This window comes from Varanus komodoensis, unplaced genomic scaffold (assembly GCF_004798865.1).
Source record: "Varanus komodoensis strain SLA01 unplaced genomic scaffold, ASM479886v1 scaffold41, whole genome shotgun sequence".
NCBI lineage: Eukaryota > Metazoa > Chordata > Lepidosauria > Squamata > Varanidae > Varanus > Varanus komodoensis.
This window is the reverse complement of record NW_025335954.1, coordinates 5,728,286-5,830,211: the sequence shown is the minus strand read 5'-3', so window position 1 is coordinate 5,830,211 and position 101,926 is coordinate 5,728,286. Positions and strand designations below refer to the sequence as shown.

At 47.3% G+C, this 101,926-nt stretch overlaps 2 protein-coding genes across 4 annotated transcripts; one reads left to right on the top strand and one right to left on the bottom strand.

Moving 5' to 3' along the window:
- Positions 1-9,741: 9,741 nt before the first annotated feature.
- On the top strand, positions 9,742-36,565 carry LOC123029890 (solute carrier family 26 member 10-like). The gene is made up of 18 exons (XM_044443287.1): positions 9,742-10,009; positions 14,946-15,056; positions 16,345-16,508; positions 17,175-17,339; positions 17,755-17,907; positions 19,274-19,356; positions 19,566-19,713; positions 21,754-21,867; positions 22,042-22,119; positions 23,625-23,720; positions 24,378-24,484; positions 25,672-25,741; positions 27,059-27,229; positions 29,350-29,389; positions 29,874-29,953; positions 33,413-33,467; positions 35,224-35,330; positions 36,527-36,565. The coding sequence occupies exons 1-18, from the start codon at positions 9,742-9,744 to the stop codon at positions 36,563-36,565; spliced, it is 2,049 nt and encodes a 682-aa protein (XP_044299222.1).
- Positions 36,566-36,978: 413 nt separating this feature from the next.
- B4GALNT1 (beta-1,4-N-acetyl-galactosaminyltransferase 1) lies at positions 36,979-88,424 on the bottom strand. Of its 3 annotated transcripts, none has more exons than XM_044443270.1 (11): positions 88,064-88,424; positions 60,111-60,334; positions 58,185-58,358; positions 54,037-54,143; positions 53,835-53,872; positions 50,228-50,408; positions 45,150-45,257; positions 43,770-43,960; positions 42,852-42,992; positions 41,690-41,927; positions 36,979-40,279 (listed from the first exon to the last, which is right to left on the bottom strand). In XM_044443270.1, exons 1-11 carry the CDS (start codon positions 88,076-88,078, stop codon positions 40,065-40,067), a joined length of 1,632 nt encoding a protein of 543 aa, XP_044299205.1. In that variant the 5' UTR covers positions 88,079-88,424; the 3' UTR covers positions 36,979-40,064. The 3 variants fall into 3 exon arrangements, with proteins under 3 accessions (XP_044299205.1, XP_044299206.1, XP_044299207.1); XM_044443271.1 differs by having other exon boundaries at positions 43,770-43,957; XM_044443272.1 differs by lacking the exon at positions 60,111-60,334.
- Between the last annotated feature and the right edge of the window lie 13,502 nt (positions 88,425-101,926).

Genomic DNA, 101,926 nt, shown 5'->3' with positions numbered 1-101,926 from the left:
AAGACGCTTGCTCCTGGGGAGGAAGCGTCTTTTAATTTCTTGGCTGCAGTCCCCATCTGCGGTGATCTTGGAGCCCAGGAAAATAAAATCTGTCATTACCTCTATTTCTTCCCCATCTATTTGCCAGGAAGTGAAAGGACCGGATGCCATGATCTTAGTTTTCTTAATGTTGAGTTTCAAGCCAACATTTGCGCTCTCCTCCTTCACCCGCATCAAAAGGCTCTTTAGTTCCTCTTCACTTTCTGCCATGAGAGTGCTATCATCTGCATATCTGAGGTTGTTGAGATTTCTCCCAGCAATCTTAATTCCAGCTGGTGATTCATCTAGCCCCGCCTTTCTCATGATGTGCTCTGCATATAAGTTAAATAGGCAGGGCAACAATATACAGCCTTGCCGAACTCCTTTCTCAATTTTGAACCAATCAGTGGTTCCGTGTCCAGTTCTCACTGTTGTTTCTTGACCCACATACAGGTTTCTCAAGAGACAAATAAGATGGTCCGGTACTCCCATCTCTTTAAGAACTTGCCACAATTTGTTGTGATCCACACAATCAAAGGCTTTAGCATAGTCAATGAAGCAGAAGTAGATGTTTTTCTGGAACTCCCTAGCTTTCTCCATGATCCAGCGTATGTTGGCAATTTGATCTCTAGTTCCTCTCCCTCTTCGAAATCCTGCCTGTACTTCTGGTAGTTCTCGGTCCACATACTGCTGAAGCCTAGCTTGTAGAATTTTGAGCATAACTTTGCTAGCATGTGAAATGAGTGCAATGGTGCGGTAGTTTGAACATTCTTTGGCATTGCCCTTCTTTGGGATGGGAATGTAAACTGACCTTTTCCAATCCTGTGGCCACTGTTGAGTTTTCCAAATTTGCTGGCATATTGAGTGTAGCACTTTTACTGCAACATCTTTTAGGATTTTGAATAGCTCAGCTGGAATACTGTTGTCTCCACTAGCTTTGTTGTTGCTCAGACTTCCTAAGGCCCATTTGACTTCACTTTCCAGGATGTCAGTGACCACCCCATCTTGGTTGTCACGGACGTCAGGCTCTTTCCTGTATAGTTCTTCTGTGTACTCTTGCCACCTCTTCTTAATCTCTTCTGCCTCTGTTAGGTCCCTGCCATTTTGTTCCTTTATCATGCCCATCTTTGCATGAAAGGTTTCCTTCATAACTCCAATTTTCTTGAAGAGATCTCTGCTCCTCCCTATTCTATTGTTTTCTTCTGTTTCTTTGCACTGTTCATTTAAAAAGGCATTCTTATCTCTTCTAGCTGTTCTCTGGAATTCTGCATTCAATTGTTTGTATCTTTCTCTTTCTCCCTTGCCTTTTGCTTTCCTTCTTTCCTCAGCTATTTGTAAAGCTTCCTCAGACAGCCATTTTGCTTTCTTGCATTTCTTTTTCTTTGGGATGGTTTTAGTTGCTGCCTCTTGTACAATGTTGCGAACCTCCATCCATAGTTCGTCAGGCACTCTTGTCTATCAGATCTAATTCCTTAAATCTATTTGTCACCTCTACTGTATATTCATCAGGGATATGATTTAGGTCATACCTGAGTGGCCTAGTGCTTTTCTCTACTTTCTTCAACTTAAGCTTAAATTTTGCAACCAGAAGCTCATGATCTGAGCCACAGTCAGCTCCTGGTCTAGTTTTTACTGACTGTATAGAGCTTCTGCATCTGTGGCTGTAGAGCACATAGTCAATCTGATTTCTTTGTTGACTGTCTGGTGATGTCCATGTGTAGAGTCGTCTCTTGGGTTGTTGGAAAAGAGTGTTTGCTATGACCATCGTATTCTCTTGTCAAAATTCTACCAGCCTGTGCCCTGCTTCATTTTGTACTCCAAGGCCAAACTTGCTTGTTATTCCAGTTATCTTTTGGCTTCCTACGTTAGCATTCCAATCCCCCATGATGATAAGGACATCATTTTTTGGTGTTAATTCTAGAAGGTGTTGTAGGCCTTCATAGCACCGGTTGACTTCAGCCTCTTCAGCACCAGTGGTTGGGGCATAGACTTGGACTATTTTGATGGTTTGCCTTGGATTCGAACTGAGATCATTCTGTCATTTTGGAGATTGTATCCCAGTCCTGCTTTTCCTACTCTTTTATTGACTATGAAGGCTACTCCATTTCTTGAGGGATTCTTGCCCGCAGTAGTATACCTGATGGTCATCTGAATTAAATACACCCATTCCTGTCCATTTTAGTTCACTGATTCCTGAGATGTCGATGTTCAGTCTTGTCATCTCTTGTTTGACCATGTCCAGCTTGCCTTGATTCATGGATCTTACATTCCAGGTTCCTATGGAGTATAGATCTTTGCAGCATCGGACTCTCCTTTCACCACCAGATACATCAGCAACTGAGTGTCCTTTTGGCCTTGACCCAGTCGCTTCATTTTTTCTGGCGCTACTAGTACTAGCCCTCTGCTCTTCCCCAGTAGCATATTGGACACCTTCCGACCTGAGGGGCTCATCTTCCGGCGTCATATCTTTTTGCCTTTTGGTACTGTCCATGGGGTTTTCATGGCAAAGATACTGGAGTGGGTTGCCATTTCCTTCTCCAGTGGATCACGTTTTGTCAGAGCTCTCTGACAAATGTGGAATAATGTGCAAATACAGAAGAGAAAGCATGCGTCCTTTCATTTTTACAGTTAAATGCCACATTTTCCTGGCTTTAAAAAAATTGGCCAGAAGTGTTGGTTAGACACAGAAGTGAAATTGTGACTACTGAATAACAAGGCCATGATAAATTCCTAAGCCCACAGGCACTCAAAAGATTAACATAGCTGTGTATCTCTGGGAAAGAAGTTCCTCTAGGTGATGGCTGTATGCTTTCACAGCAGAAGCAGAGAGCTTCTGGATTAGGTAGGTGAGGAACTGTTTTATCCTGCATTAATTGAAGGTGACATGTTGACATTTAAAGAAAGACAGTGTGGTGTAGTGGTTAGGGTTGGAATGGGGACCTAGGAGATCCAGGTTCTAGTCCCCACTTGGCTATGAAGCTCACTAGTTGACTTTGGGCCACTCACCTTCTCTCAGGCCAACCTACCTCAAGGGACTGTTGTTGTGAAGATAAAATGGAGCTCCATTGGATTCCTCTCAAGAGGAGAAAAGGTGGAATATACATGCATCATCCTCATCCTCATCATTATTGGGAGAATTGCCACAAGTGGATGGCAGCAGTTTATGCTAATTGAGCAAGATTAGATGAATAATTAAAGTGATAGTTAATGCATCTTGTGATTTCAGCTGGGGACTGTGGAGGGAGATAGTTTTACGTCAAACAGTTCATTTATATGGTAGATATGGAAAGGGGATATGGAAAAGGGAAATAGGGAAAGGGAATGATGAAGCACGGTGAGATGCAAGAAATCTGAGATTCTTTTGTAATCCTCCAAGGCAGGAGTGCATCTTCCACCACTCTCCCCCCATTTCATCACCATACCCTCTAAAAGGCCTGGTGGGAAATGCTAGAGCATGATGGCGCCACTGGCTGGTGCCGTTATGCTGATCTGTCTGGGCCCCTGCCTGGCTCCTGTTGGACCTCAGCAGCTTCCCAGGGCTGTGCCCTCAGCTTGCACCCAAGCAAATAATACTCTCTGTGTTTGGTGCAGTGGAGCTGAGGGGGTGGGGGCTGAAAATCTGGGGACAGCCCGTGCTGAGCTGGGACTCTGGGCTGCCCAAAGAAGCGTTTATTTTGATTGCAGCTCTTGGCCCAAGATGCTGTTTCAATGAGAAGGTTCTGTTTATAGAAAAGGATTTGCTCCGGTGCAGGTTACGCAAAGGCCAGGCTACCCGGTAGGAAACAAAACAAGTTAACAGGGGTAAATGTGGGGACTCAGGTTAAATGTGCTGCCAAGGGAACTGGGCTCAAGGCGTCTGGTAAGTTCTTCATCGACTACGATTGCAAGAAAGGGAAAATGAAAAGGACATTCATGCTTTAAAGCATGTTTGAAATGGCTTCCCGTAGATCATATACTTTTCTTACATTTGTTTTGCCATCCCATTCATTGCTGTTTGTTACTGGTGTTTTTGCAGTTTCAGGTAATGAGTTGCGATACAGCTGAGGCTCTCTGGGTGATGTCCATCATAAAAGCAACACCAGCCAAATCAGTGATGAAACCAATAATAAAACAAATTGTGAGGTGCTCATTTAAAAGCAGTTTCAAAAGACTAGTATTTAAGAGAGAAATGACTGAGTTGCTACCAATCCAGAGAAGATAATTTTAACATGCATCATTGCCTATATCACGCTTCATTCAGGTCAATGAAATCGGCATAAGAGGGCATGAACATGTTCTTTTGGCATTCAGGTTGGGTGTATGTGTGAAGCAGCCCTCTTCAGATCCTGGGGGACCCCAAGCAAGGACCCCTCAGAGCTTTTCTACTTGAGGCTGTTAAAGGTTGTCTGTCTACTTTTGGTTTGACCACAGAATGGAGAGCCAAGCATTTGCTTTCCTGCTTTTTCACTACATAACCTCTAGGTGGTACTGTGGTACAGTGGAATAGTGTAAGTACACAAGAGGAAAAAGAACATTTTCTTTTGCTTTCACAATTAAACACTGTGTTTCTCTGTTCAAAAAATAAAATTAAATTAAAATTCCCACCAAAACACTTGTTAGACACAGAAACAAACCTGGGGGATCACATTGCTGTCTAAAGGATCCATAAACCATCTGAGAGGGATGGTTTAACTTGGAGTCCTTCACTGAGCAGAGGGCTGGAACTGATGGCCTTCTGGCTACTTCCAACTCTACTTTTCTATGTTTCTGTGATTCTGTAACCATGCATAGGGAACGATGAGTGCAAAATAGATTCCTCACATAGAAAATCCCTTTCTTGGGTCCAGGTCCAAATGGCCGTTGTGGCTGGCTCCTCCTCTTCCAATAACTGTCACTCACTGGGGAGAACTAACAGGTTTGGGATCAGGCAGAATCTTCCTTACACCACCTACTCACTAGATGGTGAGTACCTCTTTTCTCTTTTTGACCCTTCTGGGTCAAAAGAAAGGGCAGCTGAACAAGTAAGCAGTGGCAAGCAGCAGTGGCTGGGGAGGAGGTGTCTTCCTTTATTTACTTTTAACATTTATAGACTGCCTCATAGCCCAGAGGGCTCTCTGAGCAGTTTACAATCAAATACAGTGAAGATAACAGTAGCTATAAAAGTTGGTCTTGCCCCAACCGAAGGGCCCGGCACCTGAACCTGCATCAAACAGGCGCTGAACAGCGTTTGGGTGCCAAGCGAAAGCTGGCAGTATGTTCCCGGGCAGAAAGGAGGTTCTCTTAGTTTTTGCATGATCGTGTGCAAATATGGAGGGGAGGGGGCGACTTTCCTTACAAGGCTTTCATTGCAAGGCATCAGCCGAATGGGCAGAGGTGGAACCAATCTCAGCACTACTTGCAAGCATGAGGTTCTGTGTTGCTGCTCATTCCTCAGCCCTGTTCAGCGGGCACTGCCGGAGAAAGAAGGGAGCATGATTAGATTGTCCTTCCCATGCACCTGACAACATGTGGGGACTCTTATACTGACGGCTGATCTGTCTAGGCAGGTATTGTGGAGCCTGAGTGGCAGCAACTGCAGGACTGCAGGGAGGGTGCTTTCCTGGTCCTAGCTGGAGATGCTGTGGATCTTCTTCGGGCAAAGCAGGAGCTCCAGCCCGCTGAGGAATCCTCTTCCCAGTTATACGGGCTCTGCCCCACCAGAACTTATTCTGCAATATATACCTGTTTGTCTTTAAGGTGCCGCAACACTCACTGTTCTTAAACAGCAGCATCATTGGAAATGAGGATGTGTTGTTCCCAGCCTTCTTAGCATCACGTATGCATTTATGGAGATTAGTTTTTTGATGGATGGCTTGCATTTGGCATGCAAATATTTGAATTGCTGCCAAGTTGGATTGATTGGCAAGATCCTCTCTATCTGCAGTTTATCTGTACCAAATGCGGCACTCAAAGTAATCAAATAGAGTACTAATAAGTCAAAAGCCCTGCTGGCTTTGAAATGATAATAGAATGATGCTTAGGGTGAGTGTATATCTTGTGTCTCTTAGCATACTGTTTCTGTTCCTAGAACAACCTCCCGAACAACCTTTGCTCTCTAGCCAGTCCATGGACCTTACCATATTCCCTGTAGAATAAATTTCCCTAGACCCATCAAGCCTGTAAGTATCTTATGCTAGGAGCTATCTCCGGATCTGGCTGATGGCTGATCCTGCCTAAACTTGGAAATGAAGCAGGGTCAGGCCTGGTTGAAATCTGGATGGGTGTCTTAAATGTTGCGAACCACTCAGAGAGCTTCAGCTATGGGTGGTACAGAAATGTAATGTAATAATAATGAAGATGGTGGATCGGCTCAAGGTTAACTATGGAGCTTCATGGTAACCCGAATCTCCTTGATTGTAGTCTGATACTCTTAAGCCAGGGTGCTGAACCTCTTTCAGTCTGAGGGTTGAATTCTGTTGCATAGAAACTCTTGAGAGCTGAATGTCTGTGGAGGGGTAGGACCCAAATACAATGATTTTTTAAAATTTAATTTGCAAGAGTTATATACCACTCTGTATTCTGGTATGGAGATTTCAGAACAGTGAACAGTAGAAGCTATATAACAGAGCAACATGGTATTTTGTAAACATAAGTTGATCGCTTTGAGGATTGTGTTTAGTGGCCAATTTTAATTGAAAGCTCTTATTGCTCATAGCTAATCTTAAAAAAAGGCACTTCAACTTTTAGAATGGGAAAAGATTGTACAACAATTGGTGGATGGGGAAAATGGGCATCAATGTCTTGGGACTTGTCCATTGAGCTTGAGATTTTGCACTGCTGCTCTAAGTCCTATGCCAGGCTTCTGTGCTCTCCTCATTGTGCTACACTTTGGTCAAATCTTCCATGGAGTTATCGAAGTGGGCAGGAAAAGTCTCTTCTTATGAGAAGGTGCTGACAGGTAGTGGTGGAGTCGATATTTCAATCCACACCATGCCAGCATGTGACTGCTAACTAGCTAGCATGCGCGTGGGATTGCTAACTTGTTCGCAGCCCCACTGACAACAGCTTGGGCAGTGGGCTGCTAGTCAATCAGCAATCACACATGCATGGTGCTGAGACAGCCCCTGCCTCCATTGCTGCCTCCCAAAAAGAGAGAGTGCTACTTTTTCCTTCCGGGTGTTCCACAGCATTCACCAGCAATTCCTGCTGGCAAACTGCTTCACTGCATACCTCGCCCAGCACACCAAGAGTGCTTGGCTAGATGCCCCAAGGAAGCTCACAAGCAGAGAACAAGCATGGTGACAGGCCGTCCCCAGAGGTTTGTTCCTGTCACCCAGCACTTTTTTATATGTAGTGCCTCTGCCTATGCTTATTCCCTGACATCAGTAACTGACATCGGTTATTGATAAATCTATTTTGTCTCATCCTCCTGAAAAGCCACATGCTAGTAATTATCACAAATTCTGGTGGCAATGAATAGCAGAAGCGATTGGCATGTGCCGTAACTTTTCCTATGTTCCCACCCCTGCTGAGTGTGGTGGTGGTGAGGCCATGGAAACTGGCTTGGACTTGGATTGCAGGGAAGCTTCTTGGGCAAATCTCTGTAGGCAAGCTACCTTGCAAGCCAAATGTGTAGGAAAAATAGGAGAGCTGGACCGTCTTGGAGAAGGAGGACCATGTACAAGATCCTGAATCACTTTGGTCTGATACTTAAATAAGGGCACCATCTAATGTGCAATCCATGTTGGCTGAGGCATGCTGGGAGTTGTAGGACATTTTTCTTTCCAAACACATATAGGATTGTACTGTAAAAAACACTAGTCACTTTAGTCAGATGATCCTGAGTTCTAGTGTTTTTGAAGGAAATAATTTTTCTCCACACTTTTGACAGCATTCATGTATTTCTATATCTCAGAGTCTAATTAGATGGGACATGGGAGATCTTAATTCCTTTTTGTTTGTTGTATTTTGGTTAAACAGCCATGTGAGCCCCTAATGCTGATCAAGACTGTGGTGTTGCAGGCCAGAGAGGGATGTTGACCCTTCTCTCGTGTCGTTTCCCTGATTTGACTGCTCACCCTTCAACACCTCTGTTGGTCATGGGCTGCCTTTTCCCCTCTGCACCAGTCTTGGGTGCAGATACTCTAGTCCAAGGGCCAAATCCAGCTCACCCAGCCCCAGTCTGCCCCCCTGGGGCTTCCCAGATGGCTATATCCCTTTCCTTAGCTCCACCTTCTTCCTCCTTCCAACTACTGATCTTTTGTGGTGTTTTTCTGGGTTTTGTGCAGTTTTCCCCCAGTCTAAAAGGGTGAAATTGTGCTTCTAAAGCATAGTCATTGGCCAGAAGGGCTTTAAGTGAAAATAGGCTGGTGTTTTGACTCTTCCCCTTTTGCCTCCAGGCTTGCTCAACAGAGGAATGAGGTTCTACGGAGCTTCTCTGAAGGGGAATTTGGCCCTTGGGCTGAAAGAGGTTCTGCACTCCTGCCAAAGGGGTGATTTGGCTTGGAGTCAGGGGATGGGTCCAAACCAAATCCCCCTTCAATACCATCATTTGGATCCACATTGGCCATTTTATTTTTGGCTCGAAAAGAGGCAGGAAGAGATTGGATCATGGATTTCCCATCTTGCATCTTGTTTAGCCCTCAGAGCCCATTGAAACCGGACACTACCCATCTGGAGGCCGTAGGGAGACCATTTCATGCAGAAGCCATCATGCTGGGCATCCACTTCAGTAGAGAGTATCTGTGCATGTGTCCACTGCTGCTAGAAATCTGTACTAGTAGCATGGTTCCCTACACATGGCCATAGAAGTGCAGCATGTGGGTATCAAAAAGAATATTACACATGGCAGCAAATTAGATAAGGCACCTGAGGTGTAAGGACAGAAACTGTTCTGAGCAGGACTGCAAAATTTGTGACTCACCAAGCTGAACTATATGGCCCGCCAAGTCAGGAGGCAAAACTGGGAGGCATACCGAGTCCCTTGGCTGGCTGCCACTCACAGCCACATTTGTCTTGGTGTATCACAAAGTGCCAAGGACCTAAATTAAGGTGGTTTCTATCCTCTGATGAAGAGGATGCTCACTTTGGGAGCCCCTGCATTACATGCAGAAGATCCCAGCGTGATCCCTGGCACTCCAGGAAGGACTGAAAAAAATCCTGCCTGAAACCTTGGAAAGCTGTGGCTGCCAGTCAGTGCCAGCTCTACTGGGATTGAGGGACCAAGGGAGGGTCTGACTAAGTGTAAAGCAGATTCCTATGGCCCTAAGCTCCTATTGTGACATCATGATTTGTTGGGGGAACTCATTGACTGAGTTTATGTTGTTATGGAGGGTGTAACCGCCCCTCGTTTTCTTTTTTTCCTCTCTGTTAGAATGAAGAAAACAATAAGATAAAATCCAACTCTTTTATATGAAAGTGACCAAGAAAAATGCAAGGATAGCAAGGGGACCACTTAATCTATTGTTCCAACTAGGGAAATACCAGGTAATCAGGGACAGTGGTGAGGAGTCCAGGACCGAGAGAGCTGACTCAGAGGGCATGGAGCATGCCGGCGGAGGGGGGGCTGGTGCCCTGCATCTGACCCTTAGCACCCTGAGCTTCCTCCCTCTTCCTGCCCAGGTCTCACTTGGCTTCCCAGAGGGAGGAGACTTTCAGCCACCCGAGCCTTGCGATTGGCCAGGAAAGTTGAGCCCAACCCAGCCAGGAATAAAAGGTGACAGGGAGTGAGCATCTTGCCTGCCTGCCTGCCTGCCTGCCATCAGGATGAGCAGCTTGGCCTTGTACCGTGGTATCTACACTGAAGAGCGCTTCCAGCAGGGCTATGGGGCACCGCCAGCACCTCAAGGCAGCCTGGCAGAGATGCTGAAAGGCAAGCTGGCCCAAGGGTGCCGGTGCTCCAGGGCTGCCGCCCTGCACTTACTGCGAAGAAGGCTGCCCATCGCCAGCTGGCTGCCCAGGTACCAGCCCAGGAAGTGGCTTCTGGGCGATGTGGTTGCAGGGCTAACCGTGGGCATTGTACACATCCCACAAGGTAAGTGTGTGTGTGTGAGTGTGTGTGTGTAGGGACACAGCTGCACTGAGTGCCGGTGGAGATCCTAAGAGAGATTGCACAAGAAAAGACAGAAAGAGGACGTTATCTGAGGAAATCAGTTTTCCCTTCTCTTCTTCTGAGCTCTCCTTTGTTACAGAATGAACAGTGGCAATCATTCTGGAAGCCTCTTCTCAGCTAGCTAAAAAAGGGATTATTTGGGAAATCGGGTGAAGGGGCACATGTCCAGTGAGGCATCATCCCTGCTCCACATGTGTCCTCTTTAATCGCTTCCTTGCCTATCTCTCCCAAGATCTCTGATCTTCACAGGTTTTTAATCCCCTTCCTCACTCTTAGCTACCCAATTTCTGATTTCCTTCAAAGATTTCACATCATTCCTCCAGAAATTCTGATTTCTGTCTTTCTCCCTGCTCCTTAAATCTGGTTCTGATACAGGCTCCTGATCTCCCTGGGATGTGAAGTGTCTCCACCCCCCACAACCCTCTCCGTTCCCTTTATATGGGGTTTTGGATGACTACCTTTCCCCATTATTCCCCCCAGGTTTTGCCGACCAGGTCCCAGGCACACTGTTCAGAGTTTTGTCCCATACCCATTTCCCTGGTCATTCCAATTCTGCTCCTGCAAGCCAAACAGCCCTCTTTTATCCCCTCTTTGCCCACATACTTTTCAGATCCTTGAACAGCTTGGTAGTTTCCTTTGGAATACTGCACATTCTGTTGTCTGGATTTCCAAGGCTGTGATCGTGTGCGCGCTACCTGGGAGACAGCCCCTTCATGCTGTACAGCTGACTTCTAAGCAAACATGCACAGGCTTGGGCAGCCTGCCTCACTCCAGGAATTGTTCTCCTTTCTTCTCTTGCTGGATCCGGGAGGCTGCAGCTATGTGGTGGAATAGAAGAGAAGTGAAAAAAGAAACTCAAGTCCTGGATCTCTCTCTGCCCTGGAGGCCCCAGGTTGGACTCGTGCCGGGCCCTTGTTAAGGTGGAGTTTCTCTTCCTCCATTGTCACCTCGGCCTTAAGCAACTGGGGTTAATGGAGCATGCATCTGTGAGCTCCTGGCCAGCACTGCTGTAGTATATTCTCCCTTGCCTTTTGATCGAGTAAAAGAAGGAAACATTCAGCGGGGTAGGTCTCCTCCCCACAAAGAAGGCTGGAGACAGTCCTATCAAATGTCTAGCTGTTGGAGAGCCTATTTGCATGGGTCCTGCAGGTTGTTTTAAAACTTCTAGATGGGACGGCCCTCTCTATTGCAGCAAAACCAACCCAGAGTCTTGTGACGCCGTAAAGGCTTAACAGGTTTCTTGTAGCCTGAGCTTTTGTGGACTACAGTACACTTCCTAAGATGTAGGATGAAACAGGCATGACTGCATCTGGAGGAGTGGATTCTGGCCCATGAAAGTTTCTGTGCTATGCAGTCAGTACACGACATCGCTAAGATGCCATGAAAGAATGCATTTTTATTTGTTATGCAAAATGTTGCTTTGGGAAAGTAGCATTTTTAGAATGGGGTATTTCAGAAACACACTGGCAGCAATATGTGAAACAGATGCTGCCCAAGTGTGGGATTTTCTGAGTATCAGATGCTTGGCTCTTAGAAGTCTAACTGGGACTGACTGATTGATTTATATCCTGCCTTTTTCCTACAAAGGGCTCAAGGCAGCTTACATCATTCTCCTCCTCCATCTTATCCCCACAACAACAACCCTGTGAGGTAGGCTGGGCTGAGAGTCTGTGACTGGCCCAAAGTCACCCAGTTGGCTCCATGGCCGAGCGGGGACTCGAACCCAGATCGCCTGAGTCCCAGTCCCACGCTCTTAACCACTACACCACACTGGCTCTCTTGATTGTTGATAGTCCAGAGAAGGGGTACTCAAGGGCTTTCAGTCTGAGGGCCAAATTCAGATTCCAAAAAGCTCTTGGTAGCCACGTTCTCACAAGCCAAAGGGGGCAGAGCCAAAGGAAAGGGGTGGAACCCCAAGTGCCCAATGCACCGCATCATATTTTAACAGAAATCTCCTTCTGCAAGTAAATAAGCTTTAGAAAAAGCATTTCAAACTTTTAGAATAGGGAAAATGCACCAAAGTAGGGAAACCACCAAAGGATTGGTGCTTGATGGGGAGAGAAGTGGGAAGCAGCTGGTGACGGAGGAATGGGGTGTGGCCAGCTGAAGAATCCAGGAGGGGAAGATTGGTACCCTGGGCTGGATGGGTCCTTGTGTCTAAGGAGGCTCAGACAGCCAGCAGAGGCAGCTTTCGGGTCTATCTGCCTTTGCCGCTTGGCAAAAGGGCTACATGGCCACTGAGCCTGGGTAGGTCTCATTCTCTTCCTTCCTCTAGGGCAGCTGCCGCCTCTGATCTCCCCCAGCATCCCTTATCCTTGGACTGCATTGCTGGGGAGTGGATGGGGGAGGCTCTAAGAGGGTGCCAGGAGAGGAGCAGCAGTGACATTGCAGGCAGACTCCCCAGAGCATGTTTCCTATGGTAGTTCCTCTGCAGGTAAGGCGGTACTGCCCTGCAGCAACTGCTTCACAAGCATATCCATGCCCAACCCTATCCTGAAGGTGATTCCAGATGATTCCATGAAGCAAGGGCTTCTGTTCCATGGGCTCCCCTTTTGTGGGGTTTTCTGGTAGCTCAAATGTTCTCCACCCTGGCATCCTGACACAGATGTGGCAGATCCATCATCCCCAGCCAACCTGGCCACTGGGAATGATGGAGGTTGTCCTCGGACCCATCTGGAGGGTGCCCAGTTGAGAGGGGCTGCCTAACAACCCCTTTGCAAAATGAAAATGCAACCCAGATAACTCAGCCCTGTGCTCATGAATTACCTGATAATACCTTGTCCTAGCCCAGCTTTTCTCACCCTGAATACAGACTCTTCCCCCAGTTTGCTGCCCGGGCAGGAGGGACTTTCAGCCAGCCGCATAACAGGACTGGCATTGTAGCTCTGTGCAGAGATTCTTTCTTCCTCTGCTTCTGGTTTGGCACTATTAGAGAGAAGACAGCTGCTGTCTGGTCTCAGCCCAGATGACTGAGATTGCATGTGCCAGCCAGTTTCAGATGGCTGCCAGGTAACTTCTGGTGTTACCTGTGGTTCAATATGTGTAATGAACCCCACATGGCGATTGTTTCCAAGCCAAAGCAGCTTTTGGGGGGGGGGGGGCTGCTGCTGAGGATTTGTATACATTTGGAGGCCTGCAGAAGGAGGAATAGCTGAGCTGACTTGGAATAGAGAAGCAGCAGGCGGGTAAAGGGTTAAGCACCCCCCTCCTCACTCCACCCAGCCTAGTGCTCCAAGTCATCTTATCCCAAGCCCTTTTTGTTACTGAAACTACCTGTCAGGGCTGGGTCATGCTGCCTTCTTAAGACCATGTATTTACAATAATGTGTACCTAGGCCCTGAGTGTATGCAAAAATTGGAATACCTGGTATATAAAAGAGGAATCGTATCTTTTGGGATCTCATCAAACAGTATGTTCTGTACAGTTAGAACATGTGTGCTGGCTCAGCGACTAGAAGAAGAAAGTGCAGGTTGCTGCCTGAGAGGGAGCCAAGCAGAACTTCAGGGCTTCCCTGCCTGAACAGGAAGAGGGTGGACTTGGCTTCCTGGATTTCTCGCCCTTGCTCCAAGTGGCAAGGGACGACTTGTGCCTTGATCCCTTGCTGTGCAATGCATTGCTGTGAAAGAGTTTGGAATGGAGTTGCAGGACTTCCATTGGAATCCGAGTGAGTGGACCTTGTGAAGCCTGAGAGGCAGTGGCTGCTTCCGGCAGCAACACAAGAGGTGCAAAGTAGATAGGGCTGTCCGTGCCACGCAGGCTTGCCCTGTGCCCCCTAAGTTAGTCTGCAGCAGAGTTGAAATAAAATTTGCCCGCTTGGTCAGCTTTGGTCTGTGGGATGGGGTGCAGGAAGAGAAGAGGTGCCATCTTGCCCTTTGCCTCAAAAGCAAAATGCTTTGGGTTGGCCCTGAACTGTCAACGGGGCTTGTTTGAAGCCAGGTCTCAGCTGAACTCATTATTTTCAAGACCCAGAACAGAGAGGTCTTTCTTTGAAACCTGGAGGCTAGTAATCCCAGAAGTCACTGCTTACGACCTGAAGTGTGGTGTGGTGGTGATAGTGCTGGACTAGGGACCTAGCAGATCTGGATTTTAGTCCTCACTCAGCCAAGAAGCCCACTAGGTGACTTGGAGTGTGTCACCCTCTGCTTTAACCCACCTCACAGGTTTGTTATCAGGATAAGATGGGGAGGAGGATCTGTAAGCTGCCTTGGGTCCCTTGCAAGAGGAAAAACTGTGGGGTAGAAATGTAATCATCATCATACTTATTCCAGAGGTAGCTGGTAAAGGAGACACATCTGCAGATGCTCAAAGATGGGTGGACGCAAGAGGGTCCTGGATTCTTCTTAATGTTCTACTCCACCAGTTGTAATGCAGGGTGCCTTGAGTGGCCCTCCAGTATCTATGGCAGTGAGGAGGCCACTGGAGCGGAGGGGGGTCAATGTCATTTTGGAGGCCCCCTCCTTCGGTGAGCCTGCCTTCTCCCTGCTCATGCCAGCAGCTGCTCTTGCTCCTGTCTCATCACTTCTGCCATTTGCTTGCTTTACTGGCAGAAAACCAGTGGGTGGGGGTGGCAACCGCCGCTGCCACGGCTGCTCCTCCCCACCACCACCGCCTGGGCCAGAGAAAGAGGCCGGTGAACAAGCAGTGGCAAAGAGGGGGTGGAGGAAGCGCAGGGGCTGCTCCTGGAAGGAGGCCTTTGGCAGGTGGCCCGGTTCTTTCTTCCTAGCTCAGAGGCACCTGTGGGCCTGATCATTACAGTGTGTGTGTTTTGAGGTTTGCACTCCTGCCCTGGGTGTTTACCTATCCTTGGCCTCCCAGCCGAGGGGGATTATGTCTCTTGTTCTGTTTGCTCTTGCTACAGGAATGGCCTTTGCCCTGCTCACCTCGGTAGCGCCAGTCTACGGACTCTACACTTCGTTCTTCCCCGCCTTGCTGTACATGCTCTTTGGCACTGGGCACCATGTGTCCACAGGTAAGGGTACCACCAGATGCACTCAGGCTGCTGTACTCCGATGTGGTCTGGGCCCTTCTGGTTGCAATGTTCTTCCAGAGAGCTACACCTATAAAAGCAGCGTTTCATTTTCTCCCATATAGATGAGTGGTCGCTATTCACTTCTGCAGAGAAAAGTAATGCCCAGTGCTTGGGGTCATCGTGGCCCTGAGGGCAAAATGTGGAGCACCCCTCCTAGACCCAAATTCTGTAGGGAAGCAAGGATGGGGGTGCTGCTACCTTCCAGAAGTTGTTGGGCTTCAGGGTTCTTAAGCTCCAGCCACCATGGTCAGTGCTCAGGAATGATGAGAACTGTAGCCTAACAACATCTGGAGGGCTGTAGGCTCTTCACACCTTTTGCGGGGGGGGGGTCACATCTCTCAGGAGTTTAATATACAATTCCCTTTGCCCTTCCCATCAGTTATAATGGTGGCTGTTCTGGTAGTTAATGGTAATATTTATCAATTTAAACTAGGCACATTTATTAAAATAAGTTTACTCTCCATCTGTCTGTTCTTAACAAGCATTTTCAAAAGCTGCACTTTTCACTCCCAGCATAAAACATTCATTCAGAACTTACGTACCCATTATATTTCAAATTCAGATTTTTGGGAACCATCTGAACAGATCTGAAATGTGGGGATTCCTCCAGACCCAACTCATGGCTGCTCTTAAGGGGGAAATAACATGCTGCCACCTTGTACTGAGTGTTGCTTGGAGCCCTCCATCTGGAAGCACCCTGATCATTATTTCTCAGCAAGAGTGGGGTAGCCCTGGAATAGAGTAGAGATTTTTTAGCTCTCTGAATGTGAAAGATCCAGCAGGGAGTATTCTCTTTTATGTATCTCTTTGAAGTAGTTTTGTGCCACTCAACCGAAATGGCTCCCAGAGTGGCTTTTCTGGAGGCAGCCCCTGCCCACAGGGGCTTACAATCTGAAAAGATGTGACACAAAAGGAAAAGAAACAGGGAGGGCAAAGGAAAAAAAATATTTCAGGAAGGTTAGTAGAGCAGCCCTGCTTTCCCTCCTCATCTTCCTCCGTACAGGCTGCTGGAATGGCTGCTTGTGGTATCAATGGAGTGAGGAGTGGTTTTCATGGGGTGTGTCTTTCATCAGGGCTGGCAGGATGGCCCCTCTTCCCGCTCTCAGGAGGGGGAATGAGCCGCAGCACTACTGCCAGGACACAGGGTGCTCCTGAGGCATGTGACTCAGGATGGTGCATCGGGATTTCATGAGTTCCCCCGTACCTTGTGCCCCTTGCTCCTCCACAGGTACCTTTGCTGTGGTCAGTCTGATGACGGGCTCGGTGGTGGAGCGCCTGGTTCCTGTGTCCCAACCATCCAATGGCACGGCAGCCCCCGAGGAAGCTGCTTCTCTGGAGGGGCAACGCATAGCTGTGGCAGCTGCCATGGCCTTCCTCATGGGGCTCCTCATGGTGAGTTGCGGGGGGGTGCTGCTGAAACGTGGTTGGTCTGAGCAGGCTTGAGATGGTTTACTAAAACAGAAAAAGGCAGAGCCAGAAAGGGCTTGAGTGGCTGGCAAGGAAAGGGCTGGCAAGGTGGTTACACTGTGCGGATTTGTAGGATGCATCCAGCTAACAAGAAGAGCAGAGAAGTCAGAGGTCTTTTCCTTCTGGATGTGGAGCCTTCCTTCCTAGCTCTGTTGGCTGACAGCTGCTGTCCTGCCTGCTGCCACCCCATGGTGTTGCCTGATCTTTTAAAAAAGTCATCTGTGCTAGGGACATCTCAGGGCAGTGAATCCCATCAATTAACTGTGCATTAGATGAAGAATTATTTTTGTCTGTTTTGTAAGATTTCTGAGTCTGATGTCATCAAGGGCTAAGATTCTCAAACCTTCTTGTATTGCCCTTTGGAAACCATATTCCGCAAGTCAATTTTTGAGGTTTCCCTAGGCTTAGTCCACACACTTGTATTCACAAAGGCTAGAAACATTGACAGCAACAATAGCACTAGCCAAAGAAGTGAAGTCATGCACACAGTTCCGCATTCTACACCTTTTCTTCCTGTGGAATCTCAGCAGACATCCAGGCCCGATTCCAGAAAACACCCTTGTGCGACTCACATGCCCCCTTCTACCCTAGATAGTGATGTTTACTCTTCACCTGGGCTTCCTCTCCACCTATCTCTCGGAGCCTGTCATCAAGGCCTTTACCAGTGGTGCTGCCTTGCACGTAGTGGTGTCTCAGCTCCAGAGCCTGCTGGGCTTGCCCGTGCCACGGCCTGATGGCTGCTTCGCCATCTTCAAGGTATGTTGAACGGTGTTCTGGGCCCCCAGAGGCCTCTGCTTCTGAAGTCAGCAGGAATGTAAATGCAGATGGTGAATGCCTTGCTTATTCCTGGTCACCCAATCATGTTCCTGCATGCAACATATAGGAGATAGCAGCTTTCTGGGCTAAGAAGAATCTACATTTCTTTATAGTTGGAAATATGGCCTTTCTTTCTCTCCTTCTCTCTCTCCATCCTAGCATGTTGCTTTTAGGCAAAGTTTTGTGGCTGATCAGGTATGCTGCCAGTGCCATGTTGATTGAAGCTGGAAGGTTTCAGCAGGCATAGCTGCTCCTTTTTCCTGGGCTGCTGAAAGCATTCCAAGCTACCCCTTTGACAGAAGACCCTTTCTTAACTCTGTGCCAGATGGTTCATGGCTTGTGTATCATTCCCTAGACGCTGGCATCTGTTGTGGAAGCCTTACCCTTAACCAACGTAGCTGAACTGCTTATCTCAGGCCTCTGCCTGGCTGTGCTGGTACCAATCAAGGAGATCAACAACCGCTACCGTAACCGGATGAGGGTCCCCATCCCAGGAGAGATCATCATGGTAGGTGGGAAGCCTTTAACCAAAGCAGTCGAGCCCCCTTTTTTCATCATCTAGCCACTCGTGGAGGACCTAGGTGGAGGACATTAACACTTTATGCTTGCAAATTGTCTCCATTCAGTCCACGAGAATGTAGTTGCTTTGCATATTTCTGGTTTCAAAACTGAGGCTCTCAAAGGCTGTGAAAAGTCTGGAGTGGATCCAGCATTAGGCAGGTGCAGCAGGGCTGGCAAAAGCAGACTTCCCCACCCTCTCCTTACCATGGCAGATCCTCCAGTCCACTAAAAATGCTGCACAGGGGTGCCAGTGACCCTTCTGAAGGGGATAAACAGTGGTGCAAGGAGGTGAAGTCCTCCAGAACAGAGCAGAGGCAACTTCCAGAAGTAGATCCTTCCATTCACAAAAAGCAGATCCTGGATCCAATAGGATGTAACAGGTGCAATCCCTCAAGCCTTTGACTCAGAACTGTCCCATATGGGGTCCCAATCCAGCCCTGCATGGGTTCCATGATGATCATATACCCCTTTCCCCTAACCATCAATAATTTGATGGTTTTCTGTCCTTTGCACAGTTTCTTTTCTTTCTGAATGGTTGACATGCCTCACTGAAGGCTTAGTTATTGGCATTACGACCTTCAAGCTAAACCATGATATCTGGGCCCTGTCCCCTTCACTTTGGTCTCCATCCACTATTAGAATATGGCATGCAAGAGCTTCTTCAAAATAGATTTTTGCCCTTGGATAGAAAGAGCCTCAACAGCCTGCCATATAAATATGAGCAGGGATTACAGAGACAAGGAAGAGGGGGTAGAACAGGAGGGGGGGGCATAAATCTAGGGAAATTACATACCCAAACTTCACTGAAGGAAAATAACACATATGAAAACTCTGCACTTTTCAACTCTTCCAGGTTCTCTTACCAGGGGGATCCCTGATTTCCCTTAAAACAACTGCAAACCTGCCTGCTATTTGTCTTTGAAAAGTTCCCCTTATTAATTGAGCCCTAATTTGTAATATTTGAGGGCCTTGACAAATGGGAGATGTCCTCTTGCAATGAAGTGTATCTGAGAGACAGATCTGGGAAGATTTCATATTTGGGGCATGAGTTGTTCAAAGCAAGAACAGATGAGGCATGTCAAGCTGGTGAGGAGGTTCAGGGCTGCTGTTGAGGTAGGTGTGGTTCATTACACACCAGGGGCTCACATGCAAGTGGCAATGGCAGTGAGCAGGTAGATTCACTGAGGGAGTGGTGCTATGGAGAGCAGCTTTCCAAAGGACCTCCCCAAACCTGGGGCCAGCATGCAGGGGCTGCTCTGATGCAGTCTGCACTCCTTTGGACTCACCCTCTTGTTTTGGTTCTTCTTCGACAGGTACTTCTGGCCACCGGGCTCTGCTTTGCTTCCTCCCTGAACACCCATTACAACGTGCAGATTGTTGGACACCTCCCGGCAGGGTAAAGCCCTTTCCCATCTCTCTCGCTCCCCATGGCGACCCCACGGTTGGCATGGCGACAGGAGTGCTGCTTCCTGCCTCGGCCTGAGCCCCTTGCTGTTGGCCTAACTTGCCGGCCAAGCCTGCCCTGGGAACCAGCACTGGGGAGGGGCAGGGGGCGACCGCTGTCCTGGCACACTGTGACTCCCGTTCCACCATTCTCTCACGCAGGTTCCCACAGCCCCAGCTCCCAGCCCTGCATCTGCTGCCCCAAGTGCTGGGCGACACGGTGGCCCTCGCATTCGTGGCCTACGCCATCTCAGTGTCCCTGGCCATGATCTACGCTGAGAAGCACCACTATGCCATTGACCCCAACCAGGTGTGTGCCCAGCCTCAGTGCCGGCTGCAGGGTTTCGAGGGCCTGGGGGCAAGACACCCTCCACGGGCCTCTCCCTCAGCAGATCTGTCTTCTCACCGCCAGTGTCACCAGCTGCTCTTGCTCCTCGTCCTCTTCCTCGTTATGGCTGCCACTTCTTTGCTTGGCAGGCGGGAAGCCAAGGAGCAAGGAGGCCGGGGCATCTCCTGCTCCTGTTCCTCACCACCAGCGTTGTCTAGGCCAGGGTGAGAGAAGCAGGGTGAAGAAGCAGGCTGCAATTCTGAAGAGCGGGAACAAGTTTAGGGGGCTGTTGTCCGTGGGCACCTGCTAGGTGTGGGCCCTCAGAGATGCCCAAGTATGTCGACCCTTGACACCGCTCCTGCCCATCTTGGAAAATGAAAATGCCAAGGTGGGGAGGTAGAACCAGGACAATTTCAACCAGGGATTCTAAAACACTCCCCTGTTGCTTGCCAAGCCTGCTTTCCATCCCATGTGCCCAGAAGGGCACGCCTGGAGTTGCCACTTCCCCAGTATCTACTTGCGGGGTGGAAATCCGGCTGCTGCATGTGGAAGCATAACCTGGCCAGCTACCCAGGACTGGCTTTTGTGTCTGACTCATGGTTCTGGCTTGTCACCAATGGGAGGAGCAAAACAAGAATCACACCCCTGTGGGACTTCCCTGCTGGATTCAGTTGGTGCCAAAGTTGCATGTTGCGCTGTATCAGGTAGCCAGTGCTAGGCATATCAGGTAGAATGCGATAGAGGTATGGGAGTAAAGTGACTCTCCCGTACTTGCTCTCTCCACATTGTGCTTTTGTGCCTGAAGAGGCAGCTTTCAATTGGCAACCAGAAGTTCAGGGCTTCGTGGCCATTTAGAACATTAAACCTGCTTCAGCTCAAAGGCCAAATTCAATTTTGGAGAAGCTCTTGGAGGCTGAATCCAGGGGTAGGTGGAGGCCAGAAGCAAAATGATGGGAGTCAAAATATCAAAAACACCATCTCAGTTTCACGAAATGCTCTTGCAGCCAGGAACTAAGCCTTAGGAAAAGCATGTCACATGGTTAGAATGCAGGGGAAGCTGTGCAAAGCCAGGAAGCCACCAAACAATTGTCAGTCACAAAAACCAGTGAAGACAGTGAAAGGAATGTGGACATCTGTAGAAACCCTGGAGGCTAGATTGGGACCCCAGGCAGACTGGATCTGGCCTCAGGGCCTGAGGTTAAGCACTCCTGCTCTAGAAGGTTAATAATTTTCAGCATGGCATGAAAACTCCATGCTTTTTCCATATTCTTTCAGCCATGCTCGAAGTACCAAAGAAAGCCAAATCGATGCTGTCTCTGCCATCAATGTCCCCAGCCAGCTTTCTGTACCCCATAACAGCCTTCCCCAGTGTGGCAACTTCTAGATCAACCTTCCCCAACCTTCAGAGGCATTTGGACTGCAGCTCCCAGAATTCCCATCCAGCAGGGCCATTGACTGGGAATTCTGGGTGTTGCCTTCCAAATGTGTCTGGAAGGCACAAACTTGAGGAAAGCTGTTCTAGATCTATTGGGCTACAACACATCAGTGGGGCTTCAGATTGGGGAAGGCTGTTCTGAGGGCACCATGTATTTCACTTTTGCTTGAACCGTCTTTGGGCAGAGAACTTCTGTGCGTCAGCCACATCACTTGTACCTTCATTTCCAGCCCCATGTTGTAGATCCAGGACGGCAAGCAAAGTTCAGCTGAATTATCTGTCAGAGCCCCCACATGCCCCTGCTTCGACCAGCCCCTCCAACAAGGGAGCCCTGCAAACTTGGACCTTATGAGGTGTTTATGGTGCTCTTTGTGAATTCCTGGTACTTGCACAAGCCACATGGAGGAAGCCCTATGACAACAAGCCACTTTAAAACTGATCTCTGCATGCAGCATCGGCTTAGCCTGAGGGCTCTCCCCCACTTTTCTTGATCGAGTTCCCCCACACGCTCCCCTTAGGGCAGGGGAATATAAAGTTCATCCAGGTCAGAACTTGCATTCACCGTACCGTCCTCTGTGCCCCCACAGGAACTGCTGGCTCATGGCCTCTCGAACCTGGTCTCCTCCCTGTTTACCTGCTTTCCCAACTCAGCCACCCTGGCTACAACCAACATTTTGGAGAGTGCTGGTGGACACACACAGGTATAAGGCTATGGACAGCCCTGCCATTGGGCAGATGCGGAGCAATGGGGAGTGGCTGGAAGGTGCTGGAAGGAAGATGGGGCTGTGTGTCCGATGGAACTGGTGCCCAGTGGGCCTCACTGCGCATGTCTTTGGCTAACTCTGCCATGACTAACTAGCCTTCCTTGCCCACAGCTTTCTGGCCTCTTCACCAGTGCTGTTGTCCTGGTGGTATTGCTCTGGATTGGACCACTCTTCTACTACTTGCCCAAGGTGAGCTAGTGGGAGGGCGACTCCAGGGGCAGTTTATGACCTCCAGCCAATTCCAAAATGAAAATAAATTATGTGGGTAAATGATGTATGTTACCTACAGGCATATTTGGTCAACTCTGATCTTTAATTCAATGCAGATTTCAGTTTTCTTGAAGAATAGTTCTTATTTACTTATTTGTGACACAAAGGCCTGGTTCTCAAGGTGAAATAAGATGCACACATGGACCCATCATGGGCAGATTTGCTTCCATACAAGCTGTTTTGTTTGACACTTGCTTTCACATTTTACAGAGAATCGAAACATCAGTACTGCCAACCCATTGCAATCATTAAAATGATACAATGTCAATGCAGTACCAGCTTGTACAGCAATGACTGGCAAAGTCCTATTAAAGTTTCTTGGGGCTCCTCTGCCTTTAGTAAGAAGTTTCCTTCTTGTGGTTTTTGCTTCTAATTTCTTCCTGCTGGTGTGGTTGTGGAGTTACTGATGAATTGCCTTTTAATTAGCCGTTGTGGTTTTCAACGGCAGGGCTTCAAGCTTTAAGTACTAGTTCCTCCCCGCCCTTTCTCACTGTGAACTAGCATTATTTCACAATTCGAGAGAGAGAGAGAGAGAGAGAGAGAGAGAGAGAGAGAGAGATTAATGAGAGGAAGTTTGTAATGTAACCTTTCGTTGTAAAGGGCTAAGGGGCAAACAGAGGCCTGCTGAATCGGAAGCTATTACAGAGGTAGTAGGCACAAGGAGAAAACTTCTAGTTAAAGCTCCAGAAGGCTGGTACAAAATGACTTATGGCTGTATAAACAGCATATGGACATGAAGTGCCTGATCCTGCCTAATCCTGGAAGCTAAGCAGGGTCAGGCTTGGTTAGAATCTGGATGGGTGACTTGAATCTTGCCCTGAGCAGGGAGTTGGACCTGATGGCCTTCTGGGCCAACTGTGTCAGTCTGTGACTCCATGGGATGGGCACTGCTAAACCATGCAGTGAATTGCTGGATGGAGCTACCAGTCTGATTCTGCCTCCAGCTGACCGCAGAAAAGCAATGTCTCAGCAGTGTTAGAGAGCGGCAGCCATCGGTGCTCATAGGGTTGCTGGTTCTCATGAGCAAACAGCACCTGCGCTTCTCCGAGCCCAACCCCATGAGGAGGGGATGTGCCTGTTGGTGGACTTAAGGTGTTCCCAACTCTGCTCCGAGGTGCTGAAAAGGGCTGTTGCTCATTGTCTTCCCTATCAGGTAATCCTTTGTGTCTAGGGCAGAGAAATGTTGGCACCCTTTCTCAACCAGTGGCTTTGAGGCACTTGTTTCTTGGGTGGAGGACCCTTGCATGTGGCTGCAAATGTAAGCCCCAGATTCTATGGTCTATTTTTTAATTTTTGTACTATTTCTATACTTAAATATATTTTTAAAAAATTCCCTGAGCTGTTTCCATATTCTTCAGCCTTGTTGGTGGACTTTATGTGAGCCATTCCACTGGTATCACACCTGGATTCTCTGTCCCCTCTAGGCTGTCCTGGCTTGTATCAACGTCACCAGCCTGAGGCAAATGTTTCTGCAGTTCCAGGACCTGCCTGACCTGTGGAGAATCAGCCACATTGACTTTGTGAGCAGTGATAGCACCTGCAAATGGGCCAAGGTCTAAGCCAGGAGCAAGAAATTTAGCACTGTATATGCTCCTACCATGCAAAACACTTTTCTCTCTCTCCATCACCCCCCCCCCCCCACACACACACACGCCTTTGCACATAAAGATGGTCTGTCTGCCAATGTAGTTCACAGTACAAAAGAGCCTTCCCTAGTCTGGTGTTTTGGATGACAACTCCCAGTATTCCTGATCAGCTGACCAGGGCTGATGGGTGTAGAGATCTAAAACAGGTTGGAGAAGGCTGGTATAAAGAATGGCCTAGAGTTCAATAGACAAGATACGAAAATGGGGCAAGGGAGGGAGGAGAAACCTAAGCAGGAGCCAGGGCTGCTGCATTCTGCCGTTTGGAGAGTGGGGAGCCAACTGGCTAATGCAGGGACCGTGCTTTGTCACCTCTCCCTCTGATGCAGCTGGGTGCGATCCATGGAACTTTAGATTCCATGTACCCCGGTGGGCTGTTACAATCATATGGACCAGGTGACTGGAAGGGAGAATGTGCACATTCTCCATCAGTGTCAGAGGTGTAGCAGGACCAGGGGAGCAAGTTGCATCTCAGAGCAAAGCCCCCAGTCACTAAGTGACTCTTCCTTGATTGGCTGTGTGCCTCCTTTCCAGGCCGTGTGGGTGGTCACCTGGCTTGCTGTGGTGGTGCTCAACGTAGATCTTGGCCTGGCCGTGGGGGTCGTGTTCTCCATGATGACTGTTATTTGCCGCACCCAGAGGTACTCTCCCCCCTGCCCCCTGTCCACCACTTCATGGTCCCCTTGCCAAATGCTGGACCAGGCCCAGCAGTTTGGCTCAGGTGCCCCTTGGTTAAGGCAGCTTGTTTTCAGCAAAGAGGAAGTGCAAAACCAAAAAAGGGGACTTAAGACAGTGATGTGCATACGATTAAGATATGCTAATTCCTTTGTATATTTTTCACATTTGGATGATTTTATAGCAATAGTAAATCTCGTTGTTGTGACCAGACAACCTGCGTACTGGTCTGCTTTGCCAGCTATCTAGGTGCTACCTGTTGCTGGCCAGCTGCTCTTACAGTTCTTTAACTTACAAACCCTCCTGGACCAGGCAGGCCTTCAAATAAAGAATTGTTCTCTGTGGAGGAGGCTACCATACCCCTTGTTGGGATTATGGGGTGCTGGCAAGTTCTTATGGGTGATTTTAATATATTTTATTTTAGATTTATTGTAATTAATTTAGGGTGCAATGCCATGACAATTAGATGCTGCCTAAACAGCAATAGGATAATTCGGAGAGCCAGCTCCGAGCTTGGAGAAATGCTCTGAGGTTGGAGGTGGGACTCCAAGTTTGGAGCACCCTCACTCCACCTTCACAGAGAATGTGATTCATTCTAGTTGGGAGACGAGCTGTGCAGCTGGCATGGAGGAGGGATAGAGAGGGGAAGAACCTGGTATTCACCCTCACCCCCAAGGAATCTTTCTGGTGCTTCCAGCTCCCCTTCTAATGCTCATGCCAGCATAGAGCATGTATTCAGCTGCCTGAATGTTTGGGGGGGTGGAATGAGAAATCCTCACCTCTGTGCTCCTTCTGCTTTCCATATGTTTGTAATACTCCTGAGTCCAGAGGGCTGCAGGCAGCCACCATTGATGGTGCCCCAATTATATGGTTAATCCCAATAGGAGCCATTCAGGCTTCTTCAGCAGTACCAGTTGTCCCTTCTGGCCGGAGCTGATGGAGGGCACCAGGTTGGAAAGGCTGGAAAAAAACAATGGCTCAGAATTCAAAAGACAGAATGCAAAAATGGACCAGGGGAGAGAGGAGAAAGCTAAGCAAGCAGGAGCCAGCTATGCCCCTGGGACCATTCCTCCTTGCTGCCATACTTGCTGGCTGCTGGGGACACCCTGCCCAGATGAAGCTATCCTTCCTGCTTGCATCCTTTGTGTTACAGAACTGAATGCTCAGTGCTCGGCAGGGCAGCTGATACGGAGATCTACAAGCCCGTCAAGTACAACAGCAAGGTAAGGGTAGTGAGGACCTGGCTTCTGGCTCAGCAGCAGAGCACCTGCTTTGCATGCAGAAGGTTCCAGGTTCAATCCTGGGCATCCCCAGTTAGATTGGGAAACCGCCTGCCTAAAACCCCAAAGAGCCACTGCTGCCAGGCAGTGTCAGCACTACTGAGCTGGATGGACCAATGCTTTGACTCGGCTTCCTAGGGTCCTGTGAGTGAGACAAATGAGCACCCAGCATATCTGAAATTGTGGCCCCAAAGCAGCCACAAAAGAGAGCGTATGTCTCAGCAGCGAAACCTGCAGTGCCCAACCCATGCTAGATAAACCCATCAAATGTTAAGAAGGCCAGCGTGGTGTAGTGGTTAAGAGTGCAGGACTGGGACTCAGGCAATCTGGGTTCTAGCTCCTGCTCAGCCATAGAGCCAACTAGGTGATTTTGGGCCAGTCACAGGCTCTCAGCCCAGCCTACCACACAGGGTTATTGTTGTGGTGTTAGGAAGAGGGCAGGAGGAGGAGAATGATGTAAGCTGCCCTGAGTTCTTTTTTTTTTTTAAAGTGGGATATACATCAGACAGACAGACAGACAGACAGACAGACAGACAGACATGAAGGGAGACAAGAGAAGCTGCTTCAAGTGTAACCTCCCCATCCGCCTGCACTGTTGTTCCCCCTTCCAGTCCCTTATCTGCTTGCCTGAGGAAAAGCCTTGCTGAACTCAAGGGAAATTCCTTGTGAGTTGCTTTGTAGAGGATTGTGCTGTGCATTAATGATGTTGGGATCTAAAATAGAAAAAGCATAACCTATAGCAAGCTCTCCCAGCCTGGCTGGTGGTTGTTGGGAGTTGTAATTCCACCCATCTGGAGAGCACTAAGTTGGGGAAGGCCAACTTTTAGTTTTGCAATGACATGGGCTCATTTTTATTAATGATTGGAAAAGATTTCTACAATTATGTTAATGTTATTTATTTACATTAGAACAGATTAGTATGCCCTCCCCCTCCAAGAAAACCTTACTGATTTCCTTAGAATTTGCTTATGCTGAACAAGGATGTGTGTATGTCATCAATATGAGTGTCATGTCTATATGAGTCTCTGTAGCAACTTACATAGTGCACCTGTCTCAGGGGCATGACATGGGCCAACCTTCCCCATTGTGGTGCCTTCCAGAAGTTGTGGACTTCAACTCCCATCAGCCCCAGAGAGCATGACCCATGAAACTGACATCCACAACACTGGGAGGGTCCTGTGCTGAGGAAGGCTGCTTTGGCTATGTCAGGCACAATGATGCATCGGTACCCTGTGTCTCTACCCGACCCCTGCTTCTCAGTGCTTTGAGATCCCAGGTGTGAAGATCTTGAGTTACCAGGCCCCCATCTATTATGGGAACCGCAGTTTCTTTCATGACGCTCTGAGCCGACAGTTGGGTCTGGACCAGGACTGGGAACAGCTCAAGGACCAAAATCCACACCGTGGGCTCAAGATGGACATCAGCACTGTGGTAATCCTATTCTCAGTGAAAGACGGAGGTGGGATGGAGATTGGGGTGGGTGAAGCACGTACAGGGTGAAGTTCTGGGGCTGCATTCGGTTAGCAGCAGGGCCAAAACTGGCATTACCTTCAATGTGTGTCCAGCAGCTGCAGCTGCTTTACATTTTTACTCTAGGAAAGGCTCAAGGCCACCAGATCTGGATCTTAAAAGCACCCCCTAACCCCATGCTAGGGTTTGTGTCTATCTTGAGGCTTGCTTTACTCTCTCTAGAGTAAAAATGAAAAAGAGGGTAGCTGTACACATACTTATTGTAATGTTTCTTTTGGTCCACAAAGTTCACACAAATGCTCACCCAAGCAATGTGACAGGGCCAGGTGTATGGTCCAGTGGCCACAGAAAGCAGCTTAGTCATAGAGCTGTGGACAGTACTCACCAGGTTTGCATGATGCAAGAAGCCACCTTGGCCTAGAAACCACTTCCCGTGTCATCTGAATGCAACACGTATTCCAGGGAATGGCTTTTAAGCTATGGCTTGCTATAGGGTTTAGTACATGCTCCATGGCTTATTGTGTCATCTGACCTATAGCTGGCTGAGCAGATACTGGACTGGCTGGAATAGGTGCCTGCTGGAATTGGGCAGCAGAGACCCAGCCTGCCCAGCATCTACCTGTATGTCCATGTTGTGCTCAATATTGGACTGTATTTTTTTAAAGTGAGCAATCACAGGCAGCCCACCAGGGACTTCTGGGAATCCTTGCAGGGCATTTCCCAGATGCCCCAAAACTGGGCATGTTCAGCCTTGAGAAGTGAAGACTGAAGGGAGATACGATAGCACTGTACAAGTACTTGAAAGGTTGTCACAAAGAGGAAGGGAAGGATCTCTTCTCCATCATCCTGGAGTGCAGGACATGGAATAACAGGTTCAAGTTGCAGGAAGCCAGAATTTGGCTAGATATCAGGAAAAACTTCCTGTCTGTGAGAGCAGTATGGCAATGGAACCAATTGGAGGGAGGTTGTGGGCTCTCCCACACTGGAGGCATTCCAGATGCGACTGGACAGCCGGGTGAGAGGGATGGTTTAACTGGTGTCCTACACTGAGCAGAGGGTTGGATTCAATGGACTTTTGGCCCCTTCCAACTCTACTATTCTGTGATTCTGATTGGGAAGAAGACCTTTAATCATGGCTTTTGCTGAAAGCTGCTTCAAGTTCTGTGTACCTTCTGTACATGAAGGTTCTTGATATAGAATGAAAATAATGAAAAGATTCACCTAGCATTCAAAGTACATACTGAACACCTGCATACAATTATGTAAAAATAGGAATTGTCAAAACATTTGCTCTTAATGATTCCCTTAAAAGCTTCCTCTAAATAAAACCCTCCCAGTCTGGTTTGCAAAAGCTTCTGAGATTCCTCCCCCAGAAGGAGGTCCCCCACTGGAAAGAGGATCAGCACACAAAGGAGCACCTCCTGTTATCTCTGGTCCGAGATACATAATGACATATAGAGACTTGATATGTGCTGTGAATTATGGGTGATCTATTCCAGCTCATGGTATTTCGGAACTGAACCAGATGTGCATATTTTTAATTTCAATTTATTGCTTTTATATACCATTCAAGAGCCATACATAGTTCCCAGAATGAAGACTGGGGATTGTTACCCTAGAGCATGGGTCCTCGAAGTATGGCCCGCAGGACAGTTCCGGCCCGCCATGGCCATCCAGCCGGCCCACGCCACCATTCGCCACCTGCGCGTGCGCTTTCTGCGTGGGCGGGGAGGTGGTGGCTCGCTCGCTTGCTCGGAGATGGTTTTGGACTCACTGGGAGATCTCCAAGCTGAGTGAGCGCACACCTGATGATGGCCGGCGCGCCCAGCCCCGCCCCCATGTGTAGCCGCCGCCTTTCTACTGGCCCCCTATTGAAATAGTTTGAGGACCCCTGCCCTAGAGGATCATCCAGGATACCCCAAACAATTCTTTCTTGAGGGTGGGAGAATAGATGGACATTAAATAAATTCATGTATAAGAAGCCTAAAGTGGAGGATTTTGCTTTGTCTTGAGTTGAAAACCTCACTTCTTTTGCATCTCTCCCAAATGGAGGTTAATCATTGAGTTTTCCTTCCCACTAGGAGAGAAGTGTCTCTGTCCTGGAGAAGAAGCTGCACTCTGGTAAGCACAGGCTAATTCCCTTCAAGCTCCCAGGAGCTTTTGCTTGGTAAGCGTGCATTTTGAACTCTGCCGTGGGAAAAGCTGCTCTTTCCTTTCCTGAATCCTGCAGAGGATACTCAGACCCAGGCAGAGGCAACAGCATCCCCTGCTTCTCAGAAGAGAAGGGACCTTACGCTTTGTCAAATATCCTAGAGTGCTGTGTTGAGTGGCACTCGGCCAGTGCATCAGGAGTAGATAGGAAGGGTCTTACCAAGCTTGTATGTGTGTCGGGAATAGCATTTCAATGATAAAAATCAGCTGGAGAAGTACAGGCTTCTGAAAAATGCTTTCATATTGTATCTTTAAGGTTTTAATCCTGTGTAAAATGGCCAAAGAGCTTTGGCTGTTGAGTGGTATACAGAGATAATAATTGGAATCAGAATCATGGTTGCTACAGATCTGCTTTGGATTAGGACTGATGTACCTTCCTTGTTTGTTTCTTCAGACATAGCGGTACAAGCAGTGATCCTTGACTGCAGTGGCGTGTCCTTTGTTGACTCAGCGGGGGCCCGACTCCTGATTCAGGTACCAAAGATGCGTGTGTTTGGGGCAGTGGCAGCAGCAGCGGCGATGATAGCAAAAACCAACCAGACCAAACCATGGTGCCGAGACTAAAGCCTGGCTGGAATCTGGGCTTTCTGTCTCGATCCCAGAAGGCACAGTGGTCAGCTATGATGGGAGGATTAATTCCTTTGGGGGTCATCTCTAATGGGGCAGCATACCACCAGTGGGAAAACCTGGAGCCAAGAGAGAGTTGGGGCACCCCTTATCTTTCTCTTTTTCTGGTACCCCCTTTTCTCCCTCTTCCCCCCCCCATCTCTCTCTTTCTGATGCCCCTTCTTGCTTGACCTCTCTCCACTCTGCCCCGTGGCAGGCAGTGGTGAATTAGCAAGTGCAAGTAAGGCACTCATTATCATTGTTTTAAGACACACCACCCAGGAAAGTCCAAAAACTGCAGGCAGCTTCATGGATCCTTGTCCAGAGGCCAATGCCGGAGCAGCGATGGCAAGGTCCATGCGTCTGAATTCTAGACCAGGCCACCTCGAAGTGCTCAATTTGCTGAATGATACCTCGCTGCTGTTAGAATCCACCTGCCCTCCCACCTGCCCCAGCCACTATGAGAAGTGCAGCCGAGCTCGGAGGGAACCGGGAAAGTTGCAGGAGGTGGGTGGGTGAAGCTAGTATCCCTGCTAAGGAAAATGGGCCAGCCCTATGCCCCTGTGAGCCTGACTCTCCTATGCTCTTGTGAGCAATCTGCTGAGGACAGGCGTAGAAGGCCAGTGCCACACCTTTGAACTGCTTGCTTGCAGAACACTTGTGCAATTAGACAAAGGGCCACTTATGGCCCTAGGGCTACGGTTTGCCCACCCTTAGCTTACTGGAAGGACACTGCAGTTATTCAGAGGTGCCCTCTCTCTAGCTATTAAACAGAAGTAGAGAAAAATGCCAAAATTTAGGCATGAGAGTGCCTGGGTCCAAATAAGGCTGTCAACAGATGCATGGTTTGGGGGTTTTTTAAAATTGCCTCTCAGCCGAATAGTAACAAATACATATGCAAACACAAACAATGAGCCTTTACTTATTTGTGCATTATTCTGGTCTTCCCCACAAAAGCTGACAGCCAAACTAGATCTGACACCAAATATATCCTTGCATTTAATGTGAAGGGTTGTTAAAACAACACAAGCAGCATCAGCAGGGAATGGACAATGAAAATTAATGGGAACAGGGGGTGGGGGGTGAATATCACCTCTCCCTGCTTCCACCTGAGGAAAAGCTGTCCACTGAAACTATTTGCACTAGAAGGAAATCTTCCCTTGGCAGCATGTCTAGTTTGGCTCTCAGAGTGCCTTCCCCAGGGCTCCATGTGGTTTCGCCTTTTGGTAGTTCATAAGGCCAGATTGGTGTAGAAGAACTGCATGATTTAGTTTCATATGCAAAGCATGGATGGCTTTTATTGGGTCTGAGATAGCTGTCTGTTGATTCACTCTTACATTTTTGTCTACCCAGTTCCCTTATCTCTCACTAACTACATTCTCCCCAACATTAAGCCATGAATCCTGGCTTATGAAACCACCATGCTCGCTCCCATGTTGCTCCATGCAAACACATAAACAAAACAGGCACGGTTAGTTTATTGTCAAGTCTGACACAGGACTATACGTCATTGCATCAAACCCATAAACATGGGTTCAACTGTAATAGTAAGCAGTCCATGGCTGTTTAATTTATGTCATCTGTAAGTGACTGCAGCTTCTGCATATTTTGGTTTTATAAGCCACAATTCCTGGTTTATCATTATGTACAGACTCAGCCAATTTGTGGGAAAAGTTTTAAGGGTGGCTACCATGCAGCATTTTAATATTTTGCATTATGAATAAGGAATATTCCTTTTTACAGGGCTGAAAGAGGCCGTCTGTCTCATTTTTTTGCCCCTTTGTATCCCATTTTTCATCTCACAAGGACCCCCTCAAAGCCCTGCAATTTTGAACCTCGGAGCAATGAGAGGAGTGGGCTGGAACAGCTGCCTTTCCAGGGTAACCCCCAGCTCCAGCCACCCCAGCTACTCTCTCTCTGCAAGGAGCTCTTTAGCCATTTCTTTTCCATGGTGAGCAGCCATTGCCATAGAGCCCTCTTTCCCTGACTGCAGGCCACTAGGGGGAGATATATGAGCATCATTGGCCTGTAGTGCTCACTCAGGCAGGGCTGAAGGACAGGACACTGAGGAATCTACAGCCAAGTCACATCGCACCTGTGTGCGCGTGTGTCTTTTCAGCCACACGTCCCCAGGATTATGTGGGGAGCAGGTCTAAGTAGGCAACATCCATGCTTCTGCCTGTAGCAGTTACTCACGTGCAACTGGGAGGTCCTTCTTGGGGAGCCCTCCCCCTGGGAGATGAGGGGATGCTGGCTACAAGAAGGGCCTTCTGGTGCCCCCCTTCTGGACTAGGTTCCACAGAGAGGTGTGCCTGGCCACTGCCACTGTTAGCATTCCAGCGCCAGCCAAAGGCTCCTCTTTTCTCTAATTATTTTAACTTTTTAATTCTATTTTAAAATTGACCCTGTGTTGGTTTTACTTGATTTTTGTTTAAATTGTTTTATTAAATGTGTATACTATAATTTGATATATTACTTTATATTTGGATTATATTGTTAATATGGTTTGAATATGCTGATTTAACATTATTGATTTTAGGATGGCGTGTTGTTTTATCTTGTGAACTGTGCAGAGAGCCCAGATATGGGCTATCATAATGGCATTTAAAGCCATTAAACAAACAAACAAACCTTCCCACACTCCTCTTTTCTACAAGGCATATTTTCTGTCCCCCTCCTGTCAAGGGTCCTGCACAGTCCTGAGAGAAAAGGAGGCTGGTCTACTACCTGTCAGAGGGTTCATGGTGGAGCCTGAGTGGGGACGTGAACTTGGATTTCCGCAATCCTAGTCCAGCAGATTAACTGCTCCCTCTCTTTGCTTCTCAGACATGTGGTCTGGGCTTCAGTCCAAATAAAGAAATCCGCGAAGAGCTTTCCCCACCCCTTTAGAAACAGCAGAAGCACTCTCAGGATAGCAGAGGAGTTGCTGCAAGGGAGAAGCCTTGTCTATGTGGGTAGGGAGTGAGCTAGTACAAAGAGCCTCCTGCCTGCGGGAGCAACTGCATCAGTCTGGCTCTACCCTCCTCGGCCAGTTTACAATATGACCCCTGGAAGACTGCAATTTACTGAACAGTGGCATCCATGATGTGGTGAAGCCCGCAATGTGTTATTGTTTAAGCAACTCTCCTGAGTGATCCAGAGCTGAGATTTTTGAGTATTGAACTGGAGCGCAAGAATGCTCAGATGGGCTCCAGAGGCACATCTCAGTGGCGGATTAGAAGATCCAAGCGTCCCGCCAGGAAGCTGCTGCAATAACCCTGCCAAGGCTGGCTGCAGCTAAAAGGGGCTGTTTGAGATTCCCAACTAGGTGCTTTCCTTGCCTTGCAGGTGTGTGTGGAATGCCAAAAAGTGGGTGTGCAGATGTATTTGGCTGCCTGTAATGGTGAGTGAAACCGGAGGATGATTGGTCCTCTTTGGGCTGAATTTGTTGGGAGCTTTAATCTAAACTTATCTTCCAAAGTTGTATCCAATGTGGTGTGGTGGTTATATGGTTCTCTGGGGTCCGAGAGATCTGGGTTCTAGTCCCCACTTGGTCCTGAAGGTACCTGGGTGACTTAAGACCAGTCACCAATTCTCAGCCTAACCTACTCCACAAGGTGGTTGTGAGGATATAACAGGAGGGCCACCATGTAAGCTGCCTTGGGTTCTTTGCAGATGAAAAACAGATGGAATATAAATGTACTGATAGATTTTCATCTTAACATTTCAATGGGTCTATTCTAAGCAGGGGTAACATTGGATACAACCTTTTGTGTTATAGAAAGAATGTTAAATGATAGTTAAATGATTTTAAAAGTGGCAGGTTTGGCCCAATTGACATCTCATCCAGAAGCAAGCCCAGGTTTGCCATTAACTGTGCTCTCACTAGGGAGCTACAGCCAGCCACAGTCCTCAACTGGTGCCCTTCTATGGGATGCACCTCTGTGGATCCATATTTTTAGGTCTATACAGCATATTTGCTTGGTCTGACCCAGGAATGACAGGGCATTGCTTGGGGATGTTGGCATCTTTCTCTCTTGTCCACCTTTTGAGCTTGCATGATTGGGAGCTGCAGTATGTGAAATGGAAGTCTGTGATGGGTCTCACATCTTTTAACATTAAAAAAAAGCCATGGATAGGTGGGATTCAGATGAGGCCCACCAAATAGTGGGTTTGCCCTTCCCTAAGGAGCTAATGGCCACTTTAGGAAGAAGGGGAAAAAGCTCCTTTCCAATACTGTGGTTCTGCTCTCAATCTTCTCTCATAAGAATATAAAAACAGTCCTGCTGGATCAGACCAAGGGCCTGTCTTGTCCAGCATTCTGTTCACCCAGTGGCAAATCAGATGCTCTCATGGGAAGTACATAGACCATAAGGGTAATAATTCCCCTGCATATGTGTTTTCTAACAGCTGATAGATAGAGGCATCCTGCCTCTGAGACTAGAGGTAATATATGGGCATCATGACTAGTAGCCAGTGATAGCCTTAACATCCACAAAGTATTGGAGAGGTACATCTTGGTGGCTGTACTTTGCTATACCTTGTGGCTACCAAGCCTGTTCTTTTAAGCATGCACTGTGTGAGGAAGTACTTCTTGCCTGGCCTCACTCTCCCATCCTGGAAACCATTCAGTTTCCTCGGATGACCCCCGTTCCTTGCATTGTGAGAGCGGGAGAAAAATGTCTTGTTAGCAACTTTCCTCACACCATGCATAGTTTTGCACACCCCATTATTTCTCTCTCACCACTCGCTCACCCTTTTTTCCTAAGTTAAAGAGCTCCAAATGTTGTAAAAATTCTTCCTTGGAGAGCTACTGCAGTCCCCTAACCATTTGGCTTGTCCCCTCCGTCTTTCTGCTGCTTTTTACAAAAAAAGAACAAGATGGGAGATATAGCAATAGCTCTCCATCACTGCCTATCATTGGCCCAAAGGTCCAGGTGACATGTGCATGCTGTTTGATTTTTTAAAAATCACCTGATGATTTGCAGCTGAGCATGTGTTCTGACTCAGTGGACAAGCCTTGAATGTGAAGAGCTAGGACCGTCTGTCTGTGATATTTTGAGTGCCTGCCAGCATGCCCTTCACACATACAAGTTACCCCTTGCTGAACACAGAATCAGACCTCAGCCACTCCGCCCTTTCTTCTTCTCTTCATGTAGCCAATGTCCTGCAGACCTTGAGTTTCTGCGGCCTTATGCATCATCTACCCCCACAGCAGATTTTTGTCACCGTTCACGATGCTGCTTCCTACCTCCAGCAGACCACGGTAAGAGGCAGCGGGTGCAGAGAAGCAGCCAGAGTCTTCATGCTTGTTGCTTCTAAACAGGCCCCTCTGTAAGGGTGGTGCTGGTGTTGGATTGAGAAGCTGCAGCCTAGTTTTCCCACACAGTGAATGCAATCCAAGGCTGCAGTTTTACTTATTTGAATTTTAGCCCACCCCATTAGCCACCAGGCTCCCTTTTAAGCCATCATAATGGAATACACCACCCCCCATGGAAAAAACATATTTCTACAGGTAGAAATCTTCTAGCCTAGACCTTCCTAATTCACTAGTTTTCTTTGTGTAGGTTTTTTTTATGGGAGAACATTATATCAGGTGAAACCCCACCAGCAGCCTTAATGCTTCAGGCCAGACATAGGCTTACCACTAGGCCTTTATTTTCTGCAGCAAATAATTCTGGCTCATTTAGATTTGGCTTAAGTAGGATTTTCACGAGCACTGGCCAAGGAGCCTCTTCTGGAGAGGATAACCAGAACACTTACTGTGATCTCTGCATGGTGCCACATGTGGGGTCTGTGTCTGTGCAGAGCTGGATTGAGTGTTCTAGAGCAGGGGTGCAGAACCACAGGCCCTGAAGCCAAACTTAGTCCACCTGAGGTTCCAATCCAGCCTCACAGTTCTTCAGGGTGGCCATTTCTCCTCCTTTTACCCACCTCTTCCTCAACCATTTCTTCATTGGTGGCTCCCTGGCTTTTGTGCATTCTAAAATATCAAAACCTGTCACCCAAGGCTTCATTACTGGCTGCAAGAGCTTTAAACTAAAATAGTATTTTTGGCCTTCCCCTCAGCCTTTGGCCTTATTCTCAGGGGCTGCACTCCAGTGGTGGAATTTGGCTCATAGTGGTGGGGTACTCACCTACCCATTCAGTTCTTTAGTAGCTAATAGCTTTACAGTGCAGTAGCTGGACCATCTATTCAGACGACTGCCTCTTGCTCCCAAAGCCTTACAATAAGAATTTTGTACAACACACTGGATATATTCCAAGCACCCCACATACCTTATCTCAGGAACTTCTTACAACCACTCTGTGAGAGAGAACAGTATTGTCATCATCAACCCCATTGTGTTGGTGTAGCCCTGAGGTGAAAGAATAGTGCATAACTGGGATCAGGAAGCTGGAGAGGAGAGTTTGATACACTGAAAAGAACCTCACAGATACCTGTTTTTGGTTTCTGCCCAGGAAAGTGTGGAACAGAAGGACCCAACCATCTGGGTATAACCCTTCCTTGCCCACCAAGGGGTAAGGATTGCGTCAACCAGGCCATGTGTACGAGGACAAGGACTGTCTGAGTTCACCAAGATGCACCAAAGGCAGCTGGCTGCCTAGGAGACCCTGCCTATGTCTGGAGAGCCGGCTTGTCAGGGATGGACCCAGAAAGGAAAGAGGCAGCAGGGCGAGAGGAACAGAGCCCTTGGATTGAGCCACTCCTCCTCATGCTACGACCTGCATGGCCAGTTGTAGTCTGAATTAGTCTGCTGCTACCCTAGCAGAGGGAGGGTTTATTTTGCACTCTCCTGTCCCAGCTTCCTTTCTTCTGAAACCTCAGAAATTATTCATGTGCAATGGGCCAAACCAAAGAAAGAAAGAAAGAAAGAAAGAAAGAAAGAAAGAAAGAAAGAAAGAAAGAAAGAAAGAATTAGAAAATCCTTTATTCCCTTCTGCAAATTGCTTCCTTTACAGAAAACCAAACAAAACATCTTCTTGAAGTAATCACAGGAAAAGTCACTGAGACCAAGAGGAAAGGGATAGACAGGGTTTCAGCCCACAGGGCTGAGGAGGGCTTGAGACTCTGTGTTCACGAAGGGCTGGGAAGTGTGAAACGAAAGGTGGCCAATTTTATTCTGTGGCTTGTCCAAGCTGGATGCAAGAGGGACCAAGGTAAGTCGAAAGAGGCTGTAGCCCTCTTCAGGAACAATGAATGAAACATGGTGAAACTCACACGAACAGAACCACACTAGCCTGCCCCCCCCCCCACTCCCTGCTCACATCCTAGTGAAGTTCCTCCCATTAAGTGTCCACACCTCCGGTGCCTGTGCCTGCAGCAACCTGGATTAGAAGCCATGTGAAAGGGCTTCCTTGGCAGGGCACTCTGTTATGATGTAATGTTGGGGGCAGAGCTCCTACTTGCATAGTGAGTTTTGCCACTTTTTGTAATACCTGAGGAGGGTTCCTGCATCCCAAGATGTCTGCAGCAGTATTAGGGCAAGAGTGCATGTCTGTCCACTGCTGTTGTACACAACACAGCTTCTGATGAAAACTGCTGTAAGGAGAGATGTATATTCCTCACTGTTTTCTTATACTGCTCTGGAGAAAAAGGACTTCCCCACCAAATCACTGAAGGCCTTGCTTTGTGGCAATCAGCCTGAAAGACTGATACACACATTGCCCTTCCCTCTCTATGGCAGTCGGGCAGTGGGCAACCCTGCGGGACCATTGTGAGAAAAACAGGTAGCTTCCCTCGGCACAGAATACAATTTATTTTGCCATCCTACACATTAACACCAGGATGGTGGACTTCAGTGTGATGTGAACTGCTACCGCTTTCAGTATTTATGTGCTAGAGCAGGCTCAGAGACTTCCAGCGATATTCCAAATCTGAACGTCAACAAGTAGCAATCTGGAAATGTTTGAGAGAGAATTGGGGGAGGAATGGAGAGGTTTCCCCGTGTCAGTTTTGTCCAGGAGTGGTGCCTCTCTCTCAGGCTATTACGCTGTATCACTTTGCCTGAACTAAAGGCTCCCCACTACCTACTGGGAAAAATACATACAGAAATAAATGAACATACCGCCTTCACACAGTAAAATTGGCATGCCAAGCTGTACCCATCTACCTTACATAATAGCTTTAGTACATGCACTATTTTTCCCTTTTGCATGGGGAGGACAGGGAAAGATGCAGTGCCCCACTGTACTGAGCTCAGTGGGCTTACTTCAGGCAAGTGCGCACAGGATCACAGCCTTAGTCATGGCCACTTTTGCTGGATTGCAACCAATATCTTATTTCAGGTGCCCAATTTCCAAGCCATTCTCCATTTTTAAGATGCTGAGCTAGTGATTCAGTAAATAGAACTAATCTTCCTGAAATAAGAAACCATCTTAGGAAAGCAAGAGCATCAGTCTATAATGGCAGAAGGAAAAGCTAAGGATCTGGGTGTAGCAGAACACAATTCTTCATCAGCTGGGTCCCTATTCACCTGTAGGTGGGGATGGAAAACCACAAAGTTGCTCTCAAGAAGGCAACACATATTCCCCTTTCTGTTGACCTGCCCAGGGATGAGCACATATTCCATTTTTAGGGGTGTGCTAGCACACAACAAATACACTTGCGTCTCTCTTAGGTCAGTGGTATCAGTACTGTCCTAGCCATGCAGGGCTTTCAACCCACCACATCCATCCCGTCCTTGAGTCACTTTCAGTGCTATGATTGTTTCTGCGTCCAGAGTCCTGATAGGTTGGCCCTGTGGTTACCAACATCCCAAAACTCCCACCTCCCACACTGGTTGCTGGACTGGGAGGGAGTTTCTTGCTGGGCTCCTGGGAGAGAGAGGGAGGGAGACGGGATGGGAGGAGCAGGATATAGGTGGCCTGACTGGCTGCAGCCTCTGCTGCTGCTTACCCCATGGACTGACCCCATGCATTGTAACAAAACATGTAGGAAAAACCAAACCCAACAATACAAACAATGATTCCCTTTAACAAAAAGCAGTAAATGCAAACGGTTGCATGACTGAGATCTGGAAAAAGTGTTTTGTGACACAGGAAAAGCCCTGGCAAAACAGTGTTTAAAATAAAATAGTTTTAAAAATGCAGCCTGGCATAGACAGGCTTTCCATTCCTGCATCTAAATAATTTGCCACTTTACACGAGAAGCTGATGATGGTCATACACGCCACTTCTGCTGCAGAAGGGAGGCCAAAGCTGGAACTGCCTTGTATTTGGAGGGAGTCCTGTCTTGCTTGCCTCTTGCGTTGCTGCAGTGCACGCCTTAAGGCTTCCCCCTTGTGGCAGCTTTCCATCACTGTAGTATTTGGCACTACCGGGATGGCACCAGCTGGTGTGTGTGTGCGTGTGGTCGGGGAGACACTGGGGATGGTTCTGGGGGCACACATGCAAAGACATGGCACAAAATATTGTGGCACTAGAGAAAGCTGCAAAGTTTAGGCGTTGTCTCCCTTGCATCATGTTCCTTCATTTGGATTAAACAGATGCTGAGAACAGTAAGATACGATTGGCAGCTTGTTGATAAATGCGTGTGCATGTGGACGTGTACGGCAGGGGGAGGTGGAAACTGCAGGGAGCCCAGAATTGGCTGAGGAAGCAGGTTGCTTCCAACTGGGAAAAGAAAAACCAGACCTCTACTTCTAGGGCTTCAGAGCACAGCTCACCACTATCGCTCTCCATCCGGTTTGGATGCAAAGGGGGCAAAACAAATGCAAGGGCAGGTCTCACCTTTGCTGGCACAGAACAAGCAGTGGCACAGTCTCTCCAGCATCCCAGAAAAGAAAAGCGGACTGGTTAACTCATTTCTTAAATCGCTCTTCAGGCCTGAGCATGCCAAGGCCTCCCTGAGTTCTGGGGGTTTGGCTAATTGACAGGCAAGACCATTTGCCCAAGGCTGTGGCTAGCGGCCCAAGCAGGTTGCCTGAGACTGCTGGGTCTAACTGCCCAAGTACTTAGCTAGCTGCTGGAGCAGGGCTAAGCACCCTCACACTGAAGCCTAGTTGACAGCCATACATTTGAGATGGTTCTTGAAGTAGTAGAGGCTTTGCTTGAGGATGAGGCTGTTGTCGGTAGAGTTGGGATAGCGGAATTTGGCATACTGCTTTTCGCTCTCAGTCTTTCGCCACGGCAGCCTGATCTTGGAGGCATGGTCCACTATCACATTGGAGCAAGAACCCACATGCAGAAGTCCCAGCCCATCAATGAAGAATTCTAGGTTTAAAAGAAAGAAAACTTTGTATGTTTTGGATTTTACTTGTGTATCATTGTACATCAACCTGAGAAAACAGGTACTAAAAACATGAATAAAAACGAGGCAAGAGTCCCACACCTTCATTCAGACATGCTTGGTATTCACTGTTGTGTCTCAAGCAACTTCTGTGACTAAATCACCACAAGGGATCTTGAACAGACCACTCATCATTCTTACAACTACATTTCCCATCTTCTCCAGCTATGTCTCTGAGGGTTGCCTGCTGGTAAGGAAGGGGAGTCACAAGTGGAAGTTCTCTCTCCCCCACCCCACCCCTCTTGCACACACACAGAAGGACCCAGTTTGCACAACACAACAGCCCACTGTGGCTTAATTTAGTTGTGGAGGCTATTGTGTCATGCTAGGTATCTGCAGGTACTCCTCCTTACCATATCGTGAGAACTAGCATTGTGTGTGGTTTGAGGGGGTAGACAACCTTCAAATAACTACAAAATCCATTGTGGTGTGGTAGTTAGAGTGTTGGACTGGGGACCTGGGAGTTCCTGGTTCTTGTCCCCTCTTGGCCATGACACTCACTGGTGACTTTGGGCCAGTCATTCACTCTCAGCCCAACCTACCTCACAGGATTGTTGATGTTGTGAGAAAAAACATGAAATATAAATCCAATGTAATAAGAACAATGAGAAAAATAAGCAATGGGTTATCTGAAGGGTGGCTGTCTCCTCAAAAAACCCACAGTACTGGGCTTGCATAAGAGGACAAGCCTGCCACTGCTTGCATACTCAGAATGGCAGCAGGCACCTGCCTCTAAGCCCTGCAGGAAATTAGCCCATGGGAACTCAGGGTTACATGCGAGCAGCCCCACAGCAAAAGGCCTACAGCCTGGGAGCACATCTGTGAGGACCAGTGAAACATTAGCATAGAGTTGGGGTGCAGAAGAAAAAGATCCCTTCTGGCAATTTGAACCAAACTGAATTATGGGACTATTCTGGAAAAAAGGATGGAAACTGGAAGGTCCAATGTGGCATTAAAGCTGTGGAGGTCTGCTGTTGAAAAGGCAAACTGTTAGCTTTTGGATACACTTCTTTTTTGAGTGTGTTACTCTCTGTAGCTGAAAACCTTCCTGATTTACATGCCCCAAAAATCACCAAATGTTTACATCTATGTATATTTATACCTACGAATTCCACTGCGATTGCTGGAATTCCACCAGGGTTAGTACAAAGCTTACTAACTCTGAGGTGCATTCAGGCCTGATTATGCAGACATATTAGTGATTTATAAATTCAGTACAATACATTTCATAGGATTATTTTTGGCTACCTTCTACAGAAGGTGTAAATGCCACCCCTACAGTTAAGCAAAAATTGGGCCTGGAGGGTTCCACATACAGGCTGAGTGCCACTCACCAAGGTGGGCGACCCGGTTGAGACGAGGGTCAAAGCCAACCTGCAGCACCTTCTCTGTACGTGCCAAGAAGAAATTGATCACACCATCGGTCACCACACAGTCTGGGAAGCCCTCGATGATGTGGTGGTAGCCCTGGTGAATGCGCAGGCAGTCTCCGTCTTCACCCCCAGGCTGCACGCTGATCCGCTGCCGGTACGTGTTGGTGTAGCCAGTGATTTCCCGCACTGCTCCACCCACCTGCCAGGGACAAGAGAGGATGCAGGGAATGGAGCAGAGTGAGCTTGGGATGCTCCCATCCATCAGTCCAGGGGAGATGAAAACAGGTCTCTTGCTCTTCATTCCATAACATCATACTGAAGCAGATGAAACCTGGATCAGAACTGAAGGATGTGATCCCTGCTGGATCCTGGAGGGAGCTTTGGGCCAGACATGCTGTTGCAAGCTGCTACTTTGCAGCAAGGGCATAGGCCTTGCTTTACTCTGCTGGGAGCAGACCAAAGGACCCTCCAGTCCAGCATTCTTTCTCCTAGCTGCAGTTAGTCAAATGCCCTGCTGTTTTCCAGAGACATGAAAAATGATGAGCATTCCTCTTGCTTGTTTTTAGCATCTCACAACACAAATCTTCTAAGGGAGGCAGAATTCTTCAGATTGCCATCCCATTCTAGTTGGTCTTAATAATCACCTTATTGTGGAGGATTTGCTGTCACTACCCTGCCTAGATTTTGGATTTTTTAAACTCAAGGGTCTATGCATGAGTATAAACACACTCAATTTTGGATTTTGTTTTTTACTCATGAGCTTCCATAAGCAGGCATGAATCTTCATTTCTGAACTGCATGGAAACTAGAAACTGCAGTGATGGATCTAAGAACCAACTCATGTTAGCTTCCATTATCCACACCTCTCCTGACTTGCCTCCAAGTTTGGTCTGTGTAGACCATTTATTCTAGCCTGAGGGGTATCCAGAGTGTCTTCAGCTGCCAAGGTTGTCATCTTCACATTGTGAAGGCCCATTACAGAAATCTCTCCCAACCTCCTGATGAGGGATATTAAAGCAAGGCCCTCTCAAAAGGTTTGTTTAGAGAAATGTATGCCTATTTCTTCAGATGGGGTAATATTCCAGAGACATGAGATAAAAGCAACAGCAGGCAAAGGACTCACCAGGTCTAGGCTAGTCTTCTCAAGGACTTCTACCAGCTTTTCCACTTTGGTACGGGGTGTGAAGATGAAATCATCATCCACCCACAGGACATATTTGGTGGTCACCTGGGAGATTGCAAGGTTCCTGCCAGCAAACCAGCCCTAGAAAAGCGAGGAGCAGGCCTCTGAATACCATTCATGGTCATCACCCGTGTCAGTCCCCTTGCCACGAAACCAGGCATTGCCACTTGCCCACCTTACTGGACCACTTTAACATCAGCTCAGTCGCTGTGTACCTCTTTACTGCACCCCCTGGATCCAGTTATTGCCCCCCGTCCCACCCATGAAAACTCTGCTTGCTGATCAGCAGCTCTGTTTCGTCTCTGTGCTTGCAATTAGGGTGCCAAGTAGTTTCCTCTGGGTCCCCAGACTTGGCTCATGGGCTCCCAGGAGGGGCCTTGATAGTCCAGCCTTCTTCCAGGACTGCTCCAGCCCAGCCATTTGTCCCATGAATACAAGACAGCACCTTTCAACTCTACGCTAGATCCATCTGTGCTGACTAAGCTGTAACGCTTCTCTGTTCGCAACCACTACAGTGGACTAGAATCATGCACAAGAATGCATTGAAAAGAGAGGGAAATCCTGACTAAGAATATTGTCTGAGGTAAAGTACAAGGAGGAGTCACCAGAGGGACATGAAAGGATTCCTACTCATCCCTTCTCATGAATTTTGGTTCAGAGAAACAAGCTATCCCCACGCACAAGGAAGCAACGGTGTTGCCCCAGCTTAACAGGTGTCTGTGAGGTCCTTTCCTTGGCCCATTTCAGGGCCTTGGTCCCCAAGAACATGTTCCCCTCAGGCCTTCAGAGGACGCATCCCATGGAGCCCTGTGCAGCACTCAGGAAACCATCAGGCATTCCAACGGCGAATCTCCGCACCTTGCCGAAGGGCATGAAGTACTGCTCAATGTGGGGTCCCTGCACCTGTTCCGTGGCTTGGCTGTCATCAGCGATGATGATGGTCACGGTGGGGTAGAACTTGCGGATGCTGTCAATCAGCACACGCAGCTTGTCGTAGCGCAGGAAGGTCTTGGTCGCTATGGTGACCATGGCACTGATGTTGTAGTCTGCTGGGGAAAACAAACAGGCAATGTTGACCGGGAAGTCGATCCTACCTAAGGAGGTCATGGGAGGCTCTCAAGATGCAGCTGGACAGCCATCAGGGAGAGATGCTTTAACTTGGAGTCCTGCACTGACCCAATGGCCTTCTTGGCCCCTTCCAACACTACTTCTCTGAGTTCCTACAACAAGGCCTCTGAAAGCTAGGACAAGGCAAAGGTGGCCAAAAACGGGTGCTCTCCATGGGGCTAAAAATCAGCACTTAAAGAGCAATATTTACAGCACCTATTTGCATATGTAATTTATAGGATGTTTATTTGGCACTTCAACCATATTTTCAGGGTGATTATCATGGAAGAAGGGCTTTGCTTGCTGCCAAAACAATACAGGCAAAGGCACTAGGGAAGCCACCCTGGCCCTGGGGCAAATGTTATGTATTTATTTGATTTTCATCCTATACTCCTTCAGGGCCTGGGTCTGCTGGAGTGTCACCTGCAGGGCATCATCACAGCTCACCAAGGTGCAGTGTTCAAATTGGCCACTAGAGAGTACAAGTTAGCTTGAAATGGCACCCTGTTAAGCACCATTAAGGATGCATAAGGAATCTGACAGAGGGGTGAAAATCTGACTGTGAGTGACCAGCCCCGGGGTTCTGATTCATGAGTCCTGTGCTGGTGCTGACTTGCAAGTCAAGTCAGCTTGCAGACTTCTATCTCTAGGACAGGCTGTGATTTGCACATTTATAACCATTAATGAATCCAAGTAACTAAGTACTTACAAACTATGCGGCTTTACAGCAGTTTGGACCAAACTGGGCCATTTGTGCAACTTACTGATGTTAAGAAGTTGCTCATAACACATTTCAAGTGGTGCTGTAAATTAAAAAGTGCATCTGTACCAGGCGTGATCTGAGCCTGCTCTGGGCTCTTCCCTGGCGCCTGCTTGGAAAGCCAGAGCTCTACTTTGGAACAAGTAGAGTATAAGGACATGAACAATTTTAAGAATTGCAGTGAAGTAGACAGCTCCTTAAGCTGTGGGGTGGGGGAATAGATACCCTAGACAGGGGAAATCTTTTTTCCGGTCTTCCAAGGCTGAGCCTGGAAACCTCAGGCACCTTCTGAAGCTGATTTGTCTTTAAAATGCTTTCCCCCATAAGCAATCCATCCACTAACGATCCACAGTCATCAACTTTTGACTCACCTCCATTGGTCCCTCCACTGGAGGATCCCGGGTTGTAGAGCCTGGGGGTGGGTGCATGGCGGATGCGAATGAGGAAAGATGCCTGATGCTCATCGGTAGAAAACTGCACTGGAAAACAGAGGAAGAGGCAGAAAACCAGTCTGGGGCAGCATTTGTTTCCTTCATCAGGTCATCAGCTTCACGGGAATTGACATTTTCTCTACCTTTCATAAATAACTGGTGGCCAGAAAGTTATTCCTCATACAGAGGATTACATTTAACAGAGCAGGTGTACTGTCATGGCTCTGAGTTGGGCTGGGAAGCCACCTCCAAAATCTTACCTGAGCCATGAATGTACTAGTTGGCTTATGCAGACCACCATCCTCAGCACCTACCCTTCATCTGCAATATGGAGATGGATAGTACTATGCTACCTTACAAGCAGATGGACATTTTACAGAAAAGAAGCACATGATGTGCTTTGAAGACTTGACAGGTGCTGCAATAAATCCCAAGTATTACTACATTCAGGCAGGGCTGAGCAGCTTGTGGCCTTCTAGATGTTGTTGGGCTGCAGGTTGATCAGCCATGCAGACCCATTACGAGGGTCTGAGCTGGAGGGGACAGATCAGGAAAGGGTACTTGGGGCTATGCTTGTCAATTCCATAGAAATGTTGATCCGGTGCATGGCTGTTGTGAGAAAGGCAAATCCTGTGTCAGCAGTTATTTGGAGAGGATTTGAGAATAAAACAGCCACTGTTGGAGTGCCTACATTCAAATATGAACTAGTCATAATGGCTTGAGGATCAGAGGGAGGTTGTCTCTACATACCAGCTGCTGGGGAAGACAAGTGGGAGGTGATATTATGTTTAGGTCCTGGTTGCAGGCTTCATCTCCTGGCATCTGGATGGTCACTGTGCAAACAGAATGCTACCCCAGGAAGCCTTTGGTTGGCTCCAGCAGGGTCTTCTTACATTCTTCATGCAACAGTCCTATACAGAGGACTGTGCTGGAAGTGACCTTGGGTGAGAATATCCCCTCTGCCCCTCTTTTCTGCCATGAAAGCCAGTGTGGTGCAGTGGTTAAGAGTGTGGGACTGGGACTTGGGTGATCTGGGTTCTAGTCCTCACTCAGGCATGGAGCTTACCGAGTGACTTTGGGCCAGTCAGGCTCTCAGCCCATCCTACCTCACAAGGTTCTTGTGGGAATAAGACTGAGGGCAGGAGGAGGGGAATTAAGTAAGCCGAGTTTTTTCTATGAAAAACAGAATATACGGAATATAGATGGAATTTATATTCTATGGAATATAAATCTAATAAACAAACAAATATTAGCTTAATCAGAGTATGGCCCAGTCAAATGATAGGCCCTCTTTAGCAAAATACTCCATCCCTTTTTTCTTGATTTTGGAGTGGGCAGGTGGGAATGCAAGCAGGGAGCAAAAAGGACTGCCCAGGGGCAATTGCCACTTTTAAGAAAGGCCATCTGCAGCAGGCACCCTTCCCACCCCTCTGTATTTTGCAGAGAGGAGGCAACACCATAGGACAGATAGTCTTCTTGGATGCAGCTTCAGCTTCTTCAGAGGAGGAAATCACAGCATGGAGGCTCAGCATGACCATCCCCACGCTCTTGGCAGAGCATCTGGCAATACTGCAATAGGAATGCACTGGACTGTAGCTCTCTTTAAAGTGAACGAAGACACTCTACAAGGGGAGAGTCCTCTCTTGGTGAGTGCTTCACCGAATCAGTGAGGTCAGATTGTGCTTTGGGATTTTTTTTTAAAGCAAGTCATGCTCTTTTAGGGAAATGACCTCTACACACACACACACAAAACACGCACACACACAACACCCCCTCCCTTTGCCGTAAATGACACACCCCATAAAAATTCATCAGACCCTTAAATATGTCAGTTTCAAACTAATACAATTCATATTTCTCTGCTCTTTGTGAGACTGTCATTTAAGTAAACCCCCATGTTTGCCAACCAGATCTGCCCAAAGCAATGTGCTTCAGGCATGACGGGCTACAGCTCCTATCATCCCCAGCAAGCAGGTTGTGGTGTTGGGAGGGGTAGTCCAATGCCTCTATAAGGCACCCAGTTGCACAAGGCTGTTCCAAAGAGTCCACTTACTCTTCTAGGCATCTTGTCTGGAACACCCCTCACCCCTGCCTTTGTCTTTTGCACAGGTCATTTCTGTGAAGCTGGAATCCTAAGCGGTTCTGACCCTTTAAAAAGGGATCCCTGCCCATATAAATAGATATCCTTGCCAATCCATACCCACAGCCAAGATTCCAGCTAAGAGGAGCTTGGCTAGTTCCCAAAGGTCTAGGAGGGCCCTCTAACAAGGTTCTGTAAACATTGTGTCAGTTTTGGCCAATCCTGCGAACATTTTTATGAAGAACATGTTTATGAACATGGCTATGAGAGACGGTGTAGACATGTCATTTCCATCAGGCTACCTCAGAAGCAAGTCCCAGTGATTAAATGGGACTTCCTACAGAAAATAGGCCATATTTCTTAGAACAGGCGCTTGTGAGCACTGCCGTCAGCACCACGTCGCTGACTCTGGGCCTGTTTTTCCTGATCTTCAGTGTTTACCCTGCAAGGGCCTCCACGTTTTCTGTCAACATTGTACTGCATGTCCTCAGTTCCAGTGGCACGTCAGCAGCAAACAAACCAACGAACCCATGAGCCCCTGAAAAAGCAGCCAGCACAGATCCCAGCTGGCAAATGGCTCACTCGCACAGGAAGACCTTAAGGTACTCTTGGCAGTGGTCCATGGCAGTCTTCCCCATGCGGGAGAGACCTGTCACAGCCTGGTCCTTTTCTTGGCACAGAAGATGCCATCTTAGAACTGCAGAAGGTCAGAGGAGAGGAACTGAGAAAACAAAATGAACACCCAGGCAAAATCACAGCCACATCCTATAGAAGTGGTCGGAAGGCAGCTGCAGATGTCTAGTGTGCAGGAGACAGCCACAGTGCAGGGTGCCCTAGTGGAAGCTAAATGTGTTTGTGCGTGCATGCATGCACAGCTTATGCATTCATGTGACCTATATATTGTCCACACTTCTGTAACTAGCCAGAGTTCCCACCTCAAAGTAGGTGCTGCCCCTGCTGCAGCATTCCCTTCTTCTAAGTGCAGTTGTGTTGTACCTGAGATTGTCTCCAAGTAATTGAAAACCACAGTGGTTTGGGAGCTTGTCTGGGATTCTGAAGGCAGGCAGTGCATTTGGCAGGCACAGTCAAAAAGGGAACAGTTTTGTTCTGGGAGGTCGACTGACCTACATGAATGGTGAATGGCTGTGTATACGTCACTGACCAGACCAAGACTAGGCCTTAAGGCAAGCTGAAATGCCCCGAGCCTGCAACAAGGCTATGATCAGACTTAAACTTTCAAAGGACTTAGGAGCAACATATTTCGCCATTAATATGAGGAAAGTGAAATTACAAGCAGGAGAAAAATCAACCTTGTCTTTTGAATTTCTTATGAGTCCAAGCATCCCTGCAAATTCACCATTTGTAAGTCACCCTGAGAAGCTTCGGGTTATGGGGTGACACAGAAGTAGAATGAGATAATAAATAAATACATTTGTTAGGATTGGATTTAGTTGTAAGTTGACATGTACCATAATTAGTCACAAAAGCTCAAGAGGCAATTAGATATTGTCCAGAAGTGGCAGCCAACACACTAGTTCCCTCAGTAAAGAAAAAAAAACCCCAAGGAATGTGGACGAAAACAATGGAAATCTTGTGAAGTAATTGGTCTAAATAGAAGAATTGAGAGAACAAAGTTCCCAGCCAAAATCACAACCATATCCTATGGAAGTGGTCTGAAGGCAGTCTGAGATGTCTAGTCTGCTGAAAACCACCATACTGCAAGGTGACCTAGTGAAGCTTAATGGGTGTGTGCAAACACGCAAAGCTTATGCATCCACATAGCCTATATATTGCCAAACTTTCTGTAATCAGGTGGAATTCTCACTTCAAAGGAGGTGATCTCTCCACTGTAGTGTTCCCTTTTCCTACAGAAAGTATAGTTGTATTTGAGAGTGTCTCCCAGTCATTGAAGGCCATGACAGACCATGCCTCCCAACATCCTCATCCAGCATGATGGGAGTAGTTGTCCAACACATCTGGAGGGAACCAATTTTCAGAAGTACGTATAATTGTTTCAGTTCAGGGCACCACTTGTGCCATAACCCTCTGAGGCTGGCTATTATTACTCCCATAAATGCAAAGTAGGCCAATTATTGCATTTCAGGGTATGCCAAAACCCTTGTTCTTATTTTCCAAGTGCTCAGTCTTTTGCATTTGCTCCATGCAAGCAGGTGCAAAAGATAACAATGTTTGCACACGTTCCACGCTAGCACATGCATGCAAATGATAGAGATGGTTTGTGCATGCTCCATGCTAGCAGGTAAACAATGCTACTGGGCACTTGAGGCATCTGTCACCAAGTCCCCCCACTGGTTTTTCCAAGGGCCCACAAATTACCAGGAGTGTGAAGGAGGGAGGTGGTGGTGGACGGCCTTCCTCCCAGTGGAAATCACTTTTTTGCTGGGATTTGTGGCCTCAGGTTCACTGCAGTGGAAATGGAGGTTCTGCTGGAGAGGTGGAGTGCCTCTGCCATCCCTGCACCAGGCTATGAGTGTGGTCCTAGTCACTTGTGGGGAGCCAGATTTTTTGCAGTATTTCTAATTGCTATCTCCACACAGCAGAGAGCAAGACTGAGGTTGGCAGGTCCTGGCCTGCTTACAGTTTGAACCAGGGTCTAGATAGCTCACAGTTCACACTTCTAGCCCCCACATTCTCAGTTCCACACTATTATTATGCTCCTCTACTGGACCACAAATTTGTTGGGGGGCCCTGCAAAGAGGGACAGCTGCACCCCTCTGAAGAACAGTCCTGCCTCAAAGCCTTCGCTTGCCTTTCCACAATGGTTCCCATTTTGCTCCTCTCTCATTTCTCCTGCCTCACTGCAAATTCTCTTGGTTCACTGTGCAAATTCTCTTGGCAATTTCTCTGCCCTGCCCTCTTGTTCCATGTCCTGGAATCCAAAATGCTGTGAGGCTGCAATGCCTGCCCTCATACGTACCTGTATCAGCGGTGTTGGGATGGAAGATCGTGTTGGTGTAGGTGACAAACTGCATTTGCCGGTTGAGATTGTCCAGCTGGGATCCCAGCATGGTGAGGCGCATGGTCCCCTCCCCTTCCACCTTGACCCCTTCCACTTCTGCAGCCACATCAAAGATGCCCATTGTTGCTGTCAGGCTGACCTGCCACGGGAGCAAAAGGATGGCAAAGTCAGGAGCTGAGGCAGCCAGCATGTGATTTTAGGATCCAGCTGGCCAACTGGCTTCCTGGGAACAGAACAGAACCTTTTCTAGGCTAGTCAATGGATCAGGTACAGCAAAGATCAGAGTGGGTAGAAAGGAGGGAATCAAACCCAACTGAAAACACGCACATGTGAATGCATCGTGCACTATGCAGTACCAAGCATCAGTAAGGTCAAAGGCCTGCTCTAATGGAATATGCTGAAGCAGAATCACGAGGAGGCCATAGCAATCTCTTGTGGCAGGGAGTTCTGCCACCTTGTGCAGTATTGTACAAAGCTGCCCCCTTTCATGAATTCCTGCCCACCACGCCTCAGTTGGTGGCTGTTTGCCCAGGAGCGGCCTTCATAGCTTTGCTGGGTGAACATCCAGGGACACATGGGAGGAGCCAGCACTGGAAGCATCTTGGTCCTAGGCCATTTATGTTTCTTAAACTAACAGTCAAACACCTTTATTTATTTATTCTGCTCTTGTGAGCTGCCCAGAGAGCCCTTGGGCTATGGGGTGGCATACAATTCTGATAGATAAATAAATAAATGCAGTGGCGCCTCGTACTTTGAACTTAATTTGTTTCAGGAGACCATTTGAACTCTGAATTGTTCAAAGTCTGAATCAATTTTTCCCATTAGAAATAATGGAAAGTGAATTAATCCATTCCCAGACCCTAAACAATGTCCATTTTGATAAACAGCAAATATGGCCTCCTGAAATGAATTAAGTTCTAAGTACAAGGCACCACTGTATTAGAATTCATGTTAGTAATGTTATCTTAGTGCATTTGCTGTACCTTAGTGGTTATATATATAAAACCAAAAAATAAAGTAAAAAAAGCACTGAAAACACACACACTGAAAATGCATGAACATAATACAAGAGATATTTCACAGCAAAACAGGTGATGTTTTTGATGACTGCATTTTTTTCACTTTGCATAGAAGCATTGTTCGAATTTTGGAGCAATTTTATCTCAACTTTAATGTTTGAATTCTGGACTGTTTGATGTTAGAGTCGTTCAAAGTATAAGGCACCGCTGTAAATTTTATATAACATTATCTCACAGCCCTTGTCCTTACAAAGTGGCTTGCTACAATGCATAAATGTGCTAAAATCAAGGCTAATTAAAACCACAGAACATTCAATTATAAAACATCAGTCGGCTAAAAAAATACCCCAGTAACATTCTTAAAACCCCCACGATTGCTCAATACTTTAAGTGTGGATCATGGATCATTAATTTAAAAATGGTCATGGGAAAGCAATGCGGAATAAACATGTTCTTGAAACCATCTTAAAAAGTGGCAGTGCTGAAGCTGTGTGTACCAAGTGAGGAGGGAATCCCACAACTTCAGTTATGTATTTCCAGTAAAATAGCACTTGGGTTGTCTGTCTAGGGCCAACTATTCAAGAGGCCTGGACTCTAAGGCTTGCCCACTGAACTGAACTTCCTGCAATCAGAGTCTTTCGGGCAGGCCTTACACATTGAACTGAAACCAACTGAAAACCAGTGAAGCTGGTCCAAGGGAAAAGTCACATATTCTTCAAAACCAAAACAGCTCATATCCAGTTCACATCCACAATTTGGAAAAATATATTGAGGCGTGTAAATGAACCGTTCCTCCCACCGCTTCACACACAAGGCGGCTTCAGGAGGTTTCCTAAGGAGAACGCACAGGTCCTTTGCCCCAGAGACAAAGCCACTAGGTATGCTGAATCAGAGGAACTGAGCAGTGCATGTTCCTCTGGCCTGCACTATTTCAGCCTGTAGGTACAAGATGGCATCTTGGAATGTCTTGTTCTTCCCATTCCACACCCCCCTCAACACACAAACCCCAAGGCCACCATCTAGAAAGGCAGTGTGTGAGGGACAAGGCTAGGCTGGACCTCTCTCTCTGACACACACCCTTTTCTTCTATAGGCAGGTAGAGCCGCCTATGGTTTGCACATCCCTCAAATGTCCCTCTTGACCCTTGCCATGTAAAATACAATATGTGGAATGACTAACCAGTTTGCTGCCTTCTCTTGGCACCCCAAAACCAGGTACTAGAAATAGCCAGTCTAAAGTAGCCTTCACACCCTGCTTCACAGTCGACCTGGCCCTGTGTGGGGAGTTTATGGCCTACCCCAATCCCACCAGAGTGGCTTTCAGTTTCACAAGGACATGGGGCTGCTAGCAACGACTAAAGGCAACTAAAAAATGTTTTCATCCACACAGGCCTTCAATGAACTCAAGGCACAAGTGGGCTCAGTGGCACAGAGCACCTTTGATCAGCTTAGGCTGATACACCAACTACAACCCTATCTGGACAGACAGAGTCTAGTGACAGTGATCCATGCTCTGGTGACTTTTCGTCTGGACCACTGCAATGCGCTCTGCATGGGGCTGCCTTGAAAACAGCTCATAGATTTTAACTGATTCACAACAAGGCAACCAGGTTGTTAAATAGGAATATCACACCATGAGAGGACTTTCAAATGCATTGGCTGCCAGCTGAAGTCTGGGCCAGATTTAAAGTGCAGACATCAACACTGAAAGACCTAAATGGCTTGGGACTAGGTTATCTGAAGGAACACCTCATTCTGTGTGTACCTACCCAGGTCCTTAGGTCATCGTCTGGGGTCCTTCACAGGGAGCCCTGCTTAAAAAAGTAAAGAGGAAGGCTACCAGAAGGGTCTTTTCGGTTGTGGTATCCCGACTATGGAACCAGCTCCCCAAAGAGGTATGCCAGAAACCTCCTATTCTTTTCAGCACCAGGTAAAAGCATTCCTATTTTCCCAGTATTTTAATGGCTGAAATGTTTTATTCTGAGGTGGGCATGTTGTAAATGGAGCTGGCTGGTGCCGGAGGTCAGACTAGATGGCCCAGGAGACCCCTTCTGACTCGCTCTGTTTCTACGTTTCTATGTTAATAATGCCTTTGGATGTGCCTCTGTATTGCCTCTGATTGCAGTTGCTGTGCATTGTGGTTATTTTTATTGTGGGTCTATTGCTATTGTTTTATTGGGTTTATTATCTTACTTTTTATTGTTATATGTTGCTCTTGGTTTTCTTGTTTATATGTTCCAAATGTTAATTGTTGTTAACTACCCAGAGAACCTTGGGCTGTTGGGTGGTATACAAAAAAATAAGTGATCACATAAATAATGAAGTATAAGACAATGGTCTATTTTATTGTCCCCCTGTGGTCATATTTTTAAATAATTTACAATGTTTTTATACTGTATCACAGATACATGTCAGTATGAACCACTTAGAGATTCCATTATATTATGCTGTATACAAGGAATAGAAAATATATAAATAAGGCTGGAAAGATTCTGCAAATCAAGACCTTTGCCCCACCCTCAAATCTCCTTGCCCCAGGCTTCTTACCTGGTAAGATGTCCTTTCAGCAGCCTGTAAACTCAAGCCTGAGAAATAAAAAGGTACAACACAGTTAGTGTGTTTCCTCAGCCCGGGAGCCATTGTGAGGGGTTTCATCCTCCTATTGGCATCCTAATGGCATCCTATTCCCCCAGTCCTGCCTTCCCCTCACTCCCTATTTGAAAACTTGGGGTGTGTGAGGAGAACTCACCTGGGATGAGAATGGTCCGCAGGGGCTGAACTTCCACTCCCTGGACCGGATACTGCAGGGGTGAGTTGGCTTGGACTATGAGGAGCTGGTCAGCTGGTGTCTGAGATCTGGAGGTAAAGGAAGAAGGATTGGAGAGGACATCTGGCTTTGCCAAGATGCTCCTGCACTTTGAAGAATTACATTGCAAGGAACATACGACAAACACAAAGGCTCTCAACACAGCCAAAGCTGTGCTCTTGGCAACCATTGCTCTGCTGTGGCCATTGACAGCCCAAGAACAAACCCACACATCAGCTGCTTGGGTGCCTTCACATGCCACCTTGCCCTGACTCTCAGTATGCAGGGCATGCTCACTCAGAAATGTCCCTAAGCACGACATTACTCAGGCATCAGCCCCATTATGCTGAATGGCATTTACTCTCCATGCAAGGAGCTTGGGGTTGCTGCTTTACAGCACAGGGCTATGTTTGCTCAGAAGTCCATCCCATTGAGCTCAGCTTCCTCTCAGGAGGCAGGTACAGGATGGCAGCTCTGTAGTGCCTTCCTATACATACCTTCTCAGAATTAAATCCCATTGAGTGCTATGGAGCTTACTCCCAGGTAAGACGCAGCAGACTACAGCCATACTATCTTATTTGCATTACCATTCCATGGCAGATTAAGGAACAAATTCTGTGAGTTCTGGGAGAGATTGTGTGTGTGTGTGTGTGTGTGTGTGTGTGTGTGTGTGTGTTTGCAAAGTCCTTGGAGTTAAATTCAGTCTGGGAGCCCTTCTGAATTATGTCATTATGTCAACACCCAGAATAGCTAACACTGGTGAATCTTCTTCCCCATATACACAGTCCAAACTTGCACTTCAGGTTCTCTCGCAAGGATGCTTGATCAGCATGTTAAAGAACTCTGGGGTTGTTCGGTGCATTATCCTTCTTGGTTTGTCCCCTTTGGCCTAGCTAGAGTCCTCCGGGGAAGGAGCCAGCTTGTGCAACTTGGTGCTCACGACCCTGAATGCAGCTTGGAAGGCAGCCCAAAAGCAGAGCTTCCTGCAGGCATGGAAGCCTGTCCAGAACACCGTTCCTCTGGTGGAAGGGACCTACACCAGCACTGTCTGCCCAGCCTAGCGGCTTAGGAGATGGAGGTGTGGCAGGGCATGAACCATCCTTGTGCTTTCCACAAACCACCGCTCCCAATTAAAGACAGGATTTATTCAGGGACGAAGGGAAAGCAGAAAGGAGTCTTAAGCTTGCTGTCCTACACTGAAAGTCCACATATGGGCCGCCCAGGGAGATTCAGCATGTGTACTCACTGAATGGACAAGGGCACACTCTGAACCATTTTCAAAGGCAGGCCCACAGAGAGTATACTGCAGCAGCCCAACTTGAGACTTACTGCACCATAGCCTACTGAAGCCAGGTTATTTCATCCAGAGAGGGGCACAGCAGGCCACCAGCTGAAGCTGGCAATGTTCCATGCCACCCGAGCCTCAGGTGACAGAGGTGGCTCCAGGAGAAACCCCAGAGACAAGCCTGGCCCCTCAGGGAGAGGGCAACCCCATCCAGAACAGGTTGAGCACTCCCCAGCTGGTCAACAGAACCATCTCACTCTTGCCTGGACTGAGCTCGTGTGCTGGCCCTGCTCCCGTCCACGGCTGCAGCCACATGCTGATCAAGCTCACCCACAGCCTCACCTGATGAAGATGAAAAGGAGAAGCAGAGCTGTGGGTCATCCACCTTCTGATGCCAATGAACTCGAAAACTCCAGGGGACCCCACTCACCACTGACATCTTGGCGGAGCTCCCTCCGCTGCGCCAGTCAGTGCCATTTAAATTTCAAGCAATGCCCTCATCTCAAGGGCATCCCAGAGGGAAAGATACTGAAAATGAGGCACGTACAGTTCCCATGTTGCCCTCCAGCAGGGCTGCCTTGGGAGTAGGCTGGTCATAGGAGTGCCACTGTTGCTGCCCACTGCTTCCAGGCATACCTAGTTGGGGAGCCATTAATAGAAATGGACCCCAGCCTTGGCAGGGCCACAAAGAAAGCTGTAGAGGTTTCTACACAAGGGATAATAAGCTTTGCTTTGGCTGCAGGGCCCTGCTTTCCAGGCTATTCATAGATTATGACCAGATGGAGAGCCGTGTGGTGTAGTAGTTGAGAACATGGGACTGGGACTCGGACAATCTGGGTTCTAGTCCCCGCTCAGCCATGGAGCCAACTGGGTGACTTTGGGCCAGTCACAGATCCTCAGCCCAACCTACCTCACAGGGTGGTTGTTGTGGGGATAAGATGGAGGAGGAGATGTAAGCTGCCTTGAGCCCTTGGTAGGAAAAAGGCAGGATATAAATCGAAAAATAAATAAATATTTTTGAACCACTGAGGTAAACCATCTCAGACTTCAAGGTCATAATAGACACACACAAACAATGCAACGGGCCTTTTAGGTTAAATCTGAATAGCAAGGCCCCCTACAAATGTAGAGCTTCTATCCACCCTGCAATGTAATTACACAATGTCGTAGCTGGGGTCTCTGGGGTGGTGGGTGCACTCTTTCATTTATTCTTTTTAATTATTGTGTTCTTGTTATGTTCTATTATTATTGTTGTGATTGTATTTATGGTTTTTTTGTTCTAAAAAATAAAAATGAGGGAAACAAAGTTGCAGCTGGAGCATTTCAGGTTTTGTTAATTGCTTGGTCTTCTTTGCTTGCTTTTAGCAAAGTTACTTTCTGACTACTGTTTTACTTATGGTATTTCCATAAAACTTCATTGCTCCCTGTTGCACACTGTCCTTCTATATGCAAGGGCAAGGAGCAACCTTAGCAAGTAGTCTTTAAGCCTCAACAGGGAGACCAGGCGTGAGCTACACTTGCAAGCTTGCACACTGGCTCCAGCAGAAAAATGGGCTGCCCATTCCTTCCCACCGGGCTGGACAGGTTACAACTGCCTGCCTGAGTCTGGTGCCCTCCCGATGTGTTGGACAACAATTCCAAGTGTTTTAAAAATAAATCCCAACCCAGCCCAGCCTGCCATGATACTTTCAGCAGCAGTTTGACCTTCAGGAATCACCCAGTGAAGGTTTCCCAGCAAGGAAATAACATTATCATCTGCTAGTATTTGTGTACTAAGCACTTACTAAAGGCACAGAAGTGGAAAGTTCTAGATGGATGTGCCAAGGTAAATGACTTTGAAAACTCTGAAACCAGTGTAAACTGTGGCAGCTGTTTGTTCACCAGAATAGGCTGCAGAGAATATGGCTCATTCCTTTGAAAGGCTCAGGGGCTCCCAGATAGGTTGAGAGAGGAGTCCGAGAGGAATTCAATATGCAACCTCAGTATAGGTTCCTTAATAGGAATGCTGTTTCCTGCATTAGCTCTGTGTTGCCATCCGATGAAGCCCCGTTTTGGATGCCACAGCCTAGCTGGGCTAGAAAAATGGTGGCAAGTGATGAGGCCTTCTTGACAGCAGCCCCTGCATTATGGAACACCCCACCCAAGCAGTCCTGTCAGACCACTCTCCTTATGTTTTTAATAGAAGGCACTAGGAAAACCTTAGCTGAACAGTTTTTATCTCACTGTGATCTTTTAGTCTGTACGGCAGATGGCTTTTATCTATTGCATAGCAGTGTATACTGAGGTTGATTTCTGAGTCACCTAAGGCAGTGGTTCTGAACCTTTCCTACATCATGGACTCCCTTTAAATACCTTTTGTGGCTGCAGACCACCAAGACCTAACTCAATATTTAAAGCAATAGACTACATCAAATATCTATTTCAATCTTCTCATGATGAGCCTTCCAATTTGGAGAGACGGGGAAATAAGTTAGTCTGTTAAGGCACACACTCCTGTTATAATATCTTTATTGCAATGATTCCATATGACTGTCAAATACCTGGTTCCAGCTTGCTGTAGCTCCAGTTTGTTAGCAGCACACATGTTTTTCCTGAAAAACCCCTGGCCTCAATCTCTGGCATCTCTGGATGGGGCTAGTAATGAACCTTGCCTGATTCCTGGAGACATGGTACAACCAAGACTGAACATGACCTTACTCAGTGTAAGCTGGTTTCCTACCATCCTAACTTCTGAACTTGCATGGTGCAGTTGAAAAGAAACACAACACAACACAACACAATACACACAGCCATAGATACAACTTACCTCTGCCGGTAATTGCGGTACTCTTGTTCTCGTCTGTTATTGATCTCTGGCAGTTCAGAAGGCCTGAAGGCATTTTCAAATTCCAGAGAATTAACATGGCCAAAGAGTTGCTTCTGAAAGGGCAGGTTTATCCTACTTCCCATCTCACATTTGCAGGAATTCTTAGGAAGAAGACTGTGAAGGGGATGGAGATGTGTGAATTAACATTGTTCCAGGATCTTCTCTGGCCAGGTACACCAAATTTATAGCTAAGCCCAGGTACTCATTGCCTTGTGTAAAGTTGCATCCATCCCTAGCTTCGGGTATGCAGGTACTCAATGGTGGGGGGGAGGGGGAGTGTTGGAAGCTGACGTTGAGCACAGAGAATGGCAGAAGATACAGTTGACTCTAATGGGTAACTTGCAGTACACTAGCAAAGATTTCTGACTCCCAGTGACAGCAACAAACTCACACCAACCCACTCTGAGAACAATGAGCAACCCATGATCCACTCAACAGGCAAGTGGGTTCACTGTGGGTTGCCCCTCCTCTGCCCCTTGGTTCTCCTGCCAGTATCTCAAGGGACATAACAACTCAAGCTCCCACCTCCTCTGATAATCCCTTTTTGCAGTTGATGTGGCTTAACCTCTGCTCTTTCTTATCACCTGGAGATTTTTTTTGGCAATCTCTGTGGTGACAGCCATGAAATCTCTTTAAATCCCTATCAAAAAACCTATTTTAAAAGAAATCTTTACTTTTGGCAGGTGTCAAGGGTAATTACTCCCACTAAGGAGACAGGCTGCACTTTCCTACCTTCCTAAGAACATGGAGGCTTACAAAACAGTGGGAGAGGTGGAGAATACGGAGAACTGTCATGTTCACACTTAAGATCTACAGGAGATCACTGTGAAGAAGCTGATGTAATCACTACCCCTTTCCCAAGCAAAGATCTTCTAGGACTTTTGTTTTATGCTTGACAACTCACAATTTGATGGCTGTCAAGTGAAACCAAAGTAATGTATTTGAATCCTGGCTTGTCAAAGTCCATGGATGTTGTCTGCTTTGGCAGCAGGAGCTTATCAGGACATTGACTAATTAACAATTCCCATTTTAAGTAGCCAGGGTTGTGCATTACCAATCATTTTTTAAAAAATGACAAGAACTATAACAATGTGCGTATTTCTGGTGAACAAAAAAATAAAAAGGTGGCAAGCAACTGATGGCTGCTGTAGTGTGCTGTTTGGGCACGTTGGAGGGGCTTCCACTACCTGCCACTTTGGAGATGGCAAAAAGCAATCTCTGACAAAAATGGGGGAGAAGGTGCAACCACTGCAAAGGAGTTGAAACCAGCACATGTGAGAGCAAGCCACTGAGGGATCCTGCAAAGCGCAGTGGTGGTGGGTCAGCTGCACTCGGCAAAAGTGGCAAGAGGTTGTTGTCATTCTTGCTCAACATCTTGCTCACCGCTTCCATGAACCCATGATGGGACTGGTGTGCTGGATAATGACAGCCCATCATGGGTCCAGTAACCCCAAGAACAAGCCATGGCTTGCTGCCCCCAAATAATCCATTCTGTGAGAAGGAGTCCAGCACATCTCACCATGGTTACCTGGATATCTAGATTGTACTGCTAAAAGAGGAAAAGCTTGGGGAAACTGGCATGTGGAAAGATTAAGAACTTGCTTCAGTCTCATCTTCAAAACAAATCCTGAGCATTCTCTAGCTCTGTCCTTTGCATCAGGCTGTCATGGGCGGAACATGGGGTTCTACTTAAAAACAGATTGTGCAAGCCTAAAGTCTGCCCAGACCAAGTGCATACCAATTATCATTTCTAACACATGTGTAATGCAACTCTGCTCCCAAATGCAATATAAAGGCAGTGTTCTTTGAGGGATGGATGCAAGCAAACTGGGGCCACGGGGAACTAGCGAACAGGGAGGCCCTTACTCCAGGATCTCCTCCTTGATTCGGAAAGCAATGTGTGCATATTTCTTGTCAGGCACCAGGAGGCGATCACTCAGCAGCTGTTCAGGCCTTTGTTCAGGCCGACGACGCAAGTCCACTGTACTGTACGGCTTCGGTGACCACACATGAAGGTAGAGAAAGGCAAAGGATGCTGTCAGCACCATCAGTGCGCACAAGAACTTTTGGACTGGATGCATCCTAGAGGGCTGAGGATGGGGAGTTGGGAAAGAGAAGGAATGTTTTAGGAAAGAAAGCAGAGTCCTGGATAGGTTAAGCAATGAAAAGCCTCCCAGCTCAGATCCAGTGGGTGGCCTTGAGTCTGTCCTTATCCCGGAGCCTAATATTCCATCAGGTTACAGAGAAAGTGAGCAAAGAGAGAAGCAAATCTAATCCAAATCTAATTCCTGAGACCCCAACAAAATTTGGCTCTCCCCAGCTCTCACCTAGCTAGACCTCAAGATGCTTGAGAAAATGAATAGTAACAGTATACTTCTAAGAACCTTTAACAGAATATTCTCCACAACAGGCCTGGTTGCTGCTTCTTATGGAAGTGGTGCAACCGAAGTACAATAGCTTTGCAAGTTGCACAGAATAAATGCAGTGCAAATACATTAACAGTGCAATGCTGTGTTATTCAGAGGTTAGTTCAGTGGGACCTATCCCCAGCAAAGTGTATACAGTCCTGTGGTCTAAGCATATTTAGTACCTGGAGAGGTGACCTTGAATTGTCATTATCTTTCACTCTAATTATTCCATTAAGCTGCAGAACATAGAAGAAGTTGAGAACTGCAGGGCTAGTCCAGCAGCTCTCCTGAGACATCATACAGAAAGATAGAATAGTAGAGTTACAAGGGGCCATGAAGGCCATTGAGTCCAATCCCCTGCTGTTGCAGGACACCAAGTTACACACAGATGGCTGTCCAGTTTCTTTCTGAATGCCTTTAGTGTGGGGGAGCCCACCACCTCTCTAGACAACTAGTTCCACAACTAGTTCATATTGCTCTGACAGTGAGGAAATTTTTCCTGATATCTAGCCTAAAGCTGGGTTGTTGCAAGTTGACTTGAGTCCATGTTCTGTTTTTTGGTGTTTCCCAAGACAATCCTATCAGGTCATCTGAACTGTTTACATTCCAGCTGGTGATAAGAATTGTAACTTTAAGACACATGTATGAGCATGCTGCCCCTAGCTCAACTTTCATCTTCTGCCATTTCCCCTTGAGTGTCATGTCTTTTAGATTGTAAGCCTGAGGATGGGGATGGCTTTAGAAAGGATACCTGCAATTCATTATGGAAGCTGTTTTGGCTAATGAGAGCAGAAGGCAGAAAAAAGCATCGAACAAATAACAAATAGCTTAAATAGGAGGAGACTGTGGTAGCTGCCTTGAATTTCCTGGAGAAAGGATCTGATAAAAAGGAAAGAGACAGAAGCTGCAGAGTGCTTAGCTTCTCCACCACTCCGACTTTCCATCAGTCCCTGTTAAGGTTGCTGAAAGTTGGTAGCTTGGGCTTAGAAGGAGCCAGGCAGCACAGAACACTACAGGTCAGCCCAAAACGCTAGTGATGCAAGGGAAGAGGTGAAGCCAGGACACCTTGGCAGACAGGCAGGGGTTATTTCTGGCAACTCTGTTGTTTCTGGGAACTCGGTCCTCCTTTGCATTAGGGTAAGGTTCAACTGGGCCGGGTAGAACACGCCATCTGCTATCACCTGCGCTGGCTTCCCCACCGCTTCCCACACTGCCTGCCTGCAAGAAGGCATAGCAGGCACTCCGTAGTTGCTTGGTCCCAGGTATGTGCTTCTTGGTGTGCTGTTCCATTTATGGAGGTCGTATCTTGTCAAAAAGTTGGCTATACCTCTCTTAAACAAAACAGACAAGTGTGAAGACTAGAACAGCACCAGAATAATTTCAGTAACAGCTGAGAGTGCCCCCAAATGAATTGGTAGACTCTCTGCCCATTTTTAACAATAAACATGCAATACAGATTGCCTCTGAGCTGTGCGGACTGCTCCTCCAGGCATTCTCAGGCAGAGCTGATAACAATGGCCCATGGTGGAAACAGAAAAGACACATATTGACCGTTGGAAGCACACCAGGAAATTCATGCTAAAGGGGCAGATTCATGTCGCAATGTCATGAGAATGGTAGTAAGGCTCTTAAAAAATCTTTCAAGCCTCACCTGAACCTGGTCTTAGATTCCTGGGCAGGCTTGCATATTGCTCCAACCCACCCAACCAAGAAGCCACAATGGGATAATTGTCGTGTGAACAACCCATGGATGCACCTGACAGATGATCAGGCTTGCGCTCTGCTCACATTTGCGCGCTCGCTCGCTCGCTCGCGCTCTCTCTCTCTCTCTCTCTGTTCTTGCTCAACCTCCCAGGGCACAGTGCAGCAAGACAGTGGGATTCCCTCATGCCACAGCTGTGAGTCATTTTCAGGTTGCTGCAGCTTTTTTTTTCTTTGCCCCCTCTTTATCTTGGGAGATGGGAGTTCTCTGGTTGGCTTTCATGCTCCCCATTTTGACAGTGACTGACTGCACTTTCAGAGTGTCTGAGCAGCCCCTTGAAGAGCTCTGTCTGTGGTGGAAAACAATGTTCTTAATGTGGGAAAACTACCTAATGTGCACAATTTTTTGCACATTTTCCAAGGAAAAGCCTGAAGTCTAGCAGTTCACCTATGAACTAATTCATACATTTAAGACTCCACCCCATGACTGTTTAACATTATTTAGGAAGTTTAAAAGCTGCTGAGAAAAAAAGGGAGAGAAGCAAGAGATCCATATGTTAAAATAGGATTGAAGGAACCCTAAAAAGGCTGCTGGGGATCTGCCCAGTCCTTGGAGTTCAGAGTAGGAGTAGTTTGTTTGTAACTTATTTATTTGTGGGAAGCCTCCATGACCTCCTAAGGGAAGGATGATGCTTTTACTTAACTGTTTTTGCAAGAACGGCTTGACTGTGTTCCCTCATCGACAGAAGGGGCTCTCGTGCTGATCTCCCCCAAGAATCTTACTAAACATTTAGTACATTGAGGAATCCCACACTGGAGACATGCAAGGCCAAACTGGACAGCCACCTGAGTGGGATGGTGTAACGAGCTGTCCTGCAATAGCAGGGGGTTGGGCTCGATGGCCTTCATGGCCCCTTCCAACTCTGCTATTCTGTGATCCTATTCATGGACTACATACGGTGGAGCCATATGTGTGCCTGTTCTGAGCACAGTCCTGAGGCATGGCAGCAGAACTGGGCAGAGCACAAGAGACCTGCACTGGACAGATGAGCACAGCCTGCTCTTCTGAGCCATGTCCAGCCACAGCCGCAAGAGTCACCCTGGTCTACCAGGCCTCCTACGCGTGAAGAGCCCTCCAACTTCTGAGTCACCCGCTCCTGCTAAGCAATTGAGTTTCTTTGGGCTTGGTTGCCTCAGCCCTCCAATTTTGGTCCTGATGATGCCAAGAGGTTGTTCAACTTCCTCCTTCAATCCCAAATGCAATTGCAGGAGGATCTGGAAGAACTGCAAAGAGGATGTGTGCAGTGAAATGGCCCTTTCTGAGTTTGCCTTTGTGAAGTCCCATTAGCTACGGGAAGAGAAAAGAGCTGAGATACTTTAAGAAAGGGAAAGCATAATTGACAGCCCCTCCTGCCCACTCCCTGAACAAAAAATTATGGCTGCTGCTGCTTGTGCCTGCCCTCCTAACCCTCCCAGCACCAGGTCCCCCTCCACCCAAAAGCAAGCGAATGCAAGCTCCTGCCCTGTGGGCTTCCTCAGAAGTTAGCTCCACTGAAGTATAGTGGGACCTCCATATCTGCCTGAAATTGCAGATAGTAGTAGAGACTATATACTGTACAGTTGGCCCTCCAGATTCACGAGGGTTCAGGGTGCAGGACACCCTCAGAAGTTAAAAACCCATGAATACCTCTATTCCCCCCATTGCTTCTCTCTCCCTCTCCCTCTCCCTCTCCCTCTCCCTCTCTGTGGGTGTGGGTGTGGGTGTGGGTGTGGGTGTGTGTGAGAGAGAGAGAGAGAGAGAGAGAGGGAGCAAGCGAGAGCAAGAGAGAGCGCCAGGTGGGTGGGGGGTGGCAGGCCCTTCTAGGCTGACTGTGGCCGGCCAGGTACGTGGTGCCTGGGAAGGGGAGCACTGAGTGTGGAGAGGCACAGCACTGGCTGCACAGGCCTGCTCCCTCTCCCAGGAATGTTCTATTTAATTTTTTCAGACTCAGTCAACCATGGTTAAGCATAACCGTGGTAACTGAAATACGGGTGCAGAGGTTTAATGTAAGTGCACTTTAATTGTGAGCAAGGCCACTGGAGATAACCTGATTTACTTCTGCGGGGAGAAGCCTTTCAGTTCCTTGTTTCTTGAGGGAGAAGCCAAAGCAAACACTGGAGGGCTTGTCAAGGAGAGGGCATTTTCAAGGCAGAGTGAGAATGAAAGAGAAGCCCTGGGAAGATTGAACTAGGGTAGGTCCCTTCCTCTTCTCCTGCTCCCCACAGCCTACTAGCTGACTGAAAGCCTCCTGGCCCAGGGAGAAAATGAAAACATATTTAAAAGCCATGATCTCACAGGGCTGAAGAAATCCAGGATAGTACAGGTTGAGCCAGGCACCATGTGACAGGCCGGTGAGCTGGACACGACAACGCTGGTAAGAATGCCCTAGTGTAAATGGCCCTGTGGCTATTTTTTGTGGCTGCCCTTCCAGAAGTCGTGTGCCAACACAGTTGCAAGTACTTCAGAGCAATACTTGCTCAGCACTGCTCTCTCCCCAGAAAGACTGGTGGCATCACCCCCTGGATCCCTGCACAGGCAGCCCCTAAAAAACACCACCATCACTTTCTGGATAATGCTGTCCAATGAAGCAGGGAGCAGAGAGGCAGGTGCCGCCTTGTGCCAGAAGCTTCTAGATATATGTTCACTGTCAGCTCCCATTCAGTCGTCACCACGAGTTACATGGGCTACACATGGAGTAGGCAATCTGCAGCCTTCCAAATGTTTTGGACAACCATCATCCCACCATCCCTCACCTGGCTCAAGTTGATAGAAGAGATCGACCACAAACTGCCCACTCTTTGTCTATCACCAAATCCTGTGTTCCAGCACATCTTCCTGCTCAGCTGGAGACTCGCACCTCAAGAGTTTGTGTCAGGCATTTCTCAACTGCAAACAGATGCCAGCTCTGTCCCCATTTCCACCCAGGCAGCATCATTTCATGGGGCCTCTCAGGCACATCACCCAAGGCTCATTCACCCGCTTACCCTCCAACATGATCTTGGCCATCAACAGTCAGCAATGCCTTTTTGCCTCCAGCACTTCACAGATCACAGCCCACCCAAGGGAATACATGGATGCAAATCAAATATCAGATACTGTACATGATTTAGAAATTAGCAGGGGGACATTTCCGTCTCCTGGTGGGACACCATACTACTGCCCTGAAAGCTGCCATCCTCCAGCAAAGGAGTTTCAGAAGACTCCAACATATGAACTAGCTGAAGAAGCACTTGGAGTCTGTTTTATGCTTGAATTCTGACAATGGCTTCCTGTTCCACTACAGAAGGGAATGAACATAGCAAAACACAGGGATATCTGTGTTAGCACCAATTACTGCTGTTCAGAATTAGGATGGTTTGTATTCTTTGCTTGCAGCAGATGTCTGGCTGCATCCATTCCTATCTCCTGCCCCACCATACATTGCGAACGTGGTCTGTCAATGGAGGGTAACACCTCATACATCTGACGAAGAGGATTCTAATCCAAGTAACCTTATGCTACAATAAATCCTCCAGCTTTAAAGTAAGCCTGTTAGTTGTTTTTATAGCAAGAAAGTCACATGGTCATCTCAACAAATGTTGGATTCTGTCTCTCCAACAATCCCCCACAGAAACAGGAGTGCACCCAACCAAATTCTGGGATCTCAGTTTTCACCAACTTGTGTTGCTGACACTCCAAAAATTTGAGCTGATGTTATTATTCTCAGTTCACCATCAGTGGATGGATTCATCTTGCTCTTCTCATTGTCTAGCATAGAAGCTGAAAATGGGCTGGAGTTGGGCCAAAGGCTTGGAAAATAGTTTCCAAATGGAATTTCCCCAAAGAAAGTCCTTGAAGGACAAAATAAGAACCCAAACAACAAGTGCACAAATTGCAAGGGGACACAAAGGCCTGGTCTACATAACTGTAGGTTTTTAAAGGCTATGGGGGTACAGCATGATTTGGTTGCACAGGGTCCTTCATTTCATTAAGGGCTTCCATATTCTCCCAAATAATTTGAGTACTACACATGATTGACCCAACAATGTATTACAAATAATTGCAGAGGCTAGAGCTAAGCTCATGATCACACACAACTTCAGCAGTCAAATACTGCCTAATTTCTGGAGGGGTGGTTGAGTTATTCTACTGCAGCAAGAACAATTAAGTGTCTTGTGGCACCCTCAAGATGAACACATATATTTGCAACTTGTGCCAAAATAAAGTTTTTTGCCTTTAAAAAAACTTGACACACGTTCCTACTATATAAGACAATGCAGGCCACATAATTTACTTACACTGGATGATAGTCGCTGTGCCTTTAAACCAGGAGGGCACATATAGGCTAGAAAATACCATTATAATTTGTTACAGTCCATAATGTGCCATAAACATCTTCCTTCATTAAGTTGAATTAAGCACAAAGTGTTGGGGGTTATTGGGATAAACTGGTCAGCTTTGGGGTACTGACTATGGTGGCAGCAAACTCTTTTCCTCATTCTTCTCGAAATGGCAGTGGTCTCTGGGTTCAAGGCCAAGACTGCTGCTGTTCTTAGAATGAATGGAAGCAAGACCAGCAAAAAGTAGAGTGGTACTCACATTTTAGAATAGAGTCAGTGCAGTGTGATGGTGAGAATGTTGGACTGGGGACCTGGGACATCTGGATTCTAGTCCCTGCTCAGCCATGAAGCTCACTGGGTGACTGGGCCAGACACAGACTCTCAGCCTAACCTACCTCACAGGGTTGTTGTTGCAGCTGCTGTTGTGAGGGTAGAACAAGCAGGAGGAGAAAGATTATGTAGCTGCTTTGGGTTCCTTGCAAGGAAAGGGTGGTTCTCATTATGATAAATGAGTAAGTAAAATATGCTTGGTTATGGTCAAGGCTCTGCTGCCAAGAAGGCCAGTCAGCAGTAAGGAGAATGGCCTGCCCACTTGGTTCTTCCTCCTTCAGGGAGCCGATGCCAATTGGGCCTAGAGGAAGATGCGGCAGAATGGATAATAGCATCCACAGTCCTGGTCTATGGGAGACAACATGGGGGTGGGGGGGGGACCCACTGAAAGCATCTGGCCAAAGAATGCCTCTAAAGCTGCACCCAGCATTGTATTGGCAAGGATCTCAGGGATGAATGGAATTCCTAAATATCTTGGAACCATAAACCCAAGGAGAGGAGCAGGGCATGTAGCAAAACTGAAATCTCCATCGGAGATCATGCCCAGACAGATGGGATGCCAGTACATCTGCAACCAGCCTGCATCCATTTGTAAATTCATCTGCAGACCTAAGTCCCCTTTCTGTGCTGAACAGCAGCTTGGATGAGGATCCCCACCGGGCCCAGACCACAGCGCCAAAGAAGGGTCAACTCCATGCCCCTGCAGCTGCATGGAGTAACTGCATCCCTGAAAAGACGACAAAAGAGGGCACCAAACTGCCTTAATATTTGAATGTGCATTTGCACACAGGAATGCAGTGAGTTATGGAAGAATGGTATCAATACAACCAGAAATACAACTCATTTCCCCTTCATGGGGAATACTGTGACTCACGTGACCTGTACCAGCTCAGCCTGCAATCTAGTGGTGCTAAAAGCTGGCAGACAAGTTCCAGTTTTCTGTTTAAACAGGCTTGCCCTTCCAAAATATAGGTGGTATGCCTTTTTTATGACTGCACGTTTGAGATGCAAATATAACCTCATCTTATCTTGAGTTGTTTACTAAGTTTCCAGGCAACTTGGCTTTTGAGGGAAAATAATCATGCAACTGTTCCTTGGAAATATGAGGCAATGACACTTTCGCAAGTCACCAGATGTAACTGTATGATGCGTAGATCTGACTAAAATAAATGCGCCTTGCAATAAAAGAACAATAAATTACAGTTAGGTAATAAACTTTAGTCTCAAAGTGAAGATAAATTTATACACTTCTATGTGGTACCATTTTCATTGTTCTACCATACTTTGTTGACAAGTTACAAGGCAGCATGATCATCAGACACCTCCCTCCCTTGTAGGCAAATATGCTCGCCTGCGCATAAATCTTTGTTGTGAAATACCTTGAAAACTTAGGCAATCAGCACCTTCATCATCTGCTTTCTAATGCATCTAATCAAAATATGTAAGAATTAGCACATTTTATCTCAGAGGTCAATAATTTCCCAAAATTTGTAGGCCTGTGTTATTTGAACTTGGTTACCTGGGAGGAAGTTGGTGATTCAGCTATGCTCAGCAAAACACCTCCCCCGCCCAACAACTTTGTTCTATTTCCCCATAAAGCAAGAAGCTCCTGGAAAGCGTTGTTGCAAGAGCAAAAAGGCACTGATTGCATGGCCAGTGCCATGGTTTTCTCTTGGAACTGGCTGCAAGATGGACCAGTCAGCCCGAAATTTAGCAAGAACAGATTCAGAGCAAGCCACAGGAAAGAGCAAGACACTTCCAGCAACATTGCAAACTGGCCAGATGGTCTGAAATCTAGGTCTCTGTGGAGCCATATCTGATTTCACAACAGCAAAGCACAGCTGGAAAAAGAAAGCAGGAAAAGAGATGAATGTAATTAATGGCGCTAGAGAAGAAAGCTAATATAATAATGGTTGCTATGCATTCCCTGAGACCTAGTGGGAATTTAAACACTCTGTCCAACAAGCACACCTTGGGAGCTCCCACCTTAACTGAGAGGATGATCCCAGGAAAGCCTCAATTAGCATTCCAGCATTAACAAGCCCTTTCCCAGGCCTGTTCAACTTCCAAGCCCCCAAGCAAAGGGCAGCCGGTCAGCCGGGTCATTTCGCCTGCCAGGTGCTTCACACAGGCTGGACTAGCTAACATGACACAACAGGCCCATGTGGGTGAATTTACTCAGGAGGAGACAGGAGATATGTCAGCCACTGTTACGACTATGCAGGCTTTGGACAAGGATGGCTGCAGCCTATCAAGTTATCTGAGGCCAGGCGGATTAAACAACCCTTGCATAACCCTAAAATTAACCATGGGTTCTGTTTCTCCCTTGAATAGCCCCTGTCTTCCCGGTTTGGATGATCTGACAAGCCATAGCAACCCACTGGCTGGAACTTACACTCTCAGAGCTGAGGTGCCCTGAGGACCATTTAGCCTATGCCATTCTAGTCTGAACTACCGACCAAAACAGATTACTGTTTTGTAGGCATATTAGCATAATATTTATTAGGCCAACCAACAGTTCACCAAAAATCTGAATCCTTCTGAGATCTCCATGTCTCTTTATCAGGCAGGATATTACTCAATAAAATAAAATAAATTGGGGGGTGGGGTGGCTTATTGGTAAAGTCACATAGTTTGCATAGTCAGAGTCCCAAGAAGGGCAGTCTGTAGCCATTCACTTCAGGCTCTTTAGGTCCTGTGATAGTTACAGGAAGGACCTGCAGGCCAGAAAGAAAAACATGTTGGATCCTGACAGTATAAAATCCAGCTGTTCTCCAAAGTGTTTTTCACCCTAGGCAAAGCTCACAGACCCCTTTTACTGCTTTTGACATCTTGGTAACAAAGCAAAGTGGCAAAACCAAATCTACCATGGACCAAAGCAAACATAGTATCAGAAATCAGGTCTTTCACTGTTCTTAGGAAGTTAGACACTGAAGGGGGAAGGGGAAATTGGACTGAGCCATGGGAGGCCTGCTCAGGCACTTCCCTTGTACCAGTTCCCTAGTTTGTATCGCCCTTCCCTTTCTGTTATTTCCTCTGTGAAAAAGACAGACATCACTTGGTCCGATGTCCTGAATAGGCTACAATGTGTGCATTGCACTCAGCTTGGTTTCTCACAAATTTTACAGGTGTGTTGTAACATCACTTTGTTTCGGAGCTTTGTCTCTTTTCTTTCCCCAAAGTCCATGTCAACAAATACAGTAGCCTCAGGCCTCCTATTTCAACCTCTTTTCCTCCACACTAAATCAGAAAACAGGATTGAAACAAATTAGGGGAATGAAATGGCTAGAGCTACCGAAGAACTGCTTCTAAAAAAGATCCTGGATTGCGCAGAAATGGATAGATTGACTTTATCATTGAAGAAGAAGAAGGAAGATACTGACTTCTATCAAACTTGGGACTCTTTTTATTATTGGCAAGAGAAATGGGACTTCGCATAGATTTAAATATGTTTTTAAGTTATCATAAATGGAAAAAGAAGGGTGTGGGGGCTGACCCAGTGGGCTCGATGTTTTTGATGATGGATATTGTTTGTAGGTTTCTTTTTGTTTTTTAGGATTATAATTTCAAATAAAACTTATTTAAAAAAAAAGAAATGGCTAGAGCCCAAGTTGATTAAACCCAGTAATTATTACTGCCTGTAATTTTTGGATTTCAATTACCTTTGACAATACTTTATTTATTTATTTATTTATTTATTTATTTATTTATTTATTTATTAATTAAAACATTTCTATGCCGCCCCTTGCCAAAGCCTCGGGGCGGCTCACAACATTGAATAAAATACACAATAGATTAAAACAATAACAATTAAAATATATACAGTAGAATAAAATAAGCCACCCTGGCCAAATAAAATTCAATAATATTAACATTTAAAATGCTGCTTAAATAAAAAGGTCTTCGCCTGGCGCCGAAAAACAAATAACGACGGCGCCAGGCGGACCTCTCTGGGGAGCGCATTCCATAACTTAGGCGCCACCGCTGAGAAAGCCCTCCTCCGAGTACCCACCCTCCTAATTTCCTTCACTGAGGGCTCCCGGAGGAGGGTCTCTCCCGCTGATCTCAGGGGGCGGCTGGGCATAGATGGACGTAAGCGCTCCTTCAGGTAACCAGGACCCAAGCCATTTAGGGCTTTATAGGTCATCACCAACACCTTGAATTGGGCCCGGACTTCAATGGGAAGACAGCGAAGCTGCCGGAGAACTGGAGTCATGTGAACATAACGTCCAGTTTCCGTCAGCAGCCTGGCAGCTCTATTTTGAACCAATTGAAGTATCCGGACCGTCTTCAAGGGTAGCCCCACGTAGAGCGCGTTACAGAAGTCAAGACGGGAAGTCACCAGTGCATGAGTCACTGTTGCGAGGCAGTCGTACTCCAGATAGGGGCGCAGCTGATGAATCAGCCGAAGCTGGAGGAAAGCGCTCCTCGCAGCTGCTGTTACCTGAGCTTTGAGTGAAGGCTCCGGGTCGAGGAGCACTCCCAAGCTGTGGACCTTATCCCTAGGAGGGAGTGCAACCCCGTTCAGGACAAGGTTCAATTCACCTTCTCCGAAGCCTGAACCACCTACCAACAGGACCTCCGTCTTGTCTGGATTGAGCTTCAGTTTATTGGCCCTCATCCAGCCCATTACCTCGGCCAGGCACCGGTTCAGCACAGCCACTGCCTCACCTGGATTGGTGGAAAACGAGAGGTAGAGCTGGGTATCGTCAGCGTACTGGTGATTCTGCAGCCCACACCTCCTGATGACCTCTCCCAGCGGTTTCATGTAGATGTTAAACAGCAAGGGGGACAAAATGGACCCCTGCGGTACTCCATGGCATAGCTGCCATGGCGCAGAGCCATAGTCCCCCAGCACCACCTTCTGGAATCGGCCATTGAGATAGGAGCAGAACCACTGCAAAGCAGTGCCTCCGACCCCCAATCCCGCAAGCCTATCCAGAAGGATACCATGGTTGATGGTATCGAAAGCCGCCGAGAGGTCCAGAAGAACCAACAGGGACGCACTCCCCCTGTCCTTCTCCCTGCACAGGTCATCGTACAGGGCGACCAAGGCAGATTCAGTACCGTACCCGGGTCTGAAGCCGGACTGAAATGGGTCCAGATAACCAGTTTCATCCAAGAGTGCTTGGAGTTGTCCCGCCACCGCTCGCTCTAACACTTTGCCCAGAAACGGGATGTTGGCCACTGGTCTATAATTAGTGGCCATCTCTGGATCCAGTGACGCCTTCTTCAGGACCGGTCGGACTACCGCCTCCTTTAAAGGGGCAGGCACCCGACCCTCCCTCAGAGAAGCATTAACCACTTCCAAGATCCAGGTTCCAATCTTGTGCTTGGAATCCTTTATTAACCAAGACGGGCAAGGGTCCAAAAGGCAAGTGGTAGGACGTACTCGTCCAAGCACCCTGTCCACATCATCGGGCCGCAGTAACTGAAATTCATCCAATAATTCTGGACCAGACGGTAGCATCGGTGTCTCCCTTAAGACCTCTGACTCAATAGTGGAATCCAGCTCGTGACGAATCTGAGCGATTTTCTCCCTGAAATGCCTGGCAAAGTCGTCACAGCAGGCCTTTGAGGGTGGAATCAGATCTTCTTTCGGACCTGGACGGACCAGGCCTTGCACCACTCGCAAGAGCTCCGCCGGATGGCATTGTGAGGAGGCAATGGAAGAGGAAAAAAATCTCTTTTTTGCCGCCCTCGCCGCCACAGCATAGGCCCAATAGTGGGCTCTTAAGTGTGTTCGGTCAGATTCATCCCATGATTTCCTCCACCTACGCTCTAGCCGTCTCCCAACCTGCTTCATCGCCCTCAGTTCAGAAGTATACTAAGGGGAAGAGCGGGCTCTGCCCGGTGGGAGAGGGCGCTTAGGAGCGATCGTGTCTACAGCCCTGGTCATCTCCCCGTTCCACAGTTCGACCAGAGCCTCGACAGGAGCACCCGTCTTGTCAGCCGGAAACTCCCCCAGAGCCTTCAGGAATCCTTCCAGATCCATCCGGCTCCGGGGGCGGACCCACACAATCGGGTCCACACCCTTACAGAGGGAGAGGTCGCTCTCGAGCACAAACCTCACCAGGAAGTGATCTGACCATGACAGGGGAGTCAAGCATAAATTCGTCACCCTCAGACCACCCTCTTCCTGCCCCGTCGAGAAAACCAGATCCAGAGTGTGTCCACGTTCATGGGTCGGGCCGGTGACATGTTGAGACAGCCCCATGGCCATCATGGAGGCCATGAAGTCCTGAGCCGCCCCGGTCAGACTAGCCTCGGCATGGAGATTGAAGTCCCCCAGGACCAACATCCTGGGGGTCCTCAACACCAGGTCCAAGACAGTCTCCGTCAGCTCAGGCAGGGAGACTGTTGGGCAGAAGGGTGCACGGTACACCAACAGAATCCCCAATCTGTCTTGGTCGCCCAACACCAAGTAGAGACACTCCAGCCCTGGTCTCGAAGGGACAGGAAGTCCTGTGAGGGAGATGGAGGCTCGGTAAACTAAAGCAACCCCCCCTCCCCTCCCGCCGTGAACGGTGCTGGACCAGATACCCGGGCGGGCACATTTGAGAGAGGGTGACATCCCCCCCCCTCTCCTGCCCAGGTCTCCGTTATGCAGGCCAGGTCGGCCCCCTCATCCACAATCAAGTCATGGATTAGGGCAGATTTGTTATTGACCAACCTGGCATTAAGCAACAGCACCGTCAGGCCTGAGGGGCGACTGACAAGACTCCCTGGCACCCTCTGGCTGGGAGCAAAACCAGAAGTAGGGACAGGTGTCAGCCATCTGTCCCTCCTTCTTCTATGCGGACACGTTAAGCTCCCACCGCTGTTACGTCCTCTGCCCATCACCACCCCAGTGGCAGTGCCGGTGTGCTCCCCAGGAAATGCAAGTGGCAGCATGGCCAGGGATGACTCCATAAAACAATATAAAACACTATAAAATTATAAAAACATTTAAAAAATTCAGCGATCAGCAGGAGGGTCTAACACAGCGAGAGTGAAAGCCCCCTGGCCAGCCCAGCCCCCCACTCGCCCCCCCCACTCGGCCCCCCCAAACGGCGGTGACCGCCCTTTGGCCAATGCCCTTCGGCCGCCGGCCCGAGGCCGCCGGGCTCCCGACGCCCCCGACTCCCGACGCCTTTACTAAGGTATCCACCACCTCACCATCTGCATCTGCATGTATATATAAATTGGACAATTTGAGGTTAACATTTCATGTATTTGATTAATAGAACAGTGTCTGTGAAAGTTCATACCAGACTTTTATACAAGATTTTTTGTTATTTTTGTTGCTACAGGCTAATACATCTACCCCCTTTGGATAATGTGCCTCAGTGACAATGTAGCCTTATCTGCGTATAAGTAATTACTACTGATTCATACATAAGACTGGAATCTGTCTTTACAGCACTGAGCCTTGGTTTATACAATGAGTGCAGCCCATCATGGCTTGTTTAAGCCATGACCAGCAGTTTGCCTATTCAAGCCCAGCTGTGGGTTGCTGGCTTGCTGGTGGAGGAACCAACAAAGCTATTACAGTGGGATTATTAGAAGGTTGGTTCCCTCTTCAGCCAGCCAAGCTGCTTGAGTTTGCTTGTCATGGGAAATTGTCTCAAACCCTTGGCAAAAAAAAGTTGAGCAGTCAAGATGACAGCAAGCATATTATTTATTTATATCCCACTTTTTTCTTACAATGAACTCAATGTGGCTTACAAACTTCGCCTTTGCCTGCTCTCAATCTTATCATCACAAAAACAACCCTGTAAGGTAGGCTGAGCTGAGAGTCTGAGATTGACCCAAAGTCATCCACGGCTGAGTAGGGAATAGAATCCAGATCTCCTGAGTTCCAGTCCCTGCACTCTTAACCTCTATACCACACTGGCTCTTGGGTGATTTGTAGTAAAGAATCCATAGTGCAGAATGTGTACATAGTGATATTCCATAGTTCGGTGCCGACCCATGATTTAATGACATCACATACTCAATCCATACTCAAGACTGTTGTTACTTGCGGCATAGGTGACCATCTATGACTACCTGGCCCAATTACACCAATAACAGGTGTAGAAAAGTCTGCTTTTTTACAGATAAAAAATGGTTTCAGGGTTCAGAACAACAAGGGAAAAAATGGATTGAAAGGGCAAGGTCTCTATTCCTCCATTAGTGATGCAACAGTAATGACAATGCTTTGGTGACTCATCTCAGTAAATCAGTTAGGTGCCTGACCTTGTCTCCTCCTTTTTGCTGAAAGACTCCAGATCCAGCCCTGCTCCATGAGGAACAGTCAGTTCCAAAGCTCTGGGCAAGCTTAATTCCTGAGTCATTTTACTTATTCTAATAATCAGCAGTTGGCAACATAAGAAGCTCTGTCTGGCTCCCTAAAATGTCCAATTTATCCTGCAATTCCAAGACTCTCTCCTATTATGTTTCTCCTCAGGTGCTTCATTATGGGATCTCAGGGGTAAACAGACCCCTTGCCTACACCAGGAGCAGCATTAGGGGTTGGGGTAGCTGCCCAGAGCCCACACCCACAGCTCCCAGGACTTGCCTGTCCTCTTCGTTCTTGCCTCCTGATGGTTCCCCTGCCCAGACAATGCAGGTGAAAAGGAGCTGCAAATGCCCCAAACTGCTTGCCCACTGACTGCTTGCCTGACTACCAAGCAAAAGAAAGAAGACTAGGAAGGAGAGAAGCTGGTGATGGTGGTGGTGGTGGTAAGGCACCCTTGTTGAAGGAGGTGCCCTCCAAGACCCAAATCCGGCTGCACTCTGGTTCACATGAGAGAGTGCTGGGCGGCAGAGCCAGAGGCAGAGCTGCCTCTTGCTTGGTTCAAAGCATGACCCCTTTGGCACATTTTTATTGAAGACACAGGACAGATCCGCTCCTGCCAGGCTGCTGTTCTTCTGCAAACCATCTAAGGTTCCAGCTTCACCTAGCATTCCTGACAGGTTTCATGCATTTGTAGGATGCCAGCCAGAGAGCCTGAACATACTGATCCTGGAATGAGAGGGTCTCAGGGTATGTGGGAAATGCTGAAGCACCAGGCTTGACAGAGTCCAGAAGTGTCTTCTTTGAGAACTTTTGTTTCAGTAAGAATGAAGAAAAGAAACAGTGTGACAAGATGGACCCAGCTAAAGATCTGGAGGAACCCAATAGTACACTTGCAGAAGCTACGCAGGTACAGATGAGAACCATGCCTTCAGTGGGGAGCCCTAGAAATTAAGATCAGGAAGTAATTTTTAAAAAGCCATTTACCTATATTTGTGACTGCGGTGTAGAGAACTAGACACATGACATTCCACTTCTGGCTTTGTGGTCACTGTGACATTTTGCTGCCTGAGGCCAAGGGCAAAGATGAGATTTCCTCATCTCAAGCACAGAGTCTGACTGAATTGCAGTTATGTCGGTCAGAGAGCTTCCTCTGCTGCACTTGCTAGTTTATGGGGAGCAGGACATGGGACTTGAAGGGGAAACTGGGTCCTTCTGGGAAGGAACACAGCCTTGACTAACAGTGAAGGGAGAAGGGGACAGAATTCCAGGTTCCACCTTCCAGCTTTCCGGGCAAAGAAGAGCCAGTGTCACAGGTAGGCGAGTTGAGCACCTGCCAAGGAACCACACCTAAACAGGGCCCATTGATGAGAGTTTCCTTGATTTGTTCCTACTCTCCACAACTGCAATCTGTTTGTTCACCTGCCTCTTGCACCGGCCTCGACATTGGTGGAGGTGGGAAGGAAGGCAGGTGATGCCTCGGCCTCCCTGCTCACAGGGTCTCTGCCAACTAGACGAGCAAGGGGTAGCCGCGATGAGGCAGAGGAGGCGGCACAGGAGCAGCTGGTGAGAAGGGAGACTTTGTGAGAGAAGAGGCCAGTTCAGATGTTTTCTCTAGTGCAGGCTGAGTTGAAGATGGGCAGGAGACTCCAGACTTGCTCTTGCTGCTCTCCTTGCACCCGATGCCCATTTGCGGTCACTGCTCTTCCTGGGCAAATGGGAGATGCACAAGTCAAGCAACTGCATAATGAGAGATTCACGCAAGCTTTCTAATTTGTACAACTTTCCTCCATAGACTAAAGTGGGGCTAACTTAACCTCAGGAGCAAATGTGTACAAATTTGTCTTGGAATTGGAAATGGGATGAATGGGAGCAAGTGTTGGACCATTTACATATATTTTTGCTGGGCACATCCTCGTTTCTGGGATGTCAAGTGGGGCATGCTCACACGGTTTGAAAGCAGAGACAAAAGGCTGCCACATGCCACTTTTTGCCCAAGGGTCCTCAAAAGCTGGAGCCAGGACTGGGGGCAGGGAATGTGGAGTGGCACACAGCACCTTCCTCCAGCTCCCCATCACCTCTCCCAGCACCTGCCTTGCTCTGGCAGTGGCCTCCTTCTGCCTGAAGGGAGAAGTGGCCCGGCATATGAAGGAGAAAAGGTCAGGTTGGAACTGGAAGGCTGGAGCTCAAATACCTGCTTGGCTAAGCAGCTCATACAGTTGCCATTTATCAGCCTGACTTCCTCACAGGGTTGTTCTGAAGATAAAGGAGGGAGGAAATCATTGAGAACCAATGTGGTGCAAAGGTTAAGAGTGTGGGATGAGGACTCAGGTGATCTACTCCCTACTCAGCTGTGGAGCTCACTGGGTGACTTTGGGCCAGTCACAGCTCTCAGCCCAACCTACCTCACAGCGTTGTTGAGAGAGAAGACTGAGAGAGGAGAGGAGACTTTTATAAGACACCTTGAGTTCCTTGGAAGGAAAAAAGGCAGGCTATAACTTAAATAAATAAATGGATAAATAAATCACATACAGTACTCCAAGCTCCTCCAAAGAGGGGTAGGATATAAATATAAATGCCATAAAACGGCATCATTCCCTGGCATGGGGGCAAGATATCTGAGGCCTATCTCCACGTCTCAACACCATCACGGAGGTCTTCATCTGGGGCCTTCAACCAAAATTCTTAACACAGTGAAGAAAAGGGGGAGATGGCTAGGAGAAGGGCCTTTTCTGTAATAGTGCTCCTCTTGTGGAATTCACTTCCATCAAAGATCCACCAAGCATCTTCTCTCTTCTCTTTTAGGTGCCAATTGAAAATATTCCTTTTCCATAACTACTTTGGCGGGTGAGTTGACTTGGTTTCAATGGTTCTTATACTGGTCTTACTTCTACCATGTTTGAATTTTAGCTGCCAGACAATTTTATTTCATTTGCAATTTCATTCTATATTAGAAACATAGGAACAGAGCGAGTCAGAAGTGTGGGGATGCACTCAAAAGTTTCACCTGCAGCCTGAAGCGATACAGTGCATAATTCTGTGTGTGCAAATCAGCTCACTGTCGTTACAAGCCTGTCCTGACGGCCACAGAGAAGTTCCTGGTCTGCATTGCCTGCACATGCACATATCTACCCTCTTGCTCAGAAGCTGAATATGGGACAGCATTATGCATTTCTGAGAAGATGCTGCTATTCAGAAGTAGGTGAAGAAGAACATGTGAGCATTGCAGAACTGATTAAAACTTGCTAATCAGCTCATTCTTTGAGGGTGGTAAATCACAAGCATATGATAGAGGACACACCTAATTCAGGTGAAAGAAAAACTACAGAGTCCACACCTTTTCATCTGGTGAATGTGATAAGGCTGATGTGGTGATCCTGAAATAAATATCTGTTCATAGTGCGACAGCACTACACAAAGGCCAAAGTGTGAATCACCCGGAGAGCGTTGGCTACCGGGTGACATGCAGGCTTCATTGCAAGCATGGTTTTCAACTGCACAAGAATCTGAGGCATCCCCACCCCATCCTCAAGGCACAAGAACTGTTCTAGTGGGAAACAATTTCTAAAAATGAAAGCTCATAGTCACGATGCCGCAAAAACACAAGGTGCTACCGAACAATTGTGCTTTACAAGTGCACAGAGTATGTCCAGCTGCACATTTGAATAAACCCTTGTGGTATGGAAAGATAATAAATAAATAATACTGGGGCGCCTATAAGAAAATGATGCACACCTTTGCATTCTTTGGGTATGCCTTCAGCGGCAGAAGATGAGAATGTTTTTCATCACTTACTAAGGGCACGTCTTAGAAGCTGCTGTTAACTTTTCAAACACGGGCATCCAATGGAGCAGGGGGAGAAAAGTGTGGAGGCTACAATTGCTCCCACAGTCACCTCACTTTCCCAAACATTTAGTCAGCCAGTTTTGATGGTCTAAACACTTCCTCCCATCCTGTGACGCAGAAAGGCTGAGGCGCTGCCAGGACTCTTCGTAGAAACAGCAGTCCTTCGCTCTTCCCCTCCCTGCTCTGCCCCCTGGAATGCCTCCCCCTGCCCCCAGTGCCTGCTCAGAGGACCGTCTCCTATATCTGGAGCTGCAGCCAGTGTGGAAAGAAGCACATCGACTGCAAGGGTGCAGGGAAGGCACTCCGGTTGCATCCTTGGAGGGCTTTTCCAAGCTTGTGCACGGGATTCTGCATTCTCCTATGGCTTGCCAAACAGCATCTACCAGCCATAGGAGTCCACTCTAAGTTGCCCTTTATATAAGCATCCCAGAATTTTATATTCTCATCTTTTTATTTCCTACATGCACGTTCTGTGAGCATTGCCACCATTTCTTGCTAGCATTTGCCACACTTTCTCAAACAGAGCCACCCTCCCCAGATATGCATGCTGCTTGAGGGTAACAGTGCATGCCAAGCAATTAGGAAAATTTGTCCTGACAGCCAAAAAATATATATTAAGTAGCAAAAGATTTAAGGAATGCACGAATTGTGTGACAAGGTTGCACAATGGGTTGTACAGACAAACTGCACAATGGCACTTGCACAGATATATCTTTACACAGATTTTTCCCTTGTGCATAGTTCAGAATCCAGTTTTCCCCAGTGCAACACCATTTGTACTAACAGAATGGCCTCTGGACACTGCTCTGGACACCTTCCTTTCAGCACTGCACACCACCCCCATGACCCTTAACAGGCCTAACCCAAACCTTCTCTCTGTTCTGGAAGAAACCCACCCCATAAACCGAGCATTTCAAAATGCTACACAAAGCGGTCTTTCTTGGTCTTCTACGTGGAGTCCCAGCTGCTGCCTGCTTCCCTGCCTAGGCAGAACTTGGATGCAGCAGCTGTTCCAGTGGTGCATCTCCAGGCTGCACATAAGTCTAAGTCTCCACGGTGCTTAAGAATGTGGCTCCAACCTTTTTAAAAACCACACACACACCCTTCTCCTCACCCTTCCAGGGGAAAAAAAATCCCCCCAGCTCCATTGTTTCCTCTTGGAGTATGTGGCAAGGAGAAAGAAACTGCAGGCACTGGGGCTGTGCTAAGTGCTTAGGAAAGACTAATGGGGCAAAGCAAAGCATGAACCAAGTCTTGAGATTAATGAAATGTGGGCTGTCTTTGGATGTAAGGAAAGAAGCAGAGACACATACATTCTCTCTTGTTGTTGTACTGCACTCCCTATGTTGTAAAAATGTAAAATACACCTCCAGACATAAAATGCCTTCTCTACCTCTAGTCAGCCCAAAGAAGAAACAACTTTAACAATATATTTTGCTTGAAAATTGGACTGGGATGCAGGAGATCCAGTTTCTAGTCCCTTCTCTGCCATGAAGCTCAATGGATGACTTTGGCCTAGTCACTCCCTTCAGCCTAACCTACCTGGCAGGGTCATTCTGAGGATAAAATAGAGAGGAGAGGGAGGCTTATGTAAGCCATCTTGGGTTCCTTATGAGAGGAAAAAAGGAAGGATAGAAAAAATACAGTAACAGTACTGGAAAACTCAGCAGATGGATGCAAACCAGAGCTCGCCAATCAGCTCCAAAGAAAAGGCAGATGAAGCTTCCTTACACCACACAGTAGGCTGAAAAGTTTAGCCCCTGTTAATTAAATTGCTTTTATAGAAATGAGTATCACGTATTGCCTAGCTTGGGGGCTGAGGTGACAAATATAATGGGGAGAGAACACTGGGGTCACCAAAAAGCTCAGCTGTACTGCCGTTTATGAGGTATGCCTTGTACACCTCGATTCCATCTCCATTCTGTTCTAGAGTCTCATGAAATACAGGATTAAAAGAAGCTAGACAGCTAAAACAACACGTCTCCAATAAGATTTTTGAGATATCTGGGATCTGAAAGCTTTATTTCCTTTCCTATAAGTAGGAATCTTTTTTCTGTAGAAGAATCCTATTCTGGTCACTCCTCTATGCCATACTGTAGGCCAGCTGGGGTCCTCCAGATGTCTTGCATGACATTTCATATTACTGGGTAATCCACACAAATCTTTATAGAGAAGGGTTGCTTATCTGTGCTTTTGTGATATAAAATCAAACCTGCAGTGTCCCTGCTCCTCTTGCCCAGAAAGAACCAGAATTCCAAGCCAGGCTCCCTTTCCCTGGAGCTTAAGCATTCACCGGCCCTTTAAGAGACTAAGGCTTTCTGTTTGCCTAAGAAGGCTGCTACAGTGTTGCAAAGTTAGTTGGGGAGATAAGCCTACTGGGAAGGCAGAGGCTAATGAGTCTATAGAGCAGTGGTACAATGTATCAAGCCCTGACTTGTTCTTCCTGTTCTGCCTGCTCTTACATATCAAACCCCACATCCAGGATCAGATGTGACTCATGTTCTTTTCTTTTAGCCACATCAATATTCTGCTAATCATTGAGATTTACTTAATTTAACATTTTTGACATTATATCATAGCCCCTTTACAGTTAACTTATATTGTTCTGGGGTGTTTGGGTTTTGTTTTTTTTTTTTTTTTTTTTGAAATGTTCCTATTCCTCCCTCATCATCAACCCAGGAGCAAAAACACTCTGTATATGTTCTGGAACTTTGTAGTAGCTGGTTTATTTATTTATTTAAAACAATTTTATGCCGCCCCCATCGCAACAAAGCCTAGGGGCGACTCACAACAAGTACATAATATAATTGTTCTGCAAACACACTTTATACAGTACATTAATGCAAGATCTTCCATTTTAATAAAATTTTGGAGTAGTCTGCCCCATTTCTTCTTGTTGTATTTTGGACCCTTTGCTGCATGCAAGCAGATGGATGAGTTCAAGAATATTATGCACCTCTACCCTACTGTGCTGTTGTAGGTTTCTCTCCACAGAAGGGATGTTCCCACCAATAAAACTGCTGAGGTTCCCAAAACAAAGATTTCCCTGTGGATCCAAGTGTACATTCTTGTCGGCTACAAGACTGGGATTCCCTGGCACTATGGTTCCTGGCCTTTGGGCATGCTGACAGGGTCTAAGGGAGTTGTAGTCCAAAACATCTGCAGAATCCCTGGTGAGAAACCCGGGGACCAAACATAGGCTACTGGGATTCTGCAGAGGGCCACGAGCCTTACACAAGCTCCAGCTCCTTTCCCGCAGCTACCAATTCTTACACAGCTTCTTAGCATTTCCCACTCTAAAGGGCAGGAATGTCTCTGCTAAGGTTTAGTTACAGATAGCAAGAGCAGCAAGCTAAAGTGGGTTGAAATTTTGTCCTATGCCGGTTTGCTTTGGGACCCCTCACGACTGGAATGCAGCTGCCAGAAGCTTCTCAGAACCCAAATTTGGCCTCACACTGAACGTGGGTGAGCACTGCTGCTCTCAATGAATCACCCTTGACATCTGGAAACGGTCCGCCCCGTTCTTCCCATTACTCTTACCAAGTCCCAGTTCTACTTCTTAAATTTCCCAAACTGGTGTTTTGTTTTGTTTTTTGTATTTGGCATTGCTCCATTCTTTTATTGGCAAAACTCACGCCAGCATGCTCCATGCCACTCTAGTTAATGAGCACAAAGGTTCCTCAAGTACAAGAGGCTCAGCACACCAAGTCCAAGAAGGAAGGAGAGGCTCAGCGGGGGTGTCCCATGGGCAGGTTTCTGCATAGGACAGGGGCTCAAACGCAGCTGACCTGGGGGCCGCTGGAAGTAGAGGCTGGGTGAGGCTGGGCCGCATCGAGTATCCCACCACCGCGGGGGTGGGGGGCCGCTCATCCGGAGGCCGGCCTGGGCGCCGCTGGTGCTTTGAAGCTGCAGGCCCCTCCCCCGTGCCCCACCCGTCCCGGCAACTGGCCCACGGGCCGCGAGTTTGAGACCCCTGGCATAGGAGAACCAGGGAAGAAAGGGATGGGCTTCCTCAGAGTCATTCTGCTTGGACTGTGGCCAGATCTGCAGTGATCACAGGCCCACCAATAAAATAAAATAAACATATTGCAAACACTTTATGATATGAAAATGTGATTCATTGTGCCGCTCCTGGGTTCTGTGTCAAAGTCCTCATGTGGCCCCCCAGGTAAGAAAAGTTGGACCTCCCCCCCCCCATCCCCCTGGTCTAAGTGCTAGCAGCCTGCCCAGCATATGGACTCCTCCCAGGACAGGACTGGGAAATAAAGCCTCCTAGTTAACAGTGTTCTCTTAAGCTTAGAGTATATTAAAACCAAGAAACCAAGACAGTAGCAAGAGGAAGAAAAGTGCTTTCTGGGAAGAGGAAGTGTGTTATGCTGTGGGCTCACTGTTTCACTCAAGATGTGTTAAGCTGCAAATCTCAGAATGCCCACCTGGAGTCAGGAAAGGCTGCTACACTGGGTTATGGTGGGGTTGAACTCCAGACACACTGCCATGAGGTCCTGCCGCCTCTCCCAGGTGCCAGGTGCCAGCTATCCCACTAGACAGCTGCATCACTCCTCTACCTACCCATCCAGGAACAGTGTGAATCCCCACCAACCAGGGCTTGAATCTTACCCACATTAGTTTTTCCTGACCTAACATCTTCCTGTGTTTTGGTGTAAAACTCCTAGCAACATGGCCAACAGTCATCAATTCTGGGAGTTGTACTCCAAAACCTCTGGAAGGCACCAGCTTGGGGAAGGTCGAGCTAATCAAGCAAGGATGCAAAGGATAAGTCTGTCACCTTTATCACCCTCAACCTTTCAGACATCTTTCTCAAAAGAAGACTCAAGGTGGTGCTCAGGAAAACAAACACATGCAAAAGTATCAACTGCTGAAACAATTATCTATATTAAAGTAAAATATAGCTGTAAAGCATCAGTAATTTTCCAACTGAGTTAAGTTTCTTATATATCACTTCTTATTTTCCCCAAGGTATCTGGAAAATGTCCATCTGTCAGAGACACCATCTTTGTATTTTATCTTGCTTCTGGAACTGGACTTGCCCTGCTTCATCTTTGCAGACACCATTATTGTTACATTACATTTATACCCTTCCCTTTTTTCCTCTAGCAAAGAACCCAAGGCAGCTTACAAGGTTCCCCTCCTCTCTCTTTTATACTCACAACCACCACCCCTGTGGGGTAGGTTAGGCTCAGAGTCAAAACGCCCAAAGTCACCCAGTGAGTTTTCATGGCCAAGCAAGGTCTAGAACCTGGATCTCCCACATCCCAGTCCAACATTTTTAACCATGATACCACACTGGCTCTGTCAACACCTTGCCCCGGGAGCTTACCTGTGGTGGCCAGCTAAATGTTCTGTCTCTTTTAAAACTGTGTACGATGCAATGTACATCTCCTGTTGGTTGCTGCTCTACCTCACTGCATTGCTGCTCAGCCTTCTGTCTGTCTTGCCAACCGGATGGGTAATCGAATGTTTCTTCTACAGAGGTGATGGAACAGCATCCTCCCTCCCCTAGTCCTAAGGATCAAAAGGTAACTCAGCAAGTGCGGGGCACGTTGTGCAGCACGCAAGCTGTCTCCTTCAGCGGCCTTGCTGCCATTTCCCAACATCTGCTGCCTGAGGCAGCCACTTCGCTCTGCTCAATGACAGAGCCAGCCCTGCAGCATATGACAAGCCTCAGGCTCATATGCCCCGTGCTCACCATACTCCAATCCTCTCTACCAATCCTAGTTTGCTGTTGCACCCAAATTGCTTAATAAGCAGCAGTTTACCTGCCCTTCCTAAATGGGAGGCTGTGACTAGGAATGGGAGAGCCACTGCCATTTGAACTCACTGAAATTCCCCAAACATCACCAAAGTTTAACTCTCTCCTGATTCCATCTGCAACATGTTGTGGTTGTACTTTTTAAAAATATATACACATATTTTTCATATGCACTTGTCTATTCAGGAATGTGCAAACATTTGGGATTTTTTAAATGCTCAGTCTGCATTTGTACATCAAGTTTGCTATAGGCAAATCAGGCATTCCTTACCCAGTTCAACCAAAATAGTAAGTGGTAGTCTACTGCAGAAGAGGAAAGTAGGGAGTATATAAGCCAAGGAATCACTCATGCAATGCCAAACTACTGACTGAACTGAGGCAATTAGTTACAGATCCTGTATTTCTCAAGCTAAGTGTTAGAATATGACAGAGCACCATTGTTTCTGCCATTTCACTGAATAAATAACCAGAACTGTATCACATTGTCTTGAATTAGTTCAGCAAGGACAGTGCTATTCCTACATAAGCCAAGAATTTCCCAACCTTTTTGGCAAAAAGGTTTTTCTGCTGCCTCACTGCTTGGCTTGTGCGTGATCAGTGGAGGCAACTGCAGCTGAAGTTCATCAGCCAAATAGAGCTGATGGCCGGAATAGGAGAATTCTATCTTGGTTTGCAATCATTTGTGCTAGTAGACTGGGAAGGGGTCTTGAAGGTCATCTAGTTCAACTGCCTGCTGCTCCATGCAGAATCTACATGCAAGAACCAGTCACAGCATGCCACCTTCTGTTTCAGTTCCTCCACTCCAGCCAAAGAGACCCAGTTGCAAATAAGGCAGCCCCCTTTCAGCACAAAATAAACATAACATTGCAGTTTTAGAACCCTAGAAATAGAGCTGATTCATCTAGCAGATGGTGCTGGAGCAGAGTCATGGCTTTGCAAATAGGAATATTTCTAATAGAGTTAAGGATAGGTAAGTGTGGGATTAGCTTTGTTTCATCTAGAGACCCACCCACATCTCAGGTTCATCCTCTTGAAACAGAGTACCCCTGTAATGCACATTGCTGGCAGTTGCTAACAATGATACCTAAAAATGAAACCAACAGCCCTCTGGGGTCAAAAGCTGTTTTTCTATTTAAAAAGTAAAATTGGGAAAAATAGCTATTGAGATAAGCATTATAAATATGGCACACCAAGTCATACGCTCTGTTGCTATTATGGGCTTGATAAGGGAAATCAGGACTGGACAAGCCATCTATCCTGAGATCCAGGAGGTGCCATGCTGCATACTTCCAACAGGATCATGTTCCTGTTTTTATTCTTTCGTAAACTAAAAATTATACATATTTACTCTATAAATAAGGACATTTTGTTTGACTTCCAAAGGAAATAAACCCCTCTGCTCAGATAGATAACAAACCATGTTAACTATTAATTATGCAGAGTACCATGTTGCCTTTTCTAAAGTTAGTTAAAAATATCAAGTTGCATAATTATATAACATACACATTTCCTACCTTATTGTTCACTGTAAATTTAAGAAGTTTGAACGATTACATTAACTGGCTCATTGGTATGCAGATACGTTCATCTCTAATAAACATGTAACTCATTTTTAGCATTTTAAAATATACACACTCCCCAATCCAGCTGTGGGGGCACTGTGTGCATATGGGATAAAAATATTCCTAGCTTGAGGATGGCAGACCTATGTGCTGTACTTAGCAACTGTACAGACAGTTTCTCCCTCTTTGGTCTTGCAGTCTCGGTAGGCTGCGCACCTAGAACCCTTTCATATAAGTTTACTTTAGTCCTTCAAACACAGGTTATCTTTTAACATTCCAAGCATTGATTGAACTTGAAAAGCACTTCAGCTAAATGGGTGTGGAGTGGATAGGCAGAGCTGTAGGAGACTTTGCCTTTTCCTCTTTGCAGACTTTGTGGCTGCATCAATGTCACAGAGGCAATTCTCACCTGCACACACCCCCCACCTGCTCAATGCAATAAGCAAAATTGAAGACAAACAAACATGATTTTCAATATGTTGTAAACTGGCCAGAGAGCTTTGGCAGTGGCAGTATAGAAATGAAATTAATAATTGTGTGTGTGTTCTTCTTGAAAACAGCTGTCAAGAACTCTACAGAAAGCACGGATGAAATGGAAGATCCATGTGGGCTACAGCCATTAAGAAAGCATGTGCCACATACCCATTAGATCTCTCTGCCATTCCACTCACAAACACTCTCCTTCTGATTAGCAGCACAATGAGGCCTGGTATGACAGACAAGGGAGGGTGCCAATAGGCTCTCTGGGATGATAATGAGTTAAAAAGAAAGGCCGTCCCCCCACTGCCTACCTCCCTCTTCTCAGCAGGCCTCACCCAGTGTTTTGTTCCTGGTGATGGAGCAAGGCCCTGCAGGCAGGCAGGCTCGGAACCAGCTCCAAACCACAGGAAAGGTGGCCCAGCACCCTATAAATCCCCCAAATATCCAGAAGGAGAAGGGGCAAGCATGGGGTGGAATGATTACCAGGCATGCAGCTAAATGAGTGGGTCAATGCTTATGTAGGGGACACAGATTCATGCCTCTGCTCTGAGCCGTGAAACCCACCCACCCTACACACAACAGCTACACAGCGGAGGCCTACATCTCTGTGTGGAAACATGAGCTGAAAGTATGCAAAACATGGGAATGGAGCTCCACTTCTCCTTTTTTAACTCACAGTGAAAGCCCCTGCACTGTAGCTGTTAGACTACTGGGCTGGGATTCAGGAGATGTGGGTTCTAGTCCCCACTTGGCCATGAAGCTGGCTAACCGGGTGACTTTGAGCCAGCCACTGGCTCTCAACCAACCCCACCTCACAGGATTGTTGTGATATAAAATAGGGAGGAGGATTAGGTAAGCTACTTTTGAGTTCCTTGCAGGTAAAAAAGCAGGATATTAATATAATAAAAACAGTGACAGGAGAGGAAGGCACCACTGAAAAGAAGCACAACCAGGAGGCTTGGGACTTGGACCATAACAAGGAGCTCACATAGAAAATCATTATCTCAGATTACAATGCACACCTTAGTTGGAATAAATCCCATCAGATACGGTAATAGTTACATAGAAGGCTTGGGGACTTCAAGTCTGGCAGCCTCACTTACCTCACAGGTTGACATGGGGATACTTCAGATTTTTGATTTTTTGTTCAAGAGTCACATCTCGGGGATGCAGGAGTAATGAGAGATCACCAGCCCTGGCTTCTGAATGTGAGCCATCCCTTACGGCAGCTGTGAGGATGGCACTTGCTGCCAGAATCCTCCTCTAAGCGAGGTTGCTGCTTTTCAAAAGCATCAGCAGCTGTGCAATTCCTCTCCAGATCCTCCGGCCTGGACCCGACAGAGCCTCACCCAAGAGACATCTATGCTGCTGCTTCTCGGGGCCCGCTCGCAGAGCTTCCCGCTGGCACCTGCCGGCCGGTAAGTCAATCGACTGGCCCTCCTTGGCGACACGGAGAAGACGCGTCGCTTTTACCGCGGGGAACGGAGGGGAAAAGGGCAGGGAGATGCAATGCAACCTGCACCCAGGAGATTCCCCCCCCCCCCGCGCGCCCTGACGTGGGAAGGGAAGCCGGCGAGGTGGCTTAACCCCTCGCTTCCCTGTCATGCAGCAGCGAGCGGGAAAGGGGGCGCTTTGCCCTGCCCAGCGAGACGAGGGAGGGAAGGGGGGAGGGAGGGAGGAAGGAAGGAAGGAAAGAAAGAAAAACGCCGCGGGGGAGAGCCAGAGGAATGGCTCGATTTGCTCCAGATTCAGGGAAGGCCTCCTGTTTCCGGCCCGGATCGTGATAAATCGCTACTCACTGCAGTCTCCGCATCATTAAGAAAAAGCTGTATTTGAATAAATTTCGCTCTCTCCCAAAGCATACCAAGCCCACGCCATCAGTTCGTCCATTCTCCGCCCCGCAAAGGCTCTACAACAAAAGCCAGTCCAACGCCCTGCTCTGGCATCGTACGGGAGGTAGAGAAGGGGGTGGGGGTACCTCAATCTGGAGGCGGAGGGCGCAGAAGGTGGGGAGGGGCTCCCCTTACAACGCGCCAGCTTCCCCTGAGCCACGTTTGCGGCTCGAGTTCGGCTCGGCCACTCGGCCTCGGGGACCCTTTCCTCAGGCTCCCCGCCTCTCCACTCCGGAGTTTTATCCGCAGTAACTGATTCTAACGTAGGAGAAAGAGAAAGATGGGGGCCGGAGGCGCAGCTTAGAAAGGGGAATGGCTCTGCCTCCCCCTAGGTGCCAGAGGCCAAAGAAGCGGGCGAATTCTGCGATGAGTGCCACACGCGGGTCAGGTTTCATCCTCTGCCTTCCCCGTCTTGCAGGCCCTTTATCTTTTCTTCCATCCCCCAGGCACCACCTGAAAACATAAACTCTGCGGAAATCCACATGGGTTACTATCCCCATCCCCGCAAGAAACCCATAAGTGTTTGCAAAGCTGCGACTGCGCAAAAAGTTCGTATTGCAAATGATCCTGAATCATATCGGTGGACACTTCCCCGAGGCTCCATCATACACAACAAGCTTTTGTCTACTGGGACGACCATCCCCACCCCTCTCTCAGGGCACGGCAAACGGTTGTTCAGCGCTCCTTTCGGGATTTCGGCTTCTCACGCCGTTCTGAGTAGCGCCGTGGCAGGGGAAGCACTCGACAGCCTTCTCCCGGCTTTTACGGAGTCTGAAAAATGTGACTCGTGGAACTGCCTTGCAGGGACGTTGTGGTGGAAATACCGGAGCACTACAAAGCACTTGGCATATTAGAACAGGTGCACAGAGGAAAGATGCCAGAGCCCCTGGAGGGTGCAGTAAGTCTGGGGTTGTTCCACCAACTTTGAAACTTGCTTTTTAAAAGCAACCTGGAAGAATGTATTTAAGCATTCTGCAATGGCAGCGTACAACTTTGCTTCATACAATAATAAAATGAATTATGTTTGTTTCACATCTGCCTTTATCAGTATGTTTTCACAAAGTGTGATTTTAACGAATGTAAAGTGGCTTTGATGAATGCAGAAGCATCAGAAAGGCTGGCTAAAAATCTTGCTATCCATCAGCAACTACGACTAAGGGTGCAATTCTAAATATACGTCCTTCCCTGGGAGAAAGTCCCATTGGATTCTCTGGTGCCCAGTAGGCATGTACAGGGTTTCAATTTAACTGGCTTATTTGGCTGAGGATTACCATTTTTTTTCTGCAATAGCTGCGCATTGGGCATAATTCAACAGGTTCAACCCTTTTGGCTTAGGAGATACAAAGTTGGGGAAAGTGGTCCCTCTTGGTGTCTACTTGTAATCTTCCCCTTCCTTGGTACCCTACAGATATTATGAACTTCCGCTCTCATCAGCCCTAAGTATTGGCCATGGGTTAATGGGTGTTGGGAGTCTAAAAAAAATATGGAGGACCCATCTTAGGGAAGGGGGCTTGGCAGGGATGGAGAGCTGGCAACGTTAACTGGACCTTGAGGTGCAGAAAAGTGTTCAGTCAGCATCTGGCCCACAAAAGACCCCAATAAGGGAGCATTACTGACATTCCTTAGTTGCTGACCAATCCTAACTGCATCTTTCTTCTAGAATATTATCTCTGTAGAAAGAAACCTCTTATATAAAAAAGGAGAAGGAGCATAGCTAACAGATGAATATAGAAGAATACTTTAGTTTTACAAGTGATGTGGTAATAATATTCTTCCAGGAGGAGTTTTCTACTAATTTAAGGGAAATGTGGAACAAACCCAGTCTGAAGAGTAGAATAAAAATTCTCTAAATAAATATGTAAGGCTATCCTCAAGGCCAGTTCACGCACAACAGCACCTTTTGCTGCTCATCAACAGGACAGAATCCAACAGGAAGCTCTTGTGTGTGGACTTCAGTAAAACAAATGGGGAGTTGTCAGACTGCAGCTTCTAACTATCCGGAAAATAAATCAAAGCTTGATAACAGCTCATAATTTATTAACAGAGGTTATATGCAGCCCCATAATTCTGCTGCAGAGCTTACAGCAACAAACACATCAGAATACAATTATTTACCATGAGGACTGGTGTGGTATAAAAAATAAAAATACCAACAGCACATATGAAAAACAAATCAGAATTTTGAACTGCTTTTCTTGAAAGAGCAAGTTTGGTGGAACAGTTAGAGCAGGGCAGTCCAACTTTTCATATTTCCCAGTCCTGTCCTGGGAGGAGTCCATATGCTGGGCAGGCTGCTAGCCTTAGATGGTTGGGGGGGGGGGGAGGTCCAACTTTTCTTACCTGGAAGACTTTGACATAGAACCTGGGAACAGCACAATGAATCACACTTCCATATCAGAAAGTAAAGTGTGTTGCAATATGTTTATTTAGTATACACAATATGTTTAATTAACCATTAAGTGAGGAAGCATTAATTTTAAGGTAACTTTAGGTCTAACTGGAAGCAAAAGAACACTTGGTGGGCCTGTGATCTCTGCAGATCTGGCCACAGTCCAAGCCGAATGACTCTGGGGTGGCCCATCCCTTTCTTCCCTGGTTCTCCTATGCAGAAACCCCCCAGCCTCTCCTTCCTTCTTGGACTTGGTGTGCTGAGCCTCTTGTACTTGAGGCACAGGCCATGTGTTGGACTACGCCGAGTTAGAGTGTTGAGCTGGGAAATGGGGGTGGGGATCCGAGTTCTAGTCCCTGCCCAGCCATGAAGTTCACTGGGTGGCTTTGGGCCACTCAGAGACTCTCAATCGGCCTCACAAGGTTGTTTTGGGTCTCAAATGGAGAGAAAAAGTGCCCTGTAAGCTGTCCTGAGGTGGGTGATCACCTCGTAGGTGGTTGATACGATCAACCACCTACGAGTACTGACAACCACCTGGTTTGCGGCCCTGTTTCGGGCCCATGGAAGCGAGCCGACTGTTGTCAAAGCCAGCCCCACCCAGAATGTTCTGCACTGCACTGCAGCATCAGTCCAAGTGGGAGATTAAACTGAAAACGCGGCTGTCTCCAGCCAGGGAGGTTTGGTTTCTTTATGAAGTGGCTCTCCAAGCTACTGAGACCACTTTTAAGTGCAGCTGTACAGGTAGGTGCCTACTCAGAGAATTACTGCATCTGAAGAAGTGGGCCATGGTCCACAAAAGCTTGTGCCAGAAAAAGCATGTTGTTCTTTGTGGTGGTGTTCGTGTCTATCTTAACTCACTCATGAAAAGAATCACATTTTGGTATACAGTGAGGTGCAGGATCATACTCCAGTGGCGCTAATGGCACCCTTATCCATCAGGCAAGTTTTCCACCCAAAGGAGGGCAGTGAGTTCTGCCTTATCTATTTCAGATGATTTTAGTTCTTTTCGACTTTCAGACATCAGCACTGTCGTAATGGAAGCTTAACCTGCCCTACTTGCTTTCTGAGCCCAGAGTTATACAATCCCATCATGCAAAATACAAAAGTGAAATGATGGATGAGCACTTCCCAAAACAAATAAAATATCCCTAAAGTATCCTTGAAGCCAAGAAAGCCTTGTTTCTCTAATGGCAAACTGAGTATAAAATGACAAATTATTGTAAGCCTGGCAGACATAGCAAACAGAATGGGACATTTATGATTCAGCAAAGTCCCCCTCCATCCAGGACTACAGAAGACAATTTGCTGCCTGAGGCTAAAATAGGGGCATGTGAAACAGCCAAACTCAAGCGCATTGACCTTTTCTAAATTCCAATTTGATGCTCATTCCAACTGAAGTCTGTACCAGATAGCAGGATTCGTTTTCTTCTTTATATAGAAATTCCACATGTGACTCCATGTGCTTTATTCCCAAGTGTACACATCAGTGGTATGCCTCTTACAAATGTATGCATTCTTTTTCCCTTGATTAAAAGTTTATTTTTCAAAAAGATGGGTTTTTCCTGTGTATTTTTTCCAAACACTTGTTGACTATAGGGCAGGGGAGGGGCAACTGCGAATCACTTTGCAACCTAGAAATGTAGGCACTTCAACTGCGGATTACATTCAAGTCCATATTTGGTTCAGAAGCTGCAAATGGAGTAAACCCTGATCAAAAATTAACTGATAGTAATTTCTCATAAATCTCTAGGCAACTTGGAAGGTGGTTCCCCACATGCCATTGACATAAAGAAGCTAGCCAGACTGCCAGGGTTAATGTAACTCCAGTGCTAGCAATGGGCCAGTGTCCTCCACTACATGGACGGCCACATAGGAGCTTAGCAGGTGCAGAACAGGCTGAGCATCACACACAGGCTCACGCAGACACACACACACGTAGCTCTGTGCTCCAGCAGAGGGGAACATCTGCAGGTCAGGGGGGGCATGCTGCTGTTGGCTCCCTCCCCTGGTTCTCAGTGTTTACTGAGCAGGGCAAGCATTTATTTGACTCTGCTGGACTGACCCTGCCATTTCGCATCCACTGCAGACTATGGAAGGCTTGAGTTTGTGGGAGGCGTCTCCAAATGCTATAGCTCAGCCTTCCCTCACCTAGCAGCCTCCGGATGTATTGAACAGCAACCCCCAACATCTCAATGCTGACTGGGGATGATGGGAGTTGTGGTCCAGCCCACCTGGAGGCTTTCTGGTAAAGGCACATCATGCCATAGTTCGTGCATCGAGCTCACTATGCAACTATCAAACAGCAAACGGCTCCTCTAGGGGAGAGTGTGGCCCCTCCCAGAACAGGTTGCATGCCAATAATCAGAACAGCTAGACCACTGACTGTAAGTGTTTTCCTCTCATAGGGATGGAGACCAAGTTTTCCTGGCCCCCATCCAGTTCCTCTGTGCTCAGAATTCTCATCTCATCTCATTTGCTCATATTTTCCAAACACAAATCCATCGCAAAAGCTCCAGCCGAGCCACCGCTGATGGCCTGATCCATTATCCCATCCCTTAATTGCATTGCATAAAATGACCTAAAGGCCAAGCTTTCTGCAACTGCCATTAGCATGCCAGGATTGAAGGATTTCTGCACTTAAGCCAAATGCAATTGTCTTTTCTGTCCTCTAAAATGTAGCCATGTCAAAACAGCCTGAGAATAATGCAGATCAAGGCCCTCTCATCTCTCACAGCTGCAACAGCCCTTATAGTAGCACACGTTTACAGCTTAGAAAACACTACATGCCACTTTGAGATGGCACAAAGATGGCCATTATTTCCCCGGCTGCTCCTGCTGGAGCCATTCTGTGTGGGGACAAGGCTCTTGGGTCCAGTCCCAGCACAAAGCCTGATTCACAGAGCAAGTAAGTGGCTCTCTTTAACCCCGCAGGGCAAGAAGTCCTGAAAACGCCAGTCAGCTTCCAGTCAATTTCTACAGGACTGAAAAGAACAGCTTTTCTGAGTGATGCAGAGCATCCAGTTGCTCCTCAGTTCACGCAAGGGAAACATCTGGCCTCGGGAAGGTGATCTAACTTTTGGGGAAGCATGGGAAAGCAGGAGTTGGAGCAACAGTTTTGGATGGATCAGTTTTTGCCATATGTATCAATTGTCCTCAAGATTGGAAATGGAGGCCCTTCTGAGTGTTTCCCACAAGCCCAAACATGGCAGCTGATGGCAAGAAAAAAGTGTGTTGGGTCCCACTCTGTGGAATTCCCTTGCTTAAGGAGTGCCCTCCCCAGGGAAGCCCAGCTAGTGCTTACTTTTAAAAAATGGGAACAATAAAAATACAGGCACAATAAAATGCAGAATAAAATTCAATATACACAATTTAAAAACAGCTTAAACATCTGAACCAATTATGATACAAGATATTTCAAAGAGAAAAGACTCTTGGAGAATTTTACTGTCCCAAGCTCCTAGAGCAAAGTAAGTTTCTCCGTATCTTGCCATGTGTTGCTGGGGCAAAGCAGAGTTTATCATCTTCTCAGTTAATAGAGTTGATTAAAGGTACCTGAGTACATTCAAATACAGCAGTGTTTAAACAGTTTCTCCAATAGAGCCGAATTCCACACTTTTCCTTACCATTTCCTCAGGGTAGGGATTCTATCACCTTTCCAATGCTGGGCAAAGAATTGTCCAGCAGCCAACAACACAAAATAAATCAGCTCTTTCTGCAAACATTCAACATTGAGTTCATTAGTTAAGTAGAGAATAACCTGGACCTTGAGTGAGTGATGGGTTCTCTCTCCAGAACCCTTGGGCAAATGGGCATGTCCACCAATGGTTGAACTATGTACCACACCCCCTCCAACATAATGAAGAGTTATTTTTAATAATTCTTGTCAGCTTCACTGTTGTTCAATGCCACGAATTGATTGAACTTTCTGTAGTATGTGCTGAGATTCATTTCAGTGGCTGGGCAGAACAGTCTTTGACATGATGTTTTCTGATTTTTAGAACTAGATCTGTGTTGATAATGATTTGAAATTGCTTTGTTATGCTATTTATATATTTATAGCATTCATAAAATGCTGTTTATCTGAAGAACACAAACCAACAAACAGTGAGTAGTAACAAATAGTGGAAAAAACAAAGGAATAAAACATTTAAAATTAACTTGTACCAACATAATCATGGCCGATCTTTTACTCAGGAACGTGTTATTTAAATACAAGTGATATGGATGGGCACTGAAAGGATGGTGGTCTTGGGCAATCGTTCTCACAGAATGCTGGCTGCATCCCAGATGATTCATAATTGGAATGTGAAACAAATTACAGGGAGATTGGGGAGGATAGGCTAGGTCAAGATTCTGAGATGAAGGAGGCAGAGGTGATTTTCTCAAGGCCAGATCCTTGACTGAGCCAGGTAGTTCCTGGGAATGACCAAGAGGTACAGCCTATAGGAGAAGTCTCTGAGGATGAGGAATTCTCAGAAGCAGACCAGTCCCTGCTGCCCTCAACCCCGTGGTGAAGCATCAGCAGAGAGGCAGGAGGCCCAACAGATTGCACAGTGCACAGAGAAGAGGTGTGCTTGCCTTCAGAAAGCCCTGCCAGAAAGGGGATGGGTCCCAGGCATGTTCATAAGGAGAGTTCCTGGAGGTAAATGCAGATTGGGTCCAACAAACTGCTCTGTGCATGCTCATGGATCATTCTTTGCTTTGTACATGTGTACCTGAATGGGAAATTATAAAATGCTCTGTACATGTCTCTGTACATGTCTTGAAAACTTGTAGTTCAGTTTGGCTCTGCCCAGTAATGCATTATTGTTAGTGACTGCAGGTACTGGAGGTACTGGAGTCAATAAAGTAGCAAAGGTTCAAACATTTGAGCTTTCCCATGAACCCAAGTTTTTATTTCCTCCTCACAAATTGAAAAACAAGATTCTGTCAATGTCTACTCAGAAGTAAATCTCACTGACTCCAATGGTGCTTTTTTCTGCAAAAGCAGCACAAGGGAGACTGGAGGGTCAGGATTGCTCTGGTTTTCAAGAAAGAGCTGCAAATTATCTTCTCCCTGTACACATCACCTTTCCAACTTCTCCTACTTCTCCTGTGATGGGATTTGAGTTTGACCCAAGATCCTGTTCTCAGCACAGTGGGAGCTGTGCTGCATTCATTAGCATGTGTCCAACAGTGTTAAATGCATTTTGCACAAAGAACACAACAGCACTTGCTGAATCATGCAAAGGGCCCTCATGTAGATCCCTTCAGGTCAATGAGCAGGTGGACTGCTCAGGGGGCAGACTGCAGAACATATAATGGAATAAGATGCACTATTTTGGTCAGCATGCACATTATAACAAAGACATGGAATAATCAATTCAAGCTGTGGCAACCCAGATTCAGGCTTGACATCAGGAAAAGGCTTCTTCCTGTCAGAGCAATGCAACAGTGGAACCACCTGCCTGGAGAGGTGGTGGGCTCTCCCACACTAGAGACATTCAGAAAGAACCTTGACAGCCATCTGAGTGGGATGATGTAATGTGGCGCCCTGCAACAGCAGGGGACTGGGCTCGATGGCCTTCATGACCCCTTCCAACTATGCTAGTCTATGATTCTATGACCATTGTGTTTCTTCATGAAGGCAGGAATTCAATGATGAAGTCCACTGAGTGGTTACCTCCCAGCCTCTCAGAGATAGCAGAGGCTGTAGCCAGGCCTGGGGACTATGGTGCAGCCTCTTGACCAGACGCAAATGTTGCAGGAGTAGACATGGCAGCTGACATAGTTTTGGACAGAGAGCCATCAAAAGGTGAGAATCATGACTCACTGGCCTTCATGGCTCCTTCCAACTCTTTGACTGTGGTTCCATCTTTTTCCAAAAAAGGATCTGTAACCTCCTTGGCAAAGTTGAAGTATAAACTGAAGGGAGAGGATTGCAGTTTGAGATTGATAGGCAAATGCTCAAAGGACACCTATTTATTTTGAATGAGTTAAAATCTCCAGGGCCTGACGACCGATATCTTAAAGTAATAAAGGAACTGTCAATAAAACTCTCAGAACTACTGTCTAGTATCTCTGAGAAATCATGGAGGACAAGTAAAATGCCAGATGACTGGAGGAGAACCTGAGGACTGAAAACAACTAGTTAAACATCAATCCCTAGAAAAATTCTGAAAAAGATCCTAAAGTAGTCAATCTACAAATACTGTGAGAACAATGCAGCAACAAAGCCAACATGCATTTTTTCGTCAAGAACAAATCCTGCCAGACTAATTTGATTTCCTTTTTGGCTTGGGTAACCTTTCTGGTGGACACTAGGAACACTGTGAACATAATACATTTTATTTTCCCATAATTTTAATGTCTAATTCATTTTAGTTGGGTTTTATAATATTGAGATGTCAGATGTTATGCTTTGCTTTATCTCATTTTATTTGTTGTTTTTGTTGTAAGCTGTCCCGTGATGTCAATGGTGGACAATTTATAAAAGCTATAGGCAGGCAGGCAGGCAGGCAGGCAGGCAGGCAGGCAGACAGACATCTTGACTTCAGCAAGGTTTTTGACAAAGTGCTCCCTGATATCCTGATTAGCAAACTAGGTAAAAGTGGACTAGATGGAGCAATGATTTGATGGATCCACAGCTGACTTCAGAATCAGGCTCAAAGAGTGCTATCAATGGGACCTTCCCAAACTGGGTAGAGGTAACAAATGGGCTACCGCACAGTTCATTCCTGGGCCCAGTGCTCTTCAGTATTTGTATTAATGATTTGGATGAGGATTTGCACATGACAAAATTGGGAGGAATGACTATTATTCTGGACAACAGAAACAAAACTCAGAGTGGCCTTGATTGTTTGGAATGCTGGGCTAAAATCAACAGAATGAAATTTAATATGGACAAATGCCAAGGAATGCATTTTATATCATTGCAAAATGGGAGATACTTAGCTACCAGGGAGAAGGATCTTAGAATTGGTTTAGATCACAGGCTGAATATGAGTCAACCATGTGAAGTGGCTACAAAAAGGCACATGTTATTTTGGCTACATTGGTAGATGTATCAATTACAAACATGTTCCCCTCTGCTCAGCATTGGGTAGGCCTCATCCTGAGTACTGCATCCAGTTCTGGGCACTATAGTTTAAGAAAGATGCAGAGAAAGTGGAAAAGGTTCCGAGGAAGGCAACAAAGATTATCAGGCAACTAGAAGCAAAGCCCCATGAAGAGAGATTAGACAAACTTGGAGTGTTTAGCCTTGAGAAGAGAAGACTGAGGGCAGATAGGAAAACCAACTTTCAAGTGCTTGAAAGGTCACCACACAGAGGAGGACCAGGGTTTCTTCTTGATCATCCAACGGAATAATGGGCTGAAGTTATAGGAAACCAGATTCCAGATGAACATCAGGAAACACTTCCTGACTGTTGAAGCGACATGAAAATGGAACCAAAGACCCAGGGAGATGGTGGGCTCTCCCACACTGGAGGCACTCAAGATGCAGATGGACAGCCATGTGGGTGGGGATGCTTTTACTTGGAGTCCTGCTTTGAGCAGGAGGTTGGACCCAAAAGCCTTCTGCCCCCTTCCAACTCTATGATTCTATGATACCATGCTTTTGTTAACATGTCCCCTCTTTTTTGAAGATGCATAGACAGACACTTTAGCTGGGCAGATGGTACTGAGGTGTCCTTCCTGACCACAAATGAGGCAGAAGCAGCCTGTGCAATGCTAGTACTGTTCTATTTCTATAGAATCAGGCCCAGGACCCATTCACCTGTACATCCCCTGATGCTATTATGCTGAATGCTCCTTTGTTTGGAGTGCTGAGCTCTTACCATGCCTCTTTCCAACTGCCAGGCCAGGATATGTGTACCATGCACCCTTCTGCCCATCAGACTCCCTGCCTGAGCTGACAGAGATCGTCTCGGACCTGGTGTTGAAGACCCCCAGGATGTTGGTCCTGGGGGACTTCTATTTCCATGCCAAGACTGTTCTGACCGGGGCGGCTCAGGACTTGATGGCTTCCATGACAGCCATGGGGGTATCTCAACATGTCATTGGCCCAACCCATGAACAAGGTCACACTCTGGATGTGGCATTCTAGACGGGACAGGAAGAGGGTGATTTGGAGGTGAGGAATTTATGTCTAACTCCCTTGTCATGGTCAGATCACTTATTTATTTATTTTTATTTATTTAAACAACTTATATGCCGACCCGTCGCATGAGCCTCGGGGCGGCTTACACTCATTAAAATTTCATGAGGTTTGAGCTTGGAGCTGGCCTTTCCACCTGTAAGGGTGCAGACCCTATTATGATGGTCCGCCCTCAGAGCCGGATGGACCCGGATGGATTCCTGAGGACTCTGGGAGATTTTCCAGTTGATAAAGCTGGCACTCCTGTTGATGCTCTCGTTGAGCTGCGGAATGGGGAAATGGCCAGAGCTATTGACACAATCGCCCCTAAGCGTTCTCTCCTGCCAGGCAGACCCCGTTCATCTCCATGGTATACATCTGAATTACGGGCGATGAAGCAGGTTGGGAGACGACTAGAGCGCAGGTGGAGGAAATCACAGGATGAATCTGGCCTAACACGCTTACGTGCTCACTATCGAGCCAACGCTGTGGCAGTGAGGGCAGCAAAGAAGAAATTCTTCTCCACTTCTATTGCCTCCTCACAGTCCAGCAGAGCTTTTTCAAGTGGTACATGGGCTAACACATCCAGGCCCTAAAAGAGATCCTGTGCTACCATCGACTGCCCGCTGTGATGACTTTGCCTGGCACTTCAAGGAGAAAATCGCTCAGATTCGTCACGAGCTGGACTCCACAACTGATACGGTTCCTTTAGGAGAGGCGCCAAGAACTACGTCTGGTCTAGCATTATTGGATGGATTTCTGTTAATGAGGCCTGATGATGTGGACAAGGTACTTGGACAAGTATGTCCTACCACCTGCTTACTTGACCCTTGCCCTTCATGGCTACTGACCAAAGCCAAACACGGGATTGGTTCCTGGATCCAAGAAGTTATTAATGACTTTCTGACGGAGGGCCAGTGGCCCACTCCTTTAAAGGAGACGGTAATCAGGCCTGTCCTAAAGAAGGCATCTCCGGATCCAGAGATGGCTGCCAATTACAGACCGGTGGCCATCATCCCGTTTCTGGGCAAGATGTCGGAGCGGGTGGTGGCGGGACAACTCCAAGTACTCTTGGATGAAACTGATTATCTGAACCCATTTCAGTCTGGTATCAGACCCAGTTACAGTACTGAATCTGCCTTGGTCGCCCTGTATGATGACCTGTGCAGGGAGAGGGACAGGGGGAGTGCATCCCTGTTGGTTCTCCTGGACCTCTCCTTTCGATCCCATCGACCATGGTATCCTTCTGGATAGGCTAGTGGGATTGGGAGTCGGAGGCACTGCTTAGCAGTGGTTCCACTCCTACCTTGTCGGCCGATTCCAGAAGGTGGTGCTGGGGGACTATGGCTCTGCGCCATGGCAACTCTGCCATGGAGTACTGCAGGGCCCCATTTTGTCTACCTTGCTATTCGACATCAACGTGAAACGGCTGGGAGAGGTCAGCAGGAGGTGTGGGCTGTGGAGTCATCAGTACGCTGATGACACCCTGCTCTACCTCTCCTTTCAACTAATCCAGGTGAGACAGTGGCTGTCCTGAACCAGTGCCTGGCGACTTGGGCCCTGCCCTGGATGGGGTTGCACTCCCTCTTAGGGACAGGGTCCGCAGCTTGGGAGTGCTCCTCAACCTGGAGCTGTCCTTGGAAGCCCAGGTGACAGCGGTGGTGAGGAGCGCTTTCCATCAGCCTTGACGGATCCATCAGCTGCATCCTTACCTGGAGGAGAACTGCCTAGCAAGAGCGACACACGCAAGAGTGACACACTTCCTGGTTGGATTTCTGTAATGCGCTTTATTTGGGGCTGCCCTTGAAGACAGTCCGGATACTTCAGATGGTGCAAAATAGAGCTGCCAGGATGCTGTCAGGGACTGGTCGTTATTCTGACATAACTCCAGTCTGTTAGGCCTAAATCCCCAGGCTCCAGATTAACATAACAACTGGCATTAGAATATCTATCAGCTGTTTCAGGGCATGCATGATAGGCTTAGCTCCCCTAAGCTCTAGCCCATTCAAATGTCTGGCAACTGCCCCAGAAAGTTCCCCTCGGAAAATGGAAAGAGCTTACCAACGGCGTAATGGGCAAAGATTGCCTAAAAGGTGTAAATTAAAAGATAAAACTTACTGCTAAAATCTGCTTCTGTATATCGCTTGCTCAACTGCTGCTTATGTGATTCTGTAACACCCCATTGTCGCCATTGTTCTCACTCTTGTCAAAGACTGATTGTATTGTTCCCCATTTTGCCGAAAGCTGATTGTAAAAGTATAAAAATCTCATTCCAACTCTGTTCAGGGCCGCATTCTTACTAGAATGTTGGTCCCTGCAGGTAATCCCTGCAGGTTAATAAACTCCTCTTAAAAATATCAACTGGTCTCTGGTCTCATCTGCAAAACCGCGGGATACAATACAGTACTCTATCAGCTCCTTTGGCTTCCCATCGAAGTCTGGGCTCAATTCAAGGTGCTGGTTTTTACCCTATAAAGCCCTAAATGGCTTTGGACCAGGATACCTAAAGGAATGCATTTTTCCCTACATGCCCTCCCATCCCCTAAGATTGGCAGCAGAGGCCCTCCTC

Coding starts and splice junctions, on each gene's coding strand:
- LOC123029890 (XM_044443287.1), top strand. CDS start 9,742: ATGAGCAGCTTGGCCTTGTACCGTGGTATCTACACTGAAGAGCGCTTC. Junction 22,120..23,624: donor TCTTCTACTACTTGCCCAAG/GTGAGCTAGTGG, acceptor TGTCCCCTCTAG/GCTGTCCTGGCTTGTATCAA. Junction 29,390..29,873: donor GGAGAAGAAGCTGCACTCTG/GTAAGCACAGGC, acceptor TTGTTTCTTCAG/ACATAGCGGTACAAGCAGTG.
- B4GALNT1 (XM_044443270.1), bottom strand. Junction 54,144..58,184: donor TACCGCAATTACCGGCAGAG/GTAAGTTGTATC, acceptor CTTTACCTCCAG/ATCTCAGACACCAGCTGACC. Junction 50,409..53,834: donor CTGAAAGGACATCTTACCAG/GTAAGAAGCCTG, acceptor CTCCCGTGGCAG/GTCAGCCTGACAGCAACAAT.